At 42.0% G+C, this 140,870-nt stretch overlaps 8 protein-coding genes and 3 non-coding genes across 28 annotated transcripts in view; 7 read left to right on the forward strand and 4 right to left on the reverse strand.

Moving 5' to 3' along the window:
• Positions 1-10,874: 10,874 nt before the first annotated feature.
• LOC146382205 (uncharacterized) lies at positions 10,875-23,237 on the reverse strand. Its single transcript, XM_084932666.1, has 9 exons — positions 23,033-23,237; positions 22,837-22,923; positions 21,214-21,287; positions 20,910-21,033; positions 18,510-18,709; positions 15,025-15,303; positions 14,738-14,908; positions 14,322-14,561; positions 10,875-14,232 (listed from the first exon to the last, which is right to left on the reverse strand). Exons 1-9 carry the CDS (start codon positions 23,092-23,094, stop codon positions 14,195-14,197), a joined length of 1,275 nt encoding a protein of 424 aa, XP_084788792.1. The 5' UTR covers positions 23,095-23,237; the 3' UTR covers positions 10,875-14,194.
• A 3,535-nt stretch (positions 23,238-26,772) lies between these two features.
• cnot1 (CCR4-NOT transcription complex, subunit 1) lies at positions 26,773-53,812 on the forward strand. Of its 8 annotated transcripts, none has more exons than XM_084932669.1 (49): positions 26,773-26,900; positions 28,325-28,623; positions 29,109-29,216; positions 31,666-31,764; positions 32,932-33,000; positions 33,494-33,548; positions 35,583-35,786; positions 35,916-36,084; positions 36,417-36,543; positions 37,144-37,254; positions 37,400-37,570; positions 37,690-37,817; positions 38,089-38,329; positions 38,497-38,616; positions 38,933-39,055; positions 39,190-39,341; positions 39,892-40,042; positions 40,250-40,448; positions 40,530-40,658; positions 42,093-42,217; positions 42,323-42,609; positions 42,699-42,777; positions 42,938-43,177; positions 43,343-43,483; positions 43,575-43,754; positions 43,970-44,086; positions 44,176-44,286; positions 44,413-44,490; positions 44,834-45,011; positions 45,311-45,465; positions 45,688-45,984; positions 46,078-46,218; positions 48,065-48,169; positions 48,321-48,440; positions 48,702-48,896; positions 49,065-49,207; positions 49,330-49,438; positions 49,621-49,790; positions 50,131-50,362; positions 50,449-50,697; positions 50,792-50,955; positions 51,071-51,188; positions 51,284-51,385; positions 51,506-51,679; positions 51,778-51,927; positions 52,013-52,193; positions 52,406-52,538; positions 52,620-52,754; positions 52,849-53,812. In XM_084932669.1, exons 2-49 carry the CDS (start codon positions 28,522-28,524, stop codon positions 52,925-52,927), a joined length of 7,146 nt encoding a protein of 2,381 aa, XP_084788795.1. In that variant the 5' UTR covers positions 26,773-26,900; positions 28,325-28,521; the 3' UTR covers positions 52,928-53,812. The 8 variants fall into 8 exon arrangements, with proteins under 8 accessions (XP_084788795.1, XP_084788799.1, XP_084788793.1 ...); XM_084932673.1 differs by having other exon boundaries at positions 45,332-45,465; XM_084932667.1 differs by having other exon boundaries at positions 42,699-42,776; positions 42,928-43,177.
• A 2,430-nt stretch (positions 53,813-56,242) lies between these two features.
• setd6 (SET domain containing 6, protein lysine methyltransferase) lies at positions 56,243-59,979 on the reverse strand. Its single transcript, XM_084932675.1, has 9 exons — positions 59,765-59,979; positions 59,384-59,464; positions 59,155-59,299; positions 58,939-59,080; positions 57,732-57,926; positions 57,505-57,637; positions 57,022-57,202; positions 56,807-56,943; positions 56,243-56,681 (listed from the first exon to the last, which is right to left on the reverse strand). The coding sequence occupies exons 1-9, from the start codon at positions 59,789-59,791 to the stop codon at positions 56,343-56,345; spliced, it is 1,380 nt and encodes a 459-aa protein (XP_084788801.1). The 5' UTR covers positions 59,792-59,979; the 3' UTR covers positions 56,243-56,342.
• Positions 59,980-65,924: 5,945 nt separating this feature from the next.
• trnap-agg (transfer RNA proline (anticodon AGG)) lies at positions 65,925-65,996 on the forward strand. The gene has a single exon. It is a non-coding gene; the product is annotated as a tRNA-Pro (tRNA).
• Positions 65,997-67,738: 1,742 nt separating this feature from the next.
• trnap-agg (transfer RNA proline (anticodon AGG)) lies at positions 67,739-67,810 on the forward strand. Its single transcript has one exon. It is a non-coding gene; the product is annotated as a tRNA-Pro (tRNA).
• A 435-nt stretch (positions 67,811-68,245) lies between these two features.
• Positions 68,246-78,568, forward strand: LOC146382210 (uncharacterized). The gene is made up of 4 exons (XM_084932676.1): positions 68,246-68,397; positions 75,590-76,644; positions 76,790-77,106; positions 77,315-78,568. Exons 2-4 carry the CDS (start codon positions 76,088-76,090, stop codon positions 77,383-77,385), a joined length of 945 nt encoding a protein of 314 aa, XP_084788802.1. The 5' UTR covers positions 68,246-68,397; positions 75,590-76,087; the 3' UTR covers positions 77,386-78,568.
• A 4,648-nt stretch (positions 78,569-83,216) lies between these two features.
• Positions 83,217-83,288, forward strand: trnap-ugg (transfer RNA proline (anticodon UGG)). Its single transcript has one exon. It is a non-coding gene; the product is annotated as a tRNA-Pro (tRNA).
• A 1,014-nt stretch (positions 83,289-84,302) lies between these two features.
• On the forward strand, positions 84,303-92,935 carry bbs2 (Bardet-Biedl syndrome 2). Of its 4 annotated transcripts, none has more exons than XM_084932680.1 (18): positions 84,303-84,389; positions 85,147-85,278; positions 85,622-85,849; positions 86,710-86,835; positions 87,014-87,076; positions 87,300-87,377; positions 87,540-87,644; positions 88,547-88,633; positions 88,748-88,883; positions 89,035-89,174; positions 89,572-89,701; positions 89,780-89,951; positions 90,042-90,171; positions 90,379-90,498; positions 90,648-90,785; positions 90,969-91,081; positions 91,927-92,075; positions 92,195-92,935. In XM_084932680.1, the coding sequence occupies exons 2-18, from the start codon at positions 85,162-85,164 to the stop codon at positions 92,299-92,301; spliced, it is 2,139 nt and encodes a 712-aa protein (XP_084788806.1). In that variant the 5' UTR covers positions 84,303-84,389; positions 85,147-85,161; the 3' UTR covers positions 92,302-92,935. The 4 variants fall into 4 exon arrangements, with proteins under 4 accessions (XP_084788806.1, XP_084788807.1, XP_084788804.1 ...); XM_084932678.1 differs by lacking the exon at positions 84,303-84,389 and adding an exon at positions 84,465-84,691 and having other exon boundaries at positions 85,084-85,278; XM_084932677.1 differs by lacking the exon at positions 84,303-84,389 and adding an exon at positions 84,469-84,691.
• Positions 92,936-94,554: 1,619 nt separating this feature from the next.
• b3gnt9 (UDP-GlcNAc:betaGal beta-1,3-N-acetylglucosaminyltransferase 9) lies at positions 94,555-99,386 on the forward strand. 2 transcript variants are annotated; one of them, XM_084932682.1, is made up of 7 exons: positions 94,555-94,888; positions 95,435-95,690; positions 95,796-95,915; positions 97,007-97,345; positions 97,701-97,942; positions 98,017-98,272; positions 98,349-99,386. In XM_084932682.1, exons 2-7 carry the CDS (start codon positions 95,538-95,540, stop codon positions 98,691-98,693), a joined length of 1,455 nt encoding a protein of 484 aa, XP_084788808.1. In that variant the 5' UTR covers positions 94,555-94,888; positions 95,435-95,537; the 3' UTR covers positions 98,694-99,386. The 2 variants fall into 2 exon arrangements, with proteins under 2 accessions (XP_084788808.1, XP_084788809.1); XM_084932683.1 differs by having other exon boundaries at positions 94,557-94,888; positions 95,567-95,690.
• A 2,622-nt stretch (positions 99,387-102,008) lies between these two features.
• phaf1 (phagosome assembly factor 1) lies at positions 102,009-115,394 on the reverse strand. Of its 2 annotated transcripts, none has more exons than XM_084932685.1 (16): positions 114,127-115,394; positions 113,922-114,004; positions 112,649-112,732; positions 112,513-112,556; positions 112,093-112,172; positions 111,889-111,983; positions 111,048-111,112; positions 110,768-110,880; positions 109,917-110,050; positions 109,611-109,694; positions 108,420-108,502; positions 108,282-108,325; positions 108,133-108,176; positions 107,629-107,687; positions 107,451-107,523; positions 102,009-107,078 (listed from the first exon to the last, which is right to left on the reverse strand). In XM_084932685.1, the coding sequence occupies exons 1-16, from the start codon at positions 114,188-114,190 to the stop codon at positions 106,983-106,985; spliced, it is 1,245 nt and encodes a 414-aa protein (XP_084788811.1). In that variant the 5' UTR covers positions 114,191-115,394; the 3' UTR covers positions 102,009-106,982. The 2 variants fall into 2 exon arrangements, with proteins under 2 accessions (XP_084788811.1, XP_084788810.1); XM_084932684.1 differs by having other exon boundaries at positions 111,048-111,145.
• Positions 115,395-123,253: 7,859 nt separating this feature from the next.
• cbfb (core-binding factor subunit beta) overlaps positions 123,254-140,870 on the reverse strand; it is a 62,296-nt gene continuing 44,679 nt past the window's right edge. For 2 of the 6 annotated variants that reach the window (XM_084932690.1, XM_084932694.1), the window contains exons 4-7: positions 133,237-133,353; positions 133,053-133,148; positions 131,867-131,928; positions 123,254-126,873 (exon numbers count right to left, since the gene is read on the reverse strand). In XM_084932690.1, the coding sequence (XP_084788816.1) occupies positions 131,899-131,928; positions 133,053-133,148; positions 133,237-133,353 (243 nt within the window). In that variant the 3' untranslated portion in view covers positions 123,254-126,873; positions 131,867-131,898. The remainder of the gene's footprint in view (positions 126,874-131,866; positions 131,929-133,052; positions 133,149-133,236; positions 133,354-140,870) is intronic. The other 4 variants (XM_084932688.1, XM_084932692.1, XM_084932691.1 and 1 more) reach the window with 3 other exon arrangements.

A 140,870-nucleotide genomic window follows, 5' to 3' on the forward strand; every position in this document is an offset into this window, starting at 1 on the left:
AATGTCACATCCAACACGTGGATGAATCCACTGTAGCAGCCCCCTGGGAAATAAGGGATTGCTGAAAGTTGGCTTTAGGTTGCAGCTGGAGGGTAGCATGGCTGATTATAATTTTTAAACCAAGTGCTTATCAGGCTGTCAGATTCAGCTGAATCCTCTTCCCAAAATTATCCCAAACTAATAGTTCAATGAGTTTGTCGATGCCACAGAGTTGGTGAAACCCAAAATTCTCTCTAATCCACTCGTTTTTTCACATTTCATACATCCGTAGCAAAAATGACAATTAGTTAAGTGCAGACGTTGCTAAAGGCTGACGGCGCCGTCTCCACATCAGCGTGAACCCTCCCTTTGTGTTGAGCTCTCACACACTCGGTGTCCCGTGCACCACTCTGCGTCTCACAGGAGTCAAAGCCCGAGACTGCCGAGGTGAGGAGCGCCCCATCCTCCACACTCTTGCTCCCGAACACGGGATCGTTGTGCTGCTTGCTTGCCTGCCACTAGTGGATAGAGTTCATGTTGTATTTATGTGGCCTAAAGCACACTCTCTCCCTCTCTTCCTTTATCATTCTCAGCCTCCCCGTCTCACTCGCTGCCTGTCTTCTGCCGCGCTGAACTCTCGCCAGCTCTACTAGGTCTCCCCTCTGCAGACAACAGTGTTCCATCTCGTTGCTTTTGCCCTAGATAGCGTCTATTTTTATAGGGAATAATTAGACACATAACTGATTTAAATACTAATACTGAGCCGTGTTCTTTTGTCTCAACTTAATGTGCGCTGGGTGCACAATGCCAAAGGTAAAAAGTGCACGTGCATTCACGCGTGCACAGTGTGTGTGTGCACTCTGCCGTCTAAAGTGATTTTTATGCAGATAGGCTCAGCAGTGGCACGGACAGAATGCAGTCTTCTGCATTATTTCAGTATAATTGATATGTGGCTGCATGTGCTGCACACACAAATACTGAAATGTGTGTTTGTAATTGTGTGAGCTGACAGGGGGCGATAGCATGTGGTGTGTGTGTGTGTGTGTGTGTGTGTGTGCGTGTGTGTGTGTGTGCGTGTGTGCATGTGTGTGTGTGCATGTGTGTGTGTGCGTGTGCGTGTGTGTGCGTGTGCGTGTGTGTGTGTGCGTGTGTGCATGTGTGTGTGTGCATGTGTGTGTGTGCGTGTGCGTGTGTGTGCGTGTGCGTGTGTAGGCTGCATTCATTATCCAATTGGAAGGTGAAAACAAGGGAGAACCTTTAGCCTGCGGTTACTTCTCATTAAATATTCAGTGTGGAAACAGAAGAAAGATCAACATTACTTTTAATATTTGTTTAGCCTCTTAATTTACACCCAGTCTCCTGTGCCAAGGTCTTTGAGGAGGTATCAGAGTTTATATGGAGCTCGACAAGGAGAGAAAACACAGGAGTGATGGTGAACTTTCTGCCTTACATTTTTATCTTTTTCATTATTCTTCTGTCATTTATACACCTTCGTGTTGGTTGATGCTCACATTAAACATGACCAAAGTATCAAACAATGAGGCCGGTATATGAATTAGCTGTAAACACACAGTTTCAGGTTGTTCTCGCTCTTAACTCTACGTGGTGTCACTGAAAGTGGTCGAGGAGACTTGTTTCAGACAGAAACAATGAGCTGAAAAAAAGAATAACAAGTCCCAAAGTCTGTTTCTGTTTAATGCACTATTCAAATTTCTGTAACACCGCAGAAAACACGATGAACTGGGAACCTGTGCGGGGTGCGTGCAGCATCTCACCGCCCTGAAATCGATAGAGTTAAGAAAATAGATCAATAGACAGACGCTTCTTTGCTGTCTTATTACAGTGTGGTTAACATTTTCATGTATGAGCAGACAGTGAAGTTCAGCAGGTCGACTGCAGCTCCGTGCCATTCAAATGTAATGACATTTGCCAGCCAACGGTCACAACGGTCACTTCAGCACAGGAAGTGACGAGCAGCAAAGACGTGCACTTCACACCAGAGCAGAGACAGAGAGAGGAGTCAGTGGGCCACAGGCTTATAGATTACAGACTATTATAGATGAGCAACAGGACATATGTGTATTTACATACACACAAAAACACACCTGTGTGTTCTCCCTCACCCGTCCTTCAGGCCTCCTGCCTCCTCTAAAAGATTTCTTACATTCATCACTCATCAGAATAACTCAAAGCTACCTCTCTGCTGCCTTACACTTTATGCCACTGTACCTAACTTAATGTCAGTTATAGAGTAATAATCAGCAGACTAACAGAAGAGTGAGCACATTTTCTAAAATCTCAGTATTTTTAATATTTTTTGTATTTTTGTCTTCTTTAAAATATCACGACTCCGATGTGGTTCTCCACCTGGAAGAGTGAAGGTATGAGTTGAAAACATAAACTGTATGCAGAAGATGCAGGTAGCTGCTGCGACGTCACACACTAGTGTCTATTTAACAGCTTGAGTTGAGCATTTTTAACATTGCCTACTTTCTGGACAATGAGTGTAATGAACATGGGGTGGAGCTAACTGAGAATCACAAAGGATTCAATTCAGGAAATAGTGCTTTATTATTTATTATTATACAGTGTATAAAACGAGCATAATGCTGTATTAAACGACTTCAAATGGAAAGTAACGAACCATAAATTGATTGGGGGGGGGGTATTCTGATCATAAATAAAATGATTAATGGGGCCGTTTTTTCTTCATACCTTCTTCTATGAAGCACCTTGAGGCGACTTTTGTTGTGATTTGGCGCTATATAAATAAAATTGAATTGAATTGAATTGAATTCTATCAACCAGAGGTCGCCCCGTGCTGGTCATTTGACAGAGTGCACATTAGCTGTAACTGTGTCGTCTTTAATTATATAGTATAATAACTTTAATTATACAGGAGTGCTCACCGAGGGGAGGATGGACGACTGCCCCAAACCTTCGTGCACTTCTTGATTTTTACGACCTTGTGTGTTGAGCGGCTGCTGCCACTGCTGGGTTGGAGACAATAGATGATCGTGTCCGTTTCTACTAGAGATGGACCGATCCGATATTACGTATCGGTATCGGTCCGATACTGACCTAGATTACTGGATCGGATATCGGAGGGAAATAAAGAAATGTAATCCGATCCATTAAATATCACGAAAGCACCTCACAAAACTTGCGACACGCCGTAACTCGCCTCATAACCGTAGCACGTAGGAGCAGTGTGCGTCACGTGATAGAGCGGCTGTGGCGTGCGGGACCTGTCAGTCTGGTTGAGTATTTGGAGCCTCGCTACCAACCCGGCATTTCATCTCCGAGGAAGTTTTCCCAGAGAGAAGTAAAGCAAGTGTGTAAGTTCATCTCTGAATGTTTGTAAAGCATTCCCGCGTTAAGCTTAACAACCGATATATGGAGCGACTGCCTCTCTCCCTCCCTCTCCTGGTGCTGCTTCAATCATGAAACTGATCAATGATCAGCTGATCGGCTTTTCTGTCGAGTCCGTCTCTCTTCTTTGTTTTTGGCCCACTTTGCACCAGAAAGAGGAAACCAGCGGCTGAACAACAGCAGCACGTTTAAGCTTGATAAGCTGTTGTTAGAATTTATTTAATATTACTTTCTACACCAGGATCTTTTTCTACGCAGCTGACGGCTGGTAACTGTGCAGGGGCGGATCTAGCAAAGTTTAGCCAGGGGGGCCGATAGGGCATGAACAGGGAAAAGGGGGCACAAAGACATACTTTTCTTTCTTATTCTCATTTAAAATGTCGAGCTTTTAATAAATAATTATCTGAATCTTACACCCAAAGTTTTAATCTGATGTAAAATGTATAGAAGTCCATTACTGTATATAGTAACAGTTAAGTCTAATATACCCTAGTAAGCTATAGTACTTTTTCCTTTGGGAAGATACCATCTGTGCAGTTCTGTTGAAGAAAGATGTTGAATCTATTTAATTATTCTTGAAAAATAATTTATTTCTGTGAATTTTTTTTCCACACTGCATCAAATTAAGGTTGATTATGTCAATTAAGGATCATGAGGTGGAGGGTGGTTCCCTATTTTTTTTATTTATTTATTTTTTGTTGCTGGGAGTTGGAACCCTATTAGTTAGGTTGCTTACTCTTTAAAATACCAGAATAGGGAGGATGGTGCAGGTTTAAGTTTATTAGATTGATCAGTATTGCGAAACTGAACAATTTTTTTTTGCATACAGGTATAACAGAATAGCTTTAGTGTTGTCGTTGTTTTTTAAACTTGAGTATGAACCTATACAAAATGCAGCAAGATATAAAAAAAACTGTTTTATTGATTAAAAAACACTATCAGAGTCATATCGGTATCGGCAGATATCCAAATTTATGATATCGGTATCGGACATAAAAAAGTGGTATCGTGCCATCTCTAGTTTTTACCACCATTTCAATGACATATCAGTAAAGAAGCTCAGAGGTTCAAAGGTTACACAGAGGCAACAGTTTGAAAAAGATGGGACTTCGTGGAAAAACCTTTAGGATTTCAACCCTTCTCCTCTGAACAATGGCCGATGCTGAAGTTTTCAGAGTGACAAAATCTATGGTTCAGGAGAATACTGCAGCTGTGGAGACGTCACAGTGGGGCCCGAATGGCTCCATAGTGCAGTTGTTTACACAGTTTTCTAACAAGTTGTATTTTATTATATAAATACAACCCAGGGGTGTCTTATATGAATACACCCCTTTATATTTCCCATATATATATAATTTCATATATATTGAAATTAATGAAATGATGCATTTTTACAAAATATTCTTGTGCTTTTCAAGTTATATTGCATTATGTTCTAGTAGAAGAATGAAGAATATTATTGTGAACTGTGCAGACCTGTAAACTGGTATTGTCTGCTGAATTTCCCGGTTCAGCCAAAAGTGGAAGCATTTCTTTGGTTTGGTTTTGAACAAAAAGTAACTGTGTGTGTGTGTGTGTGTGTGTGTAATCTGCATGCATACATACAATGACATGTCTCCGTCTCCTGTGCCTTCAGTCATGGGGGAGTGTTAAAAAGAAACAGTGGCAGCACTAAAATGCAAACCAAATTGACTTTCTTCCATTTTCTTTTCTTTCTTCGTACTCTCCGCTCTCATTGAGTGCTTCGTTTCTAACAATGCCGTGTTTCCCTCGTTGATCAGCCTCTGCAGGGAACCCACCCCCTTCTTCCTAATTTCCCTCTACCTAAACAGAAAAGAGCCCCGTTAAGGAGCGTCATTAGTGCCAGACCGTTTTTTTTTTTTTTGTTTGTTTCCATACTCTCAGAAGAAAGAGGAAATGTTATCTGTGGCGGGCAAACTTAACCCAATTAAGATCTGGTGGGGCGCAGGGGCTTGGCTTGGGACACGGGTAAGACTGCCAGCTTTCCAAGCAGGCACACAGCCAGCCAGTCAGGCAGGCAAGTAGCCAGCCGCCCACTCAGTAACCCAGCAGCCAGTGAAACAGTCAGCCAGCCAGGAAACCAAGCAGCTGCCTACTCAGTATACCTACTAGCTAAACAGCCAACAAATTGGCCTCCAGTTAGCCAGGCACTCTGTCAGGTAGCCAGACAGAGTCAGCCTCTTTAGGCCAGTCCTGTAAAGCGGGTTTGACTTTTGTGAAATTATTTACTGTCTTCTTTTAGTTATACTTTTAGCTCTACAGCATATACAGTATATTTGCATATGTACAACAGGAAGAAGGGTCATTTCAAGCTGTTTTCGCATATTCCCCCTCTCTCTGAGAAGAACTCATTGAAGATGCTGAGCATGAATGTGAGCTGGAATAAATTGGACTGGTTTGTTACTGTTCTAACAGAGCTGCATTTTCTTCTTCTGTTTTTTTTTGTTTGCTTCTTGTGCGAGAGTACAGTCCATCGGCACCATGTTGCATCGACACAGTGGTCATGGAGAGCTGCGTTTCTGCACACAGGGTTAATGTCTGCCTGAATACAGGCTGAGGCAAAGACAGCCTCGGGTTAGAATAAAGAGAGGTGCTAGTCTGCAGTAGGTCTATGATCCTGCAGGTACCTGATAAAAAAGTGAGGGAAGTCTGGCACCAAAAACGCTGCACACCTGTTTATAGTTGTTCAAGAATGGGTTTTAGGAGCATATCAATTCTTTTTATACATTAACAGAGATACATTTTAATAGATGTGAACTAGAAGCTCTCTGCATTGCAACTTTTGCTGCATTGATAGGTTGAGCAACAATGCTCAAAAATGCTTCTAAGACTGCAAAGAAATCCATACTTATCCTTGAGGTGACAACCCCCATCTCAAATATTCGTACTTACTAGGTTATGTTTTTAAAGTCCACCACATTTATCTTCCAGGACCTTTAGCACCTTAAACGTTGGCACCTTTCTTTAAATCCTGCACTTGAGGCCAGAGAGGATGCCTCAGGGGAGAAAGAGCTGGTAATTTGCTCTAATGTGCTCTTGATGCATGCGCTGCATTGGTGTCATTTCTCAAATAAAGCATTTGCAATTAACCAAACAACAAAAGAGGCCTTGTCATATGCAAATGTGGACTGAGACGGAGACATCATCACTCTGTACATGGGAGCGGAGACCCCCTCACACAGACACACACATGCACAGACACAGCAGCAGCATATTTCAAAATCATCAAACCTTCTTCCCCTGGTGCCACACCTCACACTGGCACACATGCAAACACGCTCACCCCATGATCCATACACAAGTGCCAGATACACACTCCGACAGCCAAACATGTTGATAATTAGAGCCTTGTTATTGGAAGGTGTTATCACAACAATTAACACCCTAATGTGTGTATAAATGTGTGTGTGTGAGTGAGTGAGTGATGACGGTGATAGGAGTGTGTGTGTGTGTGTGTGTGGTGCCGTCATGTGATGATGGGTGGTGGTGAGGTGTGTGTGCATTCCATTAATTCTTTGTCTCTGTCACACACACATACGCGCACACGCACAGTAAGGGTCCAATGTAACAATGAAACTGTTTCCCATTTGATGAAGTTCCTGTGAATTCTGACACAAAGGCAGCAGGAAGAGGTGCTGGTGATAGATTCTGATTGATATCCAGTAGGGAGCAGAGAACGTGGATGGGTGGGGAAAAGAGGGTGATAAGTGAAAAGGAACGAGGAAAGTTGGGGGGTGGACCGTGCAGACATCAAAGAGGAAGCAGAGGAAGAGAAGAGTGTTTTAATCGGGTGCTTGTTTTCTACTTAAATGACCAGAGCCTGGTGGCAAACACACTGCAAATGATACGACAGATGGCTGGGCGTGAAGGCTGAGGTCACAAATAAGAGGAACGCTGTTAAAGGACGGCGAGGCAGAGCAGACGATCGCAAGGTTTCTGTGTTTTCCCATTTTTATTGTCTTTTACGTATCGATGTCATATTTGATTGGCTGACAGGTCATATACAGAGGTGGAGCGGATACCCGGGGCGCTGTAGCGGCACATCGCTCTTCAAACTACAATATCTGCTAACCATGTCAGCTACTGAATACTAGATACAAAAAGGATGTTGTAAAACCAATAATATTCATAAAAACACCCCCCTCCCCCCGACACAACAGTGCGCTCCAATTAGAAACAAACTCCATGTATGCAGGTCTGCTGCAGCTTTTGCATTAATGTGCTGACCCAGCAAGCTCAGCAGCGACCTCCAGAAACTAAAACCATACTCCTTTCATTTTAATTAGTCGAGAAAACAATGTAAATGGTAAATCAGAAATAAAAAAATGAAATCTATGCGTGCAGGAGAAAAACTGCTAATGAAGCTGAGTGTGAAGCTTTCTGTATTTATCTATAAATGCACTTAAATGCATGGGTTTTTAATAATATCCTCACACACCATGTGGCTGTACTTAAAGCAACCAGATGGCTTGTAGTAACTGAATAGTATTTATTTTGATATTTTAATTGATATTTATTTAGCTGCAGGAAGCCTTCAAAAAGGATTCAATAATGTCCTTTTGACTGTGACGACGACGCCTCGGGCTCAGTTTCAAACAGCACAAAATACACATCAAACTAAAGAAGTTTAAAGCAGAATGATTTTCTACATAAAATGACAGCTTATTTAAAATAATATATTTTTATGGCAGAGATATACTAAGCTCTAATTAAGTATAGGTAGGAACCAAACCAGAGTGACTTTGATATCTGACAACAAAAGGCTTCAGCACTGTCACGGTCGACAGCAGGGACTCGAGCGCAGAGCAGGTTGATGCTTCCAAACACAGTTTATTTACAACAGCGGTGCCGAATAAATACAGTGAGGGGGAAATCCAGGGTTCCAAAGGTCCAAGAGGAAGCTCTCTCACACTCGTTCTCGTCTTCACGTCCAAACTCACACACGTTCGCACAGCAGGAAGGTCACAGGACACTATCACACAGGAGAGGGAGGCACAAAACACTTAAGCACAGATTCGCGGGAGCTGAGAGGATGACTAACGTGTCACAATCATCCAGCGACGAGAAGGTCTTTGTCCCAGCCTCAAATAGCGGACAGGTAATGACAGCTAATCGCGAACAGGTGTGTGGGCCAAGGGCGGGAGCCCGCAGTGAGCTCCGCCCAGGCAGAGCGGAGAGAGAGGGAGAAAGAATACAGAACACATGCAGCCTTGCGGGGCCGGCTGGGCGGACACGGGGACCATGACAAGCACTATTCTTATTTTAAGTAATGATAAGGTTTCTGTCATCTGGCGTCTCATCAGTGTTGTAAACCATAAACTGGGATGTAGCACAAATGTTTATCTCAGGAAAGTTAAGCATGTACCCCAAACTGAACTTTTATTAGTGCAGCAAATTAGAAAAATGTTCATACAAACGTGTTTGTGAAAATCAGGGACAGTAATTGTTCCCTTCAGAGGTTGACTGCAGCCACAGTCACTGCACTACAGTCAAAGGATACAGTGAATTATGATGCACAATTAAATAATGAAACTGCACAGTTATTAGAAAAAGCCCTTTTCACGAGGTGCTTAATGTATTATTAATACATGATACCCACACAAATGAAAAACGACATCAGTTATGACAGACAATCTGAAGTATCTGTAAGCTGTCAGTTCTCTGGATGCTGCTTTTTAAAAGGAAAACTTAAATCAAACACAGTCTGCTAAATCAAACTCTTTAGAAATGTTCTCCTGCACACATTTCTGCAAAGGCTGGAATAATTCTTCAAAGTAAGACACGAGAAACATGAATTTAAGCTACTTGACAGTGCACTGCCTTCAAACACACACAGTGTCCAATCAGAGTCTGTGTGTAGGCTGGTGTAATGAGGTGAAGACAGTTGTCCATTACTTCCTGAGTTGATGGGCTCCTCACAGCAGTGCAGCCACAGCTGGAGGAGAGGGGGTGGAGGCGCCATGAGGAGAGTATCAGACACATTCAGCCATATTCCTGCTCTGTGTTTGTGTCACAGCTTATTTGACTCCCACATATAATGTCATCAGTAAAATAATCATAATGCACTTTTTACTTACACAGCAAGTATCTCACAAGTTGTTTTTTTCTTTTCTACTTTTATACAGTAAGAAAAGTGTAACAATTTATTCTCAGGAACAGGAAAGAAACGGGAACGCAGCACTCCGTCACATCCACATCCAGCTCCATCCAATTTAAAACCTGATCCTTGTTGTTAAATGAGAGAGATGAGGAGGCAGGAAGATCGTGCCAAGATATAACATCTTCATTCATGCAAAGCTAGGACGGCGCAGTAATGCAGATGTCACTTTCTATTTATACATATAATTACTTTGACTCTGGGTAGTATGATGCTGACTGTAAAGCTGCTCAACAACTAACTGCAGTCACGATGCCAGCATCACAGTGATGAATGAAAACGCTGGTCACACACTCGGTTTGGCACAGTCGTGTTGTCAGAGAAAACTTTGTGTTTCAGGAGTGTTTAAATTAGCAAGTTTCATAGGAATAAACAATTTGACAGGACGCAGGACAAACTTTTGCTGTGACATCAACTAAAAGAACAGGTGTGTGTCGCCATCTAGAGGTAAAAAGGTGCAACGTCATCACAGGATTTCTACAGGTTTACGCTTCATGTCAACTCAAAAAAGCACACACGATACAATCCACAGCAGCAGCATCGTTTTTCCTTCAGACAGAAAGTCGATTTTATTCCAGTTTTATGTTTTGAATTAAAATGCTGGGCTGTAAAATCCAGTTTAACCTGCAGCTTTGGAAACTGATGTTTTTTCTCCTTTCAGAGGACAATATTGCCTCGCAGTGTCACATGACGGGATTAAGGTAACGTTTGATTTTTTTATTTTGACAAAAGAAAAGAAAAACATCCCTCAAATCTCTTGCTATTGATGCATTATGCATGAAGTGGTGACGTATGGATGTGTGCATGTATATGTATACATATTTGGTGTATGTGTATTTGTACATGTATGTGTGCATGTACATGTCTGTACTTATAGATATCTGTTACTTACATAGTAAGAGTAGAATAGTTGAAATTTAATACTTGCATATTTCCACAAGCCTCATATGGATAGTAGATGGAAAATATATAACATATTCAGAACCTCAGCTACTGTTGCATGTCCTTGTTGTATTATCTTGTTTATTTTGTATTACTTGACTATATTCTGGTATACTCTTTGTATTCTTCTGCTCTCTGTACCTGAGCTGTGGTAACGCACAGGTTTCCCCGCCGTAGGATCAATAAAGTCTCATCTTATTGCAAAATCGCTTAATGAAACCTCTGAACAGCGTGTGTGAGTGCACACACACCAGGCTGCTTGTCCACTTAGTTTGGTTGAACATATAGAGTGTGTAACATCTGATGCCCCAGTACCCGCAAAAAGTTGTGAAATATAATTAAAATTATACAGCACTGTGCAAAAGTTTTAGGCAGGTGAGGAAAAAATGCTGTAAACAAAGAATGCTTTCAAAAACAAAAGCGTTGTTTATTTTCATCAATCAACAAAATGCAGAGAATGAAAGAAAGAGAAATCTAAATCACATCCACATTTGGTGTGAGCAGCCTTGGCCTTCTTCTAGATCAGCGGCCTCCAACCTTTTTTGCGCCGCGGACCGGTTTGTGCCCGACAATATTTTCACGGACCGGCCTTTAAGGTGTCGCGGATAAATACAACAAAATAAAACTGGTACCGGTACTGAAAAAAATAAGATTTATTCATAACACACGTGAAAAAACGATAACAAAATAACGCTGAAAACCGATAAAAACCATACATTTCACACCCGAGTCTCACTCTCGCGGCCCGGAACCAAATGACTCACCGACCGGTACCGGTCCGTGGCCCGGGGGTTGGGGACCGCTGTTCTAGGTACACTGGCACACAGTTTTTGAAGGAACACGGCTGGTAAGGACCAAAAAGCTCTTCAGAGTTATCCGTACAGCAGAACGCTGCTGCAGGGCTGCTCCCCCCCTCGCTACAGGACATTTACACCAGGAGATGCTGAAGGATCCGTCCCATCCCAGCAATAAACTGTCCCAACTTCTGCAATCAGGCAGAAGGTGCAACACCACCCGAGCAAGAAGAGAGGCTGAAGAGGAGCTTCTCTCCTGTCATTGTTACCACATTCTCATATCACGGCTGAGCCTTCTGGCTTCACTACAGCACACTTTAACACCCCACTCACACAATGCACAGTCTCAGATTGTTTTATTTATATAATGTATGTAACTCACTCACTGAATATGTTCTCTCTCTTTTTGCACAGTCGAGCGTATCAGGTCACCTGCGTGTTGTACTTTTATTAGGGGTGGCTGTAGCTCAGGTGGCAGAGCAGGTCAGCCACTAATCAGAAGGTCGGTGGTGGTCAGAGGGCCCGGTGGCGCCAGTGTCCGGCAGCCTCGCCTCTGTCAGTGCGCCCCAGGGCGGCTGTGGCTACAATGTAGCTGCCATCACCAGTGTGTGAATGACTGGATGTAGTGTTTTGGGGTCCTTAGGGACTGAGTAAAAGCGCTATACAAATGCAGGCCATTTACCATTTTATAACCATGTACGTGACAAATGAAGAATCTTGGTAGGTCGTTCCAAACATCTCGGAGAATCAAGCACAGATCTCCTGTGGATGTCGGCGTCCTCACATCCTTCTGTCTCTGATCCCAGACACACTCGATGTTGAGATCAGGGCTCTGTGGGGGCCGTACCATCACTTCCAGGACTTCTTGTTAGTCTTTACGCTGAAGATAGCTCTTCATGACTTTGGCTGTGTGTTTGGGTCGCTGTCCTGCTGCAGAATACATTTGGGGCCAATAAACAATCGTTTATATTTCTGAAAGCACCTTTCACCTGCCTGAAACCTTTTGCACAGGACTGTAAATAAATTAAAACCATATATAATAATCTTGATTGTTCACAGTAGAATATATGAACATATATAAACTGATAAACAAAGGCTAGACGAGCAGGTGGCAGTAAAAACAAACAGCTGGAACAACTGGCAACAGGTCAGCAACATGACTGTGTATAAAAAGAGCAAAGTCGAGACTCTGGTGTTTAAAACTACACTAAAAGATGTCAAAAGAACATTATAGCAAACACGCGACAGAAAATCACCAATACAAATATACACAACTACTTCTGTGCCACTTAATATGCAGTTCGCTACCATGAAGCCTGGAAGCTGTTTACTGTGTGTTACTGTACAGAAGCTCAGGCAAGCTTCCAGTATGGAAATAAAAATGAGTCCAGAAATCTCCATCCAGGCGAGAGCGTCAACTGGAGCTTAAAAAAATCGTCATACAACTTTAAAAACTGATGCAGCGAAACCAAAGCCTGTCCAGGCCTCACCTGCTGCTGCAGCAGCTCGTTGTACAAAATACACAAAGGGTTCACTTTTATGTTTTATTCACTTAAATAGATTGATCAATACGTATATGTTAGGAATTTGAGCACTAACATCTATTCAGACTCTTACAGAAAGATGCATCAGTTTGGTGAACTTGTATCAAGATGTTCATTTTAATTCATAATAAAAGAAAAACGTCTCAAAACATTTATAAATGTTTTCTTTGAAAATATAATCGGGACTCCAAACCTGTTCAACATCAGCACGCCGCACAGCAAAGGGAAAAGCATACAGTGGTTCAAAAACATGAAGAAAAAGAAACATTTTTACAGTATCTACAAAAGCGAAGCAAAGTGTTTGTCTTTATGAGGCCTCAGCCTCCCGTGGCTCCAACAGAAAAAGGCTTCTTAACCAGATAAATGCTTTTCAGTAATGCTAATAAATATTAGCAACAAAACAACAGTGTGCTAGAAATTCTAGCAATGACAAAAAAAGCCACATATGATAAGTAGTTGTTTGACTCGTGTGCTCTGCCTGCATCACATATTTAACAGATATTAAGCTTAAAGGCTGAAACCCACAGTGTGTAACCAAACCTGTGGAGCCTTCTTACTCACATCAGCCCTGCCATTTAGAAAATATGTGGTCACTGGATTTATAATGAAGAGAGTCGCATTTCTTTCATTTATGCTGGGAAATAGTTGGAGCTTAGTCTTGTGCTTTGATAGAAGGACTCTGTCAGAAGCCTGGGTAACAAAACAAAGCTGACAGTTGCAATTCCAACGTCACAAGGACGATTATTTTACTGAAATGTACTGTACACGACAGCGATTTTACTGTGCACAGTGCAGGAAATGCAATTTAACAAATACATGTGTTTGTGTTCTGCCATGAAGATACTGCATGCATCATACAGAGTCCTTCAGAGTGACCGTTTTCATCTGTGGCACAAATAAAATTACACATGAATCAAGTTATATTTGAACCAGAAATACGGCTCCGAAGAACAAACCATTATAAAGTGAAATATCTGTTGTCCAGAGAAACTTTGAGAAATTTAAAGCACCATGTTGAAAAACTGTACAAAGCAAGTAGGCTCCTGGCGTTTATATACAGAAGACGTCCTGTTGCAGCCGTGATTGGGTATAGATTACTGCGTGGCTGTATTTCTGTGCAATCAGCTAAACGAACTACCTGATGGACCTGTGCAACACTCACCAACAGTTACAGACCCTAACATCCAAACTGCTGACGGGCAAAACATAAAAAAGGCACCGATGCCTTGGGGGGGGGGGTGAGATGAAGACATAACATCAACTTTCATTTTTATCTTCCAGCTAAATTTAGATAAAAACATAAAAAAGGATGCTTTTGCTCTAACATGAAGTGATGCACTGTTCATAACCTGCAAATTTGTGTGCGTGTGTGTGTGTCTCATTTCCTAATGCCGGGGGACACTCTGACGAAGAAGAGGAGCACCTGAGAAAACAAAGAGGCAAAAAACACGACTTTAGGACAAAAGTTTAAGAAAAGAAAGAAAAAAACCCCAAAAGAAACCAAAGATCAACCTGGAGACGACAGAAGTGGAGGGCGAGCGCTCTTTAAAGTGGGAGGGGCTCCTCTAGTGGGACCTCTGGGGCCTGGGTGGAACACAGGAGGAGGGTGGAGCAGGGGCCCACGAGGCACACCGGGACCGCCGTAAGGGATGTGTGACGACAGGGGACCTCGGACAATTGGGCCCCCTAACGACGGACCAGGAAGACGATGCAAGGAGAGCAGCGGAGGAGGTTTGGTTTTGGGATGAGCGACTAAAAATAAATAAAAAGAAGCAAATCAGCCTCTAGCTGTTCATGATTAGCAATGCCGTGGTAGGTTTTAGCACTCTCACCAAAGTAGGACACCAGGACTTTTCATCATGCTTCACAGCCCCACAGCATTAAAGGTTTGATAGATTTAAAAAGATACAAAGAGGGAAAACCCAAACCTGGTGAAGGCAAGAGGGGTACAGGTGAAGGTGAGGCGTGGTCTCCCATGGGCCCCCCTGTTAAAGATGCAGGCTGAGGCTGTGGTGGCCCAGATGGAGTCGGAAGCAGAGGAGGTGGTTTCCCTAACCCTGGAGGTAACATGATCCCTTTCTCACCCTCACTGTTGGAAGCTAAAGAGATAAAACGCAGGTGAAACAGAGATATGACCTAAGGACAAAGCAAAGCTGTTACAAGAAGTCAAAGCTGAAACAGCGCTTCTGTAGGAACTGCTGTGTAATCGTTTCACCTTGTACGTGGTCCTGCCGAGAGCGCACGTACTCCGAGATGGTTTCCAACTCCTCGGGGTACAGATGGACACCCTCGGCTAACAGTACGAGGAGCTGACGTGTTTCAGAGGGAACGGTGTGGCGCGCGATCTTTTCTCGATCCAGAAAGTCATCGAGCAGCTGCGACGCCTCGGCTGCAATGTCTGCTGGGTCCCTCGGGGGTCGCTCTTTAGCCAGTCCACGGTTGTACTCTGCTAGAACAAAGTCCATGGCCTGGTCTTTGGGCATGTTTCGATGGACTGAGGAGGGAAAGGGAACGGTAACGGTGAAGTGTCATGAGGCTGAGGTGGGAGAAAGAGGTGAAAAAAGATTCCTTTCAGCTCGCGCTGAGATCGTTTTGATGTCAATGTTGGGACCAGCTGATTAAATGAGTATTTTGGTAAGTAATGCTTCGGGGGGTGGGGGTGGTGTTGGATTGCTGGATGTGTGGCACTGAGGGACATGCATTTTGTGCAAATACGTGCATTTATCAGTAACTTTAATACAACCTGATTAATAAGTACTGAATTTATCTAAATGTGCATCCAGACATTTTATTCTAAATATAATGAATGGTGACGCTTTTTCAGCTTTGTTTCTGAGGACAGACAATTGTTTTTGTTGAATTGATCTAATTTTGGTTGAATTCACCTAACAATGTGTTTAACATTTGTGTTATAAAGATTAGGTCGTGTATGTGTGCTAATAAAGCATAAAATGTTATATTAAGCAGATTTAAAGCAAACTGCACATTATTACAACTTGAGTTTGATTTTATCCAGAGCCTGGGTCATGCCTCTGTAAAACTGGCCGCACGTTTCGTCCAGGAGGATACAAAAGATAAAAAAATCAAATGAAAATCCCCACAGTTACGAGGTTAGATCATAAAGGTCCATAAAACCATAACTGATTTAAATGTAGCCAGTTTCCTCCTCGTGATCATATTTAGAGCCTGGATCTGCATCAGATCAGATACTAAGTTCAGGTCAGGCTTTGGAGTCGAGGATTACTCTCTGTTAAAAAGTGCTGCTTGTTCAGCTTCGACCTAAAATTTCTCAGTTTGAGAAACCACAGGCATCAGGAACATGGTCACGGTCTCCTTTTGACATTCACAGCAAATCTGCCTCCCAGGTTCAGATGTGAAAATGCAGTTCGACCGTAGGAGTTCGAAGGAGAAAACTGGGTCAGCTGAACTGTGATACACGCCCCTGTGGAACTGTGAAAGGATTTGTATACAATCTTCACACTAGGGCTGCCACGATTAGTCGACTAGTCACGATTACGTCGACTATCAACTAATTGACTAATTTAGTAGTCGACGCATCAATTGAAGCTTTGGAAGATCCCGAAAGACGCAGGAATAAGTAGTAGGATTTAAGAGTGTAATAACGGACTGAAACAGAAGATGGCAGCACTGCATGTACAAGGATGCCAGCTGCCGTTAAACCCCGAAGAAGAAGCAGCTGTGTCCGGTATCGTAGCTGTGTCCAAATTCAGGGGCTGCATCCTTCGGAGGCTGCATTTGTAGGCAGATTGTGTTACAGCGACGGGACGAAGGCTGTCCAAATTCAAAGACGCCTCCAAATGCGGCCTCCAAATGAGTCCTTCATTTCCCCAGATTTGAAGGATGGGTCGGGTGTATCCTTCGTGGCCCAACCTATCCCAGAATTCATAGCGCGGCCCAGCTCAGTTTCCAGCAATGGCGGCAGCTAGTTAGTTTTAATATTACTCTTATTAATCTTTCTGGGTCACAAAATAAACGTTTAACATATTTTCAGGTGAGAATGTAGCTGCGTAAACCTCAAATATCTGCTCAGTTTATCAAGACACCACATATTTTCAAAAGCGTGCCGACGTTTTCGGAGACGTCTGTTACCTACTAGCTCGATAGTTAGCCGGGAGCTCAAGGGTCACTAGAGCCGTGAGAACACCGGACTCCCGGCTAATCGTTTTCAAACCCACCGCCGTCTTTCGCTACTCAGGTTAAACATGATATATAAGTCACTTAGATAACTTAAAAATGTTATTGTTTGGCTTTTTTCAGTGTTTTATTTGTTGATGAGATGAGATGAGATAGCCTTTATTTGTCAGTTCCAGGTCTTTTGCCCACAACCAAGATGACAGACCTTTATTTGTTCCTGAGTAAATCGGTTTGGCTGAGATTAAAGTTATTAGATTAGATTAGATTTGATAAAATAAAATTATTAATCCCCTGGGTGGTTTTCACACAGCTGAACAAACGTCAAACAGAAAACTGATTAAACAGAAGTGTGAGATGGTCGAGAATTTACTCCGGTGTCCTGTTATATTTTAGGGAGCAAAGCGCAGACGACTGAGTTTATTAAACTCCACCGAGACAATCTGCAAATTTCATTAAAAGTTGAATAAACTATCATCTTGTCTTTATTTTTAGTTAGCACATACCTGAAACGCTTCAAGCTGTAAGCTGATGATAGTTATATAAGAGCAGATGCTGCTGGTGCAATAAGCTGTACGTTTTCTGTCCAATGGATGATGATCTGATTAGTCGACTAATTACAAAAATAATCGGTGACTAGTCGACTATCAAAATAATTGTTTGTGGCAGCCCTACTTCACACCATCCTGAGAATTTTCTGTCCTCCCTGAAATGAAGTTTCAGCTGAAACGTTGTAGTTTTGCGACACTTGGTACATCTGGTTCCGACAGGACTGAGGTGACACAGAAATACTTTTATGGTCTGTGTTGCTAAACGTCTCGACTGCACCTCATATGCAGCTGAACCTGACCTCAAGCCTGGGTCTTGCGTTTGCGAACATGTACGACTTCTTGAGGACGAGCCCATCGGAGAGTACCAACCTGGCACAGATCGTGCATACGTCTGATAATAATACAGATTTGGTTTATCTGTTTTTGTTAAGCGTAACACTCAAGTTATCGCACAAAAATCAAAGATGAAGTGAAGCTGGTGTGTAAGCTAACAAATAGTCTGAATGGTAGCTACAACGTTGCCTTTGTGTCGTCTTCCAAAGAAGTCTGATTGTTGGTTTGGTCTGGTTTGTTATTTGGTTTAAGATACCAGTTAGTGACAGAACTGATGACCCATAAAATGAAACACATGTTGTAATAAATTGACCGTTTTTTAGTTTTTGGTTTGGTTTTTTTGGGATGTATTGTCATGTATTGTTGTGTGAAGTATATGCATGTGCTAGCCAAAGGATCGTTTGCCAAGATCCAGCTATTAACATGTAGATATGATAGACTCGGCACAGTTTTTAAATGCATGCATGACTGAAGAACTGTAGCTTTGTGTAACTTTAGATAGTGGTCTTTTAAATGGTAGTGTGTCTTTTTAATTTATTTGGTTTTACAAGAAATTTGTTTTAGACCTCGTGTTTAAAGATGTGGAATCTACACACTGTTGAACTGAGCCTAGTAAAAGGGATGGTTTGGTAAGTTTGAAGGAATACGAGGGGTACGAACTTACTTTTGAGGGATTCTGAGAATATGATAACAGTGCAGGAGGACAGAGCTACGTTTGTCTGCTCCACCAGAATACATAAGGGGGAGCCTTCTGCTCGGACATCCTGTAGGGCCCGGGTCAGGCCCGATTCCGCTTGAAGGTAGAGCATTTCCACTGACAGGCCACGCTCCTGCAAGCACTGGCTTAGCGATTTGGGGTAATCCCTTTGAGAGGAAGAGAAACACTTTGTTAACGTGACATTTCTATATTAAGCGACTCACCTCGTATAGGAGATACCCCGAGTTAAATCTGTGACGGAGCAAAGGGTGACTCCTTCATTTAAAATGTGCTTTCCCAACAAAAACAGTGTTTTATGTGAAGCTAACACAGATTTTCAAATCTCTCATAGGTGTGATTAGTGTTGTATTGTGGGTTTATTCTTAATGAGATGTTTGTACCGTAAATATTATAATACTAGTATTTCCTAGTGTCTTTGGGATACTGAGAAAGTCAAATAAAGTGCTGCATCAATTTATACTTATCAATAAGCATTTTATAACTGCCAGTCCATCTGTATCAACTGAGTCTCATAGTTAGCTTGAGTTATACTCCTGTGCTGAACCAATTCCAGTGGTTGACACCCTTGTGACTATACTAGTAGGACACTTTATTAAGTACACCCTGCAAGTTCAACAAGGTGCTGGAAACGATTCCACATTAAATGTGTCCCCTAAAATCAGCACTCTCTCTGATTCTGATGCTCAGTTTGAACTTCAGCAAGTCTTCTTGGACACGTCTGTATACCCAGTATAGGGTGCATGGCCGTGCCATTCAACACAGGAGTATAGCCTAAATCAAGCGTAAGCGGCCATATTTGTGATTCAAATTAATCGTTGCTTTTAGTGTAGAAGTGTGTGAAAATTGACTGATGATGTTGCAATCTTGCAGAGCATAAGGAGTGCAAGTTTTTTAGGGTGCTTTGACCGCTACTCTGTTAGACTTTTACCATGTGTAGAATGTCATGGTCGGGGGATGGGGGGGTCCAATTTCACTGCAGGTGCAAACTTGCATGTGACAAATAAAGGTTTGATTGATTGATTGATTGATTGATTGATTACTGGGTTACAACTGTGGCAGTTTTTCAAAAGCATAAAATAAAAAGTATTTTAACAGAAAGTGATCCAAGTGGCACATTTGATATGTGAAAGGTGTATTCAAGAATGTTTAACATGTGTGTATCTGTTAATGTACTTCAATGCAAATCAGTGTGTAGTTGAACACTGAATTTTAAAGATGTGCTACATGACATTTTTTGACTGTGCATAAATGAATACAATCTTCATTACTGACTGATCAAGAGACCAAAAACAAACAGCTGTTCCAACTTTATGTAAATGTATTTGTGTGAGTGACAAAGTGAGGTGTTTTTTTTCCTGGTGTTCACGTCTGTGGTTGTCAGTTATCACAACTAATTTAACAGACAATCATTCAACACAACACAGGAAGAAAACTACGTGTGCAAAATAACCTGCGGGCTTTTACTTTGGTTTTTGTTGTTTTTTTGTTTGTTGCCATGGTGACAAAGCTTCACAGCAGACATCTGCATTGGAAATGTGGTTATATGAATACTTACAGACAGGGTCTGCGTGTGAAACACTGTTAATACATCAACAAAAAGACTTTCCAAAGGGAACAAGAACCTAAATTTGAGTAACCAGAACAAATTTGAAGTTACAGCACGTTAAATGTGAACAAAGCCTCGTAGCTGAAACGATTTGCAGCCTGCACAGCACACCAAGAAAGTAAAGAAAGGCAAGCAAAAAACTGACGGTGATAATAAAAGGATAAGATCTGATACAGAGTTATAAGTCCTTCTGCTCCTAACACTTTCATTGCCTCATACTTACTGACACATTAAAACAGCTTTCATCCAATAAGTCTCATCCTGCAGTGAACCAAAACTCCACAGTCATGGTCTGCAGCTGCTGCTGGAAGCACTCATTTGTTCTGCGGTCTCTGTGAGCTTAGCACAGCAGCACAAGAACCAGTCCTCCATCTGCTGCAGGCTCTGATTAAAGTGACCCTAAAGCTCACAGCAGAGCTCCAAAGCAGGAGGACGACTACTGTGGCCAGCTGCGGTCCAAGACGGTGCAGTTGACTCAATGACACTGAGAAACACTACAACAGTAATCTGGCCAGCAAGCCAACCCGTAGGGAAAACACCAGCCAGGGAAAGGTTGTTAGCATCAACTAAGATTTTAATATAAGACTGAAGAAGATAGAAAAACAAAAAAACAAAAGATAATATGAGTCGGCACATATACTTGGGCCCGAGTGTGGGGAAACACTGAATGATATCAGTCTCCTCACGCTGATAGTAAAGGATAAACCAGCAAATTCTGTTGGCAATGAATAAATACTCACAGGCACTGTTTGGTAACAGAGAGAACCACGCAGTCGGCTGGCTTCCTCTCCTCCTGCACCTGTCTGTAGAACTTCTGATACAGCGTTTTACGTCTGTCTGCTGGAGTGCCACCCTCTGGTTTGGCTGGAAGTTTGAGAACGGTGATGTTGAAAGAGACTCGAAAAGCGGCAAAAATATTACTGCACTCTTTTCTTTTCTTCTTTGGATAAATGTGTAATTAAGATTTTAGAGTATTTAAAAACATGTCTTGTGTAAAGAGTATCCATTTTGCTCATACGGACAAAACAAAGAAACAAATCTCACCATTTGGCTGATGCTTGTAGCCCTCGTACTTCACACTTCCACTGTAGTTTTGGATTTGCTCTAGCTCTTCATAACTGAAAAAAAGCAGTGAAAAGTGTCATAACAGTTTAATATGGGAGGTATTTCTATGCCTCCTCTACGACACCTTAATATGACGAGCATATAAATGTCCAAAAATAGATTTTCTGAAAGTGAGACTCAGAGAGCAAGTGCACGAAGGAGCCTGTGCGTCCGACATTCAGTGCATCAAAGTTTTAAGTTTCACTCAAACAGCTTCCCCCCCCCCCCACAACACAGAAACATTAGTAGACTGTTGCAAACACCGTATTCCTGATGTCTTACTAAAACATTACGTCAGCATATTGTGACATTCACACTTTCAAAGGATTCACAGCTAAAGTGTTGAAATACTTGATTTTGTCATAGTTGACAGTAAAATTACTTCTTCTGTCCCAAAGTACAGAATAGAGACTAAAGTATGGGATCACCCACACTTTAGACCCACGGGAGCTGCTCAGCTGCCGGAACCCAAACCCTGAAACTTCAGTTGCATGTCAGCACATTTGTTCATTGAGAAGTTTGGAAATCTGGAGTTGGTGAGTCAGAGCGCAGTCGGTGACCCCACTCTCTAACTTTACGTTCGTGACCGAGTGGCTGGTTGCTAAACTTTACAAAAACACATCTTACAGTTGACTGTGGAATATGTAGGAGAGAAGAAACTGTTGCAGTGACGGTATCCTATTATAGTACGACGCTCAAACTCAGCGTACTCGTTTGAATGACCCATTCCGTCACAAATGTTTGGAACGCCACAGCCAGGTGCACACACCTGTGACACCTCACTTAAAGATAAAAGGTGGGCCCCAATTCTTCCATCCATATAGCACATGCTCTACAGTGAACAGTGTGCTATATTTTTCTCATTAGGAAGCAGCAGTAACACATTACTTCTATACTAGCCTGGTGATATGGCCGCAATAAAGTCAGTGCAGTTTGCACAGAGCTCAGAACAGCTGCTTTCAGCTTATATACTCTAACTAAGCACTAACTGTTTTACAACACACACTAAAAACAAATGTTCAGGTAACTTTAGTTCATTTTACATCTATGATTCCAAACTACCAAGCTTCTATCAGTACCTGCTTTGCCTGTTGCACATGCAATTATGAACTTCCCAAATAAAAGGGATTTCTGTGTTAAATATGAGTCTACAACCTCGCTAGGCAGCTGAAACTGTAAGTGTACTGAAACTGGAGAGCTCCATTCAAAGTTTGGTCTAACCAGTTAAACCTGTAAACAAGATCCTAGAATTATTTGTTTCATGATTTACCTTCAGGGAGGAAAGAAAAGTCTGGCTGGGAAGGAAGGAAGATGTTCCCCAGTGCTGACATAAAGAGAGTAGGGCAGCTATAAGGAACTATTAAATATGACTTGTGGCAACTTGGGGGCTGTAAATGCAGTTTTTATTTACTAAGACGGTGCATTTTCTTTCGTCTAAAACAAAACCATGAGTGACGTGTAGCACTACACACAGAAGTGAAGGTGCACAGTAAATCACTCATAATAAAGCTTTGGTCACTTTAAACCATTGCCGACAACAAAAAGACTGCCCGAGGCTGGTACCTGTCCAGGGCATCCTTGAGCTCTTCGGTCCTCTCCTCTCTGGTTGGGTATGGAGCTGCCCTCCGAAACACACGCGGCTGTGGAGCACTACACAGCACAGGTGGCGGTTTATAGGGCCGCTAATTGACAGCGTTTCACGTTTATATATTATTGTGAGCTAGCAGCTAATGCTAACCTCGCTAGCCTGGAAACTCACCTTCCGTTCGGGTTACCGGATGGCCGCCGACCACCCGCAGGTGATTTCACCCAAGACGACATTTTGCCTGCCTTTAAACTTCACCTCAGCAAAAGGCAGCTTTAAAAACACCCAGAAAAAGACGCTCTCCTGGTGTTATTCCGCCAATGTTACCAGATACCAGCCTGTGGTGATGAACGAGGAGGAGGGGAAGAGCTCTTCTTCTGGCTTTACTGCTCTCACAGTGTGTAGGTGCACCATCGCCCCCTGCTGGACGACCCTCTAATAAAATTAATGGTTGCGCCTTTGAAACTCCTAGCAGCTTCTAGCTCTTTGTTTACACATACACAAGTGATTTGTAAACAAACAGGCAGAAACGAAACTACAAATTAACTAATGTAGGTGTTAAATTAAAAACTTGACAAATAATTAATAACTAAGGATGTAAAAAAATGAAATACAAAGTGATAATAATTATGAAACACATATATTAGTAAATAAATATGTGACATATAACTCCATTAATTAGTTGAATTAAAAATACAGATTTCAGTACAGCATTTACATTTGTACACTGCTGTTTATTGTCATATCAGATTGTTTTTCTTCTTTCTTCTGCTCCTTCAGATTAATAATCTCCCTCCATCTCACTAGCATGCATCTCTGTCACACCAACTCACAGCAAGTCCTCCTTTCTTTGTGGTCTTCCTCCTTTCTTCCTGCCTGTCAGCTCCGTATTCGCCATCCTTTGTAAAAATCAAAATCCTGCTCCTCACATACAAGGTCTTAAATAATCAGGCCCATCTTATCTGAATGACCTTGTAGTACCATATCACCCTATTAGACCACTTCGCTCTCACACTGCAGGCCTACTTGTTGTTCCTAGAGTATTTAAAAGTAGAATGGGAGGCAGAGCCTTCAGTTTTCAGGCCCCTCTTCTGTGGAACCAGCTTCCAGTTTGGATTCAGGAGACAGAAACTATCTCTACTTTCAAGATTAGGCTTCAAACTTTCCTTTTTGCTAAAGCATATAGTTAGGGCTGGACCAGGTGACCCTGGATCCTCCCTTAGTTATGCTGCAATAGGTGTAGGCTGCCGGCGGATTCCCATGATGCACTGGGTGTTTCTTCTCTCTGCATTGAATCATATCTGTTATTAACCTCTGTCTCTCTTCCACAGCATGTCTTTTATCCTGTCTTCCTTCTCTCAACCCAAACGGTCGCAGCAGATGGCCCCGCCCCTCCCTGAGCCTGGTTCTGCTGGAGGTTTCTTCCTGTTAAAAGGGAGTTTTTCCTTCCCACTGTCGCCAAAGTGCTTGCTCATAGGGGGTCATATGATTGTTGGGTTTTTCTCTGTATGTATAATTGTAGGGTCTACCTTACAATAAAAAAAAACCCATTGAGGCGACTGTTGGTGTGATTTGGCGCTGTATAAATAAAAGTGAATTGAACTGAACCAGGCTGGATCTCCATATTCTTCTGTTTCCACATCCTGAAACTATTATCCAGGCTGTATCTGACAGTACCGTCCCAGGAGACTCCAAGTCAGCTGCACAACTCAGTGCAGCTGACTTGGGTGTGTATAGTCTCACGTTGCCTGTTTCTGGAAAGGTTAATATAAGTTACGACTGACAATGCAGCCCTCAAGATACCTTGAGACAGCTGCACACGTCAGTACAATGATCACATTATATTCTGTTCATCTCCAAATCTCGATTTGAGGACATATCATCAGTAACTGATGGTTCAGTGAGGTTCAACATTTTAAAAATTACCTTTGGCAATTGTATCAAAGTCCATCAGTCCTTGGCACGTGTCTCTTGGCCAATTTTGTTTTCAAATTTGCTGTTATTCAGCACGGGGAAAAGTCTATCTATGACCTTTTCTAATAACATACATACATATGTTTTAGTTACCTTAATGAAGATATGTCTTCATGATGGCATGAGAATCAACTATTATTTTAAGTGTGCTATCGTGACTTGACTCAGAGTTCACCCGTGTTTTTCTTTTCCTGGCACTCCTCCTGTTGTTTAAACTGTTTGTCACAGAGCAGAGCCTTCTTAATTTCCACTGCATCTCCAGTTTGAAGCTTTTGTCCTTATTGCCCCCCTCTTTTTCAACCATTTTCTTTTTCAGAAGGACTTCCAGGGTTACCACATGAGCTTTAGTATGAAGCCCTATATTTACTGATGATTTATTAGAAGCTTGTGTTTTTGTTCAAGCTTCCCCCCCCCACTTCCTTCCTGTGTTGATCTTAAAACTGCTCATTAAGGGATTTATTGTCCTCCTTTATCTCCTAGAAAGAAGGCATCTCTGAGTCCCTGAGCAAATGTGTTTCAAAACATGAATTCAAATTCATTGTGTTCAACAAAATGTGAAACTCTAGACAAAAAAACAAGGACTCGATAAAAAAAAAGATGTTGAATACTTGGCAGTCGAATGACGCGAATGTTGGTTTTGATGAAGGAAACAATACCTGTCAGTCAAGATGGGAGCACACAAAGATGTTTCTGGACAACTATACAGCTAACATGTTGTATTATGTCAAGACTCGGTAAGATTTCACCTTAAGAATACCAAGCTATGAATAAAAACACATTTTATCTTGTTTAATATTTTCAATATAATTCTATTTATGTTATTGGATAGTTAGATAACTAACGCTATCCAAACTTTGAGGATTGATTCAAGGATTTTTATTGTCATTCCAACACCTGTACTGATCAACAACAATGTGAACACAAGAGGAATATATGCAGAACCAAGGAACTGAACATGTTTACAACATGTGCAGCAAATAGCACAAAGACAGGCGATTGCTCATATCTGTTACTTTTGGTTGGGAGTAGCAGATGATAGAAAGCACCACCAAAGTTCAACCGTGTTAACAGTCTCTTAGTCTGGGAACTCTACTCTTGATGCTCCTGCCTGAGGGGAGGGGGACAACAATAGTGTGTGTCCTGGGTGACTAGGCTCTTTCAAGATACAGCAGGTCCTTTTCCTGCATCTGCTGATGAAGATGTCCGTGGTGGTGGTGAAGCTGCTGGCAACAATCCTCTGTGCAGCTTTCTCACCCTCAGTAGAGTCGTCTTCCCTGTCACAGAGCAGCCGCCACACCACACGGTGATGCACGAACCACACATCTGCAGAAGGAAGGAAGGAAGTGTTTTGGCTCCAGGTAAAATCCTTGCTGGAGACCATTTTCACACCTGCTTCCCCACTTTCTGTGCCTCCTGAAATCTATATCTCATTTATTTTCTTGACATTGACGCTGACACCAAACTGCCTTTCCGCCTGCTTGTAGTCAGACCAACCTTGTAGGTATCTGGCCAACCCTGCAGGCTATAGGTGGGATCTTTTTTTGTTTAGCCGTACCATCCTTTTTTATTTACAACCTAATGAAACCCAAATCGTCTGCCATGTCCCTGAATTTACAACCCCAGTGACATCATTTTCATCATTACAAAAGAAACAGAAAGCACAGGCTGCAGAGCACCAGCCTGCTCACCTTCACGTGTGAAATTTGCGCAGGTCCCTTTAAAATGTATTCCTTCCTAGTTTAGGGGGGAAAAAATCTGTACAGCAAACCTATTTATTTGGATATTTTTAATATCGCCAGTTTCATTGTTTGTCTTATATAATTTCTTCTCTTTTATCGTTTTAAATGAATAAAATACTGACTGAATATGTGGCGGTTTCAGGTGTGTGTCGCGCGAATAAGTTCACGCACTCGTCTCTCTCGAACCGTGAGCGCGCCGCGGCGGTGACAGTCGCCATTTTATTTTGAAAATCAAACTGAATTGAAGGCACGGCAACCCTTCCATTTCGTCAAGTTTGTTCCGAGAAACAAAAAGAGATGAGGATCTGAATTACTTTATTGAGAGCACGGTGAGGCTTGTGATGTATTTAACAAATGATCGTGGATTGCTTTAGGTTTAGAAATTGGCACAAAAGCAGCGATATTAATACGGAGAATAGCCGTTAGCTCCCGGAGCGGGGGAGGTCTACTTGCTGAGAAACAGCTGTCATATTGGTGAACGCAAAAAAGTACAAATTCCATAATTTAGCAAAGTTTTTCGTGTAGCGAAGGTACCGCTGTATACGTGTATTTGTTCAGGTAACACGTGAGATTTACGTTATGTCCGAAGATAGCAGTTTTAAGTAAAGTGTTAGCGATTCCATAAACTAGTCGGAGCCCGAAGAGAGAGCGAGGCTAACGTTAAAAAGGTTAGTGCTAACGTTAGCTGACATGATCGCGCAAAACCCGTCCGAGTATTGCGCTCGCGGCCTTCAGGCTTCCGGCCAAATGTGGCGTTCCAAACCTTAGTAGTTGCTTACATAAACAACTTGTATCTGAATGTGTAAAAGGAATGCCATTTTATTCGATTCTGCTGTATAACAATAACCAACATGAAACGGGACTCACGTTGCCGTTAGCTTCACATTGCTAATGAGATAGCATTAGCCTGTACTCTCGCACCCGGGGCTGGTAATGGGTTAAAGTTGGTATTTAACCAGCGACGAATGGTATCGATCCGATTTAAATTCCCGTTTAGACTTGGCTGAGTAAACAATAATACATCTTATGTTTTATGTTAATACGAAGCTAATATTCGGTGAACATAAGGGCTAACTGCTCCGTAGCAAGTGTTTATCAGCGTCATGGTGATAGTTAGCTCGAGTATTTGGCATGTTTCACTACTTGCTACATGAACCGAGTCCCTGACTCTTGACATTTTTTTTTTTTAAACGTTGTCTTTATTCGCATATTAAGACGTTTGGGTAAATTATGAATCTGTTAACGCTCATAAAAATGTCTCATGCTTGCGCACAGGTACTCTCCAAGATTTGGTAAGTTACGTTAGCCTGCTCTTTGTTTCAGTGTGTGATTTCCACACTTGTCCTTTTCTCATTGTAAACTCAGGGTTGGTTGCTCTTAACGCCACGTACTTTTTTGGGGGGCATTTCATTAAGTGACCAAACCGCAGTGACTCTGTTCCAAACATTACGGTGCTTTTTAGGCCTAGTGTAGTTTATGCAACCCTATACAATCATAGTGCATATGTTGTACCAAACTGTGTGGCAGTAACTTCTTTCACTGTTGTTTCTGAATTTATTAGCAGATAAGTAGCCTTGCAGCTATTCACTGCATTATTGGGTCTGTCATTCAAGTAGGCCTCATAGGCTGCCATAGTTTGTGTTGATAGTGGACATTAGTGGCACCTAGGCTGCACATAAAGTTTAGTGCAGCTCAAAAGTAAGTTTCTCTCTTATATTTCAAAGTGATTTTTGTGTTTGTTTTCTTATTTCAGATGCTGAACTTGATTTTAAACTGAAAGACTCTACCTACTTAGCACCGGGAGCCACCCATCCACCATTACCTTGGAAGTCAACATTATTCACACCTTTTGGGGGGGGGGAGCAGAAGTAACTTATCACTGAAGTGACTAAAGGGGAATAATGGTGATTTTGCGCCGTGCTCGGCCGCCTGCTTCCGCCCCAACCAGCAATGAATCTTGACTCGCTCTCGCTGGCTTTGTCTCAAATCAGCTATCTGGTGGACAATTTAACAAAGAAAAACTACCGAGCCAGCCAGCAGGAAATACAGCATGTGAGTGGTAGCGAAAAGTCTTTACAGTTATTTATTTAATTTTAAATTTGCAAACAGATATCTTGGAATACTTAAACATCACAAGATATTCTATTCACTTAAAGTTGTAGATGTTTAAAACCTTAATTAAACCAAAAATTGCGTTTTTCTTCTGTTTTAGAGAGCTTTTTGTGTGTGTGTGTGTGTGTGTGTGTGTGTGTTTGTAAATTTTATAATGCTAATACGCTAAGCCTGCCCAATGTTGATCAGGGTCTGTGTATCAGAGAAGTTTAAGTTGGCTCACTTTCAAGATACTATTGGATCAGCTGGGCAGTGCTCTTTTTCCCTCGGTGAAAGGAGGAGCAAAGAGGACACGGTCTTGCTGTTTTGATGTTTCACTTGTGGCCACATTGTTATGAAAACTTGAACTTTATATGGCTTAGTGTGTCTGTGGTGGTCTGTGTGACATGTTCTGACATTTTGGTGTGCTTCATGTGCTCTCCCAGATTGTAAATCGTCACGGTCCTGAGGCAGACAGGCATCTACTACGCTGTCTCTTCTCCCATGTGGATTTCAGTGGCGATGGTAAAAGCAGTGGCAAGGACTTTCACCAGGTAACTTTAAATTTGAGACGTTTGAATTCTGGATTTTCATATGTGCTGTTGTCATATAAGGCTGCAGCTAAATATTGCCAGGGGAGCAAAACAAAACTCTTGAGTGGGTTTTGACAGGTTTTCGTCTTACTAGAAGGGATGTGCGCAGAGCCATTAGGTGGAAAACACACTTAGCTTTAACATGGTGGCCCAGTGTGCGTGTTTGTTCTTCAGCTTGCTCAACCATTGCTTATCTCAACTTCTTCGTACTTGGAAAAGATTTTGATGGGGGATCTAAGGAGGTGCGGTGTGGCATTTTAATTAAATATTTTTAAATTTGTTTGTTGTTACCCTTTGATATGTTTTCACTGACATCATCCAAGGTGGCTGTTTGTTCACAGCATACACACACTTTGTTTAGGAAGAATACCTCAGTTTCTGTAAGGTTTTTTTTTTTTTTTTAAGGCCTGATCCTGAAAAATTGTTGGATCCATAAAGACTGGAGAGTGCCATGCACTCAGTCTACATGGAGCATGTAGATAAGAAATTGGCTGCCAAATGGCAGCATGGTGTTTTTAAAATTTAAATGTTTACACAGGATATGTTCATTGCTTTCTTTGAATTTGGCATTTTTCTTTGACATTTATTACCGCTAGAATGACAGAAACAAGGACCAATAACAAAGTAACAGCGCCTCTTTTCTTTTAAATTTCAGTGGGGATGTTGTTTCCAAGCAAAGTGTCCCATTCCTTTTATAGTATTTTGAGCATGACTCACTCAAGCACTACAGAAAAGCCATAACCACCCTGAACGCACACATGCACTGACAACACACTTCACCCCCCCAATCCAACGGCTGTAAACAGACTACCATCACTACTATGCGTTACTTTATTTACAGTGTGGCTTATTGCACGTAAATTTAGAACACTATTTATTTTATTGCAGATTTGTGTTTTTTTACTTTTTATATTTTTTTCTGACTACTGTTCATGTGTATATAGTGCTGCAGAACTGTGCACCTCACACCCCTTTTCCCACATGTTTGCATTGGGTAGGAGATGCTCTGTATCACATTGTACGTGAGAATCGTGACAGTAAAAGGCATTCTATTCTATACAGCTGTGAACACATGTGGCATCAGTGAACTCTGTGAGAGTTGAGAGATTAGACCTTAGGGATGGAGATGGGGCTGATACTAATTGTCTGTGCTTGCTCCTTAGACTGCCTTTGCAACATTGGGGGTCTTTTGTTTTTGCTGTAGTGATAATAACTGTAAATATACAACCGCTGGCTGCAATTTCTCCATTTTGAACACCAGTTAATGTAATGTATAAGGATATAGGCGTTTGATGTGTCAGAAATACAGTAGTTACAGACTCTGACCCTCGAACTGCCATCTACTTACTTGATGACTAACATCAAACAGACACGTAAGCTTTTAGCAGTGGTTGACCAGAAACTCTGTTCTCGCTCCAAACAACTTCAGAAAATAATCAGTCTTTTAAAGTTGCATGAAACTTTCCGTTAACTTATTATTGGTTGTGTTTACAGCAGTAATTTGGCAGAAATAAAGAAAAAAATGTCAAATTTATCCTGCTCGAATTTCAACTAGACTCTATTTGGAAAGAATAAAAATGGTGTAAACAAAACATTAGGGTTAGGGGGTTGCAATATGGAAACTAAAATGTAAAATGGTTTCACTTGGTAAGAACCGTTTTAACCTCTGGTTTAGTTTCACATCTCTTCTTGAGAGTCGGACTGCTGTTGCTTCTTGGAGCCCCAGTAATACGTAGAAGGCTGATGTAATCAATTCCTGTTTAGTATCATATTTATTTTTCTTCTTTTGTGAATTTAGCGTTTGTTATTAAATCTGTCATTTTCTGAAAGCTGTTGGCCATGAAAACATGAAAATACATCTTCCTTTGAAATTACCTTTAAACTGTTGGAGCAACTATTGTAATAAAATCAGCTTCCAGCAGCAAAGTGCGAGTCCACTGTGGGTGGCTGTCCAAGAGTACAAGTACCTTCTTTTCACTTTGACAGTAACTTATTAACTGAGCTCTGATGTTGTAAGCTGTAAGACACAAGGATCTGTCATCAACTCCTTCACACTTTATGTTTAATGACAATCTTAAGATGAATCCTTGCTTAGGACACTGCTATTATAATCAGAAAATTAGCTTAAACCCCTGAAATGCACGTTGTTTGTGTCTTTGACATTATTAAAAAACAGAATACACTTTCTCCGAGATGCAGTTTGGTGTGTTGACAGCTCACCGCGGTCTCTGTGCAGCTGTGTTTGTGCCCCTGTAAGTGGGGAAACCTATACTTCATAAGTCACTGGTGACTCTGTTAGGAAAGTTGCATTAATTAAAATGGCTTAGTCTGGTTATTGTTTTTATGAGTTTTCTGATTTTGTTCTTCACCCTATACTTTTTTTTTTTTTTTTTCCTCCAACCTGTCAAAGACACAGTTTCTGATCCAGGAGTGTGTGTCGCTGATATCAAAACCAAATTTTATCTCTACTCTGTGCTACGCCATCGACAATCCCCTGCACTACCAGAAGGTAAGGAAAGATGCTGAAATGTCAGCATATCAGTAAGATAAGCTCTTGATCTATTAAACCATTTTTTTACATGTTGGGCTTTAACCCTTTAAGACCGGTCGGAGCCGGCACGCTCCGTTTTGCGTAACTATTTTTAAATCCCGGTAGCTCTGCAACCGCGTAAGCTAGCGCAATAATTTTTTTTGCATATCAAACCGGAGGAGTTGTACTTACATCTTATGCCATCAGCTTGTCCTAGGTCAGTTTCCTTCCACATATAGCTTTGCAAAAATTGCGTGAAAAGCACTTGGAGCAACAAAAACATAATATTTCAGAAACACGCTTTGCCGATCCGATCAGCTGTTCAAAACACTTCCTACATTGGAATAGACGTCAGCGCGAACTATCACATGTCCGCCATTACCTGACCGAAGCCGGAAGTGACGTCATTTTTTGCGGAAAACAGTTTTTGTGTTTTGTTTTTTACCTTCAGGGCCTTATAAGCCTATACTGGTGTTTATTTTTAAAGTCCTGTTTGACTTTATGCTTTTCTGTATTGTTTCTTGGATGCTTGGAACTCAAATTGCACCGCTGGAAATAGTTTTTGATGCACATGCTGTTTTTGTTTGTTTGTTTTGTTTTTGGTTTTTTTTGGCAAATTTGCATTACAATATTTATTTTTGTTTTTCCTGCAGTCCATAAAAAAATGGTGCATCTCAAAAATAAAACTATGAAGACACTCAAAATAAATTTCCTCTGGAAACTATTTTGTGCAACTTTTTTGTATTTACAGTTTTGGGGGGATAAAGCTCTTAAATTTCTTTAACTAGAAATATATATGTTTAAAAAAAAAAAAAATCTTTTTTGTAGTTTATTGCACTTTTTTTGCAATTTATGTAGTTCCTATGGATTTAATGCAGACATATTATTAAAATTTGGGCTATAACGGTTGTATTGATGCATAGCAACTTGAAATGCTCCCAAAATTGGCAGTACAGCATGAAAAATATAAAGATAAGCTCTGGCGGACTTGGTTCTGGTCTTAAAGGGTTAAGTAGCCGAGACACCCATGTTTGTACCGACATGTTAAAGGTGTCTACGAATAATAACAATGAATTGTATTTCAACCTTCAGGTGGAACACGAGATAACAACCGGTTTTTCATTGTTGATTTAAATTGTCTTTCAGAGTTTGAAGCCATCTGCTCACTTATTCACTCAATTGAGCAAAGTTCTTAAGCTCAGCAAAGTCCAAGAGGTAAGTCCGCTCTATTAACTTCTTTCTTTATTTTAAACCATTGGCCCATCAGCGAGCCCATTTTACAAGCACTCTTTAAATGACTGTAACTCCATGACAATTTTTCCTTTAAACAAAATTCAAACTGTTTTGGAAAGAAGAGAAGACGAGCTTCAAAGCTTTCACATATGCTGATGTCTGAACAGACAGAAGTCAACTTTGCATTGATTTACTTTACTGTAGCTCCCACCATTCTGGGCTAAACAGAAAACTTAAGTAGTTCCTGAAAGATGAGAATTTATTTTGTAACTTTTCAGCGAAAAATGACAAATTAAGGGCAAGTGGCCTCTATGGCACTAGGTGGTAAAGGATCAAGTGGAAACAATGTAAATGCAATATAGTAGCTTTGGCACTTGTATGAACATAAAGTTAACTTTTGATCTAAAGATTCTCTGTATGAAATCAAGGAAACATTAGGCTCTCCTTTTAAGTGTTTTGTTTTTTTACCCCTCAGGTTATATTTGGCCTTGCTCTGCTCAACTCCAGCAACACAGACCTTCGTGGCTTTGGTAAGTTTTTCTAGCACACCTTCATTTATTTAAACCCAGTGAATAAACAATGTTTTTCTAGCAGTATTTGTCAGTAAAGTGAACAAACTGTTATATTTCCAACAAATCTTGTATTTCTAAAGATGAACTAATTCATCTCATGCTTGTTCTTCCTGAATTGTCTTAAAATCTTGGCTGAAATGAGCCTGGTAGTCTGCTGCTGGTATGCAGTTTGCATTCTTTATGCCAGCGACCGATACCGGTCTGTTAGTCGTTTGGTATCGGGCCGCGAGAGTTGAGCCTCAGGTGTGAAATACACTGTTTTCAGGGTTTTTATCATTAACTCAGTTTCCCTGGGTCATGGATATAACCTCGGCAGCAGGAATTGTCAGACTTGAGAAAACACTGATGTCACAATGTGTCAGAAGTAGTTTGTTTCAAATGCAGAGTGCAACACTGTAAAGTCAAACTACAAGCAAAGCTTGACTTTAAAATTCTGAACAGTTAAACTTAATGAAGTCTGTAATTAGTGATGATTTTTCTTGTGTTTAGTACAGAAAATATGTAGTTTCAGCTGTAAGCTAAGGCACTGTCCAATGCACAGCTGATAGTGCATTTCACTTGAAACTAAAGTAATTCTTGTCTTTAAAACTTTTGATACAGGTGATTTGTGCTCCCACTAGTCACAGTTGTTCTGGATTACATCCAAGCGCAGTGCTGTTTCTCCCCACTCCACTGCTGGCCTGTCACTAGGGCTGCCACAAACGATTATTTTGATAGTTGACTAGTCACCGATTATTTTTGCGATTAGTCGACTAATCAGATCATCATCCATCGGACGTAAAACGTACAGCTTATTGCACCAGCAGCATCTGCTCTTATATAACTATCATTAGCTTACAGCTTTAAGTGTTTAAGGTGCTAACTAAACATAAAGACAAGATGATAGTTTATTAAATTTTAATGAAATTTGCAGATTGTTTCGGTGAAGTTTAATAAACTCCTTGCTATCTAAAATATAACGGGACACCGGAGTAAATTCTCCAGCATCTCACACTTCTGATAATCAGCTGTCTGCTTGACGTTTATTCAGCTGTGTAAAAACTATAACTTTAATCTCAGCCAAACCGATTTACTCAGGAACAAATAAAATACTGAAAAAAGCCAAACAATAACATTTTTAAGTTATCTAAGTGACTCATATATCATGTTTAACCTGAGTAGCGAAAGACGGCGGTGGGTTTGAAAACGATCTGCCGGGAGTCCGGTGTTCTCACGGCTCTAGTGAGCCTTGCCCCCAGCTAGCTATCGAGCTAGTGGGTAACAGACGTCTCTGAAAACGTCGGAGCGCTTTTGAAAATATGTGGTGTCTTGATAAACTGAGCAGATATTTGAGGTTTACACAGCTACATTCTCGCCTGAAAATATGTTAAACGTTTATTTTGTGACCCAGAAAGAATAATAAGAGTAATATTAAAACTAACTAGCTGCCGCCATTGTTGTAAACTGAGCTGGGCTGCGCTATGAATTCTGGGACACAGCTTCTTCTTCTTCGGGGTTTAACGGCAGCTGGCATCCTTGTACATGCAGTGCTGCCATCTTCTGTTTCAGTCCGTTATTACACTCTTAAATCCTACTACTTATTCCTGCGTCTTTTGGGATCTTACAAAGCTTCAAACGAGGCGTCGACTATTAAATCAGTCGTCGACGATTTTGATAGTCGACGTAATCGTGACTAGTCGACTAATCGTGGCAGCCCTACCTGTCACACACACGCTTAGCAATGCAGAGAAATCCTGAAATCAATGCTTGACTTTGTTTCAAGATTTCAGTTCATCTCTCTTGCACACAAACACGCTTCTTGCAGAGATGCATTAAGGAGCATTGTGTGCTTTGATTGTAGTCATTTCTGGAAGGCATGGCGTACTGTCCCTATCATTCTTCTGAACATTTAATCACTTAAATGTTTCACATTAGCTGCACCTAATGTTTTTTTTTTTTTTTCAACATAGTACACAGGAAAGCACATGATAACAAACTGTTTTTGTCTCTCAGCTGCTCAGTTCATCAAGCAGAAACTTCCAGACCTCCTGCGGTCATACGTTGACGCAGATCTTGGAGGAAACCAAGAAGGTGGCTTCCAAGACATTGCCATAGAGGTGCTGCACCTACTGCTCTCCCATCTACTGTTTGGACAGAAGGGAGCCAGTGGGGTAGGGCAAGAGCAGATTGACGCCTTCCTCAAAACACTTTGCCGAGGTATGGAGGATCAGTTGGGGGGGCTGATTGTAAATCTTAAATATGCACGCAGACTGATTCGATATGGTGAAACGTCCAGTTTTGTTTTCCCAATCTGACTCTGCCACGCTTTCTGTGTGTTGTTGTCAGATTTCCCCCAGGAGCGCTGTCCTGTGGTGCTCGCACCACTGCTGTACCCTGAAAAACGGGACATTCTCATGGACAGGATCCTACCTGACTCGGGGGAGTTAGCGAAGACCAGGATGGAGAGTTCTCTTGCAGAATTCATTCAAGAAGTTGGCTATGGTTTCTGTGCTAGGTGAGTGTGGCTTGTTTGAAACAGTGTGAACAAAGTGATTTAAAAGAAATAAACCTGTGACTACAGTTATTTGTCTTGTATCTAAATTCTAAGTAATCATTTGAACGACCGTGTGTTGGCACCAAGAAGCTCTTGCTTGTTTGGTAAATTGTGTTAAATAAATATGAAAGAAAACTGGCAGTCTTTTTATTGTTTGAACACGCTTTATCACAAACCTCAAAGTGAGTTATTACTTACTCCTGTCCTAATATAAGTTCTGGTCTGAAATTACATGCGAGTGCTCAGTAATGACGGATTGTAGGCAACATTGACCTTTTCTTTCCTCTCTTCAGTCTGGACGAGTGCAGAAACATAATCGTCCAATATGGGGTGAGAGAGGTGACGGCCAGCCAGGTAGCCAGAGTCCTGGGCATGATGGCTCGTACCCACTCTGGTCTAACTGACGGCATCCCACTACAGGTGAGACACTTTATTTGACGGAGGGGACAGGAAAGTGTAAGAACGCTGTTTGGTTTGCTCCATAGTTAGTTTCTCTTCACACAGACTTGCCATGAACTACTGTAAGTGCAAACATGAAGATTCAAACTGCTGTTGTTTTTGCTGAGTGCAGGAGACAGTCTAGCAGTTCACACTGTTTTATTATCAACCAGTTAAAGATTTGGCTAGCACAGCTGTGGACTTCTCAATGTCAGGCAGCTTCTCCGTGTGCACGTGTTTTATTTTCATGCTGAAGTCGGCCTTAACTGACAGAATGAAGTCGAATAGAGTACCCTGTTATCATACAAGGCCGAGCAGCCCTTTAGTCTGATGCTGTGTTCTGTAAGCATGTAGCAGTTCACCTTCGACACTCGGCTCTTTCTGTCCCTCTTAGTTAAGCCTTCACACCGTGGGCTTAATGTTAAAAAGAAACATTATCAAAACCCAGGCGTACCTGCTTTGCTCTTTATTCTCTTGTTTTTAAATGTGAGTGCACTCTGTCCCATGGTACTGGACAAAGGTGGAGACGGTGGCTCAAACACAGATTTTGATGGATGATTGATGGCTTTCCTCTTTCTGCAGTCTATCTCAGCTCCAGGAAGCGGTATCTGGAGCGATGGGAAAGATAAGAACGATGGTTCGCAGACACATACGTGGAACGTTGAGGTCCTCATCGACATTGTCAAAGAAGTGGTAAGTGAACTGTCAGTTCATCTGAAAACCAGAAATTTTCCAGGAAACACTGAAATGGAAAACTTAACAAAAATAAAAAATCCTTTTTAATGACTGAATTTTCACTGCTTATTTTTATTTTTTATTTTTTTAACCTATACCCTAGAATCCCAATCTTAACTTCAAAGAGGTGACATATGAACTGGACCACCCGGGCTTTATAATCCGAGACAGCAAAGGCCTGCAGGTAGTGGTGTATGGGATCCAGAGAGGGCTGGGCATTGAAAGTTTTCCTGTGGATCTCATCTATCGGCCTTGGAAACATGCTGAGGGACAGGTAACTTATGTGCATCGAGAGGGTAAAAATTCAGTTGTTTGGGGAAAATTATGAGAGGAATCTTTGTCAAGTTGGAATAGATTTGTGTAGTTTAATGCATCTTTTCTGTATTTTTCCAGTTGTCATTCATTCAACACTCCCTGATGAACCCAGAAGTGTTTTGCTTTGCTGACTACCCTTGTCACACTGTGGCCATTGACATCCTCAAGGCCCCACCAGAGGATGACAATAGAGAGATTGCCACATGGTATGGAAATTGAATATCACCTTGCCTCTGCAGAACGGTGTGCCGTTGCGGATTTTTCTTACTGTGGCTTCAGATTTTGCTTTAAAGCAGTAAAAATGTAATTGAGGTGTCCTTGATGGTCTCTTAAACTGGAGGCAAAGTTGGACCTCTGTGTGCACTGAAGTGTTCACGTTAAAAATGAATAAATAAAAAAATCCATCACTTCAAATCAAGTTTACCACGACACTTTAAATCTCTGCCAAAGCGCTCATCTTTTTGTAATTCTTCACAGGAAAAGTCTGGATCTGGTGGAGAGTCTGCTTCGACTGTCTGAGGTGGGCCAGTATGAGCAGGTGAAGCAGCTGTTCAGCTTCCCGATCAAACACTGCCCCGACATGTTGGTGCTGGCGTTACTGCAGATTACCACCTCGTGGCACACACTGCGCCACGAGCTCATCTCCACCCTGATGCCCATCTTTTTGGGAAATCACCCCAACTCCGCCATTATCCTGCACTATGCCTGGCATGGACAGGTTGGTGTTTGTTATTAGATCTCAGTGTTGCTGGGTAACATGTTGTTTGGCAAGTCATGTCTTCAGTTAAGTGTTTCTCAAGTTTTCTACTAGTTTGGTGCGTCGTTCAAAAAAAAATACTAAAAAAATCCTGCTTGCATACAAAACTGTGTCTGTCTGTCTTGCAGGGACAGTCTCCTTCCATACGTCAGCTAATTATGCATTCGATGGCTGAATGGTACATGAGAGGGGAGCAGTATGACCAAGCAAAGTTATCTCGCATCCTGGATGTGGCCCAAGACTTAAAGGTGGGTTAGAATACTGCGTTCTCCTTGACCATTAAAGTTTTTGTACTCCTGTAACATTTTATCTGAATTTAAGGTAGAGGGTAAAGGTACACGCTGTATAGCATGTCAGTTCTCTCCTTAGAAACTTTTTTGATTTAATATTTAAAAACATTGTATTTGCTGCAATAACAGACCTCTGTATATAATCTGATTATTGGATTTAAAGAGTCCGTGTCTATAGTTGTAAAGGTGGATTGTTAAATGTTTCATGTAATAAATGGAGACAAATTATTAAGTGAACCCAATGTGAACATGAATGTGTTTTTCCTCTCTACAGTCTCTATCAATGCTGCTGAATGGTACTCCGTTTGCCTTTGTTATTGATCTCGCTGCACTCGCCTCGCGTCGTGAATACCTCAAACTCGATAAATGGCTTACTGACAAAATTAGAGAGCACGGGGTAGGTCTTTAAACTAATGATTGCTAATCGATATGTCTTTTTAGATGGGTTTCCTGTTTATGCTAGTGTAACATTAAACGTATTTCATGAAAAGTCTGGTTTTGTATTAATTATATTTCTTGTTCTTGTGACAGGAACCTTTCATCCAAGCTTGTGTGACGTTCTTGAAGAGACGCTGTCCATCCATTATGGGGGGTTTGGCTCCTGACAAGGACCAGCCCAAAAGTGCCCAGTTGCCTCCAGAGACTCTAGCCACCATGCTAGCCTGCTTGCAGTCATGTGCTGGGTGAGGAACTTTAAAGCCTGGTGTTTATCCCCTATTTGGATCGACTGCTTTTTCCATTGCAATTGAGCACCACCTTTTGTGCGTGGTCATCATCATAGCAACACGAGCGAGCGTCCTGTGATGTAATTGGTATGCGACACACACACACTACAACAAAGGTACAAGCAGAGGTGATCGTACTCGGGCCGCGGCTTTTTCTTCTTAGTTGTAGCCATTTCCCTCGATGCCAGGTTATGAAAATGGCGGTTGTGATTTTCGTGAACGTGCTGCTTTCACGACTCATGTCTCAATCAGTAGCATGCACTCTGGTGACATCACATTTCATACCTGCTCGGATCACTTGAACCTCGGCCGAGCGGGTACTATTTCAGTACCAGAGACTGTGACTTAGTGGAAAACTGTGGCGAGTTGATCTGAGTAGGTGCTAAAGGAAAAGGGGCTTTTGTTTGATGGCTCTTGGACTTTTGGAGCTTGGAGTGGAGCCCAACGTTGGTTCGATGCAGTGTAACATCTGTCTTACGTGTATGTTGTTTTTGTTTTAAATCCTTAGCAGTGTATCCCAGGAGTTGTCGGAGACTATCCTGACGATGGTGGCTAATTGCAGCAATGTAATGAATAAAGCCCGACAGCCACCACCAGGTGTAATGCCAAAGGGACGTGCCCCGAGCACCAGCACCCTAGATGCCATCTCACCTGTACAGGTATCTTGCATATCATGTCTTTTGAAATACATTTTCATGATTGGTTTTGTGGATGCTAATTTTGATATTAACACTTTTATAAAGTGTACAATAAATGTTTTGGGTTTCTGTAACAGTTCTGTCATGTTTTCTTTTACTGTAAAAAGCTGACGTTAGTAGCTCTGTTCCATTCCTGCCTGCTTAACTTTCTTATGTCCCTTTGTTTAGATGGACCCTCTGAGTGGCATTGGCGGTTTGAATTTGGGGCCCTCAGCTACTTCCCTCAATCCAAGCATAAGTTTCCCAACCCCAGTGAATACACCTTTCAATAATCCCCAGTCTCCAGCAAAAGCCTTTCCACCACTTCCCAATCCTAATCCCAGCACACCTTTTGGGAGCATTTCCGGCCTGCCCTCACAACTCCCTGGTATGACCTCAGGTTTTTGTTTTTCAATCCAAACATGCTAACAAGTGTGAAGCGGAAAAGTGACATTATTGTTACTTCCAGGTCCACTGGGCACGGGCATCGGTCCTGGTCTAGGGATGCCAGCAGGGAGCACTGATCCTTTTGGTCCCAGGAAGATGAGCACACCGGGCCTGAACCCACCAACCTTTCAGCAGAGTAAGATGAAGGCCTGTAAGTGGTGGTGGTAGTGGTGTGACTGAGAGCCCCGCCCCGCGCTGCTCAGCACTGTATTTCCTCTGCTTTTGACAATAATCACTTACTAAAGAAATTGGCTTTCAGGACACTTTGTCTGCCGCACCAAAACAGTTTCCTTAACGTGAGATTTTATTCCTGAAACAAGTTAATTGGTGATTTGTTTTACATAAAATGATTGTAGACTTCAGTGTGAGAGGAAATACAGCTCAGTCTTCCATTCCTTGTCTGCTTTTGCTGACAGCCCCACTTTAATATTTTTCAGCTTCTTCAACATGACGTAATTGTCTACAGTACTGAACTGTTAGAGGCCTCTAAGATGAAGAGACACTTGTTTTCGTTCACCCAGTCTATAAAGATGAACATGAATGATTGATGTTGGTAGGGCTGTTCGATATAACGATATATATCGGATGACGATATAAAAACGTCTATTGTTTCATTTTACGCTATCGTTTGTTTCGTGGTGTCGCAAAATAAACTGTTTACGGCAATATTTTTTTTCATGATGGTCACTGTAGCGGCTATATTAGTTTCTTAAAGTTCTCTCTTTCTCTTATATTTAATATAACCACACTACGGACGGACAAGCGCCTGTTTTTATGCGTTGTGGTTAGCAACAATGACGGTAAAACCATCGCGTGTCCGCTTGTTTATGTTCCACATAAACCTTTCACAATAAAGCTCAAGATCCTGTTGAGACTTTTCAAAATAAACTGAATCACATGAATGAGTATGCAGAGAGTTTATGGATGAGAAGCAAAAAAGAGCCGCCAGGTGCTAAAAAATAAACCTTAGACTCAAACGTTAGAACAGGCTTTTCCCCGCAGCACACCGTGTAATAAATACTCACAAAGAAAACGGCGGCCGTTACAACTTATGTCTAAAACTGTATCGTTTCATGCATCGGTTAAAACACTCGACTCCAGCTACACGACGCCCAGCTGGAAACACTTCACACAAGTCGAGCTGCCCGAGATTCACAGAATTTACAGAAAATGTTACATTTTTGTGATTTATATCGTTATCGGGACGATAGATGTCTTATATCGGGATATGAGTATTTGGTCATATCGCACAGCCCTAGATGTTGGTGTTTTAAGGTTAACGGTGAAAGAAGTTGTCTCAGCTGTTATTGACCTCCAGCTCTCGCGTGTACTTTGAGCTGAATCAGGTCATTCAGTTTCAGCTGTTGTTGTTGTGTTTGCTCGCCTCTGTAACATTTCCGAAAGGGCCCCTATGGGAATTTTTATTTTATTTTTCTTGTGTGTGAAGAAATTTTAAACAACACAAACAATGTGACTTGCGTGTTGTAGATAAACCAAGACACTTTTGTGTTTATTATAGTGAAAATGAGTGCATTCTTATTCATTGTTGGACTTAAAATGATCACTTATGGTTTTCTGTTCCCAGCCGACCTTTCTCAGGTGTGGCCCGAAGCAAACCAGCACTTTAGTAAGGAAATAGATGACGAAGCAAACAGTTACTTCCAGCGCATTTACAACCACCCACCTCACCCAACCATGTCTGTGGATGAAGTGAGTAGTTACATGACATTTTTCTGCGAACATCATTCCTCTTCAAATAGAATCCTTTCCACACTTGTCAAACAATTCGTATGTGATGTCATTGGACTCATGCAGGTCTTGGAAATGCTGCAAAGGTTTAAGGATTCTACCATCAAGCGGGAGCGAGAGGTGTTCAACTGCATGCTTCGAAACCTGTTTGAGGAATACAGATTCTTCCCCCAGTACCCAGACAAGGAGCTGCATATCACTGCCTGTCTTTTTGGTGGAATAATCGAGAAAGGTCTCGTCACTTACATGGCGCTGGGTTTGGCCCTCCGATATGTTCTTGAAGCCTTACGAAAACCGTACGGATCCAAAATGTATTACTTTGGAATTGCTGCCCTAGATCGGTTCAAAAACAGGTACTAGCTTTTTCTTTTGCAAAACAAGTGTAAGTATAAGGCGTTACGTTACAGCTGACATCTTTTTTTTTTTTTTTTTTCCCCCCTAGACTAAAGGACTACCCTCAGTACTGTCAGCACCTGGCTTCAATTGGTCACTTCTTGCAATTCCCCCACCATTTACAAGAGGTAATCAGGTTTCCTTAATTTATTTGTGGTCATCCTTTTTCTGTTATCAGCATTCATTACGTTTTACTTAGTCCTCTCTCTGGCTGGAGAGAGAAGCGCGCCTTTGATTCAGCTAAATTAAATCTGTCGCTCTGCATCTTCAAATATCCTGTGTGTGCAGTATATTGAGTATGGACAACAGTCACGGGACCCTCCAGTGAAGATGCAGGGGTCCATCACCACACCTGGGAGCCTGGCTCTAGTACAAGCCCAGGCACAGTCGCAGCAACCTGCCGGCCTTAAAGCCCCACAGCCAGGCCAGCCCAGCACCCTCGTCACAACCACCACGACTACAACCACAGCCTCTAAGACGTCCACGATCGCAAGGCCGACAGCCACTAACTTCAAGAAGGATGTGCCTGTGAGTTCAGTTTTGACCGGACACCATGCAGCAGCATAGAGAGAGCGATACAGAGATATATCTAGACACACACACACACACACACACACACACACACACACACACACACACACACACACACACACACACACAATAATAATAAATAGTCTCCGTTCCTACCTACAGCCCTCCATAAACACGACCAACATTGACACCCTGCTGGTGGCTACTGACCAAACGGAAAGGATCGTAGAACCTCCGGAGAATGTCCAGGAGAAGATTGCTTTTATTTTCAACAACCTTTCTCAATCCAACATGACTCAGAAGGTAAAGACAAAGAAACAAAATATTACTGCATTAGAACAACCTTAATAATCAAAGATGCTGTTTTTTGAAAGCAGAACATTTCTTTTGTCAGGTCGAGGAGTTGAAAGAGACGGTGAAAGAGGAGTTTATGCCCTGGGTGTCTCAGTACCTGGTGATGAAGCGAGTCAGCATCGAGCCCAACTTTCACAGCCTCTACTCGAACTTTTTGGACACACTGAAAAACCCCGAGTTTGTGAAGATGGTTCTTAATGAAACCTACAGGAACATCAAGGTAGACTTAAAGGCTGAATATTTAGTTCAGTGCAATGTTTGACACCTCTACCAAAAGTTGGATTGAGCTCTGGTGTCTTATTGCCAAAAACTTGCCTAGTGTGATGCGCTTGTAGTTACGTTTCTCACACGTCACATTATTATGTTGGGTAAACTGGTTTTGCTCTGGCTAAACTGTCATCCTTTGTAAAATACTTTTTCCCCTGCGTCTTTCAGGTGCTTCTGACCTCAGACAAGGCAGCTGCCAACTTCTCTGATCGCTCCCTGCTGAAGAACCTTGGCCACTGGTTAGGCATGATTACACTGGCCAAAAACAAGCCTATCCTTTATACAGTAAGCGCATTTTATTACTTGCTCCGTAAAATTATCTGCTGGTTTTTGTGCTTCAGAGTGGCCTAATTTTTATTTTTCCCCTCTCCTAGGATCTAGAAGTAAAGTCTTTGCTACTGGAAGCTTATGTGAAAGGCCAGCAGGAGCTGCTCTATGTGGTTCCCTTTGTGGCCAAAGTTTTGGAATCCAGCGTGCGAAGCATGGTGAGAAATATAGGTGTACTTCTCAGTAGACCCTAAGCAGTATGGCCCATATACCAACTTTTCTATATATACAGTGGGGGGAAAATGTCCAAACCACTCAGCGTGATTATATTTTTGAGTCCACAGGTTTTCAGACCCCAGAATCCTTGGACTATGGCCATCATGAATGTTCTCGCTGAGCTGCATCAGGAACATGACCTCAAGGTAATAAGTTAGCCTTGTGTGTTGCTATTTAGAAAACACATCTGGATTTGTACCGTAGTGTTAAACTCCAGTCAGGTTGTTTACATTTACAGTAACAACAGTGGAGCTGCCTCCCATAATTCCTGTTTTTGATTGGACGCACTGAGCTGAGTGATATTTAACAATTAAGATTAAATGCACAATGCTGCATAGCAGGATGTCTTATCACTGAAAACTGCACTTGTCTAAACCGTCATTATCACTTAACGTCATGAATAAAATTACAGTTCAAGTGAATGACGTTTCCTTAGGTAAATAAAAAGGTATCAGAAGTTCATTGCTTCCATGCTTTTGTTTACTACAGTTGAATTTGAAGTTTGAGATTGAAGTTCTGTGTAAGAACTTATCTTTGGACATCAACGAGCTGAAGCCAGGAAACCTGCTGAAGGACAAGGAGAAGCTAAAGAACCTCGAGGAGCAGCTATCGGCACCAAAGAAGGAGACAAAACCTCCAGAGGAGATGCTGCCAGTCTCTACTGCAGGTGATCATGTTATTCCTCTTTAAATTGTCTTTGTAGTTTAAACATCTCAAATGTTTGTCTTTGTCATGTAGAAACAAAATGCATTACTTCTGTTACGTCTAAAACTTGAATAGTCTTGTTTTGTTTTTTTGAATAATTGAACATGTCAGAATCTTATTATTACTTGTAATCTTGTCATGTTGGGGCCATCACTTGTCCTTTGAGAACACTTTAAGAAGCTCGTTGGTTTTTGTGTGCTTGCTGTTTGTTTTGCCTTTTCTTGTGAGTTTTTTAATCAAATTAGCATTTTCAACCAACAGGAGACTTTGTTCCATTTGCAGCTCCTCCCTCCACCCCAGCTGCAACCACCACCGCTTGTACAACGACCGGGCCGCCCACCCCGCAGTTTAGTTACCATGACATCAATGTGTATGCGTTGGCAGGCCTGGCTCCCCACATCAATATAAATGTCAACGTAAGTATAAAGACTGCGTCATGATTTTCGCGTCTGAGCAGAGTTGTAGACTGTCACAGGATTCTATACACTTCAGCTATGCACACATGAAGCTACGCACACTAGATGCCCTCAGGGACCTGATGACACCGAGAGTAACTAATTAATGAGTAATCATTTCATGTGTTTGGATCTCTTCTTAGTTGCTTCTCTCATTCTTGGGCTGCTCTTTTGTTGTCTTAGATCCCTCTGCTGCAGGCTCATCCTCAGCTAAAGCAATGTGTGCGTCAGTCAGTGGAGCGTGCCGTCCAGGAGCTGGTGCACCCTGTGGTCGATCGCTCTATCAAAATCGCAATGACGACCTGTGAGCAGATCATCAGGAAGGACTTCGCTCTGGATTCTGAAGAGTCCCGCATGCGTGTGGCTGCGCACCATATGATGAGAAACCTGACTGCTGGCATGGCCATGATCACCTGCCGTGAGCCTCTGCTCATGAGCATTGCCACCAACCTTAAGAATAGCTTTGCTGCAGCTCTGAGGGTAAGGCCTCCACGAGGGTGTGTATTTAAATTGCTAGTTTACAGAAGAAAGAGGAAAAGCACGCATCAAATAACAAACTTGTTTTCCTTTTAGGCACCAACACCCCAACAGAGGGACATGATGGAAGAGGCTGCAGCCAGAATTGCTCAAGACAACTGTGAACTTGCTTGCTGTTTCATTCAGAAAACAGCAGTGGAGAAGGCTGGCCCTGAAATGGACAAGAGACTAGCCACGGTAAGACTTTAAAGGGGATTAGCCCAAAAGGCACAAATACAAATCTACTTGGATTTTCATGGAACTGATCATTGGCCTATGGCCCAAGTTGGAGTGGTGAATACATGTACCGTATTTTCACGACCATAAGACGCACCGTACTAAAAGGCGCAGTCTCAGTTATGTGTGCCATTACTGTATTTAACACACACATAAGGCGCACCTGATTATAGGGCGCATACAAGTGTGCGTATTTAAAAATAAAGCGGGAGCAAAACTGAGTTTGGTACTCACATTTTTATTACCGGTAATCGTCATCAATCAAACCCATCGAAGTCCTCATCCTCTGTGTCTGAACAGCTGCGCTAAATCTCCAAACATGCCAGGTTCACTTTCTTCACCGTCAGAGTCACTTTCCGTGCCGTGCGGCTCCTCGGAAATATGCCGGCTTTTGCGAAAGCTCGAACAACAGTGCCAGCAGACATGTTAGCCCAAGCATCTACAATCCATTCGCAAATTGTGGCGTAACTCGCCCGGCGCTGCCTTCCACTCGTAGTGAAACTGGTCTCCATCGGTCATCCATCGCTCCCACGCCGCTCGCAGCCTTACTTTGAACGGCCGGTTCACACCGATGTCCAGCGGTTGGAGTTCCTTTGTCAGGCCTCCTGAATGACAGCAAGCTCACAGTTCATTTGCTTCACTTGTTTTTTCACATCGGCTGTGAGACGCAGAGTCACAGATCAACAGCGATGGTGATGCGTGGAAAAAACCACCTGGTCTCCTTACACACACCTCCCTCAGCCACTCTTTCATCATTTCCTCATCCATCCAGCCCTTTTCATTTGCCTTAATGATGATTCCTGCTGGAAACTTCTCTTTAGGCAAAGTCTTTCTCTTAAAAATCACCGTAGGCGGCAGTTTCTGTCCATTAGCATGGCAGCCAAGCACAACAGTAAAAGAAGACTTTTCGTGCCCCGTGTGCGTATCGCTACCGTGCTGGTCCCTTCTTCTCCACAGTGTGACTGACCGGGATGTCGAAAGTGAGCGGCACCTCGTCCATGTCAGTGATGTGGCTGGGCTGGATGTGTTTGTCGGCGATGTGTTTGCTGCAGTAGGAGCGGAAGATGGCCAGCTTTTCATTATAATCCGCTGGAAGTTGCTGCGCTACCGTAGTCCTGGTCCGGATGGAAAAATGGCACCGTTTCATGAAACCAAAGCACCAAGACGGACCTCCTCGGAAATGTTCAATTTTTTATTTCTTCTGCTAGCGAAACTGCTTTTAGTCGAATGGTGACCGTCGAAACGCTTCTCCCACTCGTTCTTTGCTCGATGATCCACTGCTCGAGTCTTTCCTCCAACTCGGGCCACCTCGCCTTATGTCCGCGGAAACTCAGCTGCGTCTTCTTGACCTGTCGGAGCTCGTTTTCCAGCTTCCTCCACTTGCGAACCATCGATTCATTAATCTTAAATTCTCTCGCGGCTGCTCGATTTCCATGTTCCTCCGCGTAGCTGATGGCCTTCAGTTTAAACTGTGCTTCATAAGCGTGTCTCTTTGCCATTTTCAGGGTTGTTAAAACAACGATGTTCCGCATAACGCACATACCTGTTCTTTTATACAGGTATGTGCGATTGTCCCGGTATATACAATCAACGCCCACACTTCACCCTTTAGCGCTCTCATGGTGTTCTCTACTACGTCCTCCTTACAACACACAGGGCGCACTGCACTATAGGGCGCGCCGCACTTTTTGAAGAAAATCTAAGACTTGTATGTGCGCCTTATAGTCGCGAAAATACGGTGGCTTTGTAACTGTGTAGAAATGTTTAAGTCAAATTTCTTGACATTGTTTCCTTTTTACTCTTCCAGGAGTTTGAGCTGAGGAAGCATGCACGCCAAGAGGGACGTCGCTATTGTGATCCCGTTGTTCTGACTTACCAGGCTGAACGTATGCCAGAGCAGATCAGGCTAAAGGTGAGGTCACTGTAACATGCTAGTTTTATCTTAAAACGCACGATTAACAATGGAAACCTGCCCTGAATTTGTATTAATTTGAAGAGATGCAACAAGAAGAACTCTTAATCTGTGGATACAGTCTCTGAGTAACAGTGTGCCTGTGCTGCAGGTGGGAGGAGTGGACCCTAAGCAGCTGGCTGTGTATGAGGAGTTTGCTAGAAACGTTCCAGGTTTCTTGCCAAGTAATGACCTTTCCCAACCAACTGGCTTCTTGGCTCAGCCCATGAAGGTACGTTTATTTTCAGGGACCCACGCACTCATCCCAAACACAAGCGCTGAATGCTGAAAAGTACCACAGTGTTACAGAACTGATAACATGTTTAGAAGTTTGTCCTGCAGGTTAGAGTAGCATGGAGAGATTATCATTTATTATTCTGTCATCATTTATGAATATTCAGTGGATGAGTTGCTCAGAAAGCAACATTTAACTAAATACTTCTTGTGTTGCCGTATTTAACGCAAACTTTTTTTTCCCATGTTGATATCTCAGCAACAGGCATGGGCGACGGATGATGTTGCTCAGATCTATGATAAGTGCATAGCAGACCTGGAGCAGCATCTTCATGCCATCCCTCCAGCGCTTGCCATGAACCCTCTTACCCAGGCCCTGCGGAGCTTGCTGGAAGCTGTGGCTCTGGCTAGAAACTCCAGGGATGGCATTGCAGCGCTTGGCTTGCTGCAGAAGGTAGGATAACTAAATGTTGCTGGTTTAGTTTTGGCTCGTAGACGTCTTCTCCACACAGTAGCTTCTCCTTTTGTGCATACTTAGAACCAGTTTATAGAACTGATGTCGTTTTGTCTTCAGCAATCGCTGTTAGACAGGTCAGGTCTTAATGCTCATTCCATCCTCCAGGCTGTTGAAGGTCTTCTGGATGCTACGAGTGGCGCCGATGCCGACTTGCTGCTTCGCTACAGGGAGTGCCACCTGTTGGTGCTTAAAGCCCTGCAGGATGGACGTGCCTATGGCCCACAGTGGTGCAATAAGCAGATCACCAGGTGCGTCTATGTTGGAACGGTTTTTGTACAGAATGGGATATCCTGCACCATCCTAAAAGCTATTGGAACATTTTCCATGAATCTGTTAAATTTAGTGTCTCTGACTTGCTTCCTGTTCGCAGGTGTCTGATTGAATGCCGTGACGAATACAAGTACAACGTCGAGGCGGTGGAGCTTTTGATCAGGAACCATCTTGTAAATATGCAGCAGTATGACCTGCACCTAGCACAGGTACACACGCATTTCTACTTCTGTGGGTAGCCGTCTTTGTCTGCTCACTGCCATTGGTGAAATAAAAATTCTGGAGGCATAAAGATGCTTTTTCTGATTGAATCAGTTTCCTTTGCTGTTGGTTGCTCTGTGAATGTGTTTTTAAATGAACAAAATGTGTTCCCCACCCCTCCTCCCTCCAGTCAATGGAAAATGGACTGCACTACATGGCGGTTGCATTTGCCATGCAGTTGGTGAAGCTGCTGCTGGTGGATGAACGCAGTGTGAGCCACGTCACAGAAGCTGACCTCTTCCACACAATTGAGACTTTGATGAGGACCTGTGCGCACTCCAGAGCTAATGCACCTGAGGGGTAATGAACCACAGCAGTTTTAATTCATTAGAAGTGGAATGATTACAGCTACAATCTGAGGCTGGAGATTAACCTTCAGGGCTGCTTTACAGGTCCATTGGCCAGTTTTATGACGCTAGTGCAAAATCTTGGTAGACGGTAATGTTTCCCTTTGCTCTGTGATGGCATTTGTTCACTGCGCTTACATGTGTTTGCTGTTCAGTGATCTGAACATGTGTTTGTGGTCTGCTCGTCTGAGGTGGCAGACCCTAGCTTGACCTTTGCTCTGATGGCATGAATAGTTCTGGAGGTGTAGTGTGCTGAGACCTGATTCCTACGCCCTCTACCACCTCGTTTCCAGGCTTCCCCAGTTGATGGATGTGGTTCGCTCCAACTATGAAGCCATGATTGACCGGGCCCACGGTGGACCCAACTTCATGATGCACTCTGGGATTTCACAGGCGTCAGAATATGATGATCCTCCAGGCTTGAGGGAGAAAGCGGAGTACCTCCTGAGGGAATGGGTCAACCTGTATCACTCCGCTGCTGCTGGCAGGGATAGCACCAAAGCTTTCTCTGCCTTTGTTGGCCAGGTTTTTATCAGCATTTATTAGTTAATGGGAATGATTAAAAAGTAGTACTGTTACTCATGTTTGCATCCCTGTTTTCTTTTTCCTAGATGCACCAGCAGGGAATTCTGAAGACGGATGACCTGATCACTCGCTTCTTCCGGCTGTGCACAGAAATGTGTGTGGAGATTAGCTATCGGGCACAAGCTGAACAACAGCACAACCCAGCAGCCAGTGCAGCCATCATCAGAGCCAAATGTTACCACAACCTGGATGCCTTTGTGAGGCTCATAGCCCTGCTGGTGAAACACTCTGGAGAGGCCACCAACACAGTGACAAAAATCAACCTCCTCAACAAGGTGCACCCACGTAACACTGAATATTATTCTGATATATCATTTATAGCCCAGTTTCACTCATTTTCATTATGGTGTAACCTTAATATCTCCACAGGTGCTCGGTATTGTAGTTGGCGTGTTGATCCAGGACCACGATGTTCGTCAGACTGAATTCCAGCAGCTGCCGTATCACCGCATTTTCATCATGCTGCTGCTGGAGCTCAACGCCCCTGAACATGTCCTGGAAACCATCAACTTCCAGACACTCACTGCCTTCTGGTAAGTAGTCGCTTTTTCTGAAGGGTCTCGTCCTGCTGAGAAACTGTAGTTCGGCGAGTTCTTGTGATGTTTTCTTCGGTCCATGTGGTCGTCCAACGTTTGCCTTTATCTGCAGCAATACCTTCCACATCCTGAGACCCACCAAAGCACCTGGTTTTGTGTACGCCTGGCTGGAACTGATTTCTCATCGCATCTTCATTGCCAGGATGCTTGCACACACCCCACAGCAGAAGGTCTTTAAGGAGAAATCTTACATAAATAACATCACATGGCTGTTTTTGTTTGAATAGTTTTTGAGTATTTGTTCTAAACCGATGCTGTCCTCTAGGGTTGGCCCATGTACGCACAACTGTTGATTGATCTTTTCAAGTACCTGGCCCCTTTTCTGAGGAACGTAGAGCTCAACAAACCTATGCAAATCCTCTACAAGGTGATCTTTCAGGGTCATTTTAATCAATATCCTGGTTTTTAAGTGTTAATGTTGCTCTTGAAGCAAGGAGTATTTTGAGTGATGTGTAGAAAACGTCTGCTGTTCTGATGATCCATTCAGGGCACGCTGCGAGTGCTCCTGGTTCTGCTTCACGACTTCCCAGAGTTTCTGTGCGATTACCATTATGGCTTCTGTGACGTCATCCCACCCAACTGCATCCAGCTCCGCAACCTCATCCTCAGTGCCTTTCCACGCAATATGAGGCTTCCTGACCCTTTCACACCCAACCTGAAGGTTCGATTAGCGCTTTGGTGTGAATCGTGGATATGAGCCAAGTTGGTTTCGAGACCGAAAGATGTAATAGGCCTGTCCTTTATCGATTCCTGCCGCAGGTGGACATGCTGAGCGAGATCAACATCGCTCCACGGATTCTCACAAACTTCACAGGCGTGATGCCGTCACAGTTCAAAAAGGATCTGGACTCGTATCTGAAGACGCGCTCACCTGTGACGTTCCTGTCGGAGCTCCGTAGTAACCTGCAGGTAGGCTTGGTGTCCGTTTACTTTAAATCAGGAGTAAGAGAAGCACAAAGGTGTGACGAGCTTGTGGCGGTCTTTTGTCTCCCAGGTGTCTAATGAACCAGGAAACCGCTACAACATCCAGCTGATCAATGCTCTAGTGTTGTATGTGGGGACACAGGCAATCGCTCACATCCACAATAAGGGCAGCACCCCCTCCATGAGCACCATCACCCACTCTGCTCACATGGACATCTTCCAGAATCTGGCTGTGGACCTGGACACTGAGGGTAGGCTAGCAGCATTAAATTAAGGTCTTTTCATAGATATTTAGACACTACTCCTTAGAAACCAGCTGTGTTTAAAGCTCTTTTCACCCAAATAACGAACGTCTTTGTTGGATCTTGGTGTAGTGCAGACGGAGCTGGATTTTTAGGTGCTGAGCATCTGACCTTAAGCAAATGAAAGCTCTCATCAGGCTTCTGATTTTGTCTTTTTCCAGGGCGTTACCTGTTCTTGAATGCGATCGCCAATCAGCTGCGTTACCCCAACAGTCACACTCACTACTTCAGCTGCACGATGCTCTATCTGTTTGCCGAGGCCAACACTGAGGCCATCCAGGAGCAGATCACCAGGTGAGACCGATCCGAGGTCCAGACGATGTCGTTGAGCGTCGTCTACGAATACTTGGTTAACGTTTCCTCCTTGTTCGTTAGGGTTCTGTTGGAGAGGCTGATAGTGAACAGGCCTCACCCGTGGGGTCTCCTCATCACCTTCATCGAGCTGATCAAGAATCCTGCCTTCAAGTTCTGGAGCCACGACTTTGTGCACTGTGCCCCCGAGATTGAAAAGTATGTTTCCTGTTTGATATGCGATGTCTGGGAGCAGCTGTTGTTGCGGCGCCTTAAACCGACGCTGATGTCTTTTCCTCCCGTCTCTCCTCAGGCTGTTTCAGTCTGTCGCCCAGTGCTGCATGGGACAGAAGCAGGCCCAGCAGGTGATGGAGGGCACCGGTGCCAGCTAGCCTGTGTACCAGCCAGCTCGTAGCCCCCCGGAGAGATGCTGTGGCCTTGATCCACCCCCCCTCACCACCCCACACATACACACCTCCCTCTTTACTGTTGGCACTGGATAAACTGGCAACCACAGTCATTTGGACTGTGGATGAAAGGACTACTGCTCATGGATCTAGTTAGGTTTTTTTTTTCCCTCCCCCTTTTTTGTCATATCCCTTTGGAGCTGAGATGAGATGGATCGGGACATGCTGTTTAATATACTTTTTTTGATGCTTTGATGTAAATATTGGAAAAAAAAAAAGGGGGAGAATAGGGGAGTAGACAAGTGGAAAGCAATGCACATGTCAAATAAAATGTACCTTGACATGTAAAGACATGTAAACATATTTTCACTCACTACCAAAGTCCTCGGTTTGCTTCCCTCCCACACATCCTTTTTTTCCTGGCTTTTTTGTTGTTGTTTTTCTTCAGCGGCTGAACGGTAGAGTGACGAGAAAAGCTGCCTACTTTCATTTGATTCCTTTTATCTCCAAGTGGGACAGAAAGATGTAGTTCTCCCATGTGGGGTGGGGGTCTACTCCTGGTGTGTTGGTGTGTTGGTGGAGAACGTTTGCTGATGGTTTGTCCATTTGAAACTGGCTCTGGAAGTCTCTCCCTGGCACGTGTAAAATTATGCAGTGATGGAAACCTTGTATCTTGACAAATTTGTATAAAGATCCAAATTGAAGAACAACAATAGAAGGACCAATACAGCCCATTTTGTAACATTTTGAATGTTTTGTAAATGTATTGGTCCATGTGTTGTATTTTGTAGTCCTTTCTAGTTTGCCTTTAGTTCTTGCTACTTAACTGCAGTATGCATACATACAGTAAATAAAGCATTCAAACTGCTATTTCATCTGTCTTCTTTCAGGACTGCATGACTAAGATTAACAAAGTGGGACTAACTGTATTAGCAGTAGTAAGTTTTCAAGCATGTTAGTTTTTAAATATTAGGAAGCCAGAAAAATGGACTCTTTGAGCCAAATGCTTTTTGTAGTCAGCGAGTTTCTGGCCGTCTGTTTGCTAAAGAGTGACCAGAGTTCATTTAAATTTGAACTGTTTTCCAGAAAACATTTGGCTTATCCATATGGGCAGTTAGTGATTTCAGTTAAGCATAAAGGTCTTTGCTTTGTAGCCGGGCTTCTTGGTTGGCGCACTCTCAGTCCAAATACTTCACTGTAGACGGTGATGCTGGTGCAGCAGCAGTTTATAGTTGAGTCTTTGGAATTGTTTCTAAACATCATAACCGGTTTCCTCACATCTGAGGGCAACCATTTGGGTTGGGTTGGGTTTGAACTGATCATCTAGGGATCTGCAGATGTTTAGGTGATGGTTTAAAGAGAACTTCTCAGTTGGAGAAGGTCCTTGGACTTGGTATTGGTCAATCTGATGTCAAATCCTGTATATACTGCCAAAGAGAAACTACCAGTTGTAGACGATCATGATTGTTAATGAGGCTTGGCTGTGTCACGTTAAGACAGCACCACTTGAACAGATTTAAGTATATGAACACTGCTCAAAAGATCAAACACTTCTTAAGCATGAAGTCAAAACTTCTGGGAAGTTAAGTTATCAAACGGGGTTGAAAATCAGTTTCAGCTGCTTTAGTCTTAAAGTTAACAACAGGTCCAGATAGGGCCGTGCAATATGACCAAAATCTCATATCCTGATATAAGACATGTATCGTCCTGACAACGATATAAATCACAAAAATGTAACATTTTTGTGTAAATTCTGTGAATCTCGGGCAGCTGGGCGTCCTTTACCTGGAGTCGAGTGTTTTAACTGATCCATGAAACTATACATTTTTAGACATAAGTTGTAACAGCCGACATTTTCTTTCAAAGTTTGAGTCTAAGGTTTATTTTTTTTGCTTCTCATCCATAAACTCTCTGCATACTCTTTCACGTGATTCAGTTTATTTTGAAAAGTCTCAACAGGATCTTGAGCTTTATTGTGAAAGGTTTACGTCAAAAACAGCGGAGCCACGCGATGGTTTTACCGTCATTGTTGCTAACGACAACACGTAAAAACAGGCGCTTGTCCGTCCGTAGTGTGGTTATATTAAATATAAGAGAAAGAGAGAACTTTAAGAAATTGATATAGACACTACACCAGGGGTGGGGAACTCCAGGCCTCGAGGGCCAGTGTCCCTGCAGGTTTTAGATGTGTCCTTAATCCAACACAGCTGATTTAAATGGCTAAATTAGCTCCTCAACATGTCCTGAATCACGTGATTCAGGTGTGTTGACCCAGGGTGAGATCTAAAACCTGCAGGACACCGGCCCTCCAGGCCTGGAATTGCCCACCCCTGCACTACAGTGACCATCAAAACGATGAAAAACTATCGCCGTAAACAGTTTATTTTACGACACCACGAAACAAACGATAGCGTAATAGGAAACGATAGATGTTTTTATATCGTCATCCGATATATATCGTTATATCGAACAGCCCTAAGTCCAGAGGTAACAATGAGCCAACGCCCAAAACAGGAATGATTTTACACAACGGTGGGGAACTCCAGGCCTCGGGGCCGGTGCCCTGCAGGTTTTAGATCTCAGCCTGGGTCAACACACCTGAATCACACGATGAGTTCATTCCCAGGCCTCTGGAGAACGTCGTGTTGAGGAGGTCATTTAGCCATTTAAATCAGCTGTGTTGGATCAAGGACACCGGCCCTCGATGCCTGGAGTTCGTCACCACTGATTTTACAGGTCGAGGCCACTGACATTTATTTTTTGACTAGTTCAACATTTGGCTCAGATCAGTATGACTAACAGGAGACATCTGGACCCAAGATAGCACATCAATACATGCTGTTGCCAGAAGGTTTGCTGTGTCTCCCAGCACCATCTGAAGAGAGCGAGAGGAGAAATGACCTCCACCAGAATGTTCCTGACCAAACAATCAGAAACAGACCTGCGGGTGGCTGGGGCGTATACCAGAACCGGTTGTTTCTTTGATTTTTCTGATGAGGATAAGACATATTTGAGCCTCAGTGGTTTGGAGAAAATCCAAAATAACTTTTTAAAACGAATTCCAGATGTATGCTGTACCGTGACACGACATTCATGGTTAGAGCCTGGTCAGTTCTCAGTGTAATAGTTTTACTACATTTGCCTTCACTGGACAGTAAAGTCAGGGTTGGTGGGAGCGAGTCCGAGTTAAAGCGGCTCACGTTCTGTATATTAATACTTGATTTTGTTTTTGCAAGATGTTCTGATGAAATGTGAAATTTCAATATTAATAGTGAAGAAAATGGTCCAAAAACCCCCAAACCATCTTGTAAGACATTTGTTTTATTAACCGTGTCATCTAAAAACGATGGCGCACACATTCGATTAAAAACCTCGGCTGCGGTTCCCGTCAGAGCCGAACTCATGACTTGGTTAGCTCCATGAGTCCATGCAGGATGCTCTTCTGTCCATAGCGTACTTGCAGCGCCTTCCACTGCCTGCAGCTCAGTCCCGCGAGTGCCGCCTTATCCTCCATTAATGCCCGGTCGACATCCATGACTTTTTCCTCGTCCTCTCCGTCTCCGTAGGACCTCAATGTCAGATGGGCCGCCTCATAAATCAGCCGTTTCCATGAAGCCTTTAACTCGGAAAGACCCTCGTTGGAAAGCGCCAGGGATATCTTCTCATCATCCTCGTCATCTTCTTCCCATCCTTCGTTGTCTTTAAACTCTGAAAGCTCTTCCTTTGACATGCACAGCACCTGAAAACAAAGTCGATCAGCAAACACTCGTGTCTCAAACAGGGCGCTGCTTCAAGTGTTTGTCCCGACTGTTGTCATAAGTAAAAACAGACGATAACTAGCGCTGTTTTTACGTGCTCCCTCACCTTGAGCGCCGTATGGAGCTCTGCGTCTGTAAGGCAGCCTTGTTTACCAAAGACGAAGGCTGCTTCCTCTTCCGTCATCTGACACAACACCCCCCACTGCTCCTCAACCAGCTGCCGGTCCAGATCCGACTGAGCACCTGGGAGGGAAAATGAGGGATGTCGCTCACACCGTCACGTCACAACGCTTTGAAACAAATGCGGCTGTTATCGTTCACCTCGTGCGGCAGCTTCGTAGAGTTTAGCGACGGGGATGTCGGCAGTGTCGTTGCTGTTGCTGGAACACGGCTCGGTGAAGCCGTACATGTGAAGCAGCTGCCAGTTGGCCATCTGCCCGTACGTGTTAAACACCTCCTGGCCTTTATGAATAGGGCGCACGCAGACCATCTTCAAGCTATCCTGAAAAAATGTTGCACAGATTCATTGTTCAAAACTAAAATGTGGAAACACAGCGACTCTATTCTACACTTTCCTGATGAGTTCATGACCACAATCCCTCGTTTCAAGCTAATTTTATACATCATGGCCATATTACTGTCCAAGCATACACAGACAGGTGCTGTACGAGTGTTTCGCCACCTCTTGCTTGTCTTGGACATCAAAAACTAATGGGGGGGCATCACGCTGGCTTCTCCCATCTTTTATCTACAGTATATGATTTTCAAAGGTGCAAAGCTGCCACAACAGATGTGTCTCCTCACTTGTGTGAACTCCAGATTAGCATTGTGATTGGACACATGGTTAAGCATGTCAGCCATGGGAACCATCATTGGTGGGTTGGGAGGCTTCTCCTCCTCCTCATCGTCATCCTCCTCATCTTGTGGCTCTTGGAAACTGCAGACGAATGGAGAGACGGGATGGGAAAGAAGAAACAAACACACATACTCGTGCACTGCTGTAACTGTCTTATGTATTTATGCATGCTAACCTGTAGGCCATGACAAAGGCCACAAGCTGTGTGTACAAGTCCAGTGTGTGTGTGCCGGGGTTCCAGAGGTCAGGATGTCTGGTCATGAATGGCAGGACCACATCTGTGTACTCCCGCTGGATGTTAGCCAGGTCCCTGTCCACTGCCTCCGGCACACCTGTCCCCTTCAAGAGGCTGCCTCTCTCCTCTTTAGACCTGAAAGGATGGACAGCTCAAATGTTTTCCTCCTCTTTCCCGTAAGAGAGGAAATAAAATATTAATTTAAGACTATTTCATGTAGTATAATTTAGAAAGACTAAACAAAGATACAGTCACTTTCTTTCAATAATTACCTGCAGGGTAATTATTGAAATAAGATCAGGCCAATTAAACAAAGGCAAATTAGCGGCTCAAAAGTTGGCACATGCAGTTAGGAAGGACAGACATTTGGACCTGGTGTGTGTGGCTCAGAGAAAATCTTTACCAAAAAAAGAAATTACATGGACATTGCTCTGTGTGCTCACTGCTGAGAAGAGACGTTTTAATTACACCGATCTCTGTGCAGAAATGTGACTAAGCTCAGTTCTGCTCAGTTTCTTATTTTTTTTATAAATTTTATTTTCAGTCACAGCAGCATGTTAATAACAAAACATTGAACATACAGTAGTTCGCTGTTCAGTATTTACAATACCCCAAAAGATAACAGAAATAGAGAACCAAAGAAAGAAACCCCTACAAAACAACAAAAAACAAACAAACAACAACAAACAAATATAAAAATAAAATGTATAAGGGACATTCAGTGTACAGTTAACTATGATAGTGATATAGAGATATGGCATCCGGTCATGATAAGGTGGTCATTTTAAATGTTTCCATGTACATCAGGAATGGCTGCCATGCCTTAAGAAATTTGGTGGTTGAACCTGCCAGTGTATATCTCATCTTTTCTAAATGTAAAAACCTCATGAGCTCTGCAAGCCACTGTTCATGTGTGGGAGGAGCTTCCTGCTTCCATCTTAAAAGTATAAGGCGCTGTTCTGCTCAGTTTCAACAAAATATTAGAAGAACAGAAAGGAAACGGATTCTGCTCTTTCATTAAGTGAGCTATTTAAACAGGTTTGGAAACAAATAACAACTCCAGCGAGCACGCCGATGTACGCGCCATCGTACCAGGGAAGTAACACCACACCTCCGGATAGGATGGGAGCCGAAGCGTGTTCCTCACCAGAACATGGGATGATCCAGTGTTTTGAAGTCTGTCCACAAAGAGAGGTAGGCTTTCCAGTGGGACTGTGAGGATGTGTATTCATACAGCAGAGCCAGCAGCAGGGGAACCCAACCCGACGAGCTCTGCAGAGTCGACTGCTCTGTGAAGGAAAAGGGAGAAAGTTACAAACTGAGGGATGCAGGCAGGCAGCATCTTTGCAGCGTTACACGTCACCTTTTTCCAGCAAGGTAGAAACTTTGGTTGTTCCCTGATGGAGGAGAGCTGATCTGGGGATGGTGAACAAAACCTCCCCGTCCTCTATGTCATCCTTGGCCAGCATCCCGTACTCGGCCACGGTCCCCTCTTTACTCACGCACACCTACAGGTACAAACGTCAGTCCTAAACCAGATCTTAGTGCTGACTAATAAGCTGTAAATGCAGTCGCACGACGCCGTAACAAACCTTACTGCTGAGCTCCAGGCCTACTCCGTCACACCACTGTAAAAAGCTCTGCAGAGGGCTCAGCTCTGAGCCATCCTCCACCTGTCAGCGCAGAAACATCAGCAATACGAACAGGCACGTGTTATCTAATGCTATCGTGCACGTGGTTTCACGCGCTTCTAAAACGAAGCCACGTGATTACAGTTAGAAGAAGGTAACTGTGTTCCTTGCATCAATGCTAAGTGATAAAGTGAGCTGAATGGCGGCACGTTTTAAGTAGCAGATCACAGAGTTCATGATCGACTACGTAAACCCAGCGTGTACACCACAGCATGTTACACGTACACAGAAACACGCGGCGTCGTGTTTGCTGCTTAAAAACAAACCGGATCAAACTGTTACCTTGGCTCGTTTCGCTCTTGCTGCCATCCCGCAGAAGTACACTCGAAGCTAACTCGAGCATGCGCACTGTGAAACATGTGCAGGTTAAGTTTGGCCCACGCGGTGACTCGTAGAAAGCGGATAGGCTGGCTGTATCCCAATTCAGGGTCTGCCGCCTTTACGATCCTCAAGGGCCGCGTACTCAAAGACCGCTAAGGCCGGAAGTGCGAGGCTTGTGAAATGGGCGGTCTAGCCTCCGTCGCGCTGCCCAGGTTGCCTAGCAACCATGATACTAACAGCTGGAAACGTGTCATACAGCTTTGTTTGACAGAAATGAAGGAGAAAATCTTTTGTTCATTTGTTTGTTTGTTTCTGCATGGGCTTTGATCATTCTCTGTAAGATTAAGCTCAGCTATTGAACGGCGTATATTTTAAAGTAAAGGCTTTAAAACCAAGTTAGTGCAAACGTCACTAATGTCACATAACTTTGCCGACATGTGGCCAACAGGAATGTTTTAATGTTCTTCGTTATTAAACATTTGCACATAAATAAGTGACATCATATTCAGGACTTACTTAAAGTTTACTCTTCGGCCGCCCCTCATCCGCCGTTTTTTTTCGGCAAAATTATCCACACCCACCGCCGCGCTATGCATTCTGGGATATGTTGGGCCACGAAGTCTACACCGCCACATCCTTAAAATTCAGGGAAATGAAGGACGCATTTGAAGGCAGCATTTCGAGCAGCCTTTGAATTGGGACAGCCTTCGTCGCGTCGCTGTGACGTAATCGGTCTTAAAATGCGGCCTTTAAGGCTGCAGACCCCGAATTGGGATACAGCCCCCGTGCACGACAAAATGCTAACTTCCTGTTTTAAGATCGGCTGTAGGGTTGTACATTTCCGGTGTTCCAGACGCTCTTGGATTAACTGGCGTCGCAGATTTACTGGATTTGGTCAAACAGATGTGCGGCAGTCTTGCGTTTCAGGAGCTGCTACCGACAAACCAGCAAAAAAACGCTAAATGTGTCATCTGTGACACTTGTGAGGTTATCTCAAACACACTCCGTCAGTCTTGATGCTGTTGAACAACAAAATGTTTAAAAATGTCTCGAGTTTACCTGGTGATTGTCTCATGCGCGACGCGATCGCGAAAACAGCAAACAATTAACACCACGCCGATGTTGTTCACGGGACAGCAAGAGTAAACGATCGGGAGACTCTTGTCGTCGTTATCGTTTCCCTCGCACGTTTTATTTCTCCGGTTTCAGCGTTTTTGCTTCACAACTAAAGCGAGCAGTTTACTTTGTGCACTAACATGGACTCGAGTCAACCAGCGCCACCTCTGGCCAAGTGCCACAGCCTGCAGCCAGATCAACCTGTGACACACATCTGCACCACGTTTGAATTCGTTTCACGCACAACACATTTGTACCTTTAAATTGTGTCTGTTTGTTCGTCATGCAAATAAACCTTTGAAATGAATGAAATGATATCATGTATCTATTTTTGGCCCACATTTGTAAAAAATTCCAAATTATATACACAAAGTCATAGGAATCACCACCGCTGTTCATTATGATTTTAATAGTTTTGCCCATAAGAAAAACGTCTTGAACAAATATGACACATCAATATTTCATTAGTGTTGTCACATCACATCCTGTAAGCAGAGTCTGCCTGTGTCTTTTCTCTGCAAACGAACACTTTAGAGGTGGTAGTTATATACAGTCTGTATAAGTGTGGTTAATCCAATAAACATTTGTAAGGAGATGGCAGTTACTGTGAATTTACAGCAGTTACACAGTGATTAGTAATAAACAGAGTTTCGGGTGAGCTCATTGTGAAACCTGGCCCCACCTTATCATGCGAATTCCTGAGGTCAGATGTCCCAGGATGTGAGTGGGCGTTAAGGGGTCTGGGGAGGGAACTCAAAACTGGATTATAGATGGCAGACAGTTGGTGGTGCCATCTATAATCCAGTTCACACCCAGTTTCTTCAAGTAACTTAAAGAAGTCCAGACGCTTTTCTTTCCAAGCTCCTTTGACTACGATGACCTGGATGACTGAGAACCTTCACAGAGATAAAGCAGTTAATTAAAAGTAGTCTAACATAAATGTAAATGCTGTAATTTGATTATTTTAATAAACCATGTAACTTGGATGGATTAGATGCCGGTGTGACCACAGTGCACACGTCTGCTGTTGCTCACAGTGGTCCAAGGGGACGCTCAGGGAGTTTGTGTGTTCGCTCAGACACGTGACAAATTAGAGGGAACATTGAGTGTGACTCTGAAGTGCTGCACTGTATGTTTGTAAGTTTTCTCCCCAACAACCACAACAATGTTGACGAAACATTTTGCACCGTCAGAGGCTCCTGCGGTAGCACCCAAAAGGCAGAGGAAGATGCTAACCATCGCACAAAAAGTTGGACTTCTGGACATGCTAAAGGAAGGTAGAAGTAACCGTGTTTTTTGGGGTTTTTTTTTGCCATACTGCGCACCGGATTATAAGGTGCATTAAGCTTAAATTAAACAATTAAGCTTAAAGTTAAATTCATTAGTTCTAAAATCTGTCATTACGGAACTTTGAGAGTTTAAACAAGAGAGAAAAGTGTGAAACTGTTCATGCCTGTCTGAGAAAAGTGTATAAAGTGTGTAGTGACGGGTTTTACAGCCTTAAAACATCTAAAATAATTGTAAAAAATAAAGCTGGTTATTTTTAGAACATAACACCCGCGATAAACGAGGGAACTCTATCTCCAGAAGTTGATTCTGTTCATCTGGACGTTTTCAGTGGGAGAAACGTTTCGTCATCATCAGGTGACGTCTTCAGTCTCAGCTGACTGCAGGTTTCAATCTTATAAACAGTACATTTGCATAATGACTGGAACCAGCCCAGTGAAGGAACAATGGGCTGGGAGGTCAGTTCCTTAATCTTAATTATGCAAATTCTCATGACCATTGATCAACAACCACTGACCAAAACCCACTGATCAAAGCCCACTGATCAATAACCATGAGTCCCATTCACAGAGAGTTGGGGAATGGCTGCAATCACAGCATGTAAGATGGTGACAGATGGACCCTTAGGCCCCTCCTCGATTCAGAGATGGTCTTTCCCTTTTCACGTAAATGGCCTCCTTGACTCCGCCCTCAAACCAGCGTTCCTCCCTGTCCAGGATGTTACATCCTCATCATTGAAAGAGTGTCCACTGGCCTGTAGGTGTGAACAGACTGCAGAGTCCTGGCCTGACGAGGTGGCTCTTCTGTGTTGTAGCCAGAGGTTGTTTGGTTTCCTCGATGTATAAATCCTGGCAATCCTCCTGCACTTAACAGCGTACACTATGTTACTCTGTTTGTGTCGGGGGACCCGATCCTTGGGATGGACAACTTTTGCTGCAGCGTGTTTTGGGGTTTAAAAGCCACAGAGACCTGATGTTTAGGAAAAATGCGTCTCAGCTGCTCCGATACTCCTGACACGTACGGGATCACTACAGGTTTTCGCTTGGGCAGCGGTTGTCCTTCTCTCCTGGATCAGCTGGAGCTTTCTTTAGGTGCCTTCCCAGCTTTGTGGGGATAACCACATTTACTCAGGGCCTTCTTGATGTTCTTCTGCCTCCCTGGCTGCTGTGTCAGTGGGGATGGTGTTCGCTCTGTGTTGTAGCGTCCTGATGACGCCCAGTTTGTGCTCCAGTGGATGATGAGAGTCAAACCTTAGATACTGATCCATATGTGTAGGTTTACGGTACACATCAGCTTTTAGATGTCCCCCATTACTGATGGAAATCTCACAGTCTAAGAAGGCTAACCTGCCACTGTTCATATCCTCCCTGGTGAATTTGATGAGTTAATGTGATCCGTGAAATGTGGAACGTCCTGAGATTTGATTTTCACCGAGGTGTCATCCACATATCTGAAGCAATGACTTGGTCATGTTCCAGGGTAGGTACTCATGGCCATTGATCAGTGGCCATTGATCAGTGGGCTTTGATCAGTGGTCATGAGAATTTGCATAATTAAGATTAAGGAACTGACCTCCCAGCCCATTGTTCCTCACTGGGCTGGTTTGAGTCATTATGCAAATGTACTGTTTATAAGATTGAAACCTGCAGTCAGCTGAGACTGAAGACGTCACTTGGATGAGTGACGAAACGTTTCTCCCACAAAACGCTACGTCCAGATGAACAGAATCAACTTTTGGAGATTTACTTACCTGGATGATTGAGCATGTATCAAGACGAGGGAACTCTATATACAAATACTGAGAAGTTTCAACCCTTTCTCTCTTTTGCTCTGAGGTGCGAGGGAAAAATATCGATAAGTCGATGAACATCGTCTACAGACATATTCGGTAAATGCCCAAGACATCTTGAGAAATGTAAATCGCCGCTTGATTCGTCCATTTGGTTGACTTTTTTTTTGGAAAACCCGACTGTAAACAAGACGCGAATATCACACTGGAAACGAAGCCCTACAGGAGTTTCCCCACCGGAAGTAGCATATGATAAGGTGCACATAGTCTATAAAATGGGAAATCCGCTCAGCGACTTATTGAATCGTGCTTTATGTAGGTCTCCAATGTCTTAAGAAATTAAAAAACAATAAAGCAAAACTTTACAAAGAATTAAAAGTTAACTGTAAAGGTCCAGTTTTGTTTATTGATCTAAGCCTGAACAGCTACGCGTAGTGTCCAGTAGAGGGCTCTGTTGCTTAGTTAGCGGCAAGCTGCACTTCCAGCTCAGACCGGTTTTGTGGCGCACATGTCCCGGTAGGCAGCTCTCAATGAAGCGTGAAGCAGCGTGATACCGGACTCTAGCGAAATTAACAATTTGCAGCCCTTGGAATGCGGAGCGAGGTACATGTTTTAAGTTGTATTTGTTTGCTTAATTGATATTTTGTTGTATTTTCTGCTTTATTTGAGTTCATATTTGTAATAAGCGTCTAAGAAAATGTATTTTGTGTTTCTGTTTAGTTTTCACGGTGCATTGGCGCACCTCAGCACTGTTAGATTCTGAATGAATCTCAAAGTAAAAATTACTGCACCCGTCGAGGCTCTCTCTATTTCTTCCTTGGTCCGAGGGACTGCTACATTAACTAACACCAGTTATTAAGTGTAATAACTGCGAAACTGAAGCTCAGTGACTTCAGTATCAGGCTAATAGCATGCTTTTACTGCATTGCCGCTGTGTTTAGGACGATTTTAATACTGGAAAATGAAAGTGAATGGTTTCCAGATGTTCTTTCATGGTGGATCAAAATCTGATGGTACTTTTGTGCATTCATATTTCTGTTGGTTTTTTCTCCAACACCACTCACTGAAATGTCCCTCCAAATCATGACAGGATGGCTGTTGACCATGACTGCTGACCCCTTAATGCTTTTGAATACTTCCATTTTCAGATTATTTCATGTGTACATAGAAAATCTTTACCAGCAGAAGATTCTGTTGGAATAGATTCTCATGTCACAGCACCATAAAGGTTTCATTTTGCTTGTTGGACTAGGGCAGCAATTCTCAAAGTGTGTGGCATGCCCCACTGGTGGGGCGCAAATTACCGGAAAAGTCATGTGGAACAAATGTTTGTTTCCTAAAAAGCCGAGAACATGACATCACCTCTTCACTCTTCTCTCTCTCTCACACACAAACCTTCATACAACATGTGACTTTTTGCACAATACGCAGTCTTTTGCAAATTTCTATTGTACTGTTGTGCCTGCACTGTCTTGTGTCTGTATCGTTCTATTCTGTCCGGTGCTGCACCATTTTTGTTTATGCAATTTTTGCATTTTTTGCACATTGCACATGTGGTCCTGTTTTGATTGTCTGCTATATGTAATATGTAGCACCATGGTCTTGCAGGAACGTTGACCACTTCCTGTTTATTCTTTCTACCCTTTGTTAACATCATAGTCAGTTTTACTAATACTTCCACGTGTACTATTGTGAAAAACAAACACTACAGGATATATAATATATGATCTGCAATAATGGATACCATGCACATCAAAGATAAAGTCTTTGACTTCTTTTGTTAAGGACGTTTAAAAGTTCAAGTTGACGATATCACATTTTTCACCACCAGAGGGCGGTGCTGCACTGGATGAAGCAGTGAGGGCAAAATGCCACAACTTTGCACACAAGTATATGTCAGAAGTCCAGATGTGAGCAGCTGCTTTCTGTGGCTCGTTGGTCTAGGGGTATGATTCTCGCTTAGGGTGCGAGAGGTCCCGGGTTCAAATCCCGGACGAGCCCTAAATTTTAAGCAATTCAGTTAAAATGGATTATTTGAGATTAGAAACATGACTTTCTTGCAACTTTTCAAATGGCAAAAGACACAAAAGAGTTTGCTGCCTGTGAACTGAACTCCTGTAAAAAGCTGTACTCAAAATGAGATGTTTGAAGACAAACGCTATCAAAGCAAGTATAGTAAGTGACTTTTACACATGAACTGTCAAGTCAAGAATTACTATCAAACTGACAGCTTGTCTTGTGACAGTGCATTAATCAGAATGCATCAAGAAATTTCTCTTTACTCGGTAAATAAGTGTTTTGTTTAAATAGCAAGTAAGCAATTTATTTATATAGCACTTTCAGATCAGCCCCAAGCTGAACACAAAGTGCTGTATACTTGACATGCCAAACATGATACATTAAACAAGTTAAAAAAATAAATAATATAAAATAGAGAAATATTTTTAAAAAATAAGATGACAATTAAAATAACATTTAAAGTAATAAAATTGGCACAAATAGCAAAAACAATAATAAAATAGAATAAAATGATAATTAGAATTACATTTAAAACAATAAAAATCATGGCATTAGATTAAAACAATAAAATCAGGGTCTGACTGTGTCATAAGCCAAGGAGTAAAAATGGGTTTTAAGACGTGTTTTAAAAGTGGACAGTGAGGGGCCTCTCTAATGTGCTGGGGCAGAGAAGGCCCCGCCCCCTCTGAGCTTCCTCTTGGACCTGGGTACCTCCAGGAGCAGCTTGTCAGCTGACCTGAGAGACCTGGGGGGTGAGTAAGGATGAAGAAGCTCAGAGAGGTAAATTGGGGCAAGACGTTTAAACATTTAAAAACAAACATGAGAATTGGATGTTAAAATCTCCCACAATAAGAACATGATCGTAGTTGGGTATAATCCCAGCTAGAAATTCTGAAAAGTCATTTATGAAATTCTTATTGTATTTAGGGTGACGATAAATAACAGCAAAGAGCACAGAGTTCGAGCGATTAACTTCAAAACACGTGAGCTCAAAACTGGAAGACGAGGGCTGTAAAAAACACTGTTTACATTTAAAATCCTTTTTAAAAACAACCGCCGTACCTCCTCCTCTCCCTGATGTCCTTGGTGTGTTAAAATAGGAACAACCCGCTGGTAAAAGTTCGGGTAAAATACTGGACTCACCAGTGTTAAGCCAAGTCTCAGTGACACACATGAAGTCTAGTTTCCAGGAGATGAATAAGTCATTCAGAATAAAAGATTTGTTCACCAGCGATCTGGTGTTTACCAGCCCGATCCTGACAGGAGCCGGGGTGAGGTATGAGCCCCAGCGGCACAGGGAGTCCGACACAGCGGCCTCAGATTGTGGAGGTTCGCCCGGCGCACGTTGAGCCGAGGAGGACAGGGGTCACGGAGGAGCGGCGCATCATCCTGGCAGACCACGGGGATGAGGCAGGAATCCACAGGGGTGTATTCCTGTCCCTTAAAAACTTTTTAATGTTTTTTGTATAATTATGTTTGTGCAATTGAAGAAATAAATGTTGTTTTTACACATCTCTAGTGAAAAAGGTACATAGATACCATAAAAATGCTACAGCATATAGTGGGGGCGTCTGTTAACGAGATGAAGACTTATAACGTTTTCCACCAGCAGAGGGTGGTGTTGTACTGGATGAAGCAGTGAGGACCAAATGCCACATCACAACTTTGCAGGATTCACACACAAGCATATGTCAGAAGTCCAGATGTGAGCAGCTGCTTTCTGTGGCTCGTTGGTCTAGGGGTATGATTCTCGCTTAGGGTGCGAGAGGTCCCGGGTTCAAATCCCGGACGAGCCCTTGCTTTTTTTATCCCCTTGTGTCAAAGTTAATTTTGTGATAATTGAAAAATGTATTTCTTGTAACTTTTCATGCGGCACACACGGAGACACACAAAAGGCTGCTGCCCGTGAACTTTGCAGCTGTAAAAAACTTGCAGTCTTATTTTTATTCATTTTTATTTATCACATTTTCAATATCATATTTGTTCCTTAGAATAGCATAGCATCTTTATTTATAAGGCACTTTACATCCAACAATGTTGGCCAACGTACTACAAATATAAAACAAAGAGAAAGCAGTTTACATATAGAATATCTTAAAATTGAAAAATAATATAATTAATAAGAAACATATTAAGAGACATCAACAAGTCCTGCTGTGCTGAAAGCCAAAGTAAATAAATATGTTTTAAGACGTGATTTAAAAACAGATAAGGAAGGTGCCTGTCTAACATGTAAAGGCAACTCATTCCACAGTTTTGGTGCTGCCACAGCAAACGCCCGATCCCCTCTGAGCTCACGATTAGTCCTGGGCACGCTCAGGAGGAGCTGCTCTGCCGACCTGAGGGACCGGGAAGGTATGGATGGATGAAGAAGCTCAGAGAGGTACAGAGGGGCAGCATTGGACAAACATTTAAAAACAAATAAAAGCAGCTTAATATGATCCTAAAATGCACGGGCAGCCAATGAAGTGAATATAAAACTGGGTGATATGCTCGCATCTACGAGTGCCAGTTAAAAGACGTGCAGCAGCATTCTGAGCTAGCTGCAGTCGAAAAGCAGGAGATTGACTCACCCCAAAATAAAGAGAATTACAGTAATCCAGCCGAACGGTTACAAAGGCACGGATTACTGTTTCAAATTGCTGTCACGCTAGAAAGTGCTTAATTTTGGTCAGCTGCCTCAGATGAAAGAAACTAGACCTTACAACCAATGTTCCCTCTAAGCTGCGCGCGTGTGCAATTGCGCACTGCTGGCACGGTCTCTGCGCACAGAAAAAAAATCTAACCTTAACATTAACATTAAAACTTAAACAATTCTGTTCTGCAGTGTGAGTCAGTGACTGGCTGCTCCTGTATGGGATCAGAACGATGCCACCTTATCCCACAGTCCAGCCAATGATGCGATTCACATTCGTATATACGCAGCTAATCCACGTGGTTGACAGGCTATGACAGCGTCCTTATGTGCCGACACCGGTGTGGACTTTATACCAGTTTTTAAATTGTGTTGATCGGCCACGTAAAACCAGAGTTATGATAAAAATATCTGCAATGTTTGTTTTTCTTCCTGAATACTGTCGTTGTTTATATTTACTGCGGGAAGAAACGGTAAAAACTGCGTTTTATAAGGAAAACGCTCGAAAGCCTGAGAGCAAAGACAAAACCAAAAAAACCTCCCACCCTTTCCTATTTGTTGTTAAATGTACCATGTCGACCAATCAAAAAATGATATGGCAACATGACATTTAGTTGTTTAGGGAGGGGGGAGTTTTAGGAGTGACGGCGTGTTTGAGATGTGAGAGATTTGAGACGTTTAGCACAAATCTTGTGTAGTTAGTGTGTAGTTAGTGTGTAGTGTAGTCAATAGTTTTGTTGTGTGTGTCAGAACAATGAGGCGACTGCTGAATGTTACAGGTGTTACAGCAGTGATACATCTGCTGCTGTCAGGCCTGCAGGTATCAGGCTGTTGTTCTCCTTCATCTCATAGTGGACAGAAATTATTTTTTGGAGTGGCACAAATAATTTGTGTGGCATCAGATTTGATGCAGAACAGCTGATTGTTCTGTAAATAGTTTGAAATGTTTATTTAAAAAACGCCTTGGCTGCATTTTTAGGTAAACAGCCAGAGATGGGCAGTAACGCGTTACTCGCGATTACTATCGCAAAAACGGTAATTAGATTACCGTTACTTTCCCGTAGGAACGCTGCGTTACTGCGTTACTAAAACCGTGATTTTTTTGCGAGAACGTCTCATGACAGTGTCGTAAGCGAGTGCGACGTTCGTGACAACAGCTGTGTGCAGATCAACAATGGATAATATAGTATGAGCGTGCAGCGTTTAAAGCGTGGAAGTACTGACCTTACTTTGAGTTTGATTCCATAAAAAGTGACAAAAACATTAGCGTCCGTTGTGCGTGGGAAGAAAACTTCTTTTTACAGCGAAAAAAACCCCTAAACAAGCACCGAGTAGCTACCACGTAATGGGAAATTCACAGAGAAGCTGCCGTATCCTTCCACTGACCGCTGCGGCTCATCTGCACCAGAGCACACCTCCGTCTACCCTACTCCTGCTTTACAGGTGAAAATAGAGCAACAGGACCGCTGAGTCTTTGATTTTATTTATTTTCTGCTGTGTTTTACTTGCATCTATTTGAAAGACTGAGTGTAAACACACAAAAAAAAATTTTATTTTATGTGCTGGAATGTGCAGAAAATAGGTTTAAATGTTAAACTAATTTCTTCCAGTCAGAGAATGTTGCAGATAATTTAATTTTTGCTTGATGCATAAAGTTAAAAGATTAAAACTGATAAAGCAAGTTAAAAAAAAAAGAGACTTTTCCATTTGATTACATTTTGTATGATGGATTATGCAGAAAAAGTAGAATTGGGCTGAAAGATCTATCACTTTATCACCTATTCAGGTTGTAAATCGTGTTTTTAAAAAGTAACTAAGTAACTAAGTAATTAATTGCTTTTGAAAATAAGTAATCAGTAAAGTAACGGGATTACTTTTTTGGGGAAGTAATCAGTAATTAGTTACTGATTACTTTTTTCAAGTAACTTGACCAACACTGTAAACAGCTGCAAAAAACTTTGTTGTTTGCATAACTCAGTTACTTTTTTGGAGAAGTAACTATATAATTAATTGCCCAACATTGGTCATTATTTACTGTATTTTGCAGACAGAGTTACAGACTCTCTCCCAGACCACAGACTCAGACTCAGAATACAAGTCAGAGCTTTATACAAATAAAAAAAGAAAGTTTTGTTTTCAAAATTGGTGTAAGAGCCAAAGTCAATGTCAATGTTTTGTTTATTTGTTATGGTGGCACAGGTGTATAGCTTTACCTGCATCTCAGGAGATAGCATGTGGGTGTGGTCACAGTCTATTTACCTGATCTCGGTGTTCGCAGCAGGTGTGTTGGGTGAGTGGTTTGTGGGCAAACTTTTCTGTTGACCGTCATTTTTTGGCACACCATGTAATCCATGCGCTATTTGGAAATTGATTGAAAGCGCAAACATTTGTTTTTGTTTTGTTCTTAAAATAAATGCGCAAAGGTGATCGTGGCTCAAGAGTTGGGTGTTCGTCTTGTAATCAGAAGGTTGCCGGTTCGAGCCCCGGCTCGGACAGTCTCGGTCGTTGTGTCCTTGGGCAAGACACTTCACCTGCCGCCTACTGGTGATGGCCAGAGGGGCTGATGGTGCGATATGGCAGCCTCGCCTCTGTCAGTCTGCCCCAGGGCAGCTGTGGCTACAACTGTAGCTGCCTTCACCAGTGTGTGAATGAATAGTGGAATTGTAAAGTCCTTTGAGGGGTCCCGAAAAGCGCTATATAAATGCAATCCATTATTATTAAGTACAAGTACGACTCATTATGGATTATTGGAGGCGCGTCACAGGGACACAACCAACTCAGCCGGCCGCGGCTTTATGTATGTATGAAAGTCGCAACAATTGGAGTTCAAGTTATTTTTACTTCCACAAGTGTTAACATACTACAGGTCATGAACAAGGTTTTATTTTTAATTTTCATTGTAAGTGGGCTAAAGCAGTTAATTAAAAGTAGTCTAACATAAAAGTAAATGCTGTAATTTGATTATTTTAATAAACATGTAACTTGGATGGACTCGATGCTGGCGTGACCACAGTGCACACGTCTGCTGTTGCTCACAGTGGTCCAAGGGACGCTCAGGGAGTTTGTGTGTTCGCTCAGACACGTGAAACATTAGAGGGAACATTGCTTACAACCGACCCGATCTGGCTTTCAAGCTTAAGGTCAGGATCCATTTTTAAACCCAGATTTACAATCTCTGGTTTACAAAATTTTCAGGGTTTGCAAAACAACACAACGAACACCAGCAGGGGCAGGTCTAAACACCATTACTTCACTTTTAGAATCATTAAAACAAAGAAAGTTTAGCACCAACCACGACTTGACGTCCTCCAGACATGTTTGGAAGCGATTTACAGACGACCCATCTTTCTTTTTAAGTGGAACATAAATCTGGCAGTCATCTGCATACCAGTGAAAATATACTCTGTCTCCTAAAAATTGAGCCCAAGGGAAGTAAATAAAGCGAAAGCAGGATAGGGCCCAGAATGGAACCCTGTGGTACTCCATGAGACAGCGGAGCACGGGAGGACTCGCACTTTCCTAGGCGAACTGACAAGGATCGATCTGTTAAGTAAGACCTGAACCATTTCAGAGCCACACCTGTTATACCAACACACTGCTCCAAACACGAGATTAAAATTTCATGCTCTACAGTGTCAAATGCAGCAGTTAAATCGAGTAAGATAACAATGACACTTTCACCAGAATCACATGATAAAAATATATCATTAAAAGTTCTTAAAAGTGACGATTCAGTGCTATGCATTGCTTTAAAACCAGACTGGAAAATCTCCTGAACATTTTGTGTGTTCAAGTACGGGATCAATTGGTTATATGCTACTTTTTCCAAGACTTTAGATAAAAAGGGCAGCTTAGATATTGGTCTAAAGTTTTCAAAACCGGATTTGTATCTAGCCCAGGTTTCTTAAGAAGTGGTTGCACAATTGTATCTTTGAAATTCTTTGGAACCACACCTGAGGTAAGGCTGCTATTTAAAATGGTTAAAACAGTTGAACCTATGGTAGAAAACAACTTCTTTCAGAAAACGGGGAGGGATACCATCGTAGGGCGAGCCTACAGGCTTTAGATGATCCACCACCTCCTGTAGCTGAGCAAGAGTAACCGACTCAAACTGTTGAAAGACAGCCGAGCAAATTGGAGGATCAGAGGCGTCAGATGTGGGCAAAATAATCCGCGCCCTAGCCGAGGCTACCTTGTTTATAAAGAAGTGCAGAAACTTTTCACACATTTCATGTGAAGGCTCAAAACTGAGAGCAGAAAAGGGCTTAAAATGGTCTCAATTGACTTAAACAATATATGTGGTTTCCGATAATTTATCAAAATAATGTTAGCAAAGTATTTCCGCTTTGCTTCTTTTACTGTGAACTTATATAAGGACCAGCGCTCTCTTAAATTTTGCAAAGAGACCTGTAAGTTATCTTTTTTCCATCTCCGCTCAGCCCTGCAACATTCACGCCTCGCAGCGCGGGTTTCATCGTTCAACCAGGGTTCAAGCTTTGTCTTAACATGCCTGATTTTTAGAAGGGCAACAATATCCAAGGCAGTCTGACAAGTGGACCTAGAACTGAGTTCCTCTACGTTTGAGTGTCTCAGGAATGGAGAATTGATTATAGTAGGTGGAGAACCGTGGTGCTGTGAAAGAATTTAACAACAGGGACAGAAAACAGGGTCAGAGACTTTCAGATTAAAAACAGGCAATGTGTGCGCTAAAACCAGATCGAGAGTGTGGCCACACCTTTGTGTGGGTGCAGACACACGTCGAACTAAATTAAAAGAATCAGTAAGATTGAAAAAGTCTTTAACCATGGGCTTTTCTGGACAGCTCACATGAATATTAAAATCCCTGACAATAAGAAAGGAATCACATTTTATCGTGACTTCAGTCAGAAATGCAGCAAAGTCCGTACTGTATTTTGGGGCCCTGTATAGTATTGTGCACAGTACAGGGGGAGAACAGGCTGTTTCAAATAGCAACTGTTCAAAACTGGAAAAATAAAATTCCAATGAAACCTGTTTACACCTGTAGCGATTTCTGAAGATGGTAGCAACTCCTCCACCTCGACCAGATGTGGGTGGGACATTAAAATGGAGCTCTTTATATGTTGTTATGTGACCTCCTGGATGAGTCAAAAGCACCCTTAAAGTGATTTTGTTAGAGAAGGTTCATGGCTCTTCAAAGGTTTGTGCATTTGGTACCAGTGGAGTCCCAAAGCCTTTGAAATTGTTTCTTACGGTGCATTCACACCGAACACGATAGACGCGACCAAAACGCGCCAGACGCCCCTAGCTGGTTGTGTGCACATTCGCACCTCGATGCGCGTCCAACGCGAATTGATCACGCGTGAAGCGGAAATGTGGGAGGAAGTAGTGCCAGACGGTATGTTTGCAAGATGGCAGCTGTCAATCTAGCGTTTGAAGAGAGAGTCTCCCTTCTCTATTTACTGTGGAGAGCAGATCAGCGGCGTAAAGGTCGTCCTCGCCGTACCTGGGTCCATCATGTATGGCAAGCCATTAGTGCCAAATATCGCCCCTTTTCCAACCCGTTTGGTTAAGAAATGGCGTAAAAAACGCAGTTTAATTATTTAAAATGCCAAAAAAAACGCCGTTTGTCCCGACAGAACACCGTTTTTTCCGCCACTCACATGGCGCCTTGAATGCACCATCCAAGTGGCGGAAAAAAATGTGTTTTCGTCTATCTTTGAAGTCCTTTACGTCACTCGGCAGAAAACACCGTTCAAAGATGCATAAAAACGGCGTTTTATTGAAATTATGCAGAGCACTCCCCATGGTTCCCTCATCCAATTACTTTCAACTCATTTCACCCAATCAAAGAAGAGGAAGTGCAGACCACACTAATGCATCACCGATTCACCTTGCTGCTAAGTGATTGCCTATTCAATACCAGTGCTTGTCACAGTATTGACTTGTATTATAATCCCACTATGCATTTTGATGTGTTTAAAGCATGATCAAGCAAACAAACGACAGAATGCTTTTTCTGAAACCTTAACTGTGTTACCTGTTATGGCAGCTCTGCTCATTTCTGAGCTTCTTTCTTATTTTCCTCTTTACTTCTCTTAACCTTTAACTTATGTCTTAGCAATCAGATTCTGCCGTCATGCATTACCGCTTCGTGCTAGTTATGTTGACTCTTCTCTTCTTTTGTCTCCACTTTTTTCACCTGTATTTGGACACATGGCTCCTTTGTTTACGTTAGGGATCAGCTGTTAGCGCTGCGCCCTGCAGCTGAAACAAACGGAGACCTTAACTTTTATCAAAATACCGTTTTACTCAGTTTAAAGTAATACCACTGTATAATAGCCTTCAAATGTAATAATGTTAACAGTATCTCAGGAATATTTTTGCCCTTTCAACATGCATTAAAAAATAGATATGCAGTTTTGAATCAGACCTGTATGTACGTTTTCTGAAAAGTGATGTAAATAAGTAATCTCAAGAACATGAAATAATTGTTTCCCATGTAAACTGGAGATGTCCTTGTCAATGTCATCAGAGTACTCTGGATGTCTTACATGAATTTGAAACATAAAACCAGAGAGTGGCACATGACAGCGTTGCACATAACACAACTAGTTTACCTGTATGACATGAAGTTATAAAAAAAGAATCCACAGGGCCGGTGTCCTGCAGGTTTTAGAGCTCACCCTGGTTCAACACACCTGAATCAAATGATTAGTTCATTACCAGGCCTCTGGAGACTACAGGACATGTTGAGGAGGTGATTTAGCCATTTGAATCAGCTGTGTTGGATCACGGACACATCTAAAACCTGCAGGAACACCGGCCCTCGAGGCCTGGAGTTGCCCACCCCGACTCTAGTTGAATGATGTTTTAAAAATGTGTTTTCCTTTATTGTTAATCACAGTGATGTTATGAAGTAATGTATGAACCTGATGTATGATAATATTTATCTCTACAGAGGAAACATCCATCGAAGATTGAGCAGTACAATATCACTGTGGCATCAACATCTCGTCAGCGAAAGACCACAGCCACACCAAACAAGCTCTCAGCAAATACACAAGCCAAGTTACCAGACCTGATGTTGAGAGCTGCAAACAAACATGTTCCACAAGCAACTGTTGACAAGCTTGTCATCAATTTCATATGTGAGGGTCTACAGCCATTTGCAGTGGTAGAACAGCCATCTTTCAAAGAATTGGTTACCACATTACAACCTCAAGTCATCTCCAGACCCGCTGTCCGTGCCAGAATCTGTGAAGCTGCTGATCACATGAAGATGACTTTGGTTGCAGCATTGGATAAAGTCAAATTTGTTGCTACCACTACTGATTGTTAGTCAGCTCATCAGAAAAGTTACCGTGGAGTCACATGCCATTGGATAGAGGAAGAGTCCCTGGAAAGAAGATCTGCAGCACTAGCGTGCAAAAGATTGAGAGGGTCTCACACATTTCACATGCTTGCTGGTGCGCTTGATGATATCCATTGCCAATACAAGATTAGAGGCAAAGTTGTAAGAACCACAACTGATAGTGGATCCAACTTTGTCAAGGCCTTCCACGTGTTTGGGGCACAAAATGATGCAGATGAAGCTGAAGATGAAGCAGACCCAGAAACTCTTGACCTGACTGACCATATTGACTACCATGAGGCAAGTGCAATTCTTGATGAAGACTCTGGTTTGGAGTATCAACTCCCGCCTCATCAGCGATGTGCATGTCACCTGCTAAACCTTGTGGCAACAACTGATGCTGCCCTAGCAGAGAGCATGAATGACACCTACAAGAGGCTCTCCCGTGCAACCTTTGCAAAAAGCCAGGCCATTTGGAACAAAACTGGCCGATCTCATTTGGCTAATGAAGTGGTAGAGGACAAGTGTGAGCTACAGATCATCCGTCCCAATGCAACACGGTGGAATTCAACCTACCTTGCCATTGACAGGATAATGCGCATCATTGATGAGAAGGAGGAAGATGCCATCAGGAGCATTTATGAGGAGTTCAAGGTGAAAATGTGAGTAAAATTGGACACCTACCAATATGGTTGCAAATTTTGTGAATTTTCCTTAATGGATGGTTAAAAACGTGAGCAGACTCTTAATATTAAATCAGAAGATCCCTATTATAGTCATGGTGGGTTTTGTTGTTGTGTCTTACAGGTTGAGTCCTGCAGAAGTTGCATTCCTAAGTGAGTACTGTACCACCATGAAGCCACTGGTGAAAGCTTCGAACATCCTTCAGTCTGAGTCCACTTCCTTTATGGGATGGTTCCTGCCAGTAATCCAACAACTACTGTCCAAACTTAGCAGGCTGGAGACATCAAGCAAGACATGCGTGCCACTCATCAGAGCCCTGCAAAATGGCCTTCAAAAGCGTTTTGGAGCGATGATGGAGGATCCAGAGTTGGCTGCAGCTGCAGTCCTCTTACCCAAGTTCAAGACTTCCTGGACTGACAGAGCAGATGTAATAGAGGCTGGTAAGGATTCATGTGATCCCACTTTTGTGTATTTTTACATTTGAACACATGCTTAAGTGAGTATTTCACCTAATACGTTGTAAGTTATTGATGGTCTGTCCTGAATACTAAACAATTCTTTTTGAGAATTTGCCAATTTTAAATTTGTGTTCAGGAATAATCACTGAAATTTAAATAACAAAATTGTGTTATCTACTTGCAATTACAGCCTTGACATGCATCAAACAACATCTTGAAACGACGGAGCATGAGAGTGAGGATCAGCAAAGAGTCATCTGATGAAGATGAATTCTTCTCCAGACCAAAGTGCAGCTGAGCTTGATGGTTATCTTGCTTGTGCCACAGACACCACGGAGCTGCTGCACTCCTCAGCCATCAAAAACCTCTCTCTTAAACTGAACACAGCTCTGCCTGCTTCTGCTGCGTGTGAACGACTTTTTAGCTGTGCTGGTTTACTCTTCAGCCAAACGAAGTCGGATAGCCTCTGTTAATTTAGAAAACCAGCTCTTGCTGAAACTGAACAAAAGGTTCAGAAAGTAAAGTGTGAAAGAAATGCTAAGAGTTTAAGACACTTACCTGCCTGTTGTTCAGTGTATGGGGAAAAGTTTAAACGGTTCTACGCATGTTCAGAAACATTTTTGTCATTGTTTTAACAAACAAAATTCCTTCTTTTATATCTACATTTATTTACAAAACAAGTTACCTTTCTATACCGTGTTCATCTGAGAAATGTGCTTTGAACATAAATATTTATACTGGTGAATCGAGTCGAATGCCTGCTATTGACGACAGAATAAAACATCAGTCTGTTAAAAAGTAATTAATACTTACAGTAGTTTTTGAGAAGAGTACTTTGTACTTTTACTCAAGTATTTTTTTAACACCAGTACTTTTACTTGTAATTGAGTACAACTTAACCAGTGTAACAGAACTTGTACTTGAGTACAAATTTTGAGTACTCTTTCCACCTCTGATTGCTAGTGATACTCAGAAGGTCTATCTTATAAAGTCCTTTTTTTTTATTTAGACCTGGTTTAATTCTGGTATAGATTCAGTTGAATATTTGTATATAATCCATGCAGCTGTCAGACTCTATAGCAGGGGTCACCAGCCTTTGTTAAAACTGAGAGCTAAATAAAATTGTGAACAGTTCATCTTTAGTTATATGATAATATATCTTGATATGCTGTCTTATCACAGGTTAATTTTTCAAAACAGGCCTGGGTCGTGTAGCAGCCAACAACTCCTCCAGAGAGGCTGTCCTGGTGAGGGCGAAGTTCAGGGCCCACTTCTCGGTGGAGGGAGCAGCGTCTTGGCAGCCAAAAGAAGCCCATTTGAAGTCCCAGCGACTTCCCCACAGCGGCTCTGAGCCACCCACAAACCTCTGAAGAGTGTTCCTGCCTTTTTTAAAATATTCTTAATAAATGGAGCTTGACTCCAAAATAAACTAACCTCTCTTTATTCTCTTAAACAATTGGTCTTCACTATGTTCCTATATAGCAGTATATTTTTTCATTAGTATAACATGAGATAAATTCTACATGTGTCAAGCTGTGTGCCAATATTTGTTGTGTAGTTGAACTGAGACATTAGTCATTAAAACATTTTATTTGAAATAATATTAAAATTCTCAAACAGAAACACATTAAACATAAATATATCAAATATAAGTATTTACAGAGAGACAGGAATAAAGAGGACCCAGCTTAAAGTGGAAGAGCCTCGGGGAGAAGGAGGAGAAAACTACGAACATTGTTTCTGCCCTGGAGAGCTGCTGCCTCATCAGAAAACTACTGATCGCTCGGGTCCAATGTTTCCATATTTAACACAGCTGTGCTGTTTTCAAAAACTAATTTATGAATTTGAAATTTCACTAATTCTCTTGTCTGAGGCGGCATGCTCTCCAGAGCAGGAACAAGGCTGAGGAGGAAATGCTCCGTTGGAGACTGGCGTGGCCTCTTCAGAGACTCCAGGATGGCCAGGTGATCACAAGGGGCGAGTAAAAAGTTATCAGTGCTGCGGTACATCTGATGCTACAATTACATACCTGTGGGTGCAGCAGCAGGAGCGGAGGGACTGGGGAGCCAGGAGAAGCAACAGGGGATGCTCTGCTGCAGAATCAGTTGGCTCTGTCAAGACAATATTAAATGTTAACAGGTTGGAAACAATAGTCATAGAGAAAGTATATACAGTGGTCCCTCATTTATTTCAGCAGGGGTTCTCAGAATAACTAGCCCCTCCCCACGCACTTTATACACTTTCTCACACACACATGAACATTACTCACAGTTCTCACAAGTTGATTCTCTTTTCACTTTACATTATCTTGTTAGCGGAAAAGTATTTGTTCATCAGTGGGAAAATAGTGGGACAGTAGGCGGGCTTGCTAGCTTTTGCGCGGCTTCCCCGGGTCAGTCAAAAATTCAAAAGAGAAATGGATGAAATTACCAGGTTGCCCGATCTCTTCACATATCTTCCTCCAAGCTCGGTCCTTTTTATTCCTGTCTCGGTACAGAAAGCAGCTGGTGTCGTACAGCTCCGGGTGGTTTGCTACAGCGTTGATTAGCCTTCCCTCCCTATTGAATGAAGAATGAAGGGCTTTGGCTGGACCTGCCCCTTTGACCTAGGTCAGAGCCACGTCACGAGGCTCCTGATTGGTTGTCGCAGTGCGACTTGACGCTGGAGTTCAGATTTTTCCAACTCGAGCGGTTGACGCGATATGCGCGAATGCACAAAAATGCACCACACAAACTGACGTGTGTATTTTTATTCGCGCGTCAAACGCGTCAGTCGCGCTACTAGGACACGCGACTGACGCGTTTTCGTGGGAACCCCAGTCGCGCTTCATTGCGCTTCTCCATTGACTTTACATGTAAACTTGACACTCTGGTCGCGTCTATCGCGTTCGGTGTGAACGCACCGTTAGCTCTTTGGAGACTGACAGACGTCACTGACCTTGTTTCTTTGCTGTTTCACTCAAATCATATTTTTTTAAAAGCATTTTGTAGTTCATTCGGTTTTCTTTGGCTATTATTAAAATTTTATTGACATTTAAGTGTGACAAATCTACCAAAACCTAAGTTTTGTTTCCATTCATTTATTTATTTATTTATTAAGAATGTTTATAATTCTGTGGTATAGAAACATTGGAGAAGTTGAAGCTATAATGTTGTCTACCAACAGGGGGTGGTAGGGGACTGGATGAAGTGCTGAGGCCAGAGTATCATATATCAGCGGTCCCCAACCTTTTTTGCGCCACGGACCGGTTTATGCCCGACATTATTTTCATGGACCGGCCTTTAAGGTGTCGTGGATAAATACAACAAAATAAAACTAGTACCGGTACCGAAAAAAAGAAGATTTATTCATAACACACGTGAAAAGACCAAGGAAAACCGAGTTAACGATAAAAACGATAACAAAATAACGCTGAAAACCGATAAAACCCCTGAAAACTATACATTTCACACCTGAGCCTCAACTCTCGCGGCCCGGTACCAAACGACTCACGGACCGGTACCGGTCCGAGGCCCGGGGGTTGGGGACCGCTGTCATATATCACAAATTTAGAAGTCCAACAGTGGGTCTCTATGAAGCCAAAGTTCAGAGGTCAAAGCTTTTCTGTTGTGATTCATTGGACTATTGATATGATTACTGATATAGTAGACCATTTGTGTCGGTGCAACAGTTTAACTAGAATACATTTGCAGTGAGCATCTTTTGCAAATATATTAAAATGCTATTAAGTTTAAATTTGTGGTGTTAGGTCAGCTGGTGTTTCTAAATTGTTACCTGTTACTCTGACCAGGGTTGGACTGGGACAAAAAATGGGCCCGGGCATTTTGACTAGAGACCGGCCCACCAGGTATTATAGGAAAAGCCATAAAGCCTTTGAATGAAAACAGACGCTGTTGTGACAGTGATGTACTGTCTTGTTGGTATATGTATGATTTCTATACATTGTATGTCAGATAAAAATTTTGGTTGCAAGATTCAGATGATTATTTAATAAAAGTGAAACATTTTAAATGAGAATAAGAAAGAAAAGTATGTCTTTGTGCCCCCCTTTTCCTGGCCCCCCTGGCAAAAACTTTGCTAGATCCGCCCCTGCACAGTTACCAGCTGTTAGCTACATAGAAAAGGATCCTGGTGTTATTTGTCTCTCAGAAACAGTTCATAACTTCAACTGATTCAGAAAGAGCTGGTTCTCTAAAAAGAGCCGGAAATCCCATCACTAGTACCTATGGCCAGTCCAGCTATCCGGTCGTTAAGTGATGACGTGACGAATCCTACTTCCGGGCCTAAAGTAGTCTGCGTTTAATATGGCTTTTGTGTTGTTAACATGTTTAATGTTTTGTATTTTCTTCTATTTAATCTCAAAAAGCTCCTAAAAAAACAGTCAGTGATCACTGTTGACCTCCCTCGGCTTTTATTACCGCTAATCATTTATTTAAGCTCAGTTTTTAAAACCTTAGGATGTAACTGCAGCCCAGCCCATGCAGCAGTATATGAATGACTAACCTCGTATTGTGGATGGATTATCTCAGTTGTTCTCCTGACTGAAGTTTCCACATGTTCATAGTTGGGCTCTCTGAAGAAAGCCATTTTTTTGTGACGGCTTTTTTGCCTGCTGCCAGTAAAATATTAAACAAGTATTTATTGTTCTTTGTCCATCCTTCTGGCATAAGTCCAAAAAATAGAGTTTTACTTTCCAAAGGTAAATATCTTCCAAATGTCTCTTGTATTGCTGCATGTATTCCCTTCCAATAAGTTTTAATAACATGACAGTCCCAGAAAATATGATAGTGATTTGCATTTGTATTTCCACAATTTCTCCAGCAAGCGGGAGGGTTACCTTTATAGTGAGATTTTTGGTGAGGTGTAATAAAATATCTTATCAGGCTTTTCCACCCAAATTCCCTCCAGCTCTGTGAGCTGCTACATTTCCATTGATATGCCCATATTGTTGTCCATTCTTCCTCCTTTATCTCTATTCCTCCCTCCATTTCCCATTTTGTTTTGATATATAAGGTTGAGTGTAATTTCATGTTTGTTAATCCTTTATAGAGGTCACCTATAATACCTCTATTTTTATTTGAACTATATGCCCTTTTAAATACGTCTAGCAGCTGTTTACTTAATCCAGCCTTAGCTTTTATCTTTTTATTGACAAAATGCGTCATCTGTAGATATCTATAAAAATGCTGTGTTTCTAATGAATATTTATCTTTCATTTTATCAAAACTAATTAGTCTAATTAGAGCTATACGTTTTAATTTGTTTCCAAAACCCCGCAGTCAGGACATGCTATATTGCAGCGGTCCCCAACCCCCGGGCCTCGGACCGGTACCGGTCCGTGAGTCGTTTGGTACCGGGCCATGAGAGTTGAGTCTCAGGTGTGAAATGTATAGTTTTCAGGGTTTTTATCGGTTTTCAGCGTTATTTTGTTATCGTTTTTATCGTTAACTCGGTTTTCCTTGGTCTTTTCACGTGTGTTATGAATAAATTTTCTTTTTTTCGGTACCGGTACTAGTTTTATTTTGTTGCATTTATCCACGACACCTTAAAGGCCGGTCCATGAAAATATTGTCTGGCATAAACCGGTCCGTGGCGCAAAAAAGGTTGGAGACCGCTGCTATATTGTATTTAGATAGAAGCTAGCAAGCTAACTTCCTGCTAACTTCTAACTCCGTTAAATGTCATAAATTCCGTTTTCATGGATGCCTGGATGTTAAACTCAATTGTTACACCTGGCAGAGCAGAACGCTGATCATTTTATTAAAGATGAACGACTTTAGAGTTTTTCAACTCTCAGTAATGCCATAGTGATCGTTCCATATATGGACCTGCAGCGGAGTTTAGGCCCAGACACGGCTAGTGACGTCAGACTTAACGACCGGATGACTCTGACACTGTTTCACGTGCTCCCCCCCCAACTGGATGGTTGGACGGGATTTGAACAAGTTGAAGCTATACTGTTGTCCACCACCAGAGGGTAATGCTTGACCGGATTAAAATGACGAGGCCAAAGTGCCACATCACAAGTTTTGAAGAATTCAACAGCACGTCTTTATAGTTAAGAATTCCAGATGCAGGTGTGGTTCTCAACTGGCTCGTTGGTCTAGGGGTATGATTCTCGCTTTGGGTGCGAGAGGTCCCGGGTTCAAATCCCGGACGAGCCCTCGCTTTTTTTCTTTCTTTTTCTTTTTTACAAAGACAGACTGTTGATAATCACTTTATGAAAACACACAACAACAGAAATCATTACTTTTCTCATGCTGTTGGACTTGACTTTTGTGACTGTGAAGAGAGTTATTTAACATATTTAATTACTCTCTAACCACACAGAACTTATCAGTACTTCTAAATTAGAAATTTAGAAAATAGAAATTTAGAAGTAAGTGGTTAAAAAATATGTATATTGCTTACAAATTTTGAGTGGGAAATTTAATGAGGAGTTAAGTTATTAAGTTTTCCTTCAATTTTTAAAGTTCAAAAACCAAGTGGCAAAGTTATTATTGATGTTTAGTGTAATTCATTTATGATATTATGTAAGTAAAAAGTGCAGATGTAACAAGCTTAAGTTTCCGCCTACACCTTTTCAATGAAAAATCTGAGATTGTCCCACTGAATTGAATCCTTAGTTGTCAGAATGTATTTATTTATTTACTAAAACGCCTGTTGTTGTTGTTGTTCTTGGTGGTGGGATTTTATTTTATTTTTTAAACTACTAATAAAATAAACGTAGAGACACCGTGGGCCGATCATGTGGTAGTCCTTAGGAGCACAGAATTCTGATCTGATCCCCATTTGGACAGGTGATGAGATAGTTTTGACTGACAGGCTGGTAGAAGAGGTTAGGCAGAAGTCTGTGTGGACCATGATGTTCACAGACAACATTGTTATCTGAAGTGATAGCCTGGAGGGGTAGAGGTGTGCCGTGGAATCAAAGTCAGTAGAAACGAAATAGAACACACACGTGTGTGAGGCAGGTAGAGTGTGTTAAGATGAGCACCAGGGGTGATTGGTAACAGTAGTGAAATAGACCGTTTGCAAGATGGTAGTGAGACTTGTTGTGATATGTGGCAGTAGAAATATGAAAAAAGACAGGTGGATGAGTTGGAGGTGGCAGAATTGAGATAGTAAGATTTTGAGTGGGAGTGACAAGACAAGATTAAAAATGAGTATATCAGAGGTCCAATACATCCACAGTCCCGCCTCTGCACAAGGATATTGAAGATGGAGCTCCCAAGCTGAAGGAATAGAGGAAGATAGCAAAGCAGGTTCGTGGATATATTGAAGAAGGACATGAAGTGGGTTGGGGTGACACAATATTAGGAAGAGGTTAAGATGAAGGAAGGTGATCTGTTGAAAGAAGAAGAAGAAGAAATGCATTTTTCTTCTATGTATAGCAACATTAGCCCACTGCAACCCTGAGTTGTGTAATTTATTTTGAAAACAGCAGACCGGATGTTGGCAGCTAGTCGACTTCCTGTGGCCGTGTTATCATTTTATCCAGGTAGCTCATTTGCGACTGGATTCTTTGGAACAAAAATCGAAGTTTTGCTGCTAACGTGTGGGCCTGGTACGTTTGTCACAAATTAGTGATGTCTTTTGTTTTTGGGCCGTCAGTAGTTTGGACTTGTTTCCTGCGAGTTCCAAGACACCGACGTTAATGTCAGCTAGTTGTGCTAGCTTTCCATGCATTTAAGTCCAATATTTCTTTCAGCAGAAAGCACCATGCCGTACTTGGTGTTTATGCAGGGCTTACGACGTGTGAAGGTGTCGGGTGTGGTGTCTTATGGTTGTTTAAATGCCATTCTTCTGGAGCAAACGACGGGGAGATTAGCCAGATGAAAAGCTTTAGCTTGCGACTCCTTGTTGCTAGGCAACGGAAGTCGCCTGTGGCTGGCTGAGCTAAAGCCTGTAATTACATTAGTGTGGCAAAGTTACTCATCACCTTTTGCTTATTTTTAGGCAACCTTCTCGTCTTGTGTGTGAGATATTTGATTCTCAGTAAGTTCTCATCTCTATATTAAGACCAGAGTAAGCATCATGCTGGTCCCCATATTCACTCTGAAGCTGAACCACAAGATTAACCCTCGCATGGTGACTATTGGACAGTTTGATGGGGTTCATCCATGCCTTACTGCCGCCACGCAGGCTGGAAAGGTGAGGGAAATAAATGTTTGCAAAATCCTCACAGTTATGTGATAAATATCATCCATGCTGTAGGAAAATTACTATCATGTTTTTGTGACACGATGAGAGTGAAAACAACCAAGTATTTGCCCTCTTCCTGATTTCTTTTTCTAATGTACTTGTCACAGTTACCTGTTTCACATTAATAGCTAATTTTAATGTTAGACAATTAGAACCTCAGTAAATACAAAATGCAGTTTTCAAATGATGATTTCATTTACCCAAACTTATCTGGCTCTGTGTGGAAAAGAACTGCTGACTCTCTGGAGCATTTGGCAGTTCCCTACTCTCTTGTTGTCTTTCTCATTAAAAGGTTTTCATTCACAACCCCCACACCCGTGGCCAGAGACCTGTGGCTCACCGACTGAGCCAGAGTGCCCAAGACTCTGACATTTCTCTGCTCAACATCAATCAGGCAGTCACCTGTTTGGCTGCAGGAAGACTGGGACCAAATACTACTGGGGACACACTGTTGGTGGGATCCCAGACAAACCTGTTGGCTTATGATGTCCATGACAATGCTGACATATTTTACAGAGAGGTGAGTAAAGTCAGGAAAAATATTGGAACTGGGTCTCCAAAAGTTGATTCTGTTCATCTGGACGTAGCGTTTTGTGGGAGAAACGTTTCGTCACTCATCCAGGTGACGTCTTCAGTCTCAGCTGACTGCAGGTGTCAATCTCATAAACAGGACATTTGCATAATGACTGAAACCAGCCCACTGAAGGGACAATGGGCTGGGAGGTCAGTTCCTTACTCTTAATTATGCAAATTCTCATGACCGTTGATCACCAACCACTGATCAAAGCCCACTGAGCAATGGCCATGAGTACCATTCACAGAGAGTTGGGGAATGGCTGCAATCACAGCATTGTAAGATGGTGAAAGATGTACCCTTAGGCCCCCTCCTCCATTCAGGAGGTTTCGGTCATTATGCTAATGTACTGTTTATAAGATTGGGGAGACCTGCAGTCAGCTGAGACTGAAGAAGTCACTTGGATGAGTGACGAAACATTTCTCCCACAAAACGCTACGTCCAGATGAACAGAATCAACTTTTGGAGATTTACTTTCCTGGATGATTGAGCATGCATCAAGACATTGGAACTGGGTGTTGTGACTTATGTTATTCTATATTTAAATCAGGATTCAAACAATTCTTAATTAGTTCTGTTGATTGCAGCTTTTTTATATGTAGTTTGGTTTGAAAAGTGACAGAATTACTGATTAATCCAGCTGACGCCACAACCTGACTGACTCAGCTAATTATACAGTTGAGACAAGTAAAAATCTCTGTTTCATAGTTCAAGTCACAAAATGAAAAGTGGCTCGATTATAAATGCTTTGCCCAAAACGATGTGAAGCTGGCTTGTATTTAAACGTGTTTCTTCTCTGTGTGCAGGTGACAGATGGAGCTAATGCCATCGTGTTGGGGAAACTTGGGGACATCCCCTCTCCTCTTGCTATCATTGGAGGGAACTGTGCCTTGCAAGGCTTTGACTATCAGGGCAATGACCACTTTTGGACAGTAAGAAAAAAGCAAGATTTTTTCCCCCCAGTATCTAGTGTTTTTAGTTTTTATGTGTTAACTAGTAACAGATCTCATCAAACTGGTTTTCTAGGTCTAAAATCATGAATGTTTACATATTTTTCACATATTTATAAAAAAATTGTGCTCCACTTGATCTTAAACTACATCTTCTTAGGTCACTGGAGATAATGTCAGGTCTCTGGTGCTCTGTGACTTCACTGGAGATGGAAAAAACGAGGTAAGTCTTGACTGCCCAGTAGTCAGGGAGCTTTCCACTTAACACACTACAATTTCAGTAACAGAGCGTCTTGCAGTTCTGTTATAAATATAGGTATGAAATTAATTCATGCAAATATGACTGGAGGGTCGTTAACTTACAATAAAAACTGCCCTGAGGTGACTGTTGTTGTCATTTGGTGCCATATAAATCAAGCTGGCTGTTGTTGCTGTTGTACTCACAGCTCCTGGTGGGGTCTGAGGATTTTGACATCAGAGTGTTCAAAGAGGATGAACTTGTGTCAGAGATGACTGAGAATGAGGTAAAATGAGGGTGCAATACGTAGCTTGGTAACTGCTAGCTTGATCATGTTGTGTTACATGTTTTTAATGTGCTTTGTGCACAAGAAGCAATAATAAAACACTTTGCACTTGTAGCACTAATGTGTTGTACAATTTCTTATCTGTGTGTCTTGCTCCAACAGACAGTAACATCTTTGTGCCATATGCACGGCAGCAGGTTTGGTTATGCTCTGGCTAATGGCACTGTCGGTGTGTATGACCGCGCTGCCCGCTACTGGAGAATCAAGGTACCGTAATCATCTTCATACGTTCTTCATTTCTTTGGCGTCTCTCCTTCTTTTCATTTTGTTTTTGTACTTTTTATGTTTCCTAAAAGTTCAAAACTTTGAGATTATTCTGCAATAAACATTTAATTAATCCAAATGTTTTTTTTTTTTTTCAATTCATTTATAACCAGATAATGTCAAACTGTATCTGTTCTGTGAATGTGGTTTAGATGAGATAGATCTTTATTGTCACTGTTACAAGAACAATGGACGGCAGTTTGGCATCTCTCCATTAGCAATATGTAGATTTTTTACATTAAAGTTACTTTAGAATAAAAGATGCACAGATATATACAGTTGTTTCCAAGTTATATGCTGTAAGGTGGAATCAGTGGTTGTGCACATTGAGTAAGAGGTAGGAATGTCGGTTGCATTATACTATAATAAGTCTGCTTTATAAATACAGGTAGGAATGTTATTTATAACTACAGTGAAAATGTAAATAAATGTTAGCAGCACAGTTAACCTTCAGTCAGGGTGGAGGTGGGGCGTGTTTGACAGCGTGCGGGTAAAAACTTTTATCGAGTCTGTTTGTCTTTGACCTGATCGACCTGTAGCCTTTACTGGGGGGTCCAGAGTGCCATGATGATACTGTCCGCTCAAGTCTGCCAGTATAAATGTCTCTGACGGGGATTAGTGTAGTAGTAACAAATACTACTTGTAACATGACTAATAGTCATTTGTAGGACGTCCATGAACGATGGAACCCACACAGTGTTACCTTTCACAGCATGAAGATTTAGGGACAGTAGTGCATTGCTCAGCTGCAGTTTGAACCTGATGAGTAAAGACAGTTTTGGCTGGGATTAAATGTAAATAATTCAGTTTTCTACTGTGTAATGTGCTCTTTTCTCCTCACTTAGTCCAAGAATCATGCAATGAGCATCTTTGCATTTGACTTGAATGCCGATGGGGTTGTGGAGCTCATCACTGGTTGGTCCAATGGAAAGGTGAGTACACAACTGTTATCCACAAACTACTTCTTACTGTTTTAACATGGGATTTTTTCAAAATGATTTTGTGGGACAACAACTGGCAAGGATTCTGTGTGCTTTTTATGTCAGATTGACGCTCGCAGCGACCGCACTGGTGAGGTCATTTTCAAAGACAACTTCTCTTCTTCTGTGGCTGGAGTAGTGGAGGGAGACTACAGGCTGGATGGACAGAAACAACTCATCTGCACCTCTACAGAAGGAGAAGGTAAGTCTGTGTGTGTGAGAACTGGTTGAAAATGGACATTTGTACATTTCCTTGTTGGTTTCTGTGAACACGGACAAGCCAGGTATAATTTCAAAGACTGACACTGTGAGCTCATAAGAGGATGTTGCTATACTTGTCAATGTGTTTGTAGTTCGTGGTTATCTGCCAGCCAGCAAAGACCTAAAAGGGAATCTCATGGACACGAGTGCCGAGCAGGACCTTGTTCGAGAGCTCAGCCAGCGCAGACAGAATCTGCTGCTGGAGCTTCGCAACTACGAGGAGAATGCCAAGGTGATTTATTCAGTCACAATAAACTGATGGGGATTTAAGAGGCACGCATCTGGAGATGTTTGTGGGTTCTACATTTCAGCAGGCACACAGTGGCTTTACATTTATGGTACCAATAATTTAAAAAGCTCTTCTTAAACGTTAACGAAAGATCTTTATAAAAACCCCAGAACTGGAGCACACTGCTTTACAGACAGGCGCCACTACAGTTTAACATGCACCTTTGAGGCAGCTGTTTGTAATTGTGTTAAAGAGTTTTTGTTATTGATTTATCCATGTTAATAAAAAGTCTGATCTTTGGAAGCAACGTTTCCGATCGAATGTAGTCACAACTGTGTGTTCACAAAGAATTTCTGGGCTCAGCCTGTGTGAGGAGTCATAAACTCTGCTCTTATTTCAGGGTGTGTCAGAGACACACAGTGGGATGGGAGTCATACCAGCCAACACTCAGCTCCAGACAGCACTGTCAGTGAAAGCTGCTACAGAGACCCAGAAGGCTCATGTGGAGCTCAGCATTTCAACACCAAATGGTAGAGTTGGTTAGCGCGTCTCACCGTTTATTGAGCGTTTGCGTATAAGTCGCTGAGTGCCTCCTTGATCTTTTACAGAGACTGTTATCCGTGCAGTGCTCATCTTTGCAGAAGGCATATTTGAGGGTGAGAGTCACGTTGTCCACCCCAGTGCTCAAAACCTGTCTGGTTGTGTCAGAGTCCCCATTGTGCCCCCAAAGGATATACCAGTGGATCTGCACATCAAAGCCTTTGTTGGAGGGAGAACTAGGTAAGATCTGCGAGTAATCAGTCTTTTTCTAATGCAGTTAACAACGCCGCTCTCATTCTCACGTCATCCTGTTCTTTTCGTCCTCGTTAGCACTCAGTTCCATGTGTTTGAAATCACTCGTCAGCTGCCTCGTTTCTCCATGTACGACCTCGCTGTTGACTCGTCGGCTGCACAGCCCACAGGGAGGGTCGCCTTCAGCATCAACGATCGACAGCAGAGGGTAGGCTGTCGCACGATCATCTGCATTTATAAAATCTAATTCTGCTCCGTAAGTTAATACATGTTTAATGTTGCACTTTCTTTATCCTGTTTTGAGCCAGCTGCAGTGAAATGTCACTCCTTGTACACTTGCTGTATATTGAATGATTATAAATGTGTCTCCTGTTTAATCTTATCCTCGGCTCTGTGTCATTGTGTTCTTGTGTAGGTGGTGATGTGGCTGAATCAGAATTTCCTGCTTCCAGAGGGAGTGGAGAGTGCCGATGTTACCTTTAGTTCACTAAGAGGTGGGGGGCTGTTGTCCTTCAGCATGGCCAGCAGTGGACAGGTACACGTCAACGCTGCTGTGTGAAAAATATACAATACAATAAAATATCCACAGCACTCATTTGTTTCTTATATGAACTTAGAGACTTGCTCTGTCTTTAGTTTATACGTATTTTAAGAACAATAATAATTTGTAATGTGTCCAATCAGATCACCATAAGAACTGACGATATTGACCTAGCAGGAGATCTGATCCAATCATTAGCCTCCTTCCTGGCAATTGAGGACCTGTCAGCAGAAGCGGACTTCCCCACATATTTTGAGGAGCTACACACTACGCTCACTGAGGTTTGGCTCAGGTTTCATCTGCTCTCAGTGTCAAACGTTCAGGACAGCCTGGGTCAGTAGCAATAAAAGTCCAAATTCTTGAGATTAGAAGGTGTGGACCAAAACTTTAGTCCCTATAGTCTATCTCCTAAACTGGGCAAGTCTGAATTTAAGGTGACCTGTACGTTTAAATGTGTTTCCTAGGTGGACGAGTTCCATTCTGTCCACCAGAAACTAACTGCAGCTATGGCTGACCACTCCAACTACATTAGAAACATGCTGGTGCAAGCAGAGGACGCGCGCCTAATGGGTGACATGTGAGTTATCTCAGTATTTTACTTCATAATACTTACAGCCATATTGCTACATTATTGTTGAATTATCTGGACTTGTATGTGCAGCACAGTGGTGCAGTGGTTAGCACTGTTGCTGCACAGCAAGAAGGTCCTGAGTTCAATTCCACCATCTCCACCACCTGTGTGGAGTTTGCATGTTCTCCTCGTGTTTGCGTGGGTTCTCTCCGGGTACTCCGGCTTACTTAATTGAATGTGAGTGTGAATGGTTGTCTGTCTCTGTATGTTAGCCCCGCTTCTCGCCCTATGACAGCTGGGATAGGCTCCAGCGACCCTTAAAAGGATAAGCAGAAGCAAATGGATGTATTTATTCACTGCCAGCCATGGCAGAAATAAAATCCTGGGTTCTCTCTCTTTGTTGTGAACAGTTTGATTTATTTATTCGTGTTTTTATTCCCCTACAGGTAAACATATCTAATAGTTTTGGTGATCTAGCTTCAAGAATTTACTAATGATACGAGTCCTTTATTAAGGTGATAGTTATTATTCTCTCACTGATGCGTTCAAAAAGCGCGGCAAACAGAAATCCATAAATGGATCAGAGGACTGACGGCACTGACCGAGACGATGGCGGTAGTCAAGCGCTGCACTGAGGCAGCGTTACATACCAGGGACGTGCATGTCAGATAACGCCATAGGTTATGGCGTAGGGTTGCACAGGGGTTTGCAGTCTTGACATACCTACAGCATAGATTTAACGCAGAAGAATAAATCCTGTTACAGTATCATTTCATTCATGTCAGTTCTTCTATCATGAAACTGCAAAAACGTCCTTCTTTTCCTCACATCTTTGTTCGTTTCCACCGTAGGACAACTATGAAGAAGCGCTACAGAGAGCTGTATGATCTAAACCGGGATCTAATCAATGAGTACAAGATCCGCTCAAACAACCACAATGCTCTTCTGGCTTGTCTCAAGTCTGTCAACCAAGCCATACAGCGAGCCGGCAGGCTTCGAGGTAAGTCTGACAAGCACTACTTCTTAACATAGCAGCACTGTTTGTTAACTACCTCCAATTGAACCAGGGGAGAAGATGATATATTAAGCGTATCTGCCTCTATGTATGCTTCTCTGCAGTGGGTAAGCCCAAGAACCAAGTGATCTCTGCCTGTCGAGACGCCATCAAAAGCAATAACGTCAACGCGCTTTTCAGGATCATGAGGGCTGGCACCGCATCCTCCTGAGAGTGGAAGGATGAGGGACGCGGGAGCGGACTAGAGAAGTTTACAGTCAGCACGTGTAATAACTGTAATGAGGCCAGCGAGTACGTTTGGAGCAAGAACAACAGGAGATAGTCAGAGACACTGAAGCGGCCTTAATCCACGACTCAGTTTTAAGCAACATTTGGCACCAGCTTCTTGAAATTGGAATTCAGCCAACACAAATATAATGGTGACCTCAGACTTTGTGCAAAATTGTCATCCATGTTAGTCGGGCTGATTGGAAGGGCTTCAGCTAGTGCACTGGAGTTTACCTAAATCACTAACCTGCGTGAGCAGCCATTTACTCACTTTAGTCAGAAGTTAAGACAAACAGAAGGACTCGAGTATGACGCCAATTCCATGCATTTGTGGTGACCTGTCCCAGACAGTCTGAGAAAACGAGTGTGCCGGTTTCATTCAGCTGACCGTAAAGTCACCGGTGGCGTGGACCTTCACGCTCGGCCTCGGCTCTCAGCTGCTGCGTGTTTGTGTGGCATTTGTAGCCAAAGAAAACTGTCTAACTTGTTTACTTTTTGTAGACTGTATTCAGAAAGTGCACCTGTAACTTTGTGTTTGTGGAAAAATTGTTATTAAATTACATTTTAAACATTTATAACTTTTGGCTGATTTTTGTCACAGTACCAATAAAGGGAGGGTTTATTTCTAGATGGATTTGAGACGTTTATATCAAATCAAAAGAGAGCAGGTAAACATTTTAAATACTCGATGTGTTTAGACAAATGCTCCAACATTATTTAGTCTGCTTTACAGGCAAGTTTCCAAAAACATGAATAAATAAACACGATGTCGTAAGCCCCGCCCTCTGTTCAAAGATGGTCGCTCACAGTGGACAGAGGCTGTATCCCAACTCAGGGTCTGCAGCCTTAAAGGCCGCATTTTAAGGCCGATTACGTCACAGCGACGCGACGAAGGCTGTCCCAATTCAAAGGCTGCTCGAAATGCGGCCTTCAAATGCGTCCTTCATTTCCCTGAATTTTAAGGATGTGGCGGTGTAGACTTCGTGGCCCAACATATCCCAGAATGCATAGCGCGGCGGTGGGTGTGGATAATTTTGCCGAAAAAAACGGCGGATGAGGGGCGGCCGAAGAGTGAACTTTAAGTAAGTACTGAATATTATGTCACTTATTTATGTGCAAATGTTTAATAACGAAGAACATTAAAACATTCCTGTTGGCCACATGTCGGCAAAGTTATGTGACATTAGTGACGTTTGTACTAACTTGGTTTTAAAGCCTTTACTTTAAAATATACGGTGTTCAATAGCTGAGCTTAATCTTACAGAGAATGATTAAAGCTCATGTAGAAACAAACAAACAAATGAACAAAAGATTTTCTCCTTCATTTCTGTCAAACAAAGCTGTATGACACGTTTCCAGCTGTTAGTATCATGGTTGCTAGGCAACCTGGGCAGCGCGACGGAGGCTAGACCGCCCATTTCACAAGCCTCGCACTTCCGGCCTTAGCGGTCTTTGAGTACGCGGCCCTTGAGGATCGTTGAGGCTGCAGACCCTGAATTGGGATACAGCCATAGTTACCCCACTCCCATCCTGGGCCAACAAAGCCACGGACTGTGTACAGAAAACATCATCACGATTCTGCCAACAGTGGGTCACGTAGCTTTAAATGCAGTTGGGAGTCTGAATGCTGTACACGCACTGCAGGATGACTTTTACATTTCCTTCTATACCGTTTTATATCATCACCTTCTCTTGTATTTCCTCTGCTTCACGGTGTGGTGGCAAACCTGCATCAAAAGCTGGACACCATCAAACTTGATGCCACTGAACATCTCCTTGAGTCTGCTCTGTAGTTAGACCTCATTTCTAAAATCCCTGGTAGAAACAAACAAGACCAAAACCATGAACAACACTCCAAGTTTTACTGCATTTTTAAATGTTTTATGCAGTCCCTGGTTTGAATCAGTGGTTAACTCCTCCCTACTGCCGACCAGAGCCCTATGACACTGCCCACGCTGCCCTGTATTATATATCGACATTTTTACAGAGTTTATTAGGCAAAAAAAACCAAAAACAAACTTGCATCACTAGCCTGATGTCTTTGCATATGCCCTTTGCTTTTGCCCGGTTTATTGACATATTTCTATACATCTCCTCCCAAAGGCTGTTCGCGTTGATCGTCTACTTTAACTGCGTTTGAAGAGTATCTGTAGAGCGATACTCTACTTTTGAGCTCGTTCAGCCACGCCCACATCGAGTCAGTAACTCACACTTTAACCATTAGCGCTCCAAAAGTAAGACAGGCTAGCGTTTGCCACGGTACACAATGAACACGTGTTATTTCCTACAGCACCTTAACGCAGCATGAGGAGAGCCGTCCTGCGCCAGGTCAGAGAAACACCTTCAGGGTTTTCATCTCGTCTTTGAGCATCTTTCGTACTCATGAAAACAGCACACGGGCAGATGTGCGCTATTTTACTTCCCCTCGCGGTTTTCTACAAACTCTGGAAGTCGGTTTACTTTGTTAGAGCAGAAGGAGCCCACGCTGGAGCCCAGATGTTTTTAGTTTGACCCTCTGTCTGCCTCCTCGGGTAAGTCTGAATGAATTGCTTTAACAAGAAAACACTCGATATATTTAAATATGAAAGAAATAAGCAGATGCGTGTTTCTATATTTGTAATATAGCTGATAATCTTCTGTGTTCTTGTTTATGCCGTTATGTCTGCTTCAGGGACACAGCGTTCTTAGAAAGTAGTTCTCGGTACCTTCGTGTTCCCTTACATAAGACCCAGACACTCCCACTCCTGAACCCAGTGAAGAATTTGGTGTGAGAGGGAAAAACAGTCGCATCAGCTCATAAAAAGCACGAGTGATATTGTTGCGTGGATGTTTATCGGTGATACAGTAAAAAAGTGGGTGAAAATGAGAGGACTGGCTGTGGCATCTAGACTGCAGCTTATTTGTTTGCCCCGGGAAATCTGCTGAACTGATTTCTTCCACAGTGGAAGAAGCGATTGCATCAGATGACCGCGGGAAATAAATATCTGGGACAGTTTAACCCAAAGGGAAGAATAATGGGGCGGTCGATAAATGATTCTTTGTTTTTTCTTTGATGCTGTCTGTTGCTTTTGCTCCAGGATGTTCTCACGTCACAAGTTTAACAGACTAGTCAGCAAAACCAAATCGAGTCTTCCAGCTCCAAGTACCAGTCAGTCTGCCAGGCTGCTGCAGGACTGACCAATGCATTCCTGCTTAATACTTCACTACAGTCAGCGTCTTCAAACGATGCTGAGAAGGATGTTGATGACGAGGAGGCTCCTCCATGTGAAGGGAGACGTGATGTGCACAGTTCTGCTGCTGGTGCTGTTCTGTTTCCTGCTGTATGCCCGACAAGTAAGGATGGAAGTTGCTCTGTTTGCCGTTCACGTTGTTTCACTGTTGCTTTTTGGATTAAAAGAAAAATCCAACTCAGTTTTCAACCAACACTCGTGTTTCCAGGTTGTGCTCTCCTCTGGATGGGATAGACCTGTGTGGAAACTGCACATCCACGGCTCCACCAGCCCCAGTCGGACCCTGCTGGGAGCCACTGGAGCTAAAGTGGGCCAGGACTTTCAAGGGGTATGACCCGATATAGGTTACACTTGCTGATATGAAGGTGTTGGTATTATAGCAGCGAGCCTAATGGCTTTATTAAAACACATATTGTTTAAGGGTCTATATTGCCAGCGATATATACAAAAAAATCTCAGTTTTTAGAGATATTCAATAGAAACTGAGATTTAAATAAAAGTGGAGGAGTGGATCAGATTGTGACACAAAGTCCTGAAGTTGTTGCACCATGATATTCCTTTCTTAGCTCAGTCCTCATTTACAACATTAGTATGAAATACAGAGTCACAAACAAACATTATGCAGGACACTGTGTGAGTATTATATGGCTGTTAAGATTACGTGCCGCTAATGAATTCAAAATCCTGCTCCTCACATACAAGGTCTTAAATAATCAGGCCCCATCTTATCTTAATGACCTTGTAGTACCATATCACCCTATTAGAGCACTTCGCTCTCGCTCTGCAGGCCTACTTGTTGTTCCTAGAGTATTTAAAAGTAGAATGGGAGGCAGAGCCTTCAGTTTTCAGGCCCCTCTTCTGTGGAACCAGCTTCCAGTTTGGATTCGGGAGACAGAAACTATCTCTACTTTTAAGATTAGGCTTAAAACTTTCCTTTTTGCTAAAGCATATAGTTAGGGCTGGACCAGGTGACCCTGAATCCTCCCTTAGTTATGCTGCAATAGACGTAGGCTGCCGGGGGATTCCCAAGATGCATTGAGTTTTTCCTTTCCAGTCACCTTTCTCACTCACTATGTATTAATAGACCTCTCTGCATTGAATCATATCTGTTATTAACCTCTGTCTCTCTTCCACAGCATGTCTTTATCCTGTCTTCCTTCTCCCACCCCAACCAATCACAGCAGATGGTCCCGCCCCTCCCTGAGCCTGGTTCTGCCGGAGGTTTCTTCCTGTTAAAAGGGAGTTTTTCCTTCCCACTGTCGCCAAAGTGCTTGCTCATAGGGGGTCATATGATTGTTGGGTTTTTCTCTGTATCTATGAAGCGCCTTGAGGCGACTTTTGTTGTGATTTGGCGCTATATAAATAAAATTGAATTGAATTGAATTGAATTGTCTTCTTTACACATTTTCCCCTAATTAGGCGTTCCCGTCCAGGGCTTCAGGGGTCCAGCCACCTCCATGTAAATCCCAGTCCAGGTCGAAACCTCCCCAACACAAATCCAAGTCTAAGGGCAAATCCAAGCCACGAAGGAAGAACGCTGTGCCGACCAAGACTGCGGCCAATCCCCTACCCACGATGCCACAGTTTGACTTTGAGGCTTATCTGAGAGAAAAGGACAACAGAAACTTCAAGCTGCTCATAGACCAGCCAGAAAAATGTCACATCAGAGGAGCAGAGGAACAAGGAGGGGGGTCTAACAATGCCCCTTATATGCTCATTGCAGTGAAATCCATAGCAGCAGATTTTGATAAACGTCAGGTAAAATATTCTGCAAGAACATATGTCTCAGTATTTTCTGCGTCTTACTAAACTTGAGGCTGTAATAACCAATTTAGTTCCTTTTCCACTCCACGGCATCACTACTTACGTAATCTGGTTTTCCAGCACCGGTCGATACGGATCAAGAGCATCTTTAAGGCAGGAGTGGATTAAGGAACAAAACTGAGCAAAGAAAGTGACTGAATGTGGGACGTAACTCAATTTATCGACATAAACATGATTCCTAATGAAAAGTATTACTGCTCCTTGTCTATAAAGTGTCTGAGCAGCGTGTTAGGAAAACCTTTAGTCTCTTAGTCGAGTTAAACAACCTTTGTGCTTCATGTTTTCTTAGGTAGTACGCCGGACGTGGGGTAAGGAGGGACATTTTGAAAATGACGTGTCCATCCGCACAGTTTTCCTCTTGGGTGTTCCCAAGAATCGAACTGCTCTGCCTCTGTGGGATCAGCTCCTGTCCTACGAGAGTCAAACCTATAAGGACGTCCTGCTGTGGGATTTCGAAGACACCTTTTTCAACCTGACGCTAAAAGAAACACACTTTCTGAACTGGATCAACAGCAGCTGTCCTCGTGTCAAGTCAGTGTCGATTAATCGAGCCGACTTAAGTTTTTTTCCCGGTGCTCAGCTTACGTTTATCTCGTCTTATCCAGGTTCATCTTCAAAGGTGATGCCGATGTGTATGTTAATGTGGAAAACATACTGGAAATGCTACGAGGTCAACAGCCAAACGAGGATCTGTTTATCGGTGATATTATTATCCGTGCTAAACCCATTCGCCGGCGCACTTCCAAATACTATGTGCCAGAGTTTTTGTACGGAGGGGGTCTGTACCCCGATTATGCTGGCGGAGGAGGGTTCGTTATGTCGGGACACACAGCCCAGAGACTGAGCTCTGCCTGTCGACAGGTACTTCAAATTAGAAAGTGAGCATTTTCACACATCTATCAAAAATGCTATGATTTCGAATGACTTTTTTTTCCAGGTGGAATTGTTCCCCATCGACGATGTCTTTCTGGGAATGTGCCTCCAGCTGATCGGCATCAAACCATCGCGACATCAGGGCTTTCGGACCTTTGGAATTCCCCGACCGTCAGCAGCTCCTCACCTTCAGACGTTCGACCCTTGTTTTTACAGAGAACTCATGGTTGTTCACAGCCTCAGCGTCCCCCAAATCTGGCTCATGTGGAACCTCCTGCACGACCCCAAACTGAGCTGCCACAACAGGACCAGCCGGACGCCCCGGCCTTTTAAATGGAGGGGGGGGCTGGGCTCGATGGTGGGGGAGGAGACGGACTACGATGAGAAACGGGTGTTCGTCTCACATTAGTGACCCTACGAAATGGTCATAGCACGAGACTGGAAAGGCTCGTGAGGCGTTCAAAAGCGCAGCTGAGTCATATGAGACTTTATACAAGCTGGCTGGCAGTCGTGGGGGAAATGAACTGACGAAGGCCAAATGTGTTCCAGATTATTGAGAAAGAAAGCCCCGAGGGGATTTTAGTTTGACATCAGAGCCCCATTTGTCTTTTCACACTGTGGCTGTGAACGGTTGGGACTTTTAAACCTTAATGTATTGTTTACAGTGTTTATGTCCATACAGTTCCACGAGAACAACCAAAGAAAGTGCGGTTAGCTGGTTTAACCCCATTTGCTCGAAGCTGTCACGTTGTTAACATTCAGACTGTGGACAAGACTGGAAATGACTTTGTGTAGTGGGAAGGCAGCAGGGATTTTTAGAGATGCCCCTCTCTTCTTTGTAACGCTGCCCAGAGGCGCCAATGGAAGGTCGCATTATCTGTTCCCCGGAGGAGCAGCAAATCAAGTCTAAATAGAAACCATCTGCATGATGCAAACCAAATGGGACCAAGGCTCACTGAAACATGCACACTAACTAAACCTCTGCCGAAGTTTGGGCGTATCCCGTTTCCTGAATCTCAGAGTAATCTGCCAAAGTTCACACATGTATACAGATCACATTTATGTCCGTTAAAATGAAATAAACAATCTCGTGTTCTCTGGACTTTAGTAGAATTTGCCTGTTTTTGCCATGTTGTGTAAGATTAGTCTAGAATATTATGGCTGATATGGTCCTCATGAAGACAGACGAAGCAAACATGGACGGGACAGCACTGAGGTTCAGTATTTAGTGTGGCAGACTTCAGCAAAGTGGGTTTTGTTTTCGAGGCATATTGTAACCCTGTCATTACTTGTTTGACATTTCAGTGGGTCGAGATAAGACAAACAAAACCAAATGTTCAACCAGCTTCATCAGATACTTACAGCGATTGATAAACACACAACACAGATAATTACAGAACAATATGTAAATATAACATCGGCTGATCTGTCTCTCTCTGATAGGCCAACCTGAATGCAAGGCAAGGCAGGTTTATTTATATAGCACAATTCAACAACAAGGTGATTCAAAGTGCTTTACACAGACATTAAAAAACAAAAACAAATAAAAAGCAGGATTGAAAATTGATTTAAAAAAAAAAAAGCAAAACAAAAAACAGTAGATAAAATCAGTAGTTAAAATGTAGGTTTTGAAATTTAAGCTTAAGTGTGGATTTGGTGTTTTATTCAAATGCAGCTGAGAACAGGTGAGTCTTCAACCTGGATTTAAATAAACTGAGTGTTTCAGCTGATCTGAGGCTTTCTGGGAGTTTGTTCCAGATATAAGGAGCATAAAAGCTGAATGCAGCTTCTCCGTGTCTGGTTCTGACTCTGGGAGCTGATAAAAAGCCGGATCCAGATGACCTGAGGGATCTGGAAGGTTCATACTGGGTCAGGAGGTCACTGATGTATTTTGGTCCTAAACCATTCAGAGCTTTATAGACCAGCATCAGAACTTTAAAGTCTATCCTCTGACGGACAGGCAGCCAGTGTAAAGACCTCAGAGCTGGACTGATGTGGTCCACTTTTTTGGTCTTAGTGAGGACTCGAGCAGCAGAGTTCTGAATGAGCTGTAGTTGTCTGACTGATTTTTAGGTAGACCTGTAAAGATGCTTTACAGTAATCAAGCCTGCTAAAGATGAATGCATGGACTAGTTTTTCCAGGTCCTGTTGGGACGTCAGATCTTTTATCCTTGATATATTCTTGAGGTGATAGTAAGCTGACTTTGTTATTGTCTTAATGTGTTTTTCTAAGTTTAGGTCTGCATCCATCACTACACCCACATTTCTCTCCTGGTTTGTGGTTTTTAGGTGTATAGATTGAAGTTCTCTGGTGACCTGTAATCGTTTTTCTTTGGCGCCAAAGACGATTACTTCAGTTTTGTTTTTGTTTAGCTGGAGAAAATTGTGGCACAACCAGTCATTAATTTCCTCAATGCATTTACCAAGAGCCTGTACAGGGCCTCGGTCTCCTGGTGACATTGTGATATATACTTGTATGTCATCTGCATAGCTGTGACAGTTTATTTTGTTGTTCTTTATAATCTGTGCCAGTGGGAGCATGTAAATGTTAAACAGAAGGGGTCCCAAGATGGAACCTTGGGGAACTCCACATGTGATACTTGTCTGCTCAGATGTGAAGTTACCTGTTGATACAAAGTATTTCCTGTTTTCTAAGTATGTTTTGAACCAGTTTAGTACAGTTCCTGAAAGACCTGCCCAGTTCTCCAGTCGTTTGAGTAATATGTTGTGGTCAACAGTATCAAATGCTGCACTGAGATCCAGTAAAACTAAGACTGACATTTTTCCACTGTCTGTATTCAGACATGTGTCATTAAACACTTTGGTCAGAGCGGTTTCAGTGCTGTGGTTCTGTCTAAAACCTGACTGGAAGGCATCATAGCAGTTATTCTGTGTTAAGAAGTAATTGAGCTGTTGAGAAACTGCTTTTTCAATGATCTTACTTAAAAATGGGAGATTTGAGATCGGCCTGTAGTTGTTCATTTGTGTCTTGTCAAGATTGTCCTTTTTCAGTATAGGTTTAATTCCAGCAGTTTTTAGTGGTTCTGGAAACACACCTGACATTAAAGAAATGGATAAAGGATAGTTAGCTCACCTGAAAGAGGTTTGCAGGGGAGATCCGATACGGGTGAAAATGCATGAATACAGGCTGAGTTCAAGTTCCAAACCTGGTGTGCGAATCATCGTGCTATCACAGCGATAAATCCCGCTCTCTTGGAAATGCCGAGACTTCTAGAATTATTTTCATTATTTTCAACCTTCTTCAAAGGTTTTATTCAGTCATCAGCAGCACTTCATAATGGTACACTATTAAGCATCAGTATGGTGTTAGTGAGTGTTTAATTCATCATCTCATGACTCCTCCGTAGTACGTCTTTTATAAACACAGATATGTTTATCCATCTGTTACAGCATGTACAGATATCACTGCTACCACATCACTACTAGTAACAATCAAACATAGTTATAAAAATATATCTGTATTTATAAATGGCATACCGAGGATGAGCGATGAATTTAGCATTTTCTAATATCTCTATCCATCTATACAGACGGATAAAAGAAGACAGGAATTTAAATTAGGACTTCCACTGGCCAACTGGTTTTCTGTGGGACACACAAACTTTTGAATGATGTGTCATGTGCAATGAAGAGGACAAAATTCTTATTTGTAATCCATCTTTGAGTTTAAACTTGGGGAGAAAAAAAGTAAAAAACCTCTTGCTATTTTCGACATCCATATTTTTTTATTATTTTTTTCATATCCTGGTTGCACAAACAGAAAATGAACTTTGATGTCAGTCAGCAGTGAACATTCACTTTCATTCAAGTCCAAATGGTGCGTTGGAGTCTTAGGAGACGGCACATCTCATCATCATCGCGAAACAGCATCAAAGTGCCAGAGCGAAGCTCTCAGTCCTTCTCGGTAACTCGCTACGTTATTGCCTTTTTTCCTGTGGACATGCTTTGTTAATCTACCTGTTTCTTCATACACAAAGTTATAGTATTCAAAATATAAAATGCCACATTGCCATGAATTTTACAAGTTTAATTAAGTATACCAGCTCCATTTCCAGAAATGGGCTTAATGTACACACACACACCCACACACACACACACACACACCACATATATTCTGCAGGGAGTAAAGGGGGGGGGGGGCAACAGAACAAATGATACCAAGGACAGACGATACAAAGCATTAACATGAGATTATCATTACACTGAAGATGACAATTATAAATTACAACAATCTCAGTTTGATAATCACACATCTGCCCATTCAGTAAAATAAAAATTAGTAAAAAGCAAGAAAAAAAAAAGGTGTAAATTAAAAGCCACACAGATCAAAGTTTCTCTTGTTTTTCTGCCCTAAAAACTTTGGAAAAACAAGGATGTGATATGTCCACCTGAGTTAGGGTGAGATCACCTACCCAGCACCCTACAGCTCCCCTCGCCATCTCTGAGTGACAATGCTTCATCACAGCAATGACCGTGCACGACACTGGGCTGGGTTTACCAAAACTGGAGCGACGGGCCAATTCCCCTTTCTCTGTGGGAACAACGGGACACCCTCAGAGGTGCTTCATGCCGTGAGGGGTCACATTCGGCTCAACGAGACAAAAGTAGGCAATGCTGTGGCTGACTGATGTAATGCGGGTCTCAGATTCTCACATTACTGTGTTTAAAACAACAAAAAAAGGATAAAGACAAACAGTTACAGCAGAGCTTGGAGGGAGGAGACGTTTTGCTTCAGATGTTGATTTGTATCTGAAATCTACAGGTTTTTTCAGTTTCTGTCACTCTCGTGGAGAACTAAGGCCTGATTTTCTAGACCTGCATTTGCTACACTCATGTATTCCACGCCATGTTAACACTGATCTGGGTGTTTCGGGTGGTTATGAACACACATGAGACCCCACCCTCCACACCCCCAACAGAAATGGAAGCCAGTACAAGAAACTCAAACAAAAATAACTAGTTCAGAACTAACAACACATTCCTCATTTTGGGGAAACCCAACCTGCCAAACTGTGCAGGTAAATGTAAAACGAGTCAGCCATAATACCATGTTACCTTGTTGCTGGAGCTCAGTGACACACATACATACTGTACAACGCTGCAGCTCAAATGCATTCGATTTTATATACAAGGAGATTCCTTTTTACAGGGTCGATAGAGAAAGAAGTCAAAGACAGGCTCGGTGGGAGATGAGGCACGATATCCAACAGTTTTGTATCTTATTTTTTACATTTATATTTGCTTACACAAAAGCAAGTGGTAGTAAATGTTATATAGCATTCACTAGAGTTACACCTTTCCCCTATTTGACTGAAGCTGTGGACAAACGGGAGGAGAGCAGGGAACAGTCTTTCCAATTTCAGAGTCAAAGCGGACAGCCGTCGCTCTTAAATATCTGACCCTGGGAGTCCAATAAGAAAATAGGTGTTTTTTGGATTTAAATTTGAAAATATTACTGTAGCTTGTGGTGTCCCAGTTTTGGAAAACGAGCAATGGAACGCCATGCTCATCTGGCTACAGGAAAGCTTGGAAAACTGATATTTTTCTTTGTAAACAAGTAGATGTAGATGCATCTGTAACCATCTCACAATGCTGTGATTGCAGCCAGTCCCCAACTCTCTGTGAATGGTACTCATGGGCTTTGATCAATGATCATAACAGTTTGCATATTAATGATCATAAACTGACCTCCCAGCCCATTGTTCATTCGGTGGTGCTAGTTCCTGTCATTGTGCAGATGTTTATAAGGTTGGAAACCTGCAGTCAGCTGAGACTGAAGACGTCACCTGATGATGACGAAACGTTTCTCCCACTGAAAACGTCCAGATGAACAGAATCAACTTTCAGGATGCAGATGTTAAATCTCGCAGCACACCAAAGCCAGACTAAAAATCCATTTCTGTCCACTGGATTAAAGAGAGAGCTCTCTTCCAGGCCAACTGTGAGCAAGCAGTTTAAGCAGGGCTTTACTAACTGCTGACATGTCAGCATACTTGCAGTGTTAGCATTGCACATGCAAAAATATGAATACTGAGTGGTCTAGAATAAAAACAATAATGAGCTGTGAGCAGATGACTCCACCTGAGCTTAACTCTAATAAAAATCAATGCAGAAATGTTGAGGTGCCAAGCCACTAACACTGTAAATAAGAAGACACCAGAATAAGAGCACGCATTTATATACAGCATTCATACAACAACATTACGCATAAAAGCCTGAATACATAAAAATAGCAAATGCTTAGGAATTATAAGGAATTAGGAACATAGACAAGTAAAATTAATTAGTTTCCTTCTAATGAAAACATCGCAGTATTGGTCTTTTTGTTTGTTTTTTGCTTATTAAAGTAGAGTTAGCACAGGTTTGTACTCGTTGGATAATGCTGGTCACAGGCTAACAGACAGGGATGCTAACCGATTGAGTCACTGATCACAAATTCAGCAACAGAGAGAAAATTAAAGGAATTGTTTGTACTGAAGAACAATACAAGAAAATGTGTATTAAAATTAATACACAGTTTATTAATCTGCTTGGAATTAAAAATAATGTAAATTTATAAAATGGGAGTTTGATGCAAAGCTGCACGTCACACGATGGAGGAATGACTGGTTTTCTTTCCCCGTTTCCGGTTCAAATGAACTAAACCCAGAGAAATGGTGGCGGTTCTTTGAATGACAGCTCAGTGACAACAGTGACCACTCTGACACTTCTCAGCATACACACACTACTGTGAATCTGTGGGACCGAATCCAGACGACAGATGGACCGAGCGCTTTCAGAGTCAGCTCTTCGTGTCGTATAATTACTGTCAGCCGTCAGAGAAACCAGGAGCTGAGGTTTTACTACAGCAACGACGAACATGTGCAAGTCAGACACAAAAAGATCCAAAAGAACAGAGACGGCCAACGGCCGACTCTCTCTGTATGAAATGTTCAGACAGTAATACAGTGATAATGTCAGCACATCAAATAACAACATCCTGAAACCTCTTTGGCTATCGCAGTTTGGCAATTCAACAAGGAAACAAATGCAGACTGTGCCATGTGTCAGTGACGTGAAGGAGGAGCAGAAGATGGAGCGACAAAGAGGACGGCACTGCGAACACTGAGCACCACGTAAGGGCCTCTTCCTTCTTTCCATATGTATCCAGGACACACACACACACACACACACACACACCCTCTCATCCAATGTACGAAAAAAAATATCCATATCTGAAGATCAATCAAACAGTCAAGTAAAAAGGTGAGTATTAGTGCAAATGTACGAACGGATTTAAAACAGTACACGATGGAAATGGTCTCGAGGCGAACGAGTGAAAAGGGCGGCCGCGGTAAAATGAAGAAACTCTGTGGCGACTCTACACCCCTCACAACATGCAAGAAGATGCAACCAATCAGAGAAAACGGGCTGTCAGTTTGTGCTTGTAGTAAGTCTCCTCTCGCTGCACAAGAGTCCATGCAAAGATTCTCGTGTCATTCCTGCATGTCAGTCTGCTTCACGATGAAACGGATAAAACCAGCTTTCATGTATCAGGAATACATGAGCTTAGTAATGAAAGGATGCTGTGTGTGTTTGTGCAAGCTTAAAGTAACACAAATTGAAATGTCATTTTTAAAAATTAGCCTCACACCACATGCAGATGCTCATTTCTGTCGCCGTGTCCGTGCAGGGAGGCGTAACAGCAGCCGTGCTGTTGAGTGTGCTTTGTTTGCCTGTGTGTGTGTCTGTGTGTGTGTCTGTGTGTGTTGGCGGGCGCCGCTGAGCAAAGTTGAAGGAAGAATAAGGAGACAACAGGGAGGATTTTCTTTCTGGTCACATCTGGTTCAACTGGGCGGGACATCAAGCGGGTTATGTTCAGGAGGACGTCTCCGTCCGAACCCTGAGAGCGAGCGCTTCTTGTCTTGTGTGACAAAATTGGGATTCTCGTGTTTTTGGTTCAAGTCCTCTGCAGCTTTCACTGCATTTTGGCTCTGATGGCTCTCGGTTGGACTGAACTGGTTTGGTTTTTTTGTAGTTTGGATGCTGTTCTGAAGCTGAGGCAGGAAGACTGGCGGTACTGGTTTGCTGGTTGTGGTTGTTTGACGTGATACACTTTGTTTCCAGACTCTGGCCACAGCAGCTTCCAGCTGCGATATTATTACGCTGATGTTAAACAACTTGAGATTTGCAGCAGATGAATTCAAACGCCAACTGTCCCACCACCACAGCGGTACGGAGGCTGCTGATAAATAAACTGGCGCCAGCTTAGAGTCTGCACAAGCTTTTTTCCCCCTGTGGTCCAGGGTGAAAGCATTTTAAGGATGGAAAGGAAACAGTCGAGCTCTACCACAACGCAGCACCACTGGGACCGTTGGGCTAACCAAGATAAAACGCTCCATGCTCCAGCACAGAGACTGTGTGACTGGATCTCGGATGTCCGGGATAGACCGAGTTGGTTTAGCTGTGCTAGGTGGGTGTGCCGGATTGGAAGAATGAGTCTTAGTATCCAACAGGAAGAGTTGGTAAATGCCGTGTCTGATTTTAGTTGTTTCTCTGTTAGCATCTGAGCTGGGTAAGAGTAACTTTGTTCGGTTAGGTCTGCTTGGTTAAGAATCTGGCTCTGGATTAGAAAGTCAGTCAGTAGAAGTACTGGATTCACGACAGGCCAAAACGGGATGTGGTTGCGGTTACTTGTTTAGTGGGAACTACTGCTGGACTCGGGTCGGGCGTGACTGGTCGTGCGTGGAGCACCGTAGAGGGTTACCGATGCTATGTGGTTATTCTGCATCACCTGGGGAGGAGGAACACAAGACAGTGAGGACTACTGAAACACACGGGCTCCAAACTACAACACATATTTCAAAGATTAGGGGTTGAGCTGTTTCTTGATCACCTTTGCATTTCTAATACTTTTGCGAGCAAATCTCTACAAATGTCCTTTCAGAGAGAATAATTCACATTCCTGTCAGCTTTAAACTGGTTCAGCAGCTTTGCTATAATAACACTGCTGAACGTGTCAGTCTTGTGCAGCATTTTACATAACACACGTCACATTTTATGTGCTCTGAATGGAACAATCCATGTAGTCAGGTGGTTCAGATAAAATGCATGCTGCCATATAGTTTTATGTTGTAATCCCAGCTGAATCATAAAATGTGCTGACCTCAAAGATCATCCTCTGCAGTCCGAAGCAGAACGTAGAGCCGAAAGGATTTGTGTTATTGGCCGATGAAGACCTGTAAACGCAAACAAGGTCACAAGACTTGATGTCACATATGTGGGTGGTGTCTGAAACAGCTGTGTTGTCTATATTAAATGCATATATGTAGACTATATGTTACCTGTGCAGCACTACAGGTTTTTCCATTGGATGGCCGAGCAGTTCTTGGATTTGATCCCACTGAGGAAGAGTCAAAAGGTTAACAGACAATTATAACAAACACATTTCCAGGAATCTGTCTGTTTCTCGACTGCTGACAGCTGTTTATGTCACACCTGACTGTATAAAGGTGGAAAGAAACAAACTGTGACTGCAACAGCTTCGAGATCACAATGTTAAACAAAAATAACGCCATTTCCAGGGGCAGAAAGGACTAAGATATTCAGTTATGAATGTTTCATATCACAGGACTGTTGATTTGTTATTGGATCTGTGGTGCAACAGAAAGCATCTTATGATCAGTCACCAAATTTGTAAGCCTATGTCAGCGATGCAAAGTCACAACCTTGTAATCCGCTAAAGGTGCAGAGTCAGAACATCGAACCGAAAACTACAAGTCCTGTTAGATTTCTACTGCCTACCACAGCGCCACCCTGTGGCTAAATTGAACAGTTCCAGAACTGACCTTGCTGTATGTAGTTAAGATGCAGTCCTCAGAGTCTGCTCCCTCTAAAGCGCCAACATAAATGAACAGACATTAGAACAGAGGAGAGTCAAGTACTAGACATTAAAGCATGAATATGGAGGTATTGCTGTCGACTGAATAACTTTTACCTTTTTTGATGACAAGTGGAATCTTAAAGTCACATCGATGATATCTGTGATGACAGAGAGATTACAATAAGTGCAACAACAAAAACAAGTGTAAAAATATAATAAACATTTGGTTTATATTATAAGAAGGATAATTACATATTAAAGTTGTAATGTCCAGGGTAGTTGGTATGGAGAACAAACTTCTTAACCAGGTGAGTTGTCGAGTCAAACAGAATATCCTGAAAAACACGAAAATACAGTCACTGAGGTTACTTTAGTGTTTGCAGTAGACACCTATCTACTGCAAACAGATGTGAGCAAATCAAGAAAAGCAGAGCTACACCTCTGCATGCAGTGATTTATGCAGGTGCATGTGGTTTGCATCACAACAAGATGGTTGCAGGTTCCAAACTGCAGTTTTTGTTTTTTATTATTGCACAAACTTCAACCTTCATGTCTTTGGACCAGGAGTTTTCTCACAGTCCAAAGACATGAATCTGTGTTAGACTGAGCGCCTATCACGGTTTTAGCCTGCATCTCATCCATTGTAGAAACAAGCTGCAGTGCAGGTAAATGTCCCATTAATTCACAGCGAGCAGGTAGGAGTGGTCAAGGTCAACAATATTCAAACTCATCGGCGTTGCCTCGTTCGCAGGTTCTGGGCGTCCACGCCGCCCGGCCGCAGGGACTTATCCTAACGGGGGGGTCACGATGCGTTGACTTTTAGCATACCACGGTCACTGAATATACTAGCCAGGCTCCTGCTGTCTTTTCAGGTTCTTCATTACGTATTTAGTGGTGAGTCAACAAAATCATCGCAGACCTTTAAGTTACACATTCATGTGTGTCGAACGTGACACGTGAAACAAGCGTAAAGGGTGAATGTAACATCACATTTGCAGGTGATGGTAAAAATGGGATTCATTACAAATCTTTCTGAGAAACAGAGATGTACTAATAATCACTGAAGGTGTGACAATGTTCATCCAAGGTTTCAGTAAGATTGGCCCACCCAATAAGGAGGAGATGGGGTACATACACTACGACCATTATAACTGTTCACTGCTAGACTTGACCAACGGTTGCAGCTGGACTTTTCTTTTTGGCGTGGCTCTGACTTACAAATATAATATGAAAGGAGGGGGAGGTGCTGCTGATATGGGCGCTCCAGTATGACGTCCAATGGTTCTGAATGACGCATACAGTACTTTCAGACAACATTGAGTCCCCATTAAAAGGAAACGAAAACTCAAACACAGCTCAGAGGCAGACAAAGCTCTTAAAAATAACTCGGCACAGACACTGACACCAAGATTTACACACACAAGCACGGCTTCGCTTACGTACCACTCCCAGGGTAAAATAGTTGAAGAAGTAGTCGTTACATTTAGATGGGACCTGCTTATGTGGTGACGGAGAGTGGATCTTCATCTGAAACACAAAACGAATTTGGGAAAATATAGTCTTCTGACTTTTTGTCTTTAATTAAATTAATACAAATAATATTTACTACAACTTCTTAAGATGGTGAAAATATGACAAGAGAGCAGGTTTGATAAATGGATAACATCCAACAGGTTAAACACCACTTTACAGACTTAACATAATAGCAATAATACAAGAAGTAAAGATGGAGTTAAACTGAATTGCTACCTTGTCCTCAGATTTGTAGAAAACTTTATGTGGGGAGCCCAGAGCACCGAGCACATCCTGACAGGAATCTCCAAAGTAGATGCTCCTCTCTAGGGACTTGACTTTACTATCAGTCATCACACCGAGACCACAACCTGCAGTTTAGACAACAAGTCAGTAAAGCTCATATATATATATATATATATATATATATATATATAGAGTATTTGTACATTTATTTTTTCTTATAATTCACAGATTTCCATTCTTATATTTTGCTTTGTTCTTATGTTATTGTATTTTGCACACCTCTGTTGCTTGTGAAGCTCGCACACAAGAATTTCATTCGCATGTGCTGTACCCGTGTACCTGCACATGTGATGTGACATTAAAAGTGATTTTTGACATTAAAAAGAAAAGAAGCTCAAGTTCACACCACTGTTAATAACAACAGTAAAAATTGGTATTACTGTGTATATGTGCTCATTTATGTAGTCCCATATTAACCCTGTCATGCATGAATTATGACAACCTCAATCAGGATTTTTTTCTTAAGTATTTTTATTCATCTTTATGCAAGAAAAGATGACTAAGAAAAAATCCAGATTGAGGTTGTCATAATTCATGCATGAAACAAGTCATAGTAACATTAAACGACCAGTGGGTGGCAGGTATGGTTTATGTGCAAGTACACCATCAACACTGATACAAATACAAGAAAACAGCCTTTGAATAGCTGTCCACTGTAGTGACCACTATGCGTGAAAGGGTTAACATTATGGGGAAAACAAAGGTGTCAAACTTACAAATAATCACTTGCAGCCTTCAAGATACACACACACACACACTTCGGGTACTGAGCTGTGTGTTACCTGCAGTGAGAAGGCGGAGCCTGAGTCCCAGAGGGCCCGCCCGATCCCTCAGGACATCCACACACTCTGCATAAATGTTACCGAGGAAACAAGCCAACGGCATTGCAGGAGCTCTGAGAACAGAGAAATAAGTTTAGCTATTTTTTCTGTAACTTTTTGTTCTTGCTGTCTCTGTGATTGTTTTCCAACATTTAAAACAGTTGAAACAAACTCATATCAATATGTGAAGTAAGGACTAAAAGTAACCGTTTCCTCTGGCAGCATTGCCATTATTACGCACCTTGTTTCCTGCAGGTTGTTGCCAGTGTAGATGTGCATCCTCTTGACCATTGCCCCATGTGGAATCTGCAGGGAGGCCAAACCCATGGCAAAGTTAGGCTGCCAAGGCAAAACAGCTGGAAGTAGTACAGGACTGGTAGATACTAAAGGTCTCTGCGTCCACATGAATAAACACATTCAGAAGACTAAAAAACAGAGCTGTGACAGTACAGGAGTGACAACATGTGATAAAGGGAGTGAAATGTCTCATGAAGCACTGACTAAACACTGCTTTCAAAAAAAAGAAAGCACCAGTGTTTTCACTGATTGATGACACTGTTCTTTGTACTTTCATTCGTCTTGGATCTTCGGCGTAATCTGAAAGGTCCAACATCAAATCGAGACTCACTGTGACTCAGCACTTCTGACTTATTCTTATGCAGCTATCACTGCAGGACTCCTTCCCGTGGGATGACATTTGATTTTAATTAAAAACAGCCACATCTCGTACCCACTACCCATTTAAAAAGTCATTAATCTGCAGTGAGAAGAATAAAGTCTTCCTATACACTAAGACTACCACGGGTTAATTTAGAAAATACATGAATTTTGTCATTGTGTGCCACAAACTTCATGACAAAATCCACTGAAAGACAAAAACACTGTCAGAATCCAAGACACACACTGATTTGGTTTCATGTAAATTTGTGACAAGGCAAAAAATACAGCTTGACCTTTGAGTGTCTACATGACTGGAAACCACTCAAATCCCAAGGCTGGCCTGGCTCTCCTGGGACTGGAAATAGCGAGCACTCAGCTCTTCTTTAATTGGCTCACAGGCAAATGGACTAAAACGCTCTCACCTCATATTTTGGAGCTTCATTCCATGAGTCCAGTTGAAAAGAGAAGGACAGTCCCCGGAAGTTGAGATGGAACAACTGCTCTGCAGCATTGTAAACTAGGGAGAGACACGTGAAGAGGAGAGCATTTTATACAGGGTAACAACCAAAACCCCAAATTAGTTGTAAGTGAAAACATTCCAAGTGTGCTGGTCCTTTAGAAAGTACCTCCAGGGTGTGTAGCGCCAAATGACTGGTCTATTTGCTCTATCGTGGGGGCAATGGTCTGAGAGTTGAAATGGACTCCACTGAAACACAATCCATACATACACGGTGTCAGTATTAAACCTATTAACAAAGCGCCTGTGCTGCATTATTTCAAGAGTTAATGGCAAAGATGGGAAATGGACTATGCTCGTCAACAGATAACGTTGAATAAGAAACACATTAATGCAGGCAGACTCAAGTAAGCTGTAAGCCTACCTGTGACTTAAAGTTGAAAGTGGTGTTCGTGTTAATATAAAGAGAACCAGGCGTGCCGTATATGCAGAATCCAGGATTTATGCCATTAAATGTCGCTGAGAAGTTAACATGACTCTCAAAGCAGCTACATCAGCTGCTATTTAATAGATTCAAGTTTTTACTTACCAGTATTTCAACTTGACTTTGCTCAGGTCATACACTTCAATCACCTATCACGCAGAAAGTCAGAAACATCAGCGCACGAATGCCAAGAGTGTTTGAGGAGACTGTTGGAGCTCTGCTAATTATCTTAAATTCTTACCTTGAGTCTCTGATTTGTGGCATCAAACAGCAGTTTAATCCCATCCTGAGTCAAGTTCAGTATGAGGTCATGGCTGAGTGGTGTCTACAGAGGCAGGGAGTTAAAACCGATAAATTAACATTAAGAGGCAGGAGCAGATGCTGTCACGCACAGGCAAACGGACCTTGAATTCATTTAAACCTGAGAAACAACCACCTCGATTTATTTTTGACATGATTTTAAAAAGTTAATACTGGGTGATTATTAGAAGATTTGTGCAGATGAGTGAAAACAAAACAACATTAACAATATATAAGATAACAGAGGTGGGAATTATCAGACATCCCACGATACAATATTATTGTCATTGTGGTTTATCACATTTTTTCACCTGCACAGCATGTCCACAGAGTTAAAACAGATATTGACAAGGTTTAATAGGTAAAAATAAAGTTATCTCATCTCAGTTATTTTTCTTTTAATTTTAATTCGTTATTGCACTTCCACTCAGCAACCTTCCCGTTCTACAGGAATATCACCAGAATACAACAAGCTGGCAGCCAGTTGAGTCAATCTGTCAAGTCAGTTTGTGCTCACTGACAAAGATTCAGACTGATGGCAACGTGAGCAATCTGTCTGCATTTATAAATTAGACAGCAATTATCTGTTCCAACAGTCTCTGAGAGTGACTGCAGTCAGTCCAACTGTAAATGTTTGCAGAAAGGATGCCCCCCATCAGGCAACCTGTGCTTTGCAATCGAAAGTTGATATGAGTGTGCAACATCCCCAAGCTCTGAGCAACTACTTAGTCACCACAAATTGTAATCTGTTGCAAAATGAATATATATATTTACATTTTGCAACAGATTACAATTTGTGGTGATTAAGAGCTTGGGGGTGTTGTTTTTTTTGAAAATAAATGGGAGAAACAAGCTTCTCGTACTATCGTGACAAAGACAATAGCAGATAGAAATTTGAACTTTTCAGCACTCTATGGTGAACAAACGACCTACTGACAACAAAGTTCCGACATTTTATTCAACAAACAGATTGTTAAGCATTTGTTTATCATCAACTGATAAACTTATAAATATGGCTTTATCTGTGTTACAGTGGTCTACAGTAATTTCAGTGAAAAATAATTAGAAACCAATTGGATTTACTTCCACTGCACGGGAATGCCTGAACAACTCGAATTGCTGCCCAGAACTCTTCTGCAACCTGATTATGACTGTTTGTGGATTGTGAGCAAGCACAAGTTTATATTTAAACAACAGATATTTGTGCGTCTTACCTGTTCACTGTATAGCACCTGGACATTTTTGATGATGCGGCAGTGTTTCTGAAGGATAGAGATGGCCTGGGAAAATGGCATCCCTGAACACCCACACACACACAGTGAACGCAAGACACACAATTTGTTATTTAGTCTAAACAAGTGCATATGTAAGGTAGTTGAAAAGTATCTTTTCAATTCACTGAAGATGTTTAATGCTCACCTAAGGCGAATTCCCATTGCTCATTTCCTAGTGATCTCTCAGGCACCACTTCCAGATCCAGCATTGGCAAGTAGTGGGGGGCAGCTCACCTCACCTCAAGACACGATGGGATCCTGTGAGGGACCCTCTCTCTCCCTCGCTGCTGAACACAGTACTTTCCCACAGGATTTCCGACGACTACTTTAAATCATAACTCTTATTATTTCTCCAAAGCTATCAAATTCATGAGAATCAGAACAGCCACTCAGTCTGCGCGTTACTGTAAACGTGTCCTTTTTTATCTCATGTCATACGTCCTTGACATTAAAATGGTACCAAGGAAGAGAAAGCAAACGGGCCTTAAAATCACATACAAAGCACACAAACTTTCCTAAAACGCACAAGTTTTAACTTGGAATTTAACAAGTTGCCCAACATTGACTGCCAGCTTGAACATAAATTACGCAACGTTTAGCAAACCTAAAACGCACAAGGCCAGCTGTCAACTAGCTGACTGCTTGTTTGTGTGTTTTTAAATAAATCGATGAGGATTAAAAAACGAATCCACTGAGTTTAATCAGAAACTTGTCCGACAGCCACAAATGTCTCCAACAGGCTTCGATTCAGTAACTAAACATGAACTTCTGTGGTGCCGTGTTTCCTAACAGAGCACCGGATCCAGTGGCAGACAGGTTAAAACACAACAAACTAATACGGAGGCACGAAAATAGCGCTTTCAAACTCAGCTGTTTCCGCCCGTTATGTTTATCATCTGTCACAGTTGGGCGGTAACGAAAGCATCAAATCTTGTCAACAAGACTGTTTTTCTTCGCGCTACGAGCTAACATTAGCGGACGAGCTAGCTGCCCTGTTGGCTTATTTTCAATCAAGTATAAATATAAATAACGTAAAAAACTCTCAAAGTCAAGACAGAAATGATGAATATCACGGTTCAAACTGACACGACATAAACAAAAGACAGCACGCCGAGCCGTCGGCTGTCTCTGCTGTTTTTCTTTTTTCGTTTCAGCGAAGGTTTAAGCTCGAGCGCTAGCTCTTCGTCGCTCGTGCGCAAATTCCCAAGTACTCGCGCGGAAACGCTTTCCGTGTCACTCATAAGCTCGTCGGCTGGTAAATGCCCACCGTGTCCCTTTCTGCGCTTTAACGTGTCTTCAATGTCAGGACCTGATAAGAGCGACACGGCGTCCAAACAACAGCAACTTCAGGCATCAACAACAGCCAGTAGGATCAGCTGATAATTCAACTTCCTGTCTTCGGCGCACATTCGAGGTCGACGTCATGACGTCATGGTCAGGTGACAGCTAGAGACGTTTTAAGTTCTCTTATCCTGCAAGTTTTTCAAAAGTTAGTGATGGTAAATTTGATTCTTTTTACTGAATCGCGCTTTAATGAGTCACTCACCAAAGTGAATCGGATTTCTTGAGTCATTTGAGTCACTGAGTCAGTTGACCAGAGAGTGCAAAAATGTATATTTTCACTCAAACTTAATTTGTTTCTCTTTTAATGTAAATCCTACTGCTAAGATGAGTGATTGAAAAAGAAAAACAACTATTTTTATAGAGCAAAAAGAGCAAAAAAAAAAAAGATTTCTAAAGGGAACATTTATTTTATTTATTTTTATTTTATTTTATTAGTTTTTTTTATCAAATGTGTCAAATATATATTTTCTCATCTAAATGTCCGCTGAGCTGTGTGCCCCGGGGCGGTAATGCTCCTTGACATTGGTTGCCAACCAAGAAGAAGAAGAAGAAGCTGTGAGCCAGGAGGGAGGGGGTGAGATTCGTTCATGCTACGATTCAGCACAGGAAGGGAGGGGGTGAGTGAGTGAGTGATTCGTTCATGCTACGATTCAGCACAGGAAGGGAGGGGGTGAGTGAGTGAGTGATTCGTTCATGCTACGACTCAGCACAGGACGGGAGTAACTCAGATGTGCTGTTAGCATGTTAGCAGAGCAATGCTAGTGTGAACTGAGGAGCTATTGTCTTGATGTGAGCTTTCTACTCAGGGTTTTTTCTTCCAGTTCAGAGCAGAAATGTTTTTGTTAAGAAACTGGCTATTGTTTTTTTCCACACAATTTTAATTATAACCTAGATATATTTCTGCTAATGAAATTAGTTTGCTAACAGCAACAGGGATGAGTCAGTGAGTCAGTTGGGCTTGTGAATCATGATTCACGAGTCAGTAAAGTGATTCTTGAGTATTGAACGATTCGTTCATGATTCGTGCATCACTATCAAAAGTGGATAAAAGCACAAACATTCGTTTGATGGAGAAGTTTGTGTGTCCCAGGGATCCTAGGGGCTATATTGCCAGGAGCAAAAGCCACAGATAGGCTTTCCCAAGGCTGTGGTTGAGTGGAAAGATGAAGAGCGATTCAAAAACCCCTATGGGGCGAGGCACTTCAACAGTCATGTGGGCAGCAAGAGAGAGCTGGGGAAACGGGAACGGGAGAAATGGTGTCAAACTGAAGAGAGGAGCCAAACTTTCAACTGATCACAGCCTGATGATGAGTGGTCCAAAAAGCTTCCATTGTGGTGGTCTCAGAATCTAATCGCTGCTTTTTGTGGATGATGTGGCTTTGTCATGTGAAGGCCTCCAGTTCACACCAGAGGATTCACAGCCAAGTGTGAAGCATCAGGACTGAGAATTAGCACCCCTAAGTCTGAGGCCATGGTTCTCAGCTGGAAAAGGGCAGAATGCCCCAAGTGGAGGGATCTCGTTCACAAATGAGGTGAGGGGCAGCGGGAAATTGGCAGATGGATTGGGACCCTGCGGTGCCAATTTACCAATTGATCCATGTTTCTAGTCTCATCTATGGTTATAGAATTTGGGTAGTGACTAAAAGAATGAAAAATGAGCTTTTTTTGAAGTGTTGCTGATCTCTCCCTTAGAGACAGGGTGAGTAGTTTATAGCCTTTTTCCATTAGTACCTACTCAGGTTGGCTCGGCACGGCTCGACATGGTTTTTAGGATTTTCCATTAGGTGACAGTACCTGGTACCATCGACTTCTTTAGTACCTACTTGACTGGTTTTCCAAGTGAACTGAAAATGTGATATCAACATGCCACCAAATGGCTAGTTAGTGGCATCACTTGCACTGTAAAAAAAATCCGAAAGTACTGTACAATCTACAGTATAAATGTGAAGGAATTTTCCGTATTAGTCATTTACAGGTATTTTTCTGAATTTCTCAACTACTGCAATGCATTGTGGGAAAAAGAACCCCAAAAGCAGGGAAAAGTCAGAGCAAGAGCAGCCATTACACTTCTTTTAGACTTCATCTGGCTTTTGGACTCTGGAGTTGGAGAAACTGCCTTCACATTTCTGTGGTAAATATTTAAACTCATATGTTCTTTTATTAAAATAATGTTTTTCAAAAGACTCCATGTTTTTATTTAGAAAGAATTGTTAATTTATTTGTTAACTGGTTTCTGCTGTCTCCAGACAAGTCAGGAATATTTTGCTGACTCATAAAATTTAAAATAATCGTTGTTTAAGTTTAACATGACTTAAGCTTTCCATTTTAGTTAATGTTAAAATAATTTTTACTATGATACCAAGTGTTTTGCCCTTCAGTGGCTGGACCAGTTTTCATAAATATTATAGTTAGCTGTCTGTGTCTCTCTGGGTATTACACAGCTGTGACTGCTTACTAGCTAATTAGCGAAAGTCAGCGATGTAGATAACTGGGAAAAGTGAGAACTTCATGGTTCTACTAATGTACAGAGAGGAAGAAATTATTTTAGGATTCTAATAAGTACTATATCACCTGTGTTTTACAATTGGCTCTACTGTACACTTTAAAGGGTTTCAGACAAAGTTACACTAACCCTAGTTTAAGCCTCAGACCTTCCTGGCTGACGCTAACAAATGCTAATGTTAGCCTCTGTTTTGGGCTGCTAAAGTAAAGAGTTTTAGCTAGCTGACCAGCATAGATTAATTTGGTGGTTAACAGACTGTAGTGGTAATATTATTGAAAGTATAGTTTCACCTCAGCACATTTACAATTATGTCTATTTTGTAGCACATAAAAATGTTTAGTTAATATTTGCAGACAGACACATTTTCCCTGTAACTGTGTTTTTACTCCAACATTTGTTGAAAATGTAATTTATGAAATGCTGAGCAGCATTTCTAGTATGTGGAATATTTTTGTCACCCCACTGTGCTAATGTGATTAAATACTAATAATTATTACTAAAAAAATTCAATAATAAATCAATAATAACTATATCTTGATTGAAGTATATTGTAAGCGCAGTGCTGGTGTGCAGGATCTTTATATGTCTTTTGGGGGATGCTGACATATTATAAACTGTTATGTCTATATCAAGCTTTTAGCCAAATATAAGCAGAGATATTTGTATATTTCTTTAAAAATTCAGATCCTTAGAGATTTTTTGAGAAATGGATCAAGAGCTACTTGCTTCACTACTTGAAGCACTCTAAATCCTGCAGTGTAAAAATATCGCTTATTTCACCTGTGATCACACACTTTGGTTTTCCAGTGCAGAGCAATGAAAAGGAAAGACTTCCCCGAGTGAAAAAAAGATGAAGATACAAGCTGGTGATGATCCAGAGCAGCTGGTCTCAGGAAATGAAGAAAAACCCTGATCACCTCCTCTACAGAAACAAGGTGAGTTTAATGTTGTGATTGATTTAGTTTTTCAAGGTATTTATGTCACTTTGATTATAAACTGCTTATGTTGCAACAGAATGCTGCTATGTGTATGCAATTCCACGTGAATTATTATTCTTTGTAGGGCTGTGTGATATGTCATATATATCACAAAATAGTGCCATTTCTGTAAATTCTATGAATCTCGGGCAAATCAACTTGTGTGAAGTGTTTCCAGCTGGGCGTCGTGTACCTGGAGTCGAGTGTTTTGACCGATGCATGAAACTATACACTTTTAGACATGAGTTTAAACGGCCGCCATTTTCTTTGTGAGTATTTATTACACGGCGTGCTGCGAGGAAAAGCCTGTTCTAACGTTTGAGTCTAAGGTTTATTTTGAGCACCTGACGACTCTTTTTTTGCTTCTCATTCGTAAACTCTCTCGAAACTCTTTCATGTGATTCTTGTGTAGGTGGTTAAAGAGGTTTGTCATGTTTGAGTGGTGGTGGGGACCAGTTTGTGGCATAATTTGCATAGTACAGTTTTCTGGGGCGTGTCAAACTTTTCATAACCAAACCATGTCCATGCTACAGAGGTAGCCCCTCGTTTAACAATAAGGTCCTCGACTTATTTTGACTGGTCCTTCTGTTTGGAGCTAGCTGGTTCTGCCTCATCCTCGCTGGCCATGCTGGTATTCTCTGTGCCTTCATCTGCGTGGTGAATGTAAGCGCCATTTATAGTTACTTGATGTTTTTATTTGAGGTCATTTGTTTGATGCATATTCTGAAATTTTATGTTTGAGAATAATGTATATCATGTCAGTTTATTTTGAAAAGTCTCAACAGGATCTTGAGCTTTATTGTGAAAGGTTTATGTAGAAAATAAACAAGCGGACAGCGGAGCCACACGATGGTTTTACTGTCATTGTTGGTAACGAAAGTATGCATAGAAACAGTCACTTGTCCGTCCATAGTCTGGTTATTTTAAGTATAAGAGAAGGAGAGAACTTTAAGAAATTAATATAGCCACTACAGTGACCATCACAACCATGAAAAAATATTGCTGTAAACAGTTTATTTTGCAACAAACGATAGGGTATAATGTGAAACGATAGACATTTTAAGGTAAAAAAAAAGAATAAAAATACAAACTTTTTAAAAATATTTTTTTGTTCCTCTTTTTTTCCTCAGAATAAATTGCGACTAGTCTCAATGACTGAGATGGAGGAGCAACACAGCGACACGTTAACCCTGACTGCTGCAGTTCCTGTATGAACTGAGCAACTCTGAAAATTAAAGGAAAAGCTGAGTGTACTTTATTTAAAGCTCAGCTGGAACTTGATGAACTAACATGCAGGCTGCATTCAGGACTTTGTCACACTGGTATATGAAGTGTGGTACCAAGAGAAATTGTGCACACACAACGTGTCACTTTATGCTTGCTCTTCTCCAGCTTCTGGTGTCACTTTGCAGTTATTTTTTTTATTATTGTCTTATTTGATGCAATTTAGGTTCTGTGCGCACAAGCAGAGGTTTTTGCTTGGGAAGTAACCGTGACCTCGTTTTCAGAGCCTTGTCTAACATTTAATTGTCATGAAATATGTCTGAAATATGACTTTTTCCTCTACTTAAACAGCTAAGAGCATTTGAACACAGTGGAGAAAAAGGTGTGCATTAAGGATTTTGAACTATGATGTTTAAGTGTTGTCACTGCTGAAGATTCGTGGACACAGATCCTTATTCACTACGCTGCTGTTTACAGTTTAACTCTTCATCAGAAAAAGCACTTCTACTTGTACTTTGCTCCTCACTGTCTTTGAAAAGCAAGAGCTGTCAAAACAATTCCAGTAAATGCACTTTTATCTTTAAGTTTGGAACAGTGATCTGTCTTAATCTATTTTGTGTTTTAGTTTTCATATGGGGAAAAGTCCTGTGGTTATCCATCCGTCCTGTTCTAATAAACCCAAATTTCAGGAACACCTTTAGATCTGTTCAGTTTTATTCACGTGGCACCACTTAAACAGTCAACAAATTTTGATTCAAAGTATGTCATATTGTAAGGTAAAGACCCCAAAGAGTTAATCTCGGACAAATGTTCACACAAATGTGTTTGGCTATAACTGACTACATGTGTATACTCAGTGTTGGGGAGTAACGGAATACATGTACCGCCGTTACGTATTTAAAATACAAAATATTCCGTTACAGTTACCATTTAAAAAGGTGGTATTTAGAATACAGTTACTTTGTTGAAATAAATGGATTACACGGCGGTATTTTCCTGTTTCATATTGTGGCGGGTCAGGACTGTTTGGGTTTTGTTTGACAGCTATGTTCTGTTGTTCCAGACGGCCGCGTTACAGTTGCCATGGTTACAGGGTGACGCTCTCTCTCTGCGACTGTGTGTTTCCTGGTGAGAGAGCGCCTTTTGTTGTTGTTGTTGTGCTAAGCTAATAGGCAGAATGCTACAGGCATCGCCCTAAAGAATGTAGCCTCCTGGGCAGTGTAGTCCGTGCTGCAGGGAGAATGGACCGCCATACACGTTATGTGTCTGTGAGCGAGGAGGGAGAAAAAGGAAAAGTACGAGCTGTCACCGAGCAGAAACGGGAGCTGGAAGCATGTAAATATAATAATAACCACTGCAGCCAAGAAGAGAGCCTGACGAGCCCAGCTGTAAGTAAGCTATTAAGACTCCACTGTACACTGTGTTCCTGTTTTCCTCTGAAACAATAAGCTCCGTTGGAGCAGCCTTTCAACGCCTCTCTCTGTCTCTCACTAGCAAAGTCGACCCAGACAACAAAGTAAAGCTAGTTTTCAGCTACGAGCCCGACACGAACCCGACGTATTAGCCAGAGGTCCCTTTACTACGGTTCGGAGCCGCGGACCTTCAGTAATCGTAATAAATCACACAGCAATAGGACATTCATGTAGTTGTAAACAGCATGATAATATATTAAGTAATCCAAAGCTGAATGAATGTATGTAAACACATTTACACGAGGGCAAACAGATTTCAAGGAAATAAAAATGCTCAAATTTGAAAGCTTGTGAGTTACTTTGTTCATGTATCAGCTGTTTAGTTGTTTTATGACGAGATGGATTCTGTTGTTCTATCTTAGTATAGTTTTTAAGTTGAGGAGAATAAAAGAGTATCTAACATTAATTGTACCAATGTTGTTGTGTACTAAGCACAGATTAATTTAAAAAGTTTTAATTTATGAATTTTTGAGCACATGGTGCACTTGGTTGTAATTGCATAAAAATGTACGTGTAAGGATATAAAAAAAACATATTTAATGAGTTACACTGAAAAGAAGTGCTATGAAATAGTAATATAAACAGAAATTTCAATTTTTCTATTAACGGAAAATATCAGTTAATGATACAGAAAATATACTGTGAACGGAATTTTCCGTTTTATAGCTGAAGGAAACGTCCGTAAATAGTACAGAGAGTATACTGTAAATCTACAGAATTTTCCGTTTTATCATTTACAGAAAACTCCGTCAAACTTCCGTAAAAAACCCCAAAATGTACTGGCAGAAAATTATGAGGACATTTTTTGTTTTTCTATGGATTTTTTTTACAGTGTGAGTCATGAGAGTGTCTCCTTCAAGAAATTCAAAACGGCCCCACAGACATTAGTGTAATGGAAAACAGGTCATGCCGAGTCTGACCGCCTCGAGTCGCATTAAGCCGATCTGAGCAGGTACTAATGGAAAAAAGGCTTCAGTAACTCAGGAGGGGCACAGTATAGAGCTGTAACTTCTCCCCATTGAAGGGAGCCAGCTGAAGTGGTTTAGGCATCTTACTAAGATGCCTCCTGGGTGAGGTGTTCCAGCGATGTCCAACCAGGAAGATGTTCTAGGGCAGATCCACACAGTAGAGAGATTACAGCCCCTTTTTTAATCAAAGTTTCCAACATTTTGTTTCAAAAGGAATAAACGCAAAAAAGCTGCACAACTTGTCACAAAACTAATTTAAGGTCAAACTCCGTAATTCCTTTTATACTGTCTTGGCTAATTGGGATATTATTAATATTATTAGTAATAACTGTGTTTTTGCACTGTGCTAAGTTAAAATGTGTGGAGTGAAAAGGTCCTACTTTAGTTTATTTTACAAGGTAATCTGACTGCTCATGGTAAAGGAGAGCAGAGCTATGCCGAAAATAATCTGATGGATCCAACCGGTCGCAGCAGATGGCCCCGCCCCTCCCTGAGCCTGGTTCTGTCGGAGGTTTCTTCCTGTTCAAAGGGAGTTTTTCCTTCCCACTGTCACCAAAGTGCTTGCTCATAGGGGGTCATATGATTGTTGGGTACTTCTCTGTCTGTATTATTGTAGGGTCTACCTTAGTGCCTTGACTGCTGTTATGATTTGGCGCTGTGTAAATAAAATTGATTTGAATTGGATATACATATATAGTCTAGGGAAAAACTGACATGCCAGTTTTAGTGATTCAAAGACATTCAACTGCTATATTTAGTTTGAAAAAAAGACATAAACAAATCAAAGAATTAATACAGGTTTATTCTGAAAAACATCCAACATTTTAAATTGAGTATCTCATATTTTCTTTGGGAGGACAAGCTCAACCCTAAAAGAGAGGGAAACATAGACCACAAGCAGGCAGGAGAAACTGAAAGTATGCCCAAGCTGTTAAATATCACAGAGCTGTTGTAAGTATAAATAAGTTAAACACTTAAGAACATAAACAGTTTAGGTAAAAAAAAAAGAAGAAGAAGAAAAAATGTTTTATGGTTTGCCTTAATGCCTGCATTAAGAAAACTGAGGGATGGACTCCACCTGAGGCGTGGTTATAATTTGATGAGGGCTGCGGGTTCACTAAATACAACCTAAATCTTTGACTTGGTTATGAAGTTCCAGTCTTTATCTGGCTAATTTTTCTTTACCCGAGGACACTGTTAAAACCCATAGATATATAATTTCAGATTTGACCATGTGGAAGAAATCCCACATTTATCACAGAATGCTTTATCCAAATTTGGTACACATGCTATCAATTTACAAAAACACAACCTAGTTGAAAATGCCTCATACCATTCTGCTTTTAACACCTACTTCTTACCCCTTCATTGTGCTGTACCGGTTCATTAATGGTTCATTAATGCTCAATTTCCACCAAAAAATGGTGAAAATGCCATTTTTACCATCGCTGACATTGAATGAAATCAAATTCCTTAATCCTGAAATTTTCAAGACTGGCTACAGCCCCATTAAAACCTCAGCTAGCATTCATGTAAAAGTATGAACACTTCAAACCAGCATCACTTTAACCCCATCTTATGGTACAACCTGCTTTATATGCACATTCAATTACCTCACTCTGTCCCTTCGTCCACTCACCCTATTCAAAGTCTTCAGTGGCATCTGATTGCTATGTCTCAACTTTTCAACATAACACCGAGCTAAACCCAGACAACATAATCCACCACTTATCCCACTGAAGGTAACCTCAGACAGATCATATATTTTCCACGTTCTTGAACTTATTAAGCACTGAGTCACAAGGTCAGCTGACTTTGGAGGGTATGAGGAGACTAAGGTAAGCATTTCTCTGTGCTCTCAATATTCTCCAATGGGGGGGGGAGACAAAAAAAACCTTAGGTTAACGTTATTAAATCCTTTCATGTATATCTGAAAACCAGAATGTATTTTTTTGTTTTACCTGAAGCAAGGGGAAACAGAGGATGGACTCTCTGTGAAGTTTTGATTAAAAATGAGTCCTTCATCATTTTAAGTTAAGGCATCATTTGGATCCCGAGGCCTTAACTTAAAAATAACGTACGACTTCATCAAGTCTCTTTTCGTTGTTTGAGTTTAAATTTTTGTTCTTTTTATTTTAATTTAAACTATCATTTCTTAGCAACAACATTACTTCAAAACATCATGTAAAATGTTACAAACTCGTGGCTTTCAATGTACAAAAAATAAGAGTTTTATAATTTTATGTCAATCTCGACACAACTGCTAACAATGAGAAGAAAGAAAGGCAGGAACAAAGAGTTTTCTTGGTTATAATAATTATAATGAAACCGTTGACTGTACTAAATTTAAAATACATTGGAAACTGAAATAAACTTTCAGCTGCAAAAAATAAAAAAAATATGTTGCCTGGTAACAGGACATAAGTTAATCCACAGTCAATGTATTTAACCCAGTAAGAGGATTTAAAAAAAAAAAACTAAAATAAAATAACAACAAATGCAATAAAAATAATAACATTAATAAAAGAACATGTGGAAAATAAATCCATCAAAGTCCTCAAACATCCCAAATTTCTGGACACATTTTGTACTTTTAAACTTTAGAAAAGCCTACAGCAGCCGCTGCTGCTTCATAAGAAAGCTGAAAGCTGAACAAAAGCGAGTACATATACAGAAGTGAGAAGTAATATAAAAAGTAAACATCATGACTTTCACACAAACAAAAATGATAACAAAACAAACAAAAAACATAGCATTTCATCACGCTGTAACAGGACACGGGATGCTAGACTGCATTTAGGTTTTATTGTCCTTTTCTGATAAGGAATATCTGGGTGACAGATCTGGATGGATGGGTTATATAACTGTTATGGATCAGACAGATGCTCACTGTCTGATGAAAACCACATATCTCCAATATATATAAAATATCTTTTATGAACCAATAGAAGAAGAAAAAATCCCAGATTTCGGAGATACATCTGATTCATTAGACGGCGACCCCTTTTTAAAAAAATCGTTCATACAGGCGACATTTGGTTTGAAAATCTGAAAAGTCCTATAAGGACACAGATCCTTTGTGTCTTTCCGGGTGTGCTCCTGCTGGGGTCCGCAGCAGGAGCACTATGATGACATAGTTTTGAATCACCCTGTTGTTCCAAATCGACGCACTGTAACGATTGCTCTGATGATAGACGGGCCACGTGGGGAACAACAACGAGCATAGGCAGGCCTGTGTTTGGTTTCATGCATCTAAAGAAAGGCCAAGACTGATTGTATCACAATCAATCAAACCCTTGGAAGACAAAAGACACACGGACTGACCAACCCTCTCCAGAAAAACACAATTTTCCCAGTTGCTTCCAGAGCCACTGCTACTGTAGCATATTTGTTGTTGTTTTACCTTCAGATTGTTGCTACATTACCTGTTATTTCACCGTCACAGGTATCTTATGATAGTGATGTTTTCATAGATAATTAACATTACAGTACAGCAAATGCTGTTAAACCCTAGAGCCTGGCAAAATTATCTTTAAAAAAAAAGTAAATGCAAGTAAAGTTTCCCTCTTCTTTTATTCCCACCCTGCCGCCCCCCCTCCCCTTTCCAGCAAAGTGAACTTTGGTCTCAGAAAACAGCAGGCTTTAGGACGTGAGCTACGTATAGTAGGGGTAAACAAGGGCATGCTAACAAATATTAAGTGTTGCACAACACTGAACAATGCAGAAACCTTTTTTTAAATTATTTAAATTTTTTCCAACACCTTTGATGCTGGTAAGCTGTGACCTCAGGCCACAACAAACTCTTTTAACTGCTTCTTTCAGCTTCTGCCCTCCCTCCCCCGTTAATGACATTAAAGCCCTCTGACAACCACTCTTGCTCTATTTTAACAGTAATAGTAATAGAAAATACATTTTGGTATGCAAAACTAGCCCTATCCATCGATTTTCTTTCAGACCTGGACAAAAAATATTAAAGCTTTTAAATCTGAATGACATCCGTGAAAGCCGTGTCACATCTACAATATCCTGTAACATTAACTGCTCGTGTTCAACATTTAAATATTCATATAACTACTTTTTGCCCAGGTCCTTTGTGTCCTCGGCCCGGTTTTTATTCACTTTCAATTCAATCAATTTTCATCTGCATTCAAATATTGAAAACAACAAAACGAGTCGCATGTAGAAATGATCACGCGAAACCTTCATCGTTAGAAACAACTGATCTACGACTGCAGTTTCATTCAACTCTTTTTCAGTTGATTGCATTGAAAGTGAATGGACAGCCTGCACGGGTTCTCTACTCTTCCTCCTTGCATAACTTCCTCCTCCTCCTCAGCGCATCTTGTGTTCCATGTCAGCGTTGGCCATGTTTGAGCCAGGGCTGGGGTCCTGCTGTCGTCTGGACTGGTGAGAGAGAGGGATAAAAGGATGGAAGAGGGGGAAAGAGAAGAGCATGTTAAGACGACAGGAGGAAAGAGATGGCAAGGAAGGGATGAGAGAGAAAAAAGACAATAAATTAAGTACAGATTTTCACATGTTAACAAATGTAAAGATTTCTCCAGTCTGGGGCGAACTTCAAAATAATGCCAATACCCACAGACTCCCAAATTAAAACAGAAGTAAACATATTTACAGCCTTTCACTACAACCACTGTGAGAGCAAAGTTTTCTTTATAAATCTTCTTTAACACTTAATTAAGGCTTAACGTTAGGAGTTCACCTTCATCGCTGCTAATTCCAGTCACAGAGACGTCTCAGTAAACATTTGTGTTGTTGGTGATTTATGCAATCATCTAATGCAGTGACATGCCAGAGGCTCCAATTAACTTATAATAGTGTTTTATGTAGCACTAATTACAAGGCGTGTGTCTGCATACTGGACCCATACAGTCTATGATTGCAGCTCGCTAACATTATCTGATAACTCAGCCTCTCTCATCCAAATATGGCCACCTCTGACCCGCCCCCAGCACCATGGCTACAGCAAACATGCCAAGCTTCACTAGAGGTAAGAATCTTTACACAGAGTCTGATTTCTATGTTGAAAAGACTCTACACACACACAGAATTACAAAAGAAAGTTGCAATACCCCAAACTGCCATTAGAGGTACTCAGAGAGCTTCATTACAGCACGACTGTGCTGCTGTTTATACACTTTACCGATGTTGATATTTTAGTTGAGGTAACTGGCAGACAGGCAGGCAGAGGCAGAGAGATAAACTGGCTGACGCAGACAAACACACTAACAAAGCAGATTATTGGGTCACCAGTAGAAACGAGAGACGAGGCCTTTAAAAATATGTGACCACTGGGTTTAGTGTCCGCGTGTTTGTTGCGCCGTAGCATGGTCTCTTGGTGTAAAAACAAAAAAACCTGTGGTTGTAGGTTTGATTGATTGATTGATTGATTGAATCTTTATTTTGAACATGTTGAAAAAGTACAACAAAATAGAATTAAAAGAGACAAATGAACAAAGCAAAACAAAAGGAAAACGAGCAACCACAACTCCAAATAACGTTCATGTTCAAAAAGGAGGTTTACATTTAAGTGATAGCTGGGGGAGTTTAGCAGGGGTCAACTGAGAGCAAGAAGGGGGAGAGGTGAAGCAGAGAGCAGAGCAGACAGAAATGCAGACAGAGATAGTAAAGGGTTGCTTAGTTCAAGTGGAATGTAGTTTGTGTCATCTCAGTGACTCACGATAATAGCAACATACACGCAGTCACATGCACACACACACACACACACACACTATGTCATACTACCATTTTAACTCCTCTTAGCCAGACTGACTCCAGGCCCTGTCAGTCTCCTCTGGAAAGCTTTCTGTTGTTCTATCAACGCTGCTACCATCAAATATTAATGCGTGGCTCATTTAGACTGACTTGAATCAAAGCTGAGTTAATTGATCACACAGCACCATCTGTGCCATGTGCGTATGTACTCCCCAGAAAATGTCATATTGGATTATTCTGTCGCTTTTTTCAGAGCCAATCGGAGAAACCCAAAGAAAACTGGGATACTGAGGCAAAAAGTTTGGGTTGAACTCGATAGCTATTACAGATAAACCATCATGACTATGACAGTCTCGTGTTTTAGATGCAAGATGATGTAAAACATTAAGAATAATAAGCACCTTTAACAACGGAGCACATAATGTAACTATTTGTGTTTTGCGTTTACTTGGCCAGCTGTTTACTTACAGAGTTGTGATGCAACTTGTTTCCAGTGCCTGCTTGTTGGTAGTTAAAAACCAGTTACAATCATAGTTACTGCTATGAAGCAAAGGTCATTTTCAGAAATGCTCTCACTGAATCTGCTCTGGGATCTCGGACAATTATCAGATCACAAAACGAAGAGCACCGGGTACGACGTGATGCTTGTTTACGTGTGTGTGATAAGGAAGAAGACTGCTAATTGTAGAACTTTTGAAATGTGTTGTTTTGGTGCTCACATTATTTGGCTGAGGACATGTTGCTACTCTGTGTTCTCAGTGGTCAAATTGAAAAATGAAAAACAAACAAACTGTTCCCTCTAACATTAACAGCACGTAGCAGTTAATTATGTGACTAAACACACCTTCGTTTATCCAAAATCTCAGGAAACAAGCACGATTTTAATCAGACAGCGAGAGCTTGAGCGAGTGTTTGTCTCTGCAGAAGGGAGTGGTCCTCAGTAATCATGAGGCCAGAAGAGCTCTCTGTATTGATCCACGAAAAGATGCGAGCCTTCTGTACCACTATAGGCTGCTTAACCACAACTCAATAGTGTGTCAAGTGTGCACACGTGCGTGTTTGTGTGTGTGTGTCTTGATAAACTTGGAGCAAATGTGCTGTATCTGCGAGTTTGTGCACGTGTGCCTGTACAGTATTTGTGTGTGTGTGTAAGTCAAAGCAGGGGGTCTGATGGCAATCAATACTAATGATATATTAATGCTTTTAGTGGCAGCTCATCATTCACCACCAAATCTCTCTGCTCTTGGAGTGCACGTGTGACTGTGTGTGAATGCACTTGTCTAGCTATCCTAGTGAGGACCCGATTGAGTTTTAAACCGCTGACGTGAGGACATCGTAGCGAAGGGGACCCTCGGCCAGTCGTCACATTTTCACACATCGGGTGTAGGTTTGCCTTAAAGTGAGAATAGAGGTTAGGCTTTCACTGAGGCCGGTGCAACAGATGTGCTCATGAGCAAATCGCATGTTTAGGTTTTTGCTATCACTCACCCGGTACGTAAGGCTAAACAGGCCGAGTGCATAAAGAGGCTTTTGGTTGGCGTGTGCTCGAAGGCAGGCAGCCTCTCTCGATTCACTCTGCTTTTGAAACTAAATTCTACTTGTTTGAACTGATCTGAAACAACAGCAGAATAACTGTCCCTCTTATCAGTAAACACAATCACAAACACACAACCACCTGGACTGACAGCATCAGCTAAGCGTGGGGTTTTTGGCAGCGTGTTTATATTTTGGAAAATCACATTTGTGCACGGAAGAAAACCGGATGTTTTTCAGGCGAGTTCTGTGGCGCTCCTGCTCTTGTCCCATTAGTCTGCTGTACATTAGCTCATTTTATCACATAATGTAACCGGACTGGGAGATGGATCAGCGTGCGTCAGGATTTCACAGGATCCCGATTCCCACTGTTCAATTAGAGTGTCCAGTACATCCAAAGTGTCAGAGCTCCGATCGATTCACTCAAACAGAAGTCAGCACTGAGTGTTTGGACGGCGCATGTGTAAAATAATATTATTTGTGCAGGAGCAGCAAAGGGCGAGCACTCACAGGGATAGCTAAACAAACCACGTGTGTGTATGCATGCAGTATTAAAAATGCATCTATTGCTTATACATCCATCATTGTGACAGGCACCCTTTGACCTTGAGTAACTGGAATATCGCTGCGTTTGGATGAAAAATGTTGTGTCTGCCAAAATGACTGGTCTTTTATATTCAATCAGCATTCACAGGAGAAAAAAGACATCAACGTTTTGCTGCTGATCTATTTGAAAACTTCTCAACCCAAAGTTGGAGCAACATAATTTTCTTAACCTACTAATCTGCCTAATCTTATCATCATGTGTGTTTTCCAGTACAGGTGAAACAATCAAATTTCACTCCCCTTTCTATTTTGAAAAAAAGGAAAGAAACGAGAATTTTGCCTCAGCTCATTTTTTCTTTCTCTTCTGTCTGAGAGAAGAAGAAATTAACTTTGCCTTTGAAGTGCGTGCAGCTCAGACAGGACACCGAGATAACTCGATCACCAGCTAACGAGACACAGAGAGTTACAGAGAAAGAGAGACAGATGGAGAGGTGGAGTTCAGACCACAGAAATGCAGAGGCTGAATCTGTGCAGCTATTCAGCAACACTCGTCAGGCACACCCAGAGAAAACAACAAAAAGCTCATAGCGCGATCCGCTGTGGCTGCTGTTTCTAGCAACTCTACAAACTCTGATTCTTTTGGTATGAAACAAGAATCGAAATGTAAAATCATCTGTGGGGCAGTTGCTTTTAGATAGCCATGACTCTTCCTCAGGGTCAGTGGACATTTTTTCTTTGATATAAAATCACATGAGCTATTATCATTTTATTATTGATTTATATTATTTTGATCTCCATATGTATGAAGCTAAGCTTTATACGCTATGATTCATATATGCTGATAAGGATAGCAACAATGTACTCATGTGCTCCATCTCAAACATGCGTTTTAGTAACATGACCTTCACGTGCGGTTACTTTACTGTACAGTGGAACAGTTTCCATCCTCTGATTGCCGATGTGTCCAAAATCATTTTAAATATGGAAACCAACGCGTTTATACATTGTGTTAAAGAAGCTAGTGATGGTGCTTCTACTGATTTAGTGAGAGACACAAGGTTTCCTTTTTCTGCCGCAGCCTCGGGGAAGCCACATGAGCTCAGTCACATAAAAGGCAACCTGGATCAAATCTTTCTTTCTGTTTCACACGACGACATTCAGCCTCTCTTTTCTTTCATTTCTGCAGGGCCATGTGCCACAAAGCTGTGCCTGAGCCGGCTGTGTGTCTCCTTTTGCAAACTAGCTATGAAACATCACATTGTGCTCACCGAGTCTCTCACACCATTCAAGCATTAAACAAACACCGTAAAATTATAGGAATAAAATCCATTGCAGAGCATGCACAGTCATGAACACACACACACACACACACACACACACACACACACACACACACACACACACGTATGGTGTGGAAATAAAAACATAGAAAATGCTGCAGGTGCTCAGAGACACACACAGACATTAAAAACAAGAATGCAGATACACAAATGAAACTGTGGACACACACACACATGCACACACACACACAAGGTGGTTTAGTGCATGACAGTGTGATAGATGGTGAGAAATGAAGGACACAGACCCTGTTCTTTTCTGCTGGCTGTCTGTGTGTCATCAGTCCCAGATTTTAGAAACCACAGGGTCCTAAAAAATAAACAATTTGGGGTTCATTCGGAGGGCGTCAACTTAGGAAGGATGCCACTGATCTCCCCAAAGCCTTGCTGGGAAAGTGAGTTTGTCTCAAGCAATGACATGCATTTGGGACACTTTCAAATTTCAAACCTACAGAATCTCAGTTTAGAAATCAGTTTATAGCGTCTGCGTGCAGTTCAAAGGTCACATTTGAACTACTAAAATGAACACATCACCTTGTTTTGCCAAGTTTGCATCAATTAAACTTCTCAAAGGAATGCACAAAATGAGCAAACTACTTTCCCTTCTGAGGCTTTTGGGAAACCTGACAAAACTGTAGTCATTCAATAGTTCATGAATATCAAGTCAGATCAATTATCAGATTAGAATTACCGCCAAACTGATCATGCACTAAACCTACGGTTCAAACTACAGAAATAATCTTTAAAGAAAAAGAATAATAATTAAAAACAAACTACAGAACACAAGCACACATCACACAACCCCAAGCACTAGGCAAGGAAAGCGATACTACAAATTTGATGCTGCAGATATATATTACACTCTTAATACATTTCTACTTTTAATTCACTTTTTGATACTTTTCTACTTTCAGCGTCTGAAAGCATCTGTGAGAAAATTCAGCAGAGGATCAAAATCATTTTCAGTGAGCCAATTTATTTTCAGAGTTGCAAACAAGAAACTGCACTACAAGCAAGCTGTGTTGGTGATGCTGTTTGCTCTGTCCAGTCTTGCAAAGCCAGTCTGTAACATAAATATGTTAGAGGGCAAAAAGAGCAGGAGCCTTTTTTCCATTTAATTCTCTTTTTCACACTAAAATGCACCGTAAAAAATAATTACACGTCAAGCTTTGTTGCGACCTCCAGAGCTGCAGTTTGTGTTCACTGTACTGCTTTACAGCTACTATAGCCATCACTGAGAGGCCCAGCATGAAGTGAAACACTACTGCACGAGTCACGTTTCCAACCTTTGCATATATGAGAGGTTTTTTTGTTTTGTTCACCACAACAGAATCATTTGGGACCGGCTTTGCAAGACTGAGAAAGATTTCAAGATAAAATAGATATTTGAGATAAATAGTCAACATAAATAGTCGGCGATCCCTCGTCTCTCACCTCTAGATCCTCTCTGTGCGATCGCTCTCTGTCCTCAAAGTCTCTCGTCCTGCGTCGAGCTTCTTCGAACGCGGCCTGAGCCAGAGCATCCTCGTGCTGCGAGCACAAACGACAACAAAGAAAGATCGTAGTTGGTTTCCTGACGAGGAAAAGACATTTGAGTAAAAAGTAGAACTGGTGATACCTGTGCCCTTTCATCATCGTATTCCAGATATCCCATCCCATCCAGCCTTTGTAGGTCGATCCAGCCTTTCCAGATCACACACACACCGTTCAAGATCATAGGGGCCTTTAAATAGACCTGCAAGGACAGCGCGAGAACCACATTAATGTCCACATTTGCCATTTTAAATAGCAACCAATATGTGTTGTGACATTGGTTAAGTATTTGCAGCACTTATGGTGTTGTTCAAAATCCTCTCATGTAATCACAGTTAAATCTAAGCTGTTAAGGCAGATGGCAGTGAGTCATATTAAAAGTACATCAGTTCTTTCTGTAAGAATCACACAAAGATGTGTTATCTGCTCCTCACGACAAAAACACTGGGCGTGCACGGATTGTGCTTTGGCCCTGGGGTGGAGCAGCAGCTTCATGTGAACACGAGTTCATTCGAAATGACGGCTTTAAATCAGAATCTATCGGCTGTTAAAGCTCCGAGTTTGGGACGTGGACGCCTTCCTACCGCTGACCCCTCCTGCTCCATCGTCTGTGAAACAGAAAAACCACCAAGTACGTCAAGGCCTCTCCAGAGACTCTGAGTGTCGGACTATTAAATGACACACACACACACTTGCAATTACAAATGTGTGCACGTGCGACTGGTCGAGGTCGTTGAATGTACACGAATGTTTGTGTGACTGATGCTTTCACTCCTTTGATACAGTGTAGCTAAAATGATCAAACGTGAGTGTCGTATATCAAAAACATCTTCTTTGTGTTCATTTTTAGAGGCATTTGAATTTCAAAGCCTCTGGAAAAGGTCTGCGGCTTCTTTAATGGTCTCATTCAGACATTAGACTACACAGCTTTCATCCCTTTCATTATTCATTGAAAATAAATGTAATCTTGCCTCAAATGTCACGTGTTTTCAGTTAAGTCAGAAAGAGAAACGGAACAACATTAGCCGATCGATAGTAGACTGTCCACGTCACTCTTCTTTGACCTTGTTTTGTCTCTGTTTTGTCTTTCCGTCAGTGAGAGAGGTGAAATAGCTGTGATAATAAAGGGACTAGAAGCGCTCACTTATATTTCATGAACCCTCGTCTCTTCCTTGTTTGCTGAGCAGCACAGTGCGTTGGGAGAGGATCAGGCTGTGGTCAGGGTGCGTATGCCACAGTCTGCATGTATGCACGAACTGAATTTAGACCACGTTCACATCTGTAGGATCACAAAACTATTTCTCTGTTTGGATTTGCTGTTCAAGTAGTTGCAAACTGAACTACTTCTCAGTATTTGGCAATAGATGAAAAAAATAGTTTTTTTGGGTTCCATCAAAATACTTGAGGAATAGAAAACACACGACACCAATAGCTCAAATGCTACACTTTATTTCCTGTCTAGTCTAACTTTGTTTGACTTGCTGGGCAGGCAGCACACTCAGGGTGTAACACTCTGTTTCCACAGTGAAAGTAGCTGCCTGCTGTGGCCAAAGATGCCTCTGCGAGCGTGAACCTGCGAAAATCAATATGCCTTAAAAACGCTTATATTTGATCACATTTACCTATCACAATTACCTTTGTGCAATACTTTTTGTTAATAGTCAACGGTGCAAAAGACTCCATACTTGAAATGTGCAATCCACTTGTATTTTTATTTTTATTTTATTCCTATTTATTCTGTTTATCCCCTTTGTATATTTTTATCTATATATGTCTTTGTATTTATATATGTGTGTGTATATATATATATATATATAATATTCTGTAACTCTATAACTTCTGTCGGTGCTGTGCTTATTTGGAACCGAATTTCCCAGAGGAACCCACCCGAGGGATTAATAAAGTTTTATCTTATCTTATCTTATCTTACATTTCTCCCTTCCTCAAAAACATACTGGGCTCATTCTACCAGTCTTTGTGCTCCTGAGAAAGGCCCTCAGAGATCAATAAAAACCCATATCTAATAAATCAGTATTGCGTTCTCAGCTTGTTTGCAGCGCCCTGAACTGAGGCAAAACCCCGAAGAAGCAGCCAAAAACAGTCAGTTAGTTAAAACACAGTCAGACTAAACAATGAATTTCACAAGATTTAAGAAATTATTTCAGCCAAAAGAGTTCATAATGTACGATGCAGGACACTCAGCCTTCGTCCTTTTCTTTACTCTGATTTCTGTAACCCAATGAAGCAGCACCTCTGACAGATGCAGAGAGTGTATTTGTCAGGGTGGGAAGCTGTGAGGGGCTATTTTTATCAACATCAATAAGTATTTTGGTATGAATGAACAAAACTTAAACACATCCACAGACACACAGATGACACTGTGTGAGCTTTATGGTCCTGCATTTTTACTCAGGCTATTTTTGGACGCTCTCTCACAGGACCTCTTTTACGACAGCTACCCACACTGCACCGGGGTTGCAGGGGAGACCGCACCCCAAGAGACTGTGGGTTTTTGTGTTTATTCGAGTGAATGTTTTTCTGTGTGTGTGTGTGTGTGTGTGTGTGTGTGTGTGTGTGTGTGTGTGTGTGTGTGTGAAAGCAAGAGAGAGCAAGAGGAATGGCTTCCACATCTGTGGAGCTGCATATTGCTTTTAAAAGAAAGCTTCATTTAGCTTGACAGGGAAAACGCGCGTGTGTGTCTGTGTGTGCATGTGTGTGCATGTGTGTGTGTGTGTGTGCATGTGTGTGTGTGCGTGTGTGTCTGTGTGTGTGTGTGTGTGTGTGCATGTGTGTGTGTGTGTGCATGTGTGTGTGTGTGTGTGTGTCTGTGTGTGTCTGTGTGTGTGTGTGTGTGTGTGTGTGTGCATGTGTGTGTGTGTGTCTGTGTCTGTGTGTGTCTGTGTGTGTGTGTGTGTGTGTGTGTGTGCATGTGTGTGTGTGTGTGTGTGTGTGTGCATGTGTGTGTGTGTGTGCGCGCGTGTGTGTCTGTGTATGCATGTGTGTGTGTGTGTGTGTGTGTGTGTGTGTGCATGTGTGTGTGTGTGTGCATGTGTGTGTGTGTGTGTCTGTGTGTGCATGTGTGTGTGTGTGTGTGTGTGTGTGTGTGTGTGTGTGTGTGTGTGTGTGTGTCTGTGTGTGCATGTGTGTGTGAGGGGAAAATATGTAGAAACGGCCCGACCACAGACTTCCTTTTGAGAGAGAACCATGTCAACCCCCACATCCATTTACTAAGACACACACGTGAAGACAGGAGAACTCACACACTGCAGCGAATATGAAAAACAAGCAGAGTGAAATCCAGTGGAAATGCGAACCACACTCAGTGAAGCGCTGCCTTACTCTTGGTCTCAGAGACTATGTACGTACTGATTTAACTGGTAAGAGTTACACATACTTTATAAAGTGCGACCATCCACTGTGAGTCTTCCTCACAACAACATTCGAAGCAAACTTCACGTTTTCACTTGTACGAACAAACAGACTCTAAAACCACATGTGCCTACGTGCTTTGTCATCACACGTGAAGTTTACTGAGGTTAAATATATTTCACATGGTTTCCCATAACCGTGCATTTACCAGGGCGCCGCTGCTGTTTCTGTGTTAAAGGGCTGAGCGTGCATACAGACTTCTAATAAGCGATGTTAAGCATGAAAAACAGTTTCCTTGGCTCGATTTTGTTCTTTTACTTGGAGTTTGGGCATTTTGTGAGAGAAATCATTCACTATTTTGAGTCCATGGCCTTTCAAATTGTACTTCCTCTTGATAGGATCATCTCTGTCTGTGAGCTGTAATGCAAAGGCAAATCTGTGCTGTGACGCCTGGTAAAAGCTGTAGTTGTAAAATGATTCATCGTTTTCATTATTCTAATGTTAGATTTTACACCAGCGAGTCTCCAGTGGAGCCTGTGACAATCTGAGATGTGTTGGATTTATTTCCATTGAGGTCAAAATGCTTCTTTTGTCTTTTTCTCCGATCAGATCGATTTCTCTTTGGACTCTAACATTAAATCCTCAACACAGGAATCTTGCAGCATTGCACTGAATATATATATATTTATTTCTTAAGTGACTATTTTGTCTTCTTTCCGTTTGTTTCGTTTTTGTAAATTGCTTTTAACGTTTGGTACGTGCAGTGTCGTGTGGTTCTTGCTAAGTAATTACGACTTATTTTAAACCAGTGTGTGAGTGCACGTGTGTGTGCGTTGGTCTTTGGTGGGGTTCTTCTGATGATATTATAGATTCACAATCAGCATCTTTTTTGTACTGTTTCTTCTCCATCCATAGAAATGCAGACGCATGAGTGTGGCTAACATTGTCACACTCATACGTTAACATCACGCTCGCTCTCGTCTGTCTCTTGGTACTTCACACAGCTTAGATTGACGACGGACACGAAGAGGTCACTCAGTGATTGGATGGCTGGTGAAATATCCTGACTGACCTGTTGTGACCTTCACAGGTGTGTTTGTGGATCATCTCTGCTCACTGTGACATGATACTCTGACTGGTTTAAACTAATTCTCCTCATGTGTTATTGACCGCTGATGAGGATTGTACGTGACAGGAACAACCAGTTAGTTTGTGAATGAGTGTGAATTATATTTCTTCTGTGAATATTTGCGTTTGTGTACAGAATAGAAATCTAATTATCTTATTTTCTTCCACTTTGTCAGAAAAAACAGAGCCGAGCAAAGCCGTATCACATGCTAACACATCCACCGAGCCGCCGGTTATTGTAAGTGCTTTTGAGATTGTGTGTGTGTGTGTGCGTAACAAAGAGAAAGGCAGAGTATATGTTGGCAGACATTGCGTGACGCAGATGGAGGGAGATGTGTTGGCATACTGCCCTTCATTCAGCCTGATGCCAACCATCTAGTCAGCACAACAACCCGCTACAGCGCACAGACACACACAGACCAGTGCCCACAAAGTGTGTGTGATCACAATGGGTATCTGTGTTTCAGCCCTTTGAGTTGTGGCAGTGCGTCTCTCCTACACATGTCAATGCACACGCAAACACATTTGAGTAACACAAAAACGTGCCTTCTTTAATTCCTCCACCACAATTCAGCGCATAACTTTTTTGCTTTCAGGCGTGTGTGTGTGTGTGTGTGTGTGTGTGTGTGTGTGTGTGTGTGTGTGTGTGTGTCTACTGTCTAAGCTGGAGGCACCAACTGATTTAGTGCAGTAATTATGTTATTATCCAGAAGAATGTAACATCAGTGTCTGGGGGGTTGAATGTGTCGATTACAAAGAGTCACACAAACACCAGCGTGTGTGTGTGTGTGTGTGTGTGTGTGTGTGTGTGTGTGTGTGTGTGTGTGTGTGTGTGTGTGTGTGAGATTTAGATTAAAGACGATCTGTAGTGACTATGTGGAAATCTGTGTGTGTGTTATTCACACAATAAACACGTGCCCTTGTGTGCGTCTGAGTCAGCAGCCAGATGCTTTCTTTTCTGCCTGCTTTCCCCGTTCGCTCCTTTTATCTCATCACCCATGTGATCGCCTCGTATGATACAGGACTGTGGACTGCTCTGAAGAATGGAGGGATTTTGTAAAACAGTCTCAGGACAGCTGCGAGGATAATAAAGTGCACATCACATGAATCATTCCTGATTCATCCACAGCACACACGACGGCCTTTTCACAGCCAGCAGACATCGTTTTCTCATCTCTGGAAGTTAAAGCAGAGAAGGTGAGGGAGACGTCTGGAAAGAGTTTAGGATCTTAGTCTAAAGATCGTAGCCAGCATGCAGGAGAAAATATTCCCATATTCTCATATTTCAAATGGAACTCAATTCTTTATCTCAACAATAGCTCCGGTATGAATTCATTTAAGGCTTTATTCATTGCACACACACTACATGGATTGAAGCTCAATAGTTATCAACAGTGTTGGTCAAGTTACTTGAAAAAAGTAATCAGTAACTAATTACTGATTACTTCCCCCCAAAAGTAATCCCGTTACTTTACTGATTACTTATTTTCAAAAGTAATTAATTACTTAGTTACTTAGTTACTTTTTAAAAACACCATTTACAACCTGAATAGGTGATAAAGTGATAGATCTTTCAGCCCAATTCTACTTTTTCTACAATCCATCATACAAAATGTAATCAAATGGAAAAGTCCCTTTATAAAACTTGTTTTATCAGTTTTAATCTTTTAACTTTATGCATCAAGCAAAAATTTAATTATCTGCAACATTCACTGACTGGAAGAAATTAGTTTAACATTTAAACCTATTTTCTGCACATTCCAGCACATAAAATAAAATAGTTTTTGTGTTTACACTCAGTCTTTCAAATAGATGCAAGTAAAACACAGCAGAAAATAAATAAAGTCAAAGACTAGCGGTCCTGTTGCTCTATTTTCACCTGTAAAGCAGGAGTGAGGCAGGCGGAGGTTTACCCTGGTGCAGGTGTGCCGCAGCGGTCAGTGGAAGAATCCGCGAGTTTCTCTGTGAGTTTCAAATTACGTGGTAGCTACTCGGAGCTTGCTCAGAAGTTTAGGGGTTTTTTCGCTGTAAAAAGAAGTTTTCTTCCCACGCACAGCGGACACTAATGTTTTTGTCACTTTTTATGGAATCAAACTCAAAGTAAGGTCAGTACTTCCACGCTTTAAACGCTGCACGCTCATACTCTCTCCTGCACTCGATATATGATCCATTGTTGATCTGCACACAGCTGTTGCCACGAACGTCGCACTCGCTTACGTCACTGTCATGAGACATTCTCGCAAAAAATCACGGTTTTAGTAACGCAGTAACGCAGCGTTCCTACGGGAAAGTAACGGTAATCTAATTACCGTTTTTGCAATAGTAATCCCTTACTTTACTCGTTACTTGAAAAAGTAATCAGATTACAGTAACGCGTTACGCGTTACTGCCCATCTCTGGTTATCAACATGAACACACTGTGATATCGCTGATGTAGGTCGTTTTGAAACCATAGTGATCAGTCAATGAAACCAGACAGAAATGGTTAATCCACTGAAATATACTCAGAATCATTATGCTAATAATGATGCAAAGGAAAATACCATAAAGCGCTAAAACAGCTGTGCTCACCTTCATGGTTACAATCACACAGACTGATCCTGCAGCCATATTATGCATGCAATAACATTAAAATCGATTCTAACTACAAAACGATTTAAAACCAATTTCCCGTCTCCAGAGGTGTAAAACTACACCATTTTACACAGACGTGCCAAAAACTGCAGGTCCTTGGATTCATACTTGAGTCAGTCCCCAAAGACCTCCAACTTTAACAAAGAAATCGACAAACTTACAGCCTGGTACAAAAAGCCAGCTTGCAGCTCCATGACAACTCTGTGGGGTTTACTTTAAAGCAGGGGTGGGGAACTCCAGGCCTCGAGGGCCGGCGTCCTGCAGGTTTCAGATCTCACCCTGGGTCAACACACCTGAATCACATGATTAGTTCATTACCAGGCCTCTGGAGAACTTCAGGACATGTTGAGGAGCTCATTTATCCATTTAATCAGGACACATCTAAAACCTGCAGGACACCGGCCCTCGAGGCCTGGAGTTCCCCACCCCTGCTTTAAAGGCTTCAAAGGCTTAAAAGTATGTGTGATTAAGAGCTTGACCACTTCGAACGAGGCTGGTGCTTACGCAGTTGGCTGTGACCTCTAGCTGTGTTCTTGGTTTCAGCTGAACGTCTTGTGTTTTTTTAAGACCTCTTTTAATGTAATAATA

This window comes from Perissodus microlepis, chromosome 7 (assembly GCF_051167445.1).
Source record: "Perissodus microlepis isolate ML-2025 ecotype Zambia chromosome 7, ASM5116744v1, whole genome shotgun sequence".
NCBI lineage: Eukaryota > Metazoa > Chordata > Actinopteri > Cichliformes > Cichlidae > Perissodus > Perissodus microlepis.

Bases quoted from the DNA above. Each gene is read 5' to 3' on its own strand.
- LOC146382205 (XM_084932666.1), bottom strand. From the start codon at position 23,094: ATGTCGTCTTGGGTGAAATCACCTGCGGGTGGTCGGCGGCCATCCGGT. The intron at 21,034-21,213 runs GTGAGATTTGTT...TCAAACTTCCAG, and splicing joins CTACAAGCATCAGCCAAATG to CCAAACCAGAGGGTGGCACT. The intron at 18,710-20,909 runs GTGAGTATTTAT...TTCCTCTCAAAG, and splicing joins TCTGTTACCAAACAGTGCCT to GGATTACCCCAAATCGCTAA.
- cnot1 (XM_084932667.1), top strand. From the start codon at position 28,522: ATGAATCTTGACTCGCTCTCGCTGGCTTTGTCTCAAATCAGCTATCTG. The intron at 31,765-32,931 runs GTAAGGAAAGAT...ATTGTCTTTCAG, and splicing joins ATCCCCTGCACTACCAGAAG to AGTTTGAAGCCATCTGCTCA. The intron at 52,755-52,848 runs GTATGTTTCCTG...GTCTCTCCTCAG, and splicing joins TGTGCCCCCGAGATTGAAAA to GCTGTTTCAGTCTGTCGCCC.
- setd6 (XM_084932675.1), bottom strand. From the start codon at position 59,791: ATGGCAGCAAGAGCGAAACGAGCCAAG. The intron at 59,300-59,383 runs GTTTGTTACGGC...TTGTACCTGTAG, and splicing joins GCCTGGAGCTCAGCAGTAAG to GTGTGCGTGAGTAAAGAGGG. The intron at 56,944-57,021 runs GTGAACGATAAC...TTTCCCTCCCAG, and splicing joins CTACGAAGCTGCCGCACGAG to GTGCTCAGTCGGATCTGGAC.
- LOC146382210 (XM_084932676.1), top strand. From the start codon at position 76,088: ATGCTTGCTGGTGCGCTTGATGATATCCATTGCCAATACAAGATTAGA. The intron at 76,645-76,789 runs GTGAGTAAAATT...TGTGTCTTACAG, and splicing joins GAGGAGTTCAAGGTGAAAAT to GTTGAGTCCTGCAGAAGTTG. The intron at 77,107-77,314 runs GTAAGGATTCAT...TTGCAATTACAG, and splicing joins AGCAGATGTAATAGAGGCTG to CCTTGACATGCATCAAACAA.
- bbs2 (XM_084932680.1), top strand. From the start codon at position 85,162: ATGCTGGTCCCCATATTCACTCTGAAGCTGAACCACAAGATTAACCCT. The intron at 87,378-87,539 runs GTAAAATGAGGG...TTGCTCCAACAG, and splicing joins CAGAGATGACTGAGAATGAG to ACAGTAACATCTTTGTGCCA. The intron at 89,702-89,779 runs GTAGAGTTGGTT...GATCTTTTACAG, and splicing joins CAGCATTTCAACACCAAATG to AGACTGTTATCCGTGCAGTG.
- b3gnt9 (XM_084932682.1), top strand. From the start codon at position 95,538: ATGCATTCCTGCTTAATACTTCACTACAGTCAGCGTCTTCAAACGATG. The intron at 95,916-97,006 runs GTATGACCCGAT...TCCCCTAATTAG, and splicing joins TGGGCCAGGACTTTCAAGGG to GCGTTCCCGTCCAGGGCTTC. The intron at 98,273-98,348 runs GTACTTCAAATT...TTTTTTTTCCAG, and splicing joins TGAGCTCTGCCTGTCGACAG to GTGGAATTGTTCCCCATCGA.
- phaf1 (XM_084932684.1), bottom strand. From the start codon at position 114,190: ATGCTGGATCTGGAAGTGGTGCCTGAGAGATCACTAGGAAATGAGCAA. The intron at 111,146-111,888 runs GTGAGAGCGTTT...TTGCCTTGGCAG, and splicing joins ATGAAGCTCCAAAATATGAG to CCTAACTTTGCCATGGGTTT. The intron at 109,695-109,916 runs GTAGCAATTCAG...TTTGTGTTTCAG, and splicing joins TCTACAAATCTGAGGACAAG to ATGAAGATCCACTCTCCGTC.